Source organism: Lygodium microphyllum, chromosome 8 (assembly GCF_053477565.2).
Source record: "Lygodium microphyllum isolate KBCC chromosome 8, Lygodium_microphyllum_v1.1.10, whole genome shotgun sequence".
In the NCBI taxonomy this organism is placed as follows: Eukaryota; Viridiplantae; Streptophyta; class Polypodiopsida; order Schizaeales; family Lygodiaceae; genus Lygodium; species Lygodium microphyllum.
In genome coordinates, this window is record NC_141142.1 from 40,402,872 (window position 1) to 40,547,050 (window position 144,179).

The 144,179-nt window shown below is 41.9% G+C and overlaps 1 protein-coding gene across 1 annotated transcript; it reads left to right on the forward strand.

Annotated features, from left to right (window-relative positions):
* The first annotated feature begins 7,366 nt into the window (after positions 1-7,366).
* On the forward strand, positions 7,367-83,738 carry LOC148032191 (uncharacterized). The gene is made up of 10 exons (XM_087682823.1): positions 7,367-7,487; positions 20,650-20,758; positions 20,929-20,991; positions 21,199-21,279; positions 21,368-21,474; positions 69,808-70,019; positions 70,093-70,158; positions 81,475-81,579; positions 81,730-81,777; positions 83,271-83,738. Exons 4-10 carry the CDS (start codon positions 21,260-21,262, stop codon positions 83,427-83,429), a joined length of 717 nt encoding a protein of 238 aa, XP_087538949.1. The 5' UTR covers positions 7,367-7,487; positions 20,650-20,758; positions 20,929-20,991; positions 21,199-21,259; the 3' UTR covers positions 83,430-83,738.
* The last annotated feature ends 60,441 nt before the right edge of the window (positions 83,739-144,179 follow it).

The following is a 144,179-nucleotide window of genomic DNA, read 5'->3' on the forward strand; positions in this document are numbered from 1 at the left end:
GATACCAGTTTGAAGAGTGCGAGAGGAAGCACTCAAGAAATGTGTACATCAATCGAGGTGTGTGCAGCTGTTTAGTGTAGTGTGAGAGTGAAGAGTCGAGAGATGGGTGTGTACCAATGTGGTACACACAAAGAATAAATGAATGTATTTATACTTAGGGTACGGTACAGGTACACCCGCAAAGGTGTGTTCACAACATCATCTTCACCATAGCGTCCACTGCCAATGCATCATCCTCCATGGCTTACAATTGTGTGTAATCCAAAGAGGGACCAAGGGTTCTCTCTCTCTCTTTTTTTTTTTTTCGTAAAAGGTAATTGTATTAATTACGAAAAAATACAAGATTACTTGATTACAAGATAGTTGATGACACTAAGCCATCAGGTGAAGAAGTTCTCTCGCTCTCTCTCTCTCTCTTTCTGATTACAAGAGGCACGAGGGCCCTAGGCCAACGTGTGGGAAATCCCCGTAGTAATGCACTAAAAAGTTACACCAATCATGGCAACGACCCAGAGGCAATTGCCATATGCCAAGGAAGCAAATCCTCCCGAGGGAGCAAGTCTGAGTGTCGGATGAGATCTAGCTGCCAATGCAAGAGGCCTTTAAGCCTGGCAATATGACGCGGTACATTAGAGGCCGAATCAAAGAGAAAAGCATTGCGCGTGGTCCAAATGTGCCAGCATCCCCAGAATTTGAAAAAGTGAAATAAGATCTTCATATGCAACTGTGGCGGTGTGGGATACTTCGGGCGCACAAAAACCCAGTCGAAAGGAGTTAGTGAGGACCCCACCACAGTGCGCCAAATGTGGGACAAGAGTGACCAGATATTCTTGGCGAGCGGGCAAGAAAGAAAACGATGTCGGGCCGATTCCGCCGTTGTGGTACAGAAGAAACGAGTGCCATTCGAGATGGGACGCTTGGCAAGGGCCGAGGCAAGAGGAAGACCACCAATCATTACCCGCCAAAGAAAGACCTTGCATTTGAAAGGTGCCTTATTCCGCCAGCCCTCCATCAGCGTTGTCTGCTACCATGTCAGCGATTTCCGCAGTCCCCAAACAGTATTAGCTTTGTCACCCAGCCATTGGTGATCCTGAATGAGAAGATGATACACCTGATTAGTAGAGGCCTTTTTCAGACTCAACCGCCTGCAAGGTCCCAGTCCTGCCAAGGGCGATCCACAGCCAGGGCAGGAAAGGGTTGCCTACCCTGAAGTTCCGACGAAATCTTTCCCCATAAACCACGGTATCCGCGCGGGATCTTGAAAAGTCGTCTAGCAGTCCGAAACGATACAAGGACATTGCGAGTGGCAAGGGTAGCATCCGCAACCGACGTCACACCTAAACGGGCCATGCGGTTAAATCTCAGTCTGAGCTGATGTTTATCTTCCCATGAAAGTAGTCGCGATATTGCCAACAATTCCAGCTGAAAGGAGTTAGTCTGCAAGCGGTCCCCTACCGGGTGCCAACGGGCCTTTTGGAGCACCACTTTCCAAGAGCCGACCAAGTGCAGTAACAAAGCGGAAGAGGGGCTGGAAAAACGGGAGTCTGCATTAAGGACATGCCACCAGGAGGCCTGAAGACGGGTGTTACCATGGCGGAGCCCGCTGTCCTCAAGAAAATAACGTGCTATGATGGTCCACGGGTGATGATCCACACACATGGCACGAAAAAGGGACCAACGGAGAGCTAGCATATGATTTTCTGCATCCAAAAGAGCTCCACCACCCATGCGCTTAGGGGTACATGTATGTGACCAGGAAATCCATGAAATGCCTGCCTTCAGTGAATCCTTCTTCCATAGCATGAAACGGATGGGATGAGTGAGAGCCTTCAAAGTAGTAGGCGTCCATGGCAACAATGGCAGGAAATACGTTAGCATTGGGAGCATAATTGACTGAGCCACTTTGAGGCGGACATGGAAGGGCCACGCTTGCGACTTCCAATACATAAACTTCGCCGCCAGTTTTTGTGAAATCCACTCCAGCAGGTCCTTTGGCCGTACATCCACCCCCAATGGGTATCCAAGATGCCTGACAATAGAGCCACGGGAAACCACCTGGCCTTGCCAGCCTAATGACTGTATATCGGGCTCCGTGCAACTGAGAATGGCTGACTTAAAGGCATTGATGCGAAGCCCCGAGGCCTGACCAAAAAGCGTCCAAACATCTAATGCCTTGCGAATGTTGTCCCTGTCCGCCTGCAAAATCATAAAGGTGTCATCAGCCAAAGATTGACTAATGAAGTGCTGGCCCAAAGGAAGAGACAACCCTGCCAGCTGAGCAGAATCCGCCATGGAGGATAACATTGAAAGGACCGGGTGAGTTGCCAGGGCAAAGAAAAGAGGACTCAAAGGACAACCCTGTCTGACTGAGCGTGCAAGGACAAAGGGCTCTGTAACCCCACCATTGAGCATAACTCTGGATGAAGCCGCAGCACTAATGGTGTAGATCAATCGGGACATCCGGGTACCAAAGCCCATAGCAGACATGAGATCTGCAATGAAAGACCAGTCCACATAATCAAACGCCTTTTCCAAGTCCAATTGAATTAATACCACTTCCTGACCGGAGTGTCGCGCATAGTCAATAGCCATTTGCACATTTAAGATATTATGCAGAATGTTGCGGCCCTTAATGAAACCATATTGGAGAGGATGCACAATAGTGGGAATGTGCTTGTGAAGCCGATTCGCCAGCACTTTGGAGTAGATTTTATACATGGAGCCCATCAAAGAGATTGGTCTCCAGTGTTGCAGCTTTGACGGCGAAGGGACCTTGGGAATCAGTTTGATAAGGCCTTCTTTCCATGAGGAGGGCATGACCTCTGTTTCCCAAACCTACTGAAACATGACCACCAATGGCTTCACCAACTGCGTGGCCGAGCTCTGAAAGAATTCATTAGTGAGACCATCCCAGCCAGGACTTTTATCCGTCGGCAGGTGCAACAAAATTCCATAACCTCCTCCTCGCAAATATCCGCCTCCAAAGTGGCTTGCATATCCAATGGAACCTGCTGGCGGACCAGATGATAGAAGACCGAGCGGGCATGCGTAACCTGGCTAGAAGGCAAGGGAGAAGAACCAAGAAGTTCCATAAAATAATTTCTGCACATATGGACAATGGTCTGCGGATCAGTGACCATGCGACCCTCCGAATCCTGGAGTCTGGTCATATTGTCGCGAGCCAGAGACGCATGCAAGGCACGAAAGAACTTATGAGGCTGGCAGGCACTATCTTGCAATGTGTCAGTCAAGTTATGCAGCTTGGTCTGCTGATAAGATTTCAACTGAAATACTTGAAGAAGATGGGCCAAACGCCTCTCCAATGACAGCAGAAAATCATCATCCGGGGAATCCAGGAGCAAGGAACGGACCAAAGCCAGTAACTCCTCTGCTGCAGATCGACGACGGCGACAAAGCGAGGCATGATGGATCCCATACTGCCGAGCAACCCGCTGTACATTAGAGAGCAAGCGTGCAAATGAAGGCAAGCCCTCAGAGGCGAAGTCCAATAAGAACCTCTCAATCAATTGCTGCATATAGCCCTGAAAAATTGAATGCTTCAAATAAGAGGAGTTGAAACGTAAAGGGAGCCTGTCCAGCAACTGCATAAAAGGTGCAATAGATTGTGGCCGCATCTCCAGCTGGAGGGGGAAATGATCCGACAACGCATACTGCTGCAAGACCTTCATTTCCAGCATCTCGGGAAGAAAATCGTCCCCCTGCATGATATACATTCTGTCCAGCCGCGACCAAGTAGTTGCATATTGTGCGGAATGAAAAGTAAACCCTGAAAAAGAAGGGTGAAGCCACGACCAAAGATCCTGCTTAAGTACGTGCAAAGCAAAGGAATTCCACACCCGGCTTTCCGGCGCATCCATGACCGAATGCCCTGAAGTGGACTGAGAAGAGTGAACACACATATTGAAATCTCCCATCAAAAACCCCCTTCGGCCAAGGGACATGGAGGCCTGCAAAGTGGACCAAAGATCCCGTCGGGATGCGGGATCATTCGGAGCATAGAGGCCCAATAACCATAAAATCTCTCCTGCAAATAAGACTTCGATAACCAGAAAGCGGCCGTGCACATCATTTTTAATAAGGACAGGCTGATATTTCTCATGGACAATCATCGGCACGCCTGAATAGTGCGTAGCATGGGTGCGTGCATAAAACAGACGGAATCCATGACAATCCACAACTTTTCCTGCTTCACCGTGACTTTTGTGCTCAACTACACACAATACATCCCACTGGTTCTCATGCAAGACGGTCCACATGGCATGTTGCTTATGGCGAGAGCAAATGCCTCGCACATTCCACGTGGCTATCTTCATATATCTTCAAAAAAGGAAGTCAGGAACGAGGCGCCTGTTGCCTCGATTTCACCTTTTCCGCGAGAGCATCCAGGACGCCCTCATCTAGAAAATTAGCCAGTATTGTAAACGAATTCTGGCGACCTGCTTTAGAGGTAGAAGGGAAATCCACTGCCTTGGGAGTGGGGCGGGGATAACGCCGATCCCAGGGCGTAATCACATTACCTTTGGTATCAAACGCCAGCTTAGCAGGAGGGCCTTTGGGGCCGTCGGTATAGACTTTCCTTGGCGACTGATTACGGGGGGCAGATGGGGCCGTAGTACGCGCAGCCTGCTGTGAAGTGACCATTTCTTTTCTGCGCGTATACGTGCGGACGGAATCCTGGGCAGCAGTAGGCCCAGGATCCGCCAGGCCTGCATCCAACTTTTTACCTTTTTTTGGACGTGCCTCAATCCAGTCAGTGCGACGGGAATCCAAACCCAGGACCTGTTGTTTGCCTTTATCCATGACATGAGGTGACTGAAGGGATTCCTGGGGCGGGGCATCAAGCACCATGTCATCCTTGGGCAGCACCACTTGCGCATCCTCCGAAGACGGTTGCCTTTCAGGGCATTCAGCCATGAAATGCCCCAATTTACCACATGAAAAGCAGTGTCCCGCAAAGTTGCCCCATTTCAAGCGAAAATGCAGAGGATGCATGCCTGAAGAATTGAGGCGAAGCCACGCGGGCCTTTTCCTGGCCGTGTCCCATAACATGCATAAACGGTTGCGGTTCATTGCCCTGAGGCTTGGGGGAACCAGCACTGTTTCCACAACCGCCATCGCATCCTTCAACATTGGCCAATAGACCGCCGGACAATTTTCCACTTCCACCCATACCGGGCATTCTCGTTGAAGTAGACGCTGGAAGTCGGCCATGGGGCGCCATGGTACCACATGGACCAAGCGGCGATCAAAGAATAGTGGCAACTTGGACAGGAACTCAGCTCGATGCGTTTCCGATTTCAACAGCACCTCATAAAAGCCGCGAGGTCCAAGGAAGATCTCCTCAACACACTCCCCTTGCAATAAATGGTGCATCCACTGGCGAATATGCGACAGCACTGGGATCCTGCCAGTGAAGAAAAGTATAACTGCACGATCATAAAATACCGAGAAGGATCGCAAGACTGATTTGGGGTCCACCGTGGCTTCCAGCACATCATCCGTTCGCGCTTCAGAAAAAGATTCATTATTATGCTGGACATAATCGCCAAGCAGAGTATTGGCAAAGTCTAGCAAATGCTCCCAGTCAATTTCCTGCGAATCCACAGGATCAGAGGCCACTTGCGCATAGGAACGTTCCTGAGGACCCATTGGCTCATCAGAAGTATGCTTGGAGCGTTTGCCAGCAGGCGGCAGTTCAGCACCCGGCAGTTCAGAACCCGGAGGCAGCTCCTCCGTGCATGGCACCATATCCTCTGGCTCCTCTGCATCGGAATCAGGGCCAAGGGCTGCTACCGTCCGGTCGAGAAAATCCATATCCAGGCCATCCATAGTGCTGTCTTCTCGCTCGCTCTCTCTCTCTCTCTCTCTCTCTCTCTCTCTCTTTTCTGTACAGCAGCGCTGTCCAAGGGCGGAGTCCACAAGCACAGCCGATGAAACTTGAACTTTACTTGTCAGTCTCAGTCGTGGCCTGTCCCAAGAACGCGTGTGGCAGGGCGGAACCCTAACAGTGCAGGGGCCTGAGGGTGGAACACAGGGCTGGTAGTCGACGGCAGAGTGAGATAGTCGAGGGCGCAGGGCAGGGGCCTTGGCAGCAGAAACCCTAAGACACAGGGCGAACGGGCGAAACGCAGGTGCAGAGCCCGCAGCTCAGGCGGGCGAAAGCAGGGCGAGGGACGGAGTCGATGGGCGTACAGGCAGCAGGGTGGGGGGCTCAGCCGTAGGCGATGGGCCTGTGGGCGACGACGGCGTCAGAGGCAGGTGACGGGCTGCAGAGGCCGTCGACGGGCCTGCGGGCGACGGCGGCTTTAGGGACAGGCGACGGGCCTGCGGGCGACGGCCAGACGGCGGCTTCAAACGGCTACGAGCAGGCGTTGACGACGGGGCACCAGGCGATGGCGACGCTGCAGGCGACCTGCACGTCCTACTCTCTCTCTCTCTCTCCCCCACTCTCTCTCTCTCTCTCTCTCTCTCTCTCTCTCTCTCTTGGAACAAGCATTGAGTGAATCGTTCTCTCTCTCTCTCTCTCTCTCTCTCTAAGTGGGCCATGGAAGTTCTGTTCTTGCACCAAATAAGATGGAGGAAGAAGAGGGGTGCATGTCTCTGATTAGTGGACTATGGCTACTTCTCTTTGCATATTGGCCCTTGTCTTGTGGCAGCCATCATCATACAAGCAGTCTTTGAGGCATGGTCACCATGAGGTTTGGGTATGAAATAAACCATGAATGGGCAATATCTTAACTTTAGGTAGGACACATGTGGCTTCCACAAAAAGAGGGTAGTGATTGTTGCAGCCTAGATTGATAGGCCGACAACAAAGGGGCTGGGAGAGGAAAGGAAATGGCAAGATATGTTACCAGGCCTGGAAGAACCTGCTGACAGCTGGTTGTGCAGCATGTTTCTGTTGAGTAGAAAGACAGAAGTAAAATCACATTTGCATGCTGATAGAAATATGGACTACTGTGTTTGGGTTTTGCACAACAGTTAGGGCTCTAGTTGTTTACTGTTACCGGACAGAATTTTATAATAAAAAAGATTTCTATGCCAAAACACAGCTTCATCTAGATAGTATGTCTCGCTGGAGATTGGTAGTGCAACAAGAGAAAGTGTGGAGATTAAATAGTATTTGTGATGTTTCTAGATACCCAGAAACATGCTTGGAAATTTGGATGTGAGCAGGGTGCAGAATTTTGTGATAGTTGAAGGTGTTGTGAAGAGTTAAACAATAATTTCTATGTTGTTGAGTGATGCTGCATAATGGTCAATTATAGGTGAAATTTACAGCTCACATCTCTGGTCTGCTAATCTGTTCTTCTAGAAAATATATTGTCATTAGATTCTATATCAATACTGGTTTTTTGTTTGTGGACTTCCCCAGGTGCGCCGAAACTTTTGGGAGTGGGTCATAAATGGTGATGCAAGTCTGTTCTTCACATACATTTCATCTTTCAAAAATCTTTTTAAACTCTGTAAGTTTCAACAAAGTCTCATGGTCATGTGCATGAGTTACAGATGAAGTCTTTTTTGGCACAAAAAGGGGATGGGAGGGGGTTGGGGAGCAAGTTGCACAGCAAAGGAGTAGGGGAGGGTGACAGAGGGTCAGAAGCAGGGAGGAGAGTTTTGCAACAGGGTGGGCGAGCATAGGTAGGATGGGAGGGTTGGTTGGTTAATGCCTACAGAAGACAATGAATTCTATAAATCAGAATGTGACTATAATCAATGGAATATCATAATATCCTTTGTAATACAACTGACAACAAAGCTGAAAGCTCAAACTGAGACTATAGAGCCTCAGTGTATAACAAGGTGAAAGGTACATTAGAGAATACATAATTGCCATAAATTGTGACCTTGTAAATTGCCAGGATCATTACACCCTTGACCTTATCGTAGAAACCATGAGAGTGATGTCATGGCAAATGCATATAATTATAATAGCAAAGTAAAACATCTCTCAGGGTGGTTTTGATTGGATGGGGTAAAGAAGTTAAGGTGGAATGCAGATCCACCAAGGGGATGCCATTGTGCAACATGAAGGACATTCTAAAGAGCTTTCAGCATAGCTAAAGCTACATGAAAAATATACAAAGTCTCTCAAGGTGATTTGGAAGGCTGGGGGAAGAAGCCAAGTTTTGATAATGACACATGAGTCAATCTGAACCTACTCCCAACACCCTTTGAATGAATGGATGATGGGAGTCTAGATCTTTGCCAAGTTGGAGTCATGCTACTGAAGACCAACTAGCAGTAAAGCTCCCAACAAGCTCTCAAATCTCCTAGGGAGGATGCTATCGAATCTAGAACCTGTTTGCTGGGCAAAAGCCTCTAACCTGAACATTGCGTAAGAACCAATGTCATTGATAAGAAAAACTGCCATGCATCATAGTAGCAATGGAATAGGAACGGGAACGCAGGGTCCTAAGGGAACAGGAACAAAGCCTCAAGGGAAACGGGAACGTAAGGGGAACAACCTGTACTATATACATGATTTATATATCTCAAACTATTCATTTATATATTTCATAAAAGCTCTTTGAAAAACACATGTATAATTTGCAAAACATGGCAGTCTTTTTCATAGATGAAAGGATGGTTAAATTGAGATGGCACATAACTTATAAGATTCAAAATAGATGATAATCTAGGATTATGCTACATAGAAGAGTCAAGAAGCATCAACTAATAAGTGTAGCTAACAAAATATGGCAGCTTGGAATTTGAAAGTCTCTCAAAGTAACCATTGGATCATACATGGCTGCCACTAGCAGCAAGACTATCCAAAAGACTTATCATCTGCATTATCTGAGAGAGCCATATCATCATCAAAATCAGCATTTGCAAGTTCCAAAGCATCTTGATCATCAGCCATATGTGTAGACATAGGTGTCTCCCCATCCTCATCATCAAAGGACTCTTCTTCATCAAGAGCTGTAAACTTTTCTGCCTTGAGGGAAGCCAAAATCTGCAAGCAAGCGCAAGTTTGCACTGACAAATATCAAGTCATTCACTTGTTTTGTCTCAAATCTATTCCGCTTTTTAGATGCAACATGCCCAAGTACACTCCATAGTTGCTCAATGGAAGAGGAGCTGGCACCTTGAGACAAAATCTGCATTGCCAATGTTTGAATCTCAAGTGTATGTGCCCCATAATCTTCCCATCACAAGGCAACCCCAATCTTAAGCCGATCTATTTGTGCATTAATTGACCCAAACCTTCCTAACTTGTTTCTATAAAAACCAAGCTGATCTTTCACCAATAGTATCAATGGGAATCAATCTAGAAAGCACTATGTCCCAACCTTGCATTAGTTTATCATCCTTCTCTTGTTCACACCCTCGGAACTCTGGATCTAATACATATGTTGCTTCATGCATAGATAAGTGATAAGCATTTCATCTTGCCTCACATAAATCTGGGACTTCTTGATACTTTGCATCATCCAAACCAAGGTGTGCTAGCTTCCCAATCATGCGAGCTGCCTCCTCATAGACCTTTCCAATGCATGGCTCTCATCCATCTGCAATTCACATCAAGCGTATGATTGCCTTCATGACAATGAACTCCAAGAGTTGGATTGGGATCGCCTGCTTGTATTTGCAAACACACTGTTGGATGATTATGTTCACCAAAATCTTTCACGTGCTTTTGATAAGGTTGAGGAGGATGTCATGGATACTAATGTAGACACCAAGGCAGTGCTGTGTTCATTTTCTGGCTTTTATGAGAAGGGTGTCATCTCGCTTTTTCATGGGCAAAATTCCGACACTTGCTAAAATCCATCAATGGCTGCCCTCAGGCAGACTATGTTGACGACATCTTTGTTGGCCATACAGACTTTTATGAAGTGATGCTGCATTCTCCTCAGATGTGGGATGCTCTATTGACAAAGTTGCCTTTGTCCTTTGAACGTCACTTGGTTCATGTTGTGCCTTGGAAGCCTCTAGTGGATTTCCAATGTCTGTATCAGTGTGAATGTCCCATCTGGGTGCAAGTTGAAGGCTGCCCAATGGTATATTAGCCTTTGTCGAAGGATGCCATGGCTGCCATTTGCACTTGTTGGTGTCACCTACTTTGCATGCTGCATAACGGAATCAATTATGTATGTTGTGGGACACCACCTGCATGAGGCCTAATTGGCTCCCTGTACACTGCTCTGGCACGTGTCCACTTCTTTTTTGGCTCAAATGGGGAACCTAGCAGGCCATTGCTTTTCTTGTGGATAGTTCTATGTCCGAGTGTCCTAATAAAGTGGATAGAAATGATGGCCCTATGGTGCATGCATACATGTAAGATGAGGAGCCGAAGGATGGCAAAAACCCCTCAAGAGAGGGCCTTGGATAAGCATAAGCAACCCATGCACTCATGTGACCAATCAGCACCTGCATGGACAGAGGTTCAATTCAAAAAAAGTAAAATGAGTGACGGCTTGCGCATAAAAGTGTCTGTCTGCTTTATTACAGATCTGCACACCTTTGTGTGTGTGTGGGGGGGCATGTACGCGTGTGAAGGACTGCAGTCAATCTGGAGTCTCTGCCTGGCTGTGTGCAGGAGTGCAGCAGGTAAAAAAGAAACTCTGCCTGAGAGCTTTGCCATGGCTCTCTGCACTGTTGTCTGAACCCTGCACCTGTCCATGTAAAGGTTGAAGAGTGCCTGAAGCTTGCACTTGTTAGTGTGAAATCTGGAAGACAGATTGTGGCTGTTTGAAGACAGCTGTACTGCCAACAGGTTCTCTGTGTGACCTACGCATGGTCATCAGGGCTAAGACATGGCAAACGGTAATACCTAACGGTTCAAACTCTAACCAGCAGGGTAGAGACCCTCATTCTGCATAGTTTCTCCCCCCCCGCGCACCCCCCTCCCCCCAAAAAAAAATCAGGATGTGCCAGAGTAGAACCCTCTGTGCAGGCCAGAGCTTCCTCCAAAGCATGCTTGGGATGCTTGCCAGCTGGCTGATTATCAGAACAGGGTACCATCTCTTCCGTGCATGGAATCATTTCTTCTTCTTCATCAGCCTCGGAGTCCGGACCAAGGCTGCCACAGTTTGATCGATGAACACAATATCTTGACCAGCAATTTTGCTATTGTCTCTTTGTCTCTCTCTCTGTCCCTGTCTCTGACTAGAGGGATTGCAATGCCATCTAGATGCTTTGCACATCTTTTGTAGAGACAAAGACCTCATAGTGAACCTTGGGAAGACCAAAACCATGGTTTTCAATACTTCAGCAGCATGGGTGACTAGATCTATGTACCAGTTCACATTTGGGGGAGACATACTGGAGCATGTGAGGGAATATGTCTATTTGGGAGTCACCTTCTCTGGCCCACGTTTTTTGTTGAGAGGGGCATTAGAGGCACGTCTGGCACGTGGATACGCAGCACTAGGGGCACTTGAGAGTCAATGTGCCCACATATAGTTCCAGGAGCCCCGCACCAAACTCTGGTTGTTTGACACCCTAGTCACACCTACATTACTATATGGAGCAGAGGTATGGGGTTGCAGCTTGTACCACAAGTGTCTTAGCCCACTCACTGATCAGATTGGAGTAGAGAGGGATTATTATGATGGTTGGGATAGCATGGAAATGCCATTGATCATGATGATAGCACGCATGATTAGGAGTAAGCGCTCCACCCCACATCCCATTGTCAGAGCAGAGCTAGGGGCAACACCTATAGTTACGGAGGCACTCCTCAGGGCAGTGACCTTTTGGCACAGACTATGGGAACTTCCACGCCATAGATACTCTAGATTGGCACTAACCTCATCTAGACAACTAGCAGCAGGAGGTGAGAAGAACTGTTGGTTTTCATAGATGGCTATTTGGATGAGCCTATATGGTTTGGATATTGACCGTCTTCCACCTTTGGATTATAGCCTTGACTGCCCTACACTTTCTCTCAACCGATCAGAGCTGAACCAGGTGATCAGAGCTGATATCTTGAGGATTGAGACAACAAGGACATGGATCCATCCACCACTCCCTCTAGGATTGAGGATGGAGTTCTATAGGAGTCATTTATTGTGTCTCTCTGATGATGGTTTCACTATTCGGCTAGCATATATGGACACCCATCTCTCCCATAGCGTACGGGTTGCTATCGGACAGATTCACACCTCCTCACATAGGTTCAGATGGAGACAAGCAGATGTACAAATACCCTAGCAGAAGATAGGACTTGCCAGCTTTGTGGTCGAGAACCTCAAATGGAGGAGCACTACATATGCAGATGCACAATATACTATGACATACGAGGACGGTACCATTGCCTCTTCCGTGATGGATTTGGACCTCTTCATTGTGTCATGGAGTACGAGGACCAAAGATGCCTAGGTCTTTTCCTCCTGGAATCTTGAGAGGCACCGAGCTGCACTACTACAAGACAGGAGGGCAGCTCATCCAGAAGGACACACACAGAGAGCAGTGACAGACTTCTTCCACAGAGCCGACCCTACTAACACTACCAGCCTAGCAGAGATAGAGCCACCTCGCTAGACACCTTACAGGCCATGCCGTGGAGTCACATTGGATAGAGCCATTTCCCTTCATCGAGCATGACGACCCCGTCTACCAGGACTACGTTCGAGAAGGCCACACCATAGTCGGATCAGTGCCATTGTCACGAGACACCGAAGACTCACCACCAGGCATATCAGTGAAGCAGCTAGGGACTGCATCATAGCTGAGATCATGTGCAGATCTCGAGATCAACTACAGCCCATAGTCTTCACCACACTTTTGTACATGGCTCTATCAGATTTGGTTCTCCTTTCCTTTCCTTTTCTTTTCTATCAATGGAACAACACTACACATGGTTCAACCCTAGTATAGCCCAAGCGTATAGTTATTTTTAGTATTGTTTCATAGGCCACCCACTTATTTGTAATGTTATCTTTACCTTACGGATGAGATGACATTAGACATGGATGTACTCTGGGTTTTGTCTCATAGGCCACATTGGCCTTATGTAGACGTTAATATATCTTTCTTTCTTTCTTTCTATCTGCTGTGGCACAGGTCTGTCTGCTGTATTATAGATCTGCACACCTCTCTCTCCCTTTTTTTTGGTGAAGATAATTGAATTAAGTAGCAATATTTACATCAGACCATCAGTCAGCTAAGAAAAAATAGACACAAATGAAAAGCTACCAAGACTCTAACACACAAATATCACACAGAAAGGATAGCTGGTGTGGAGCAAACAATATCCAGCCAGGAAGCAACAATGTTAGGAAGAACCAAATCAGCTGAAACCATAGAGGAGATCTGCCGTAACACTAAACTGCGAACCACATGACCATGGATGCCTGAGACTGAATAAAAAATAAACGCTTCCGAGTACGCCAAATATGCCATAGAGCTGTCTATCCAAGGAAATGGAAGAGGTAGGAATAATCCGAATGCAAAGTAGACATAGAGGTCATTCTTCCCATAATCCACGAATGAGCTCATATCCGTTATTGAGTTGTCGAGGACCACACACGAGAAACAAAACTCCAAATCTGTCTAGCAACAGGGCAAGAGACAAACAGATGAAGCAATGTCTCATGACATGTAGTGCAAAATACATAGTGACTAGCGGAGTTCTTGCGAGCACCCAAGACATTCCCAATTGGAAGACCCCCAATAAGCAACCTCCATGGGAACACTTTACCCTGATAAAGAATCTTTGACTTCCAGAGTTGGATAAATCTTTCTTGCCACTTCCTTTTGTTGTCCCGAATATGCCATAATGTATTATCCTTTCCAGTGACCCATCTCTTGGCCTCAACCATTTGATGATATATCTGATTAGCTGACCTTTTCTCGAAATCATCAGGAAGCACAAACATCCAACCTCGCTAGGGAGAGGATGGCTATAAAGCAAGCACAGGAGAGAATCTCACAAGTACATCGTGTATAGACAACCAAATGTCATGATATCCTCGAGGCACCCGAAAGTGCTGCTGAATATGCAAGAAAGAATATAGACGGAGCTACCCAGGAATGACACCATCATGGACTGTTTGCAACCCCAAACGAGCCATCCAATTAAACTTGTCTCGTTGCAAATCTTTATTAGGCCAATCCAATAACCTGGAGGTAGCCAACACTTTTCCTTGCAGCGAATTTTCCTCCTTACGAGAATCAAGAGGGTGCTAAACTGCAAAACGTAACATCTCCTAGCAGGATGCAATCAAATGAAAGAGGAGAAAAGACTGGGAGACCTTAATAGGCCTCGTAGAATTAAGTAGATGCGACCAAGATGTTTGAATAGCCGTGCTACCATGGAAGATGCCAGTCTTTTCGATGAAAATTTTTGCAATATTTGACCAAGGATGACTCCCTATATATAATGCCTACAAAATTGCTAGTCTCAAAGCAGCCATATGCAAATTAACATCCAATAAAGCTGCTCCCCCCATCCTTTTAGGAGTAGTCACATGTTGCCACGAAATCCACACGTAGCCCAAACGATTGCCTTTCTTTTTCCACAACATGAATTGGATAGGCTAAGCCAGTTCCAAAAGAGACTTCTTAGTCCAAGGAAGCAATGGCAGAAAAAACGAGATCATACTGATCATGATGCATTGACCAACTTTAAGTCTCACATGAAGAGGCCAGCCTTGAGATTTCCAGTACATGAACCGATCATGAATATGGGATGACATCCGATTAAGCAAGGCATAGGAAGCTACATCCACATCAATAGGATAACCCAAGTGTCGGGTTATATCTCCTTTAGAAATCATAACTCCATGCCAACCGAAAGCCTGCAAATCATTCTCCGTACAAGAAAGCAGTGTAGATTTTTAAGCATGAATATGAAGTCTCGATGCTAAAACAAAAAGATTCCACACAACCAATGCCCAATTAACATTAGTGTGATCAGCCTTAAGAAACACGAAGGAATCATTAGCCAAAGTTTTATCCAAAAGTTGGGCATCACTAGGAAGAGACAAACCAACTATCTCTCCTTGATTAGTCGACTTATCCAACAATGAGAGCATCAGGTGAGTAACCAAAGCAAATAGCAAAGGGCTGAGAGGGCAGCCTTGCCTAAGAGACCGAGACAAGGCAATTTCAGTTGTGATCCCTCCATCAAGTGTAATTTGAGCCATAACACCCTGACTGATGGTATCAATAAGAGAAATCATGCGAGGACCAAAGCCCATGGTGGATATTAGCTACCACAAGAATGACCAATTGACATGATCAAATGCCTTTTCAGGATCAAGCTAAAGCATAACAACCTACTTTCCTGAGGCTTTGGCATAGTCAATCCTCAGTTGAACATTCAAAATGTTGCGCATTATATTCCGACCTTTAATGAAACCATACTGCCGTGGATGTTGGCAATGATTTTAGAGAAGATTTTATACAAAGAACCCATAATAGAAATGGGTCTCCATTGTTGCAAAGACGTCAGAGAGGGAACCTTAGGCAATAGCCGAATGATAACAATCTTTCAATTAGAAGGCATCCTACCAGAATTCCACACTTGCTGACACAGGCTAGTTAATGGGTTCTTAAGCTAATCAACATGTGCTGAAAACAGCTCATTAGGAAGCCCATCCGAGCTAGGGTTTTTCCTTCATGCTAAATGGGATAGCACATCCTCCACTTTATCCTCTGAGATATCAACCTCCATCAAATCAACCCATTTAGGCTTAACGTGATTACTAACCAAATCACAAATGTATCGACGAGCAAAGTGAACAACATTAGAAAGAATCTCTTGTAGACCCAACAAAGATTTGTAAAAGTCAATGCACATTTGAATGATGGAAGTAGGATCAGTCACCATAACACCTTGCTCATCCAACACACGCACAATATTTTCTTGAGCATATTTCTGGCATAAACGAGCAAAAAACTGATGAGATTGACAGTTATTATCATGCAAAGCTTCCACTTGGGCCAGCAATTTGTATTTTGCATATTCTTTCTCTTGAAGAGATTGAACTCTACATTTCAACCATTCAATGCATGTGAGCAAGTCATCAGTACTATCCCTTGACTAATACAGAGACAACTAGTAGGCCAACAAAGATTGCACATGCTGCAATTCAGCTCGTAAAGAGGAAGTATGCTGAATACATACTATCGGGACAACGCTCTTGCATTATCCCTAAAAACAGCTCATGCTTCCATCCCTCCAGATAGGACCCTCGAGCTAAAAAAGGCAATCAATTGCTGAATACATTCCAAAAATTGATTTTGCAGCAGAAAATATTAGTTGAAACATAGAGGCAAATGAACAAGGAGAGCCTTAAAGGCATGAACAGGCCTCTGGGTCAAATCCAAAACCAAAGGATAGTGATTTGGCAAGATATGTTGTCACTCCATCCACATATCAATAATTGCAAGAAGAAAAGACAAATGTAGATCCTACCACGTTTGGCCCAAGTGTTTGGATGGTGAAGTGAACGATAAGTATATCCAGACTGTGAAGGATGCATCCAAGACCACATGTCCTGTTTCAAAGATACAATTGCCAAAGCATCCCAAGCCTACCACTTAGGACCATCCATGACCGAGTGCAGTGAAGTCACCTGATCCGCAGATACACATGTATTAAAATCACCCATAACAAACCCTTGACGAGCCATGGCAAGGCAGTGCAAGTCATCCCAAAGATGACGGCATTCTCGAGCATTAGAAGGAGCATATACGTCCACTAGCCATAAAACCTCTCCCTCATATAGGATTTCCAGAACAAGAAATCTCTTGTGAGGGTCTTGAGAAACCAAGGATGGTTGTAAAGACAATCTAAGGACCAACATAACTCCAGATTTATCTGGTACCCGACCACTAAAAACAACTGTATAATCCTTATATACACAAGAAGATCCAGCCAAAGCATGTTGTTTATGCTCCACAGCGCAAAAAACATCCCAATTTTCAGCTAACACAACTTTCCACAACCGATACTGCTTACTGCTCGAAGAAATGTCTTTAGCATTCCATAAAGCAAGTCTCATGATAAACCACAGAAGAAAAAACTACTAAATCACCACTTTCCCTTTCCCTTTTACATCAATAGCTTTAGCTACCTAAAATCTCGTCATCTCACTGCGGACCTCATCTACAAGATCCACCCTTTGCAAACTAGCAATTGAAGCACAAGAAGGGAATTGTTGTTGCTAGAAACGGAAAACATCCCGAGAAGGCACAAGCATCCCACACGCATCAAAGTGCAAAGTAAAATCAAAAGCCCTTTTATCATCCACACTAGCCACATGAACACGAGAAGATAAAGGTTTTATTTAAAATCCCTTACCTCTACTTTGAAAAGTCTGAGTAATAGGTTGTGAAGATGGGTGAGCAGGAGTCGAACGAGATTCCTATCTAGCATTACGTCTAACCACAGTGACCCCTTACCTCTACTTTGAAAAATCTGAGTAATAGGTTGTGAAGATGGGTGAGCAGGAGTTAAACGAGATTCCTATCTAGCATTATGTCTAACCACAGTGACCCAAGAATCATCATGAGGAGGCGAATTCCGACCAACCAAAAGCAATGCATGCTCAATGCCAACTGGCGGGACATCCTTCTTTCCATCATCATGTCCATGCAGGACAAGAGGCATAGGATCAACTTCTTGCTACTGAGCCATTTGCTGGGGATGATGCTCTTGTATATCCATGCCAGGATCCAAGGAACGCTACAATACCTCAGGACTTGTATCACATTCTAAAATAAAATGGCCCAATTGGCCACATCTAAAATAGTGTCCAGCAAATGTGCCCCATTTAAGCTCAAAAACCAACATTTGCAACCCATGGATCTCAAAAGAAATTTTGATTGGGCGAGGTCTCCCTGTGTCCCAAAGCATACAAGCCTTGTTCCTATTGTGGGAGGCACAACCGGGGCTCCACCAACACCTCACCAAGGGTTTTCAAAACCAAAGGAAGAAGTCGCCAAAGATGTGCAGGAAAATCAACCACCTCCACCCAAATTGGGCATGCTTGCGTAAGTACCACCTGAAACTCAACCATAGGCCTCCAAGGGACCATATGTACGAGCTGATCGTCCATGAACAAAGGAATACGTGTCATGATGTAAGCATGCACTTCCAGGGAACGAAAAAGGACCTCAAAAAATCCTCTTGGTCCATCATAAATCTCTTCAACGAGAGGAATCTATACTTGCCCTGAAACATCATCTTGGCTCGCGTCAACACTGACAAGCATTGACTGCAACCAAGCACAAATCCTAGTAATCAAAGAAGTCCTTCCCGTAAAGTAAAAGATGGCTGCTCTCTCATGGAAAGCAGCAATCTGTTGTAAAATCAGGTCAGTTCCCATGACAATAACCACTTGATTCCCTTCCGGTAAAGAGCTTGCTTTACCCTCATTAGCATGAACATAATCCGACATAAGATTGTTGGCAGCGGCAAGCATAAACTGAAGAGAGCCATTAGTCTGCGAGCATGAAGCATGAACATCTTGCTGAGGCAAATTCAGAGCATATAATACCGGTTCATCAACCGACATCTTACGACGTTTACCCATCTCATCCCCATCCATCAACTGCTCAGAATCCTCAGCCAACGAGTCACCATCCGATTCCACCAAGCCTTTATCATCCCCCTGCCCTATATGCTGGTCGAGGAAAGCCACATCAATACCATTTGACATCTGCATCTTTGCCATAACAGAAATCTCTCTCTCTCTCTCTCTCTCTCTCTCTCTCTCTCTCTCTCTCTTGCTGGACTCAATCTGTGCACGCGCGTCTCTCTCACTGCTGAGGGCACACAAACTGAAGCACAGATTTCTGTCTGCTGTGTCAGAGCCCTTCAGTTCTGAGAGCCCAAACTGAGAACAGCAGTACTGTTAAGGGCTGCGCAGGTCTGCCCTTAAAGTTCTCTGCAGGCCGACACACACCTCTCTGTCTCTCTCTGCAGGTTCTGTGCAACTGCAGATCCAGGTTATAGCATGGCTGCAGCAACACGACTGCAATCTGTCTCAGAAGAGCTGAGCCTGCATGCTGCAGTAAGCAGAGCCTCAGGCAGGCTGGCAACCAGGGCAGCTGAACCCCCTGTCCTGGACAACCAGGGAAAGTGGCCGTACCAGAAACCTCAGGTCACGAGCAGATTCACCATCACCATTCTCTCTCTTGCTATCATCTCTAGCACCTCTCTCTCTCTCTCTCTCTCTCTCTCTCTCTCTGCGTGATGGAGTCTCTGCCCAGCTGTGTGCAGGACTGCAGCAGGTAAAAAACAAACTGTGCCTCAGAGCTTTGCCATGGCTGTCTGTACTGTGGTCTGAACCCTGTATCTTCCATATAAAGGCTGAACACTGCCTGAAGGTTGCACTTGTTAGTGTGAAATCCGGAAGACAAATTGTGCCTGTTTGAAGACAGCTGTACTGCTGACAGGTTGTCTGTGTGACCTGCACATGTGTATCAGGGTAAGACACAGCAAACTGTAATGCCTAATGTTTGAAGCCCTAATCATCAGGTTAGAGAACCCTAATGAACAGAGATGCCTTGTTTGTGCCGATGAGGAGGGGCTACTATCTGTGCTCTAATCCTACTGATCCAAATTCTCCTGTCCAAATTGGTTGTGTTGCCGAAGAAGGCCACATCGCATGGTTTATCCTTGCAATGGGTTCCTCAAAACCCACTTTCCGAGATCCCACTGTAACATTTGAAGGGGTCTTTTTTGCTGAGCCTAGTGTCTCTATCTGTCTATCAAGCGCACCTTGTGAGATCTATTTGGTCCAAGTCTTGTCTCTAACAATAATCCTCCATTGTGAAAGAGAAATCATTTGTCTCTGCTAGTTGCGAAGGAGGATTTCCTCTTTAGAGAAGAGACCAATTGGGGTCTTAGAAGTGCTTGTATATGTACTCATTCAGGAGGGATTCCCTCTATCGGAGTCTCTATTATAACTCTTGCACCTCTGAGGACTTGTAGTCTTTGCCTTTGGATCTCATGCTGCAGCTCTTGAACTGAAGGCTAATCTCCCAGCAAGAAAGCGACATGCATGGAGAACCTCCCTGATGATAGATAAGTGCTTTGCCCAAGAGTGTGACCCAACTCTAATTGAAAATAGTGATTGAAGTTATATGCTTGCTCCTCTTCTCTTTAACTGTTGTCATTGGTAGCTGTTGAAGGCAGCATGTAGATGTGATAGACTGAAGCTCCATAGTAAAAGATTCTTCCATGGCTCCTCACCTGGAAGGAGACCCTTGACAGTGAGCTTAACCAATAAGGCTCTAGTCTAACTGTATGTCTCCATGATCTCCAAGCCTTCTCCAGGTCTACAAATTGGCATCCCAAGCCACCTGCCCTTGCTAGGCTCCCATCTCCTCATGAAATGCATGACCTAGAGAATGCCAAATAGGAAGTGATAGAAGGAAGCCAGTGTTAAATATGTGATTCCACTGATCTTTGTTGTGTAATTATGGATGAAGTTACAATCGCATTTTGTTCTCTGCTTTTGTTTAATACTCACTAGATATCAATTATGTGAAAATATAACAGCTAAGAGCTAGAGAATACATCAAACTCTTTCAGTTCATAATGTCATGGGACCTTAGGGGTTGATAACTGTGCACGTGTGTCTTCTAGGCTAGTGTTTCGAGCAGTCTCTGTTCATTGTATGTCTGTTTTAGTAAATTTGATGGTATCTCATGGTTCTTCAGGTCTAGTGAAGCTACCACTAGGAAATCCTTCAAAGGATGGTGTCTTGCCCTGCTCAAAACTTGGGGACTTGCTGGAGTCTCTGCCACTACTGCAACATCTTGACATAAGGTGATTCCTCTTCAAACTTGAGTGAGCATGGTGAATAGTATATCATGTCTTGAAGTTTCTTATTACTATCAAATTGTGCATATGATAATTTTATACAGTTCACCAAAAGTGTTGATCCCTTTGTGAAAGGGAAATGTTTCCAAAGACTTTGTTGGTTTTATCATGTGTAGTGAAGCTGGCATACAAGCAGAAGGAGCAGCCTGTCTAAGCATTGGCCTTGCACGACATAAAGGGTAGGCCTATTCAATGTATTATGACTATCTACAGTGTTTTATCTCCCACATAAGAAAGGTTTTGAGTCATAAAAGTGAAGAAGTTTTCACTGCTGCAATTTTCTGTAATTGGATAGTAGTTTGGAAATTAAAAAGGTCTGTATTGATTTACATTCATGTTTTGGAATCATAATGGTCTATATCTCCTACGCTTTTGTTTTTCCAAAGAATTCAGGTTCTACATCTTGCTAACAACAACATAGGCACACAAGGCTTTGCTGCCATTGCTATGGCTCTTCCTTTCGCCAGGTTGTTAAAAGATTCTCTCTCAAGTACTTCTGGGAACTTTTGCTGCAAAGTGATCACTATCCCGTTTGTAACATATCGGAGGATACAGGACACTTAAGGTCCTGGATGTTCGTGAAAATTGCATAGGAGCATGGGTTCCTCTAACAATGGTTGAAGCTCTGCAAGAAGGAAATATTTCAGAGTTACTCCTTGAAGGTATTCTTTGTTTGTTCCTTGCACAAATGATTCATTTGTAATTCATTGCATGAGGAAGGAAAACAAAGAAGAAACTTAGCATCTAGATGGTGTGAGACACTATGCCACTATCTTGGTTGAAGGTTGCATGCAGTAAGTTATCATGATTTACTCGAGAAGAATGATATTTCATGAGGTGCTCTTAATACAATATTTCTCAGTCATACAAAATATGTGACCCTTTGAAAGAAACCCTCCTGGGATAGCGACTTCATTATCTTTCTCCATGTTCAATATGGCGTGCTGGATCATAGTGTTGACTGTCTAGGGATGTGAGTAATACAGGCAGTCACTGTAAACTGCATTAACACGTTCATTTAAAAAAAAAAAAAAAGCACAAACGGATATTAAGCCAATAATTAAAGGAATTTGTTTGGATGAATAATTAATATTATTTGTACAAATAAGATTTGAACAGTTGTTCCTATGAAAATAGTGGGTATAGAAAAAGTGCAACATAGACATGAAACATCTTTATATGTATCACTTTTTATTTGTTCTCAATTTGAGAGAGGAAAAGAATAAAAGAGATCAAGGTATGTAAATATATGCAAAAGGCCATAAAGGCCTATGATATGCTTAAAATATGAGATGCATATCAAATGAAAAGTACAAATATCAACAAAAAGTCAAATAAAATGAATTATTTGGTCTTTGCATGTGTATGTGTGTGTGTGCACACACACACACACAGAAATGAAATGAAATGATATATTAACATCTACGAAGGCCAAAATGACCTATGAGACCATGAGTTACAATCATGTGTATAATGGTATAACTGTCTGGGCAAAATATGTAGCACAAAGAAAAATAAGAAAGGAAACTAACTATGGCTATGTGTAAAACATAGAGCTCTATCTAGTTACAATGAGCTCGAGATGGTACAATCTCATGTGGGTATGGAGGGCCTAGCTCTAGCCCGAGCAATAATCCCCTGTATCTGCCTATGAAGGTGTCATCGGTGTCTATGTCGAGGCCTAGGACATATGGATTGGCTAAGCTGAACGGCCCGATCAATCAGTTTCCTTGTTTGTGTGTGTACTGTAGCAATGAGAGAGTCTCTCAAGTGGACCGGGTTGTAAGTGTACTGAAGTCTCTTGAGTCTCCTTTGCAAAGAAGTCTGTGAGCTGCCTCTGTAAAGGGCCTCGGTGTCCTGGAGCATATGTACTCCTGAGGTGTATGTCACGAAGCTGTCATATCTCAAGGAGAAAGAGGCCAAGACATTGCTGATCGGTAAAATCCATGACTCGGTGCCCTAGAGCATATGTAATCTTGAGGTGCATGTCACGAAGCCGTGATATCTCAAGGAGAAAGAGGCTAAGACATTGCTGATCGGTAAAATCCATGACTCTGGATAGTGGTCCAAATCCGTCTCTAAAGAGACAGTGGAAACGGCCACGGATCTCATAATACTCTGGGCAATGGCAAATATAATACTCCTTTGTCTCTGGCTCTAACTGACATATCTGGCATATGCGCTCCTCTGGTGGGATGGATCTATATCTGCCAGTCTCAATCTCTAGCTGATGTGAGGAGGTGCACAACTGAGAGAGAGAGAGAGAGAGAGAGAGAGAGAGAGAGAGAGAGTTGCAGAGATGCCAGTGTGCTGGTTCCTGACCTTGCTGACTTGATCCCTGCCCTGCTTATGCACACCTTTGCCTGCATGTTCCTGCCCGCCACTTCCTTGCACAACCACCTGCTGCCCTGTGCCTGCTTTGTGCAGCAGCAGGCATTGTCTAAGACAAACACAAAGAGAGAAAGCACACAAACTGAAAACAAGGCATTGCCGTCTCTGCAATCCGTACCTGCAGCTCTGCATCCTCACCTGCCGGCCCCTGCAGTGCATGCTTGCCTGCTGTGTATCCTGAAGCCCCTGCAGCACACAGGAACTGGTACACACACACACACACACAGAGTGCTGACTAAGCGCCTACTCCTGGCACCTGCTTTCTGAGCTGTACTTTCAGGGCCTGTGGGCCTGACCAAGAGCCTAGAGGGCGGCTGCAGCCCATCGCCCTGCCTGTTCTGTGCATTTGTCCACTCTACCCTGTCTGCAGCGTTTCTTGCCTGACAGGATTGTGTATCTTGCACCATGGAAGACCTGCATAATCTGCAGCTGACCCGTGAGACCACAAGGCAATGAACTGAAAGAGACAGCAAAGAGAAATAAGAAGGAGAATAAGCAAACATGGCTGGCCCTGATACTATGTTGATGGACCGAATAGAGGCTACCCTTGCTCCGGATCTTATGGCCGACGATGAAGAGGAAATGGTTCCTTGTATGGACGAAATAATACCCCTTTTGGATAATCAGCCAGTAGGCAAACATCCTAAACATGCCTTGGAAGAAGCTATGGATTCATGGCAGCTTCCATGCCGGTGCATACTCCCATCCACACTTATGTGTAAGCAGCCAATGTCTTTGAGGAATGCCAAGGGTTGGATTGAGAGCACTTGCTTGAATTTGTGAACACTTTGTCGGGTGATGATATCCACCAAAATCTTTTTAGTGCCTCGGAGAAGGTTGAGGAAGATGTCGTGGATTCTAATGTGGATACTAAGGCTGTACTCAGATAGTGTCTTGAATGCAGAGCTGAAAACATTAGCACCAGTCTTGGAGGAAGCCATGAAGGATTTATGGGACGAAGAGAATAAACGCTCAAATGGCATACAACGGCGATACAGCCTAGAACCTTAAAACGATCAAAACCTCATACTATCACTAACAACCTTACTTCGCTCCGTTTGAAATGTTTTAAACTCCTCTAATGCCAAACATAGAGTGCGGCAACGGAAACGGGCAAAGACGAGAACAAACATAGAATACTCAGAGATCTTGATCAAGTGTGAGCAATATCACCATATATTAGCAAACTTGCTTGAAAACAAAGCTTGATACAAGGCTATTGAGAGAGTATACACAGCTTGAGATGTTCTGGATGCATGTTCTCAATTGAGACATAAGGGGAGTTTATATAGGATTGTGGAGAGTGAAAATAATCATTGTTCTTGAGTGGAGTGTTAGTGCGTGCCATCTGGTGCATGTGGAAAAAGCAGTTAGTGTGCATGGATTACTTGTACAAAAAGTATTCAAAGTGGTTGGTGTGATAAAAGGTCTGCTACAGTATTTTGTACGCCAGGAATATGTTGAAAAGTGATGTCAAGAGCATCAATAAATAGGGACCACCGAAAAAGTCTTTTATTGCCGATTTCATTTGGAGCCTTTTTTGTCAGGTACCTTGGCACATGTTGTAAATTTGTCCAAATAGTAAAAGGGATAATTTCCAAAAAGATGCGAAAAACTTTGATTGCTTTAATCATGGCCAAGATCTCCCTTTGGTACGACATGTAATTTTGTTGTGTCTGGTTGAAGATACCCGAGGCATAGCGACAAATATACAATGCTGGTGGTGAAATGGAATTGTCTTCTTCACACAAATATGCACCCCATCCGGAATTTGAAGCATTCGTATAAAGGATGGGAGGAAGGCCAATAGGTAGTCGAAGGGGTGGAAGATGACAGATAAGATTCTTTATATTTTGTATAGCTAGGGTATGTATAGGTTTCCATTGGAACCGTTCTTTTTTGAGCAAGGGATATAAATCTTTCGAGTAGACCGCTAAATTAGGGGTTGCAAAGTTTAGCCAATTAAGGCACCCAAGAAGTTATTGTAAATGCTTAATGGTGGTCAACTCATCAAGTTGTTAAGAAGTAAACATAATAGATTTTTTGATGGTATGGAACCATCTTGCTATCCAATGTTGGATTGGCTCTTATCGACGCGCCACACCGCGCTGCTCCCCCCCCCCCTCCCCCCGCGCCATCGAACCAGCGCGTTCTTGCCACTATCCCGTGGCGCGTTGCTCTCCCGTTCAACTCCCCCCTCCCCTGTGGTGCTCCTACCCCTGTGGAGTGCTACTTCTGATCACCCCCCCTCCCCGGTGCTGCCACGCCTCTCCACCCCCACTTGTTGTCTCCCTTCTTCGCCTGGTCCCCCCTGCGTGATCACCCGCCTCCTTCGCTTGAATCCCCCTCCTCCTCCCCTATCTGATCCACCGCCTACTCCTCCACGCCAGCTCCTCCCCCTGCTTGATCCCCCGCCTCCTCCGCTTGACCCCCCTCTCTTCTCCGCCTGATCCCCCCGCCTCTTCTACCCTATGGCCCCAGCTCCATCCGGCAGACCCACCTCTTGCGCTATGCCCGTGGTGAGTCGGTGTTAAGTTGGGGGGGGGGGGTCCCAGCGCCTCCCCCACTATCAGAAAACAACATTTTCCCCCTCCTTGCCATCCCCCCCCTTTCTCCTCCCCTCCAATTGTTCCCTCCCTCTGTACCAACTCCCTCCCCTCCCCCCTGGTAGCACAACACCGTGATTGGTAGGTTCTCAGCAAGGACACGCAATGGAAACCTCTGGTTAGAAGCTGGTGCAATCTATGAGTGTCCCCTAATCAAACACCTTGTGCATCCTCCTCTCTAAGGAACAGCTCTTAGCCGTCCGTGCCATAGAGCTAGAGCTGAAAGAAACAATGATCTTTGGTCAGGTCGTAGGACACTCTCCATCTAGGGCTCGGCTTCGGAATTGACTTCACTCCACATTGCACATTGGCACAACGCAGATCGCAGAGGCAGTTCTCATGGGTCAAGGGATCTTCATGGTATGACTCACCTCGGCAGGCGCAGTCCGTGAGCTAGTGGATAGCTTACCCTATGCTTCCACGAAGGGAGTCATCTACATGGTTTCCTGGTACAATGGCTTCACTGTGGAGGCATTCGCGCTCCATAGCAGGTTTCTTAGACATCCAGTCACCCTACTCTTCCCTGGAGTGATAGTAGAGTATCGCTAGTTACTGGAGGACTTTGGACGGCTCTTCGGCACTGTCCTTCCCGCCTCCTTCGCAGATGCAGTGACGTCCGCAGGAGTACCAAAGATACGAGTGGCAGTGAAAGATACAAGGAATATACCATAGTTTCTGCAAATTGAGGCAGGTGGACACTCTTTTAGGTAGCAGGTTATTGTGATCAAGCAGTCGGGGTAGTGCCTACGTTGCCATGACTTTGGGCATCAGGTAGCAGATTGCACGTGCTTCGGAGACAAGATAGCTCCGCCACCAAGCCCACAGGTGGTCACTGACGGTTTTACACGGGTCCAGAGATGACAGAGAGGGAGACGGCAGGGGGAGCCACAATCAGCCCCTCAAACACAGCCATGGCAACAGGGAGCAGGAGGGTGAGCGTCGCCCCACCGGCAAAGCACCCCGCAGCCCCCCCTCTCCTTGTCCCACCCAAAAAGACCACAAGCCTCCACATCCACCCCCCCATGGAGGCATCGCAAGCTACCTCGCCCGAGGGCCCACAGCCCCAACATGCCCCCCCCCCCCCCCCCCTCCTCCCCACGGTTCCCCCCTTGACCCTAGCCCACAGTCCCCCCCCCCCCCCCGAGAGAGCCACCGGCCCCCCTCCCCCCCACATCTGCATCGTGCCTCCGACCACCCCACATTCGCTCGATCTTCCCCCTCCCCACCATCTCCCCCGCCAATCAATCCCCCTGATCTCCACCCAGTATAGGTGCCCCCCCCCCCCAAACACCAGTTGAGGAGTCCCATACACTGACATCCTCCACTCAACAGCAGCCTAGCCGCCCCCCTTCCCACATAGCCACCAGCTCATCTATCCCTATTGCCCATCACACTTTCCCAAGACAGGCGTAGGTGCTACCACAGGAGTTCTTTCGCAGTGGTTTGTGGTCCTACCTGAGAGTTGCAGAGTGCAGAGAGTTCCCACTACCTCTAGAGGTGGGGATCTTCGTGGTATGCAAGTCGAGGAGCGGCAAGGTCCATCTACTAGGACCACCGGATGGACCAAACTATGCTTTCTTACTTCAGAACTCTCATACAAGAGACTAGACGATGACACAGATAGAGAAGGAGGTGAAGAGTCAGGTGGCAGACCACATCTCCCAGTGGATAGGAGGATTATCCCAACAGAGGCCAGGTTGCATGATGGACATTAACTGGTGGGCTAGTGCAGAGGTCCCATATCTGAGCATTATCTTTCGAGCCCCTCCACAGTGGAGAGCACCAATGGATGTGATCGAGTGGCCCTTGGCACAGGCAGCCCGTTTCTACCAGTGTACAGAGTCATGCCTCTCAACCCAGTTGATACATGCCCTAGTGGTACCACCAGGAGCATCTATCATCCCCATGGTCCACCCAAGGGCCACCATGGGGGAATGGAGTTCACCGTCGAGACTTGCAGGAAAGCGTATCCGCATGTCCCATAGCTCTTCTTCTTTAGGAATGAAGGCGTATGCACCTCTATTGGCCCGAACCTCATCGCCTATGTACATGACGACGGGATGATTGTGGCAAGGAGGATTCTATGGATGAGATTGGATATTGGGGACTCGTGCCTTGGATTCCTCAATGTCTATGCCCCTATTGACGTTACGGCATGCAGTAGGTTCTGGGTGGAGGTCGTAGTAGGACTCCCAGAGGTGGACTCTTGGATTGTTGGAGGAGACTTCAACAAGCTAGAGGCCTTAGAGGACCAGCAGGGCAGAGGCAGAAACTACCAGGGTATGGCTGGGAGGAGCAAGAAGCATGGGAGGTCTTCCTCCTTGCAGTAGGAGCACATGATGCTTGGAGAGACCCAGCTTTTCACATGAGGGAGAGGTCGTTGGATTTCTCTTGGGGATACAGGCGGCTGGGCGAAGTTTTGCTGGAGTGGCTAGACAAGTTTTATGTGGGAGAGTGGGGATGCTCTCGCGGAGGCTAGGTAGGCCAGTTGGTTGGCACAACTTTGTTTGATCACTTCCTGGTTCTCCTGACACTTGATGCCCCAACCTCTGCCCTAGACACACGATCTTGTCGGAACCTTAACTCAATCTACAAGAGGGAAGAGGTAAAGAGACAGATTGAGTAGCTTTGGACTAGGGAGTGGGACAAAAGGGACTAGATCGCAGAGGAGGTTGCAAAGGTTGTAGTTGAGTTGAGCAATATCTGCCAGGAGGCATCCCTACAGGCCAAGAAGCAGAGCTAGGAGGAGGAGAGAGCACTGGGACGAGACCTAGCAACCACGCAGAGACACTCCAGGAGGCACCAGCGGATTCCACTCTCCACGCACAGGAGGCGCACGCACGAGCAACCCTCGCCGGCCTAGAGGATAGGCCCTGTGCTTCCAGATATCATTCATGACACACAAACAGGTTTTGTCCAAGATAGAAGCATCCTAGATAATGTCTTCACCTTCTTTGAGGTGACAGAGTGGACCCAACACAGTGGTCAAGGATTCGTTGTAGTACTCCTGGACTTTGAGAAAGCCTATGACACGGTTGACTGGGACTTCTTAGAGGGCACCATGGTGAGGTTGGGCTTCCCCCAGGCATGGATCCCCGAGTCTTTGCACTTTATAGATCGGCTACCAGTATGGTTCTCATAGGTGGCAAGAGGGGGAAGGAGTTTCGGCTGGAGAGATCGGTCCGCGACAGGGCTGTCCTCTAGCCCCATATCTGTTCCTACTCTTTGCAAAGACGATGTCTCACTTCCTCAGGTCACGTGTGAGCAGGTTATGTGGCCTTTGACATCTAGTGAGAGTGGAGATGGAGCTGCTAGACTCAAAATATGCAAATGATACAACATTCTACATAGAGGACGATAAGTTGATGCTCGAGAGAGCGAGACTAGCTCTCAAGGTATTTTGCACTACAGCGGGAGCGAAAATCAACTAGCGAAATTCGGTTGGTTTCCTTACGGACCTGAACTCTAGCACGGAGTGGGGCGCCCACTTGGGATTTAGATGGGCATGCAGAGGGCAGACCGTCTGTTACCTAGGGTTCCAGGTGGGACTCGACATCACTTCTACCCAGCAGTTTTTTCTAGTCCTCAACTCTTTTAGGCAAAGCTAACCTACTAGAGTATTGTCCGCCTTTCCCTAGCGGGCCAAGCCCTGGCGGTCAACCAGGTCCTCCTAGCGACGGCTTGGTACATCGCCTCATGTTGGTACTTTTCCTCGTCCTATGTAATTCAACTTCACCGCCTAGTGCGGAATTTTCTTTAGGCCGCATCAAACGGTTACAGGGACTCTCAGGCCAAGGTAGCATGGGCGACCATCATCCAACATTCGTCAAAGGGAGGGCTTGGGATCATAGACCGAGAGTATCAGAGCTTAGCCCTTTTGGGCAAGCTAGTAGTCCGCAGTCTCACACTAGGAGTGCAGATTTGGAAGGTCCTACTTCAAGAGGGTCTCCAGGATTGTAGACCGAGGCTTGGCTATGATTGGAAGCCGTCCTTGAGATGGATCTTCACAATGGCCCTAATCACGCCCCTCAAGTCCTCCTTCCTCTGTAGCCTACTTCATATGTGGCAGGGCCTCCATAAGGCTCTAATTCGGAGCCCCCTAGGTTGCCAAGAGGAGATAGACTGCCAGCCGGTGATCTAGAACCCCTAGGTCAAAGATCAGGATGGGATACAGATTGGCGAGTGCCCCCACATCATGTGGGCTGGTTGGGAGACTGGCCTTTGCTCGTACCATCAGGACATGGTAGGAGCTGTACAGGATGGTGGACTAGGAGGTGTTGCAGTAGACATCATGTTGTCAGAGAAGAGTTGAGTCGAGGAGAAGGGAGATAGATGTAGCAATACCTCAGGAGTGGCTTGACCCCCTGATACGAGGGTCAGTAGGGCCTAGGGAGGTATGGGCCGCTAGATTTTCACCAACAGGTATCCCCGTAGAGGTGGCAGGTAGAGTAGGCGGAGCCCCATACAGGACTCTTTTCACAATGCAGAAGGGGGGGTGTCTGTTGCTTGATAGAGGACAACAGGATGAGGAGATTATTGTTCTTCCGTGGAGGAGGATTCGTGTGGTTGGCCTTCAGGGGAAGACCTGGCGTCGGGACCCTTATGTGTTCAGGGAGGAGTTTCGGGAATGGCACCTCTAGATATGGGAGAGCAAGCCACTTGATGAGTTGGAGTGGAACCCTCCAAAGGCTGTTGCAGGGAAAACAAAGCATCCTGCTAAGTGTGGGTACACCCAAACATGGCAGTCATCCAAGGGCTATTAAAAGGCCTAACTAAGTGTGTAGAGGCTATGGTGCATAGGCTACATGAGGAGTTTTACAAGCTTATGAAAGGAACATTAGGACAAGGTTATACAAGGCTTCAAAAAAGTCTATCAGAGTAGTGAGTAGAACGACTGGTGAGGCTTGTCCTTCTACTCCTGATGGTCTTCATTTTCTTCTGCTTCACCTTCATGATCTTCTTCTTCCTTCTTCATAGCAACAAGATAGGCCTTTTGATACCTCTTTTTGGCATGACAAAAAGGCTGGCCACTATAGTCGCCAAGAAGCCACCAAGTTTCTTGGAGTACATAGCCAGGATTGGTAGACATGTACTGATCCAGGAGGACATGGACTAGGGACCTTCGCGTAGCAGATATTGGGAAAAGCACAGAATCATGGATGCCTTTCGTCGGACTTTTTTGCGCCGCCTATGGGACAGCTGCAGGCCGAGGAGGGTATTGTATTTCTTATGGCTTTTGGCACATGGAGGCTTGGCAGTGGGGAGTTGGCTAGCCTAGATGCAGAAGGATGGAGGGTATAAATGCTACACACAACAATTTTTGAATACTCCAACGCTCTACCTTTGGTCGTGTGAGGCAGCATAGCTCATGTGGAGAGGAGCATGCCGCATTCTTTGCAGTCTGGCACTCAGCCTTGGATGTATCTCGTGGAGATATTTCTGCTGGCAGGCAGTGAGCGCCAGGGCCGTCACCTTTTGTATGAGGCCGGGATGCAGGACACGATCTTCATCATTGAGGCTGGGTCGTGTGCAGTGGTCGGCTTGGAGGCTCTACCCATCCGCCAAGTACTGGAGCCCACAACAAACCGCTTTGAGGTATGGGAGATCGTAGGGAGTCTTACTGGATGGCACATTTGGAAGGCACGTTGCCAAGAGGTTTTTGGCGGGGAGAGCCTTTCAGTACAAGTGAGTTTGGCAGAGCTCTAGACCTCCATCATCCACTCCCTCCGCGGCCGATGGGACCAGGTTCAGGGCGAGTATCAAGCTCGTCAGGAGCTCCGTTTTCAATTCATGTGCACCTGGGATGGCCAGGACCTGTTCTTCATGATGCAGGCAGGCAGCCCCAAATGGCGATACAACACCACCCCCCCGCCCCCCCCCCCCCCCCCCCCCCCCCCCCCACCCCACCCCAAAAAAAAACCTCTTGAGAGGCTTGTACACATGATGTATTTATGACTTTGCACCAGCTCCAACTAGTCTGCCGAGCATGATCATTCTGTTGTAATCAGTTTTTTTGAGTAATATAATCAGCCACGTTTTACTTGCAAAAGAAAAACATAATAGATTTTGTTGGTGAGAGCACCATTCTTGCATCTTCAACAGCCTTAGCAAATTGATGAAGATGCTCAATATTGTCTTTAATGGTTTCTGAGAAAACTAGAATGTCATCTATGTAGACCAAGCAAAAAGAGAGCTTGGAGAATATTGAATCTGTCCATGCTTGAAAATAAGTTAGAGTTGTCTTGATTCCAAACGGTAGGATTGTCCAGTGGTAGTGCCCTTGAGGGACACAAAACCCAGTTTTATATCTATCTTCTTTTTTGAGAGGCAATTGCCAAAATCTTGATTTAAGATCAAATTTACTAAAAATATTAGCTTTTTTCAATTTCTTAATCAACATGTCTTTCAATGGAATGGGATGACTATGACCAATTAAACAAGCATTCAAAGGCTTATAATTGATCACCATTCGTTTGCGTCCTCTTTTTTGCTCAGAGTGTTTGTTTACCTAAAAAGCTTGACACGCCCAAGGAGATGTTGTGGGTTCAATCAGGCCTTTATCCAATAGAGTCTGAATTTCCTGTTTGCATAGGATTAAGTCTTCTTCTTTCATGCCAGAATGAACAACTTTAGTTGGCACGGCATTAGGTATGAGAGGCAGTGGAATGGCAAAGGAAACTCTTTTTTCTTTGTACATCTACGGATCTTCATGCATGAATGTCTTCAGATGATTTGTGACTTTCAAAATCTCTTTAGCATATTTCTGTTTCTCATTTTGAATCCCTTGTTCTCAGGAGGCTGTCTTTTGTGTAGCAGGAAGTTTGGCAATAGAATATATACTGCGACCAATTTTTGGGAGGAGAGGAATGTCTGCCTTTTTCCCCAAATATGATGTTGGGAAATGTTCTGACCAAAAAGTATATGGTACTAGATGTTGGAGAATATCAGTACCAATCAGCAAATCATAGCGCATGTGCTTCATTAGTTGAATCTCTATAGGTACTTTGATCAAATCGAGATGAGGATATACTTTGATCACCTTTTTGTTATTAGAGAGTTCTACAATAATAGGACAAGTGACTTTTATACAATTAGGAGGGAATAATTCATATGGAGCAATGGTTAGACTTGAACCTATATCTAGTAGAGCATCTACATAGAGGAAAAATCAGGGCATATTTTTCAATTGTACTTAGAGGTTGAAAGCATTATCTAGTTGACAAGTTTAGCCGAAAGATCTATAACTTGGGTTTGTAAATCTGTCAGAACTTGTGTAGTGTGTTGAGCAATTTGTTAAAGCATTAACTTTATGTGTCTATTTAGAGGTTGAAAGCATTAACTCTTGTAGTTAAAGCATTAACTTTATGTGTCTATTTAGAGGTTGAAAGCCTTATCTAGTTGACAAGTTTAGCCGAAAGATCTATAACTTGGGTTTGTAACTCTGTCAGAACTTGTGTAGTGTGTTGAGCAATTTGTTTTTGTCCTTTGAGCATTCTTTTGAGGACTTTACAGAGAGAATGATATTCTTGCTGCATTTGTGTTATGAAAAGGTTGTCATATTTTTCTGTACGGGTAGAATTCCATTGCTTGCTTGTATTTGTCAATGGTGGGCCTCTTTGATGCAAGCTGACTGTGTGGATGAAATCTTTGTAGGCCGTAGGGGCATTTATGAGGTGTTGTTGCATTCTTCTTGGATGTGGGATGCTCTACTAGCAAAGTTGACTTTGTTTTCCGATTATCATTTGGTCCATGTTGTGCTATGAAGCCCATGGCACATTTGCAATGTCAGCTTCAGCATGAATGCCCCATTTGGGTTGAGGTTGAAAGCTGCCCAGTACTATATTGACCTTTGTTGAAGAATACCATGGCTCCCATTGGCACAATTTTGGTGCCACCATCCTTGTGTGCTCCTAATTGGAACAAATTATGTATGTTGTGGGACACTGGCCGCAAGAGGCCTAATTGGCTGTGCATAACTGCTCTAGTATGCATCCATTGCTTTTTTGGCTCAAATGGGACACCTTTGCACGCACAACTTTTCTTGTGGACAGCTGGTTCACTTTATGTCCAAGTGTCCAAACAAAGTGGATAGAAATGTTGCCCATGTGGGGGATGTAGATATGTTAGAGGAGCCCAAGGATAGTGAAACCCCTCTACAAAGGCCCGTGGATAAGGGTAACCAACCTATGTACTCATGTGGTCAGTCAACACCTACAAGCTGCTTGGACAAAGGTCGGACAAAGGTTCGTTCCAAAATGAACAAAATTGTGGACCTTTGGCCATCACAAGTTCAATACTCCAATTCCCCAAACTCCTTATCCACATATGCGTGAACGAAGGATGTATCCACATATGATAAAGCTCTTTGGATGCTTCTCCCCCCTGCTCCAAGTAGAGTGAGAGCTGCTACTGCATCTACTAAACATCCCAACAGCTTGCCGGCACACTTGCCTTTGATTGTCATGTAAGGTCATCACCTTGTGGGATTGTAGATACACTCGTTCAGCCTGAATGAATGGATATAGCTCGTCCAAGACAAAATGCTTTTGTGGTTTGGCACATTGCTTGGATGACGGAATTCTGGAGGCCTTGGTGGATAAAGTTCAAGCAAGGCATGAGCAACCTCGTCCTTGATTCCGTTTTTAGTCATGCGGATTGCCACTTGGAATCTTCGTTGGATTTATTCCTACTGTAAGCAACAAACATGGAGCGCATTTTGCATGAGAATTGTTGGGATGTGTTGTATGTTGTTGAGCACAAAAGTCATGATGATACTGGTCACATTTGGGATTGTTATGGTTTTTGTCTTTTTTGTGTTGGTAGCAAAGCAATGCACTATTGGGGTGTCCTTATGGTGATGCATGAGAAGCTTCAGCCATTACTTATTAAGAAAGATGTATATGGCTACTTTATAGTGGTGGAAATTGTTTTTGAGGGAGAGGTTTTGTGGTTGGTTGGACTTTATGTGCACAATGCCTCGTCACATTGTCAAGCCTTGTGGAATCAAGTTCATGATTCTTTGTCTTTGGGTAGACTGGGCTTTCTTATGGGTGGCTTGAACATGTGCATTAACCCTTCCCAATCTACTTCAAAGGATTCTCCTATGGATATGCTAGAAACTTGGGCTTGGAATGCCTTTGCAGTTAATGAGCCTAGCTCTCAACCAAGATTGGATGCCCAAGAACACAGCTTGGTCTTGTGACCAAGCTTTTCCTCGTTGCTAATGAGTTCTACCTTAGGGTTTGCCCTCTATGTTACTAAGTTGTCTGCTATTTGTATGGTAGCTTGCTCTCTATGCTACTAAGATTGACCCCAATTCTCATGGCGAGAAACTTAAAAAAGAAGCATGCGTTCTCTTATTATAGCCTACTAGATTAGTCATTTACTCAACCCTTGTATTTATGATGTACTAAGTAGTCCTTTACAAGATCTTTTGTACTTTGTTTTTTGCCTTAGGTCTTTCGAGATAATATGAGCTTTGCCTTGGGAAGGCCAATTGGAACTTCAAAAACACAAATTAACTCTAGAACCAAACTTGTCTTTGAGCTAGGCATGCATATCCTATTACATGATATTCTTGGTCCTATAGCCATGCATATCCTCATTCACAATGAGGGTACATACCCTCCTTATTAATGAGCTAAGCACTAGACTGTGCATATCCTCTAATAAGTCCCGATTACCCTAGGTTCGTGCGCTTCTTCTTACTAATGGATCCTTACTGGGAAACTTTAAAGTTACAGTTTGCCAAGCATGCCTTCTCCGATGATGAGCTTGGCTCTAGGGGCATGGATGATGTCCTTCTTAATGAGCATGGCCCTAGGCCCATGCCCATTGAAATGCCTACCTACAACCTGCACAAGAGACATGACATAAGCTATATCCATGAATAGAAAGAGACTAGACATCACACTCACCTCGTAGTCGTAGAGCCAAATGGGCTTACCTCCGAGCTTGGGAGCTAGCATCACTTTGGGTCAAGACCACATCCCATGGATTGGCATCCCATAGCACCAATCCACACTATCCTACTATACGGACATGTCAACCTACAAGCCAAGAGTCCAAGAGTGGTGATCTCACAATAGGGCCTTGAGTAGTCTAAATAGGACTCAATTGCCCAAGAGTGGTGATCACATAATGGTCTCACAATAGGGCCTTGATTCCTATAAATAGGACTCAGCTACCTTAACTCCGAAACGCCCTTACTGCTTTCACACTACGTCACTTCATGACCACTATGACCAATCATACTAGCGCCCATCATGTAACACTTTTGCCCTTTTGAACAATTGTTGTCCTCAGCAATATCCTCAAGAATGAAGTGAGAAAAATGGTTCTTCAATGAATGTACCAACTCCCAAGTAGCCTCCCCCTCCATGTGGTTCTTCCACTTAACCAAATATTTAGGATAAACGGTCCAACGAGATCATTTAGTCCTATGGTCAAGAGCAAATTTGGGCTCGATGGAATATATCAAGCAATATCCTTGAGCCACGGGAGTTTCTCAATCATAACTATTAGTTCATCTTATCCGCGAGATTGGCATCCCATAGCACCAATGCACAATATCCTATTGTACGGACACATCAACCTACTGGCCAAGAGTCCAAGAGTGGTAATCACACAATGATCTCACAATAGGGCCTTGCGTTCTATAAATAGGGCTCAGCTACCCTAATGCGAAGTGCCCTTATTGCATTCATACTAAGTCACTTCACGACCATTGTGACCAATGCTACTATTGCCCATTTGGATGTCCAAGGACGTAACAACCTAGGACCACCAATTCACACCTTCTCCATAGGAATGCAACAGCCTAAGGCCCAAGAGTCCAAAAGTGGTGATCACACAATGATCTCATGATAGGGCCTTGAGTCTTGTAAATAGGAATTGGCTCATCTAACCCCATATTGCTCTTAGTGCATTCGCACTAAGTCACTTCATGACCAACATGGCCAATGCTACTAGTGTCCTCTTGATATCCAAGGATGTAATACCTACCCTCTTACATAAACTACTTTGCCCTTCCATCATCCACACCCTCCTTGTTAATTAGCTTGACACAAGGATCAAGAAAATCCTCTTTGATCTTTGGCATTAGGGTCATACATACCCTTCTTGTTAGTGATCTTGCCCTATGGCCAAGCATGTCCTCTCTACCAGTGAGCTTGGCCCTGGGGCCATGCATATTCTCCTCACTAATGAGCTTGGTGCTAAGACCAAGCTGAAATTTTTGAAAACACGGCCTTACTTAATGGCTAAGTTTGTCCTCTTTACTATTGAGCTTGCCCTTGGGTCCTTGGTCTATGCATATTCTCTAAGTTTATGAGACTTGTCTTGGGGGCAAACATATCTCTTTGATATTGAAGTTGGGCATGAAATAAAGCAGTCCCACGTTCTTGATAAGTCTAGCCCTACGACCAAGCATGTTCTACCAATGAGCTTAGTTTATAAGTGGAAAATTTCAAACATGGAGGTTTTCCCTATTGCCTAGGTTCTCCTCCTCACTAATAAGCTTGACACTAATGCTTATTGTGCCTTCTTTGCTAATGAGTTTGATGCTAGGGCAAACTATCCCTTCTTACATTGTGCTTGACCCTACTTTGAAGCATATGCTCAATGCTAGTGGCTAGGCTACAATTTCCAAAAGCATAGCTGAGCTTTTTGGCCAAGCATATCCTTTATTATTCTTGCTTGGTTCTTTGGCTGTGTATGCCCTTATTGTTGGGCCACGCTTGCCCTCCTACATAAAGGGCTTTGCCTTGGGTCCTTCACGTTCTCTTTGTTAATGAGCTTGGCCCTTAGGTCAAGCATGTGTTCTTTGCTACTACTAGTGATGTTGGCCATATGGCCATGCATACTCATCTTATTATCGGGCAAGGCCTTCGTTTATGAATGGATTGAGGACCATCCATACCCTCCTTGTTTTTAGGTCCAAGCAAACGTGCCTTATTAATGAGCTTGGCCCTAGGTCCAAGGATGTCCTTTACAATAGTGAGCTTGCTCATAGGACCAACCATAATACATAACCTTCTTGCTAATGCATTGAACCTACGTCCATCAAGCTCAAAATTTAAAAACATCACATTATGGCCCAACTTGTTCTCTTTGCTAATGAGTTTAGCCCTAGGGTTATGCATACTTTGTTATACAATGGGTTGTTGAGCAAGCAAAATTAAGGCATGATTAAATCTTACTTTATAATAAAATTTTGACCTAAATGAACTTCAAAGATTACCCTAAAAGAATTATTCTAAAATGAAAATATATTTTAAATGTCGTAGGACAATGACTAAAAAGGTTTGATAATAGGTAGTCGTATGCTAATTACTCTATTTCCATTGCCATTATTGCCTACACCCTACTCTATTGCTCATTGTCATCATGCTTATAGCTTGCATTTTCTACATAGGCTCCCTATTTATCATCTCATGCAAGAAGATCTTTAGGATTTATTCGAGGAGCAAGAGGTCCCTAATGACTTAGAATAAAGGAAGAAGGATCATAAGGCTCTAGGAATTATTACATGGGGATTGTCAAACAATGTGTTATATGAAAGGTAGAGCCTAAGTGAAAGCACACAATGAAAGCAAGAGCTATGGCGGATGGAGCAAGAGAGCAAGAGAGAAAGACATTGTATGTGGGAACTTTAACAATCACGATATGTGACCGGCCTTCCCTTATTCAATAGTTACTAAAAGAATAAATAATAGAATAACCATGAAGGGGGCTCGCCACCTACAATGTACAAGTGTGCAGTCACAGTGTGTGAAGTAAATAAAAGGTGACAAGGCAGCATAGGCACAGGCACCTTTACCCCTAACAACCTTCCACTTAAATATGAATATATCTCTAGTGAGGAGAGAATAAGAAAAAAGTAACAAAGTATAAATGTACATAAAGTACAACATGGTGAGGAATAGACATCATCTCATTCTATACCCATTATCTTCCTAATAAAGGCAAAACATTCCACTAAGAGACTTTTAGTGAGCAGATCTGCAAGATCCTTGTTAGTTAAGATCTTAACAAGCTCAATATGCCTGTCTTCTACCTCCTCCTTGATAAAGTGATATTGTACCTCAATGTGCTTTGTCTTCGCATGACAGACCGGATTCTTGGCCAACTGAATAGCACTCATGAAATATGAATGCAATGTAGGAGTAACTCATAGAAGTAGCCTGCTTGTAAGCCTTAGTGGTTGCAACATACTCTATCTCAATAGTAGATAAGGTTGTGCATTTCTACACTGGGGACATCCAAGAAATAATACCTCCAATAAAAGTGAAAACATACCTAAAGGTGGACTTTCTACTATTTATATGTTCTACATAGTTGGAGTCGGTGTAACCACAACTATAGTATCATGACCACTATAGCAAATACTTACATTTGCAATGTCTTTCAGGTACGTCATTATACCCTTCACGACATCTCAATGTCGCCGGTTAGGTGTAGCCATATCGCATGCCACCACTCCCACTACATATGCTATATCAGAGCAAGTAGCTATCGTGGTATACATCAAACTACCCACTGCAGATGCATAAGGGATCTTGGCTATCTCGGCCTTATGCTCATATGGTTGGGAACAATTTGCTTGACTAACCTTCACATGGGAAGATAAACGACAGCCAATAGGTTTAACATCTTGCATATGGAAGTGCTCAAGGACCTTTTGTACTTCAGTGCCAAGTAAGGAAGCCCCTGAGATGGATCGCACGTGATGCGTATCCAAAGAATATGTGAGGCTTGCCCTATGTTCTTTATCTCAAAGCTCTTCTTAAGCTGAGTTTTTAAAGCATGTAGCTCATCATGAGCTCTCCGAGCAATCAACATATTATCCACAGAAAGCACCAAGATAATAAGGTTGCCATCACGAACCTTCTTCGTGTAGAGACACAATTCAATATCACTGCAGGAGTAAGATTGTGATCGCATAAATGCATCAAACTCATGATACCATTTCTAAGGTGCCTACTTAAGACCATAAAGACTCTTTCTCAACTTGCATACTAGGTATTTCCTACCCCTTTTTTAAAAGCCCTTAGGTTGCTACATATAAATCTCATCATGCAAGTCTCCATGTAAGAAAGGCATTTTAACATCCATCTGATAGAGATCTAGATCTGGTTGAGCAACCAAAGCCAACACGCCAACTGTAGGATAGTCATCTTGAGTATAGGAGAAAAGACCTCATCTTAATCAACACCATACTCTTGCTTAAAACCCTTAGCAACGAATTTGGTCTTAGATATTGGCTTGGGGCGTCCAAGGGTACTCTTTAACTTGTACACCCACCTACATAGCAATGCATATTTCCCATTGGATAAAGGAACTAAATCCTATGTATGGGTTTTTCTGCAAAACAACTCATGCTCTAACTGCATAGCCCTCTCCCAAGAGTGACTATTACCTTTGTGCATGGCCTTCTCATAAGTAAGGAGCTCACCAGAATCTGTTATCGTAACATAGTACATGGAGGGCTCAAATCGATCAAGTTAATGTCTATCTCTAGTAGATCATCTCAAAACAGGCTGTGGAGTCTATACATCCTATCTCATATCATGATTTCAAGCCATTAGAAGTCAGAACATCAAATATAGGTTGTCTAGCTAGTTGTATGGTAACAAAAGCCTCCTTTTGAAATATTGCCCTACGTACTTAAACTGCCTGCTCAAGCTACTTATGCGTCTTCTCCTAATGGAAAACAACATCATGGCCACGGATAACCTTTCTAGCTTACAGATTCTATAGCGATAGCCCATCTCACCTATGAAGAAAACTGTTAGGGTTTGCACTGAGGACACCGAGAGTGTACGACCACGACAGAAACACAAGGAGACAGACACAGACACAAAGGCAAAACTCAAACCCTAAACGCAAAACTCAAAACTCAAACACAGAAACTCGAACACAAACAAAAGAAGGGAGAGAGAGAACACAACTCTGAATTGAATGAATGTTATAAATGAATGTAAGAGTGTATAGTGTGCTCAAGGGCAGGGCAATGTCAGAGTGTGACATCCACTGGAGACGCATCCCAAGTCTATGACTACCAGTCGAAGTGTAGGAGTGCTTAATAGTGAATGGCAGCAGGCTGGTACCCAAAACTCAACAGTCTGGAGGTTGGAAATTGGTAAACATAGCAGTGTACCACAGATCAAGGGCTGGAAACTATGCACAGTCTGCTGTAAACAGCAGGCTGAAACAGTGTTTGATGTGGCTGGTGATGACTGGATGATCAGATCGCAACAAATGATGATGTCCCGAGCAGTTGACGTTAGCATGGATGAAGGTGCTAGAAGCAGGAGCAAACACGGATGGAGTGGCAGCAATCTCGAGGGCTAGACAGCCACAAGGGAGGAGACTAATGGTTGAAATCTGCACGTGGAGTGAGAAACCTGCACAGACGGAATGAGGCTGAATGGGGGTAGCTTGTCTATTTATAGATGTGGAACGGTGCTCCAAAAATTAGGGTTTCCATTGAACTCTCTTGAACCACTCTAAGTTTTAGGGTTTTTACTCTAAGAGAGCATTTTTTAGTGTGTTTTGGGGCTGTTTAAGAGGCTAATCAGCAAGTAATGCATATTTTAGCTCAACATCATCTGCATTCCCATAACCAAGAAAGATGCATTTCACTGATCTAGAATCTCGCTGATTATGTTTGTCTTTAGAAACATGGCAAAAAACCTTACGTCCAAAGACATACAAATGAGCATATGACAAAGGTTTCCAAATCATATCTTCTTTGTAACCTAACAACTAATAGCAATGTAGGGGATTTGCTTATTAAGTATATGGCAGTAGTAACAACCTCAGCCTAAAAATGCTACAGTAAGCCTGCGTGGCTAAGTATACTACGGACTCTCTCTTGAATCGTCCTATTCATATGCTCTGCAACACCATGATGGGGTGGGGTGCAAGGGGCAGAATTGACGCTTAATATCCCACTCATTGTGAAATTGCTCAAATGCTTTAGAGGCGTACTTACCCCCATTATCTAACATCAGGCATTTCAATCTATATCCAGACCGGTTCTCAACAAGAGCAAGCCAACGCTGAAAGACAGACAATACATCTTACTTTTGCTTTATGGGATATACCTATACCTTATGTGAATAATCATCAATTAAAGTCGCAAAATACTTTATGTCACCTAGCGATTAACAGGGCATGGGACCACATGCATTAGAATGAACGAGAGCCAAAGGCTCATGCATACACATAATGCCAAACTTCTTATGAGAATTGTATGTTTGCTTGCCATGAAGACAATGATCACATGAATCAAAACATTTCTACTCAAGGGGTAGAAGATAGTGCAAATGAGAAAGCATTTTTATTTCTTTTAAACACATGTGCCCAAGGTGACGATGCAATAAAGATACATGTGGTATATCAACCACAACCAAAACATGGTCAATAAATCCAAATACAAGCAAGGGATAGAGGTTGCGAGCCTTGGTACCTAGAAAAAAGACAAGATTCCCATGGATAATCTTTCACACAGAATCACCAAAAGATACATGATATCTTGCATCATCCAAATGTCTAGCAGAGAGTAGACTTTTGGTCAAAGACAGGTTATGGTGTACATCATGCAAAGTAAAAGTGCTACTTGAAGCAAACTTCAACCGTATATCCTCAATGCCAATTCATTTCCTACTCTAACAGAACCTGTCATGCTGCGAAAGGAATGAAACTAATCCCTATACAGGGCAACATGGAAAGGATCCCTTGAATCAAGCAACCAACATTGAGAAAAAATGGTTGAGGCATTAGCCAACTGACTAATATCGAGAGAAGAAGCTGCCAAGATGTAATCATTATCAGACTTGGGCTTCAAGGCATTTATCTCAATTTTCACATTGGACTTACTAGAAACAATGTTGCTATCATCAAACTTTTCTTGCACTTTGCCCTTGCCTTTTTCTTTGCACTTCTCATCATGCATCTTATGGCATTGTAGTTGAATATATTTTTGCTTCATATAATAATGGCATGTAAGAGAGGCCTTATGACCACGGACTTATTGTGAGACTGCCTGCGAGACTAAGACCTTTGTGAATCTCTACCACAGCAGTCATAACCGTTATTACCATCATGTCTGTCCAAACAATCAATGCATGAGAAGTACAGGCTACATCCACATTCTTTTTATTTATTTCGTCTGTGAGTAAGACATAGTTACCAAGAACAAGGAACAACTTTGGAAATGAAAACCCTTGAAACGGAGGGAATAACACACATACACTCTCTCTCTCTTCCCTGTTGACATAGTATCAAATCATCTTCCTACATTCCTTTATATACAGCCTTGATAGAAGTAGTATTTTCCTTGAGTGGAAGACCAATAGTGAATTGATGGTGTTTCTCTTTAAACATGAGAGGATCATCATGCATATATTTTTACAGGGTTACTTTAATCTGAGCTATTTCTTGGGAGAATTTGGTCATTTCCTATTGTAGCCATTGTTTTGTACTTTGCATTTTTTCTTGGGGAGGTAATTTTGAAAGAGAGTAGATGTTGTGACCTACTTTTTCTAATATGAAAATATCATCCTTTTTTCCCAAATAAGAAACTATAAAATGATCATAAGAAAAAGTATAGGGAATGAGGTATTGTAGGACATCTGTTCCAAGTAGTAGATAATATCTCATCTGTTTTATGAGTTGAATTTCAATGGGCACCTTGACCTATCTAAGATAAAGATAAGCATGTGTAATATGAGAAAGAGTGATTCGTTTGTTATTTGAAAATTCCACTACAAAAGGACTAGTGGTTTGGATACAAGCTGGAGCAAATAATTCATATGGAGCAATTGTCACACTGGAACTTTTGTCAATGAGAGTGTCAAGGCACAAACTACATTTCCCAAAAATTTTCAATTTCACACAAATAGTGGGCATGGGACCACCATTGTTAAGTGCATTGATTTTATGTTATGGAGGAAAGAGTCTAATCTGATTGATAGGTGATAGGCTTGAACAAAGCCTCTTTAGGAGAACTCACAGAAGCATTGAGCTCTAGCAGAACTTCAGTTGTATTCTGAGCAATTTGTTTCTAGGCTTTGAGTAATCTCTTTAAAGTTTTATAGAGTGTATGAAGTTCAACTTGCATTTGTTGAAATGCTAGAACCATGCCTTCACTTTCATGAGCAACTGCATTAGAAGTCTTTGAGAGTTCATTCATGAACTAAGAAACTGTTCTAGGGGTACGAATAGAAATCATACTTTGAATCGTAATCATAGAGCTCACTGTATGTTTCGGAAGATGGAGAAGAATATGAAGCACTATCATTATCAGAAAGTATATAATGAACATTTGTTTTTGGCTTTTCATTTCCTCTAGACTGTTGGTGTTGATCTTTGGATTTCATGGGACATTTATTAGCTAAATGGCCAGGGCTACCACAGATGTAGCATTTTAGATTCTTAGCTAGCCTTTTTCCATTTCTGTTTGCAGCTTCAAACTTGTTTGATCTATGATACGTGCTTCTAAATCTTCTATGATGCCTCCTTCATTCTTTGGGATAATGTCGAGAAGAAAATCTAGAGTGATGTGTTTTCCATCTAGAAGCATTAGACCAACTAGAGCAGGGACGATTTTCACAGCCAAAGGATTTTTCATGTCTATTAGCAGACTTACAAACTTCACTAGGAAAAAAGTTATAAGCTTTGCTGACATACCTCTTTTACTATTTTCTCAATTTTCTGGATGATTTGGCCAACACTATCAGTAAAGTCTCTGTTTTCTTGTTTCATCTTTTGTTTGCAAAAGAATGGAATGGGCTCTGGGAAAAAAAAAACCAAATGCTCTTTTATACTATTGTCATGAGCACCCATACCTTCATACAGAAGATCTCGCATGTAGATCAAGTATTCTTTTTGGTTCTTTGCCAAATACAATATCCTCTTAGGAAAATAATCTCTTACCTTTTAACCCAGTCAATGCTCATTCTATTCCAAGTCATTTTTCTTCTAAAGGAAAAGAAAAATATATGCTTGCATCATTTACTCCTTCAAGATATGCCTCTAGGAAAGACAAACATAAAACAAAAAAGGAAAGTTCAGATTAAGATCTTGTAGTTCAATCTACAAGTAAAACAAGCTTCAATTCAGAGACAGAATCTTCAGATAAATCCAAGAAAAAGAAGAACAAAGAAACACTGTGTGAAGAATTCTTACATAATTCTCATGATCTTTTAAAGCAAGGAGTACTCGGTCAAGATACTCTAAGAAAGGCAAATTTATTTGTACTCTATAAGCTAGAACAAATTCATACCCCTAGAATTGTTTCTCAATTTGTGAATGAATTCTCAAAGACTTCTAGTGCAGTTGCTCATGAAAGTAAAGGCATGGTTCTAGCATTTCAGTAAATGTAGGTTGAACTTCATACACTTTGTAAAACTTTAAAGAGATCACTAAAATCCCGAGAAACAAATTACTCGGAATACAACTGAAGCTTTGATAGAACTCAATGCTTCCGTGAGTTCTCCTAAAGAGACTTTGCTCAAGCCTATCAATCAGATTAGACTCTTTTCTCCACAACAAGATAAAATCAATGCACTTAATAGTGGTGATCCCATTTTCACTATTTGTGTGAAATTGAAAAATTTTGGCAAATTTAGTTTGTTCCTTGACACTCTAATTGCCACAGGTTCCAGTCTAACAATTGCTCCATATGAATTATTTACTCCAAATTGTATCCAAACCAGTAGTCCCACTGTGGTGGAATTGTCAAATAACAAACGAATCACTCTTTCTCACATTACACAAGCTTATCTTCATCTTGGATAGATCAAGGTGCCCATTAAAATTCAACTCATGAAACAGATGTCCTACAACACCTTGTTCCCTATACTTTCTAATATGATCATTTTACAGTTTCTTATTTGGGCAAAAAGGCTGATATTCCCTTATTGAAAAAAGTAGGTTGTAGCATCTACTCTCTTTCAGAATCACCTCCCTAGGAGAGAATGCAAAGTACAGAACAATGGCTACAACACGAAATGACCAAATTCTCCCAAGAAATAGCTTAGATCAAAGCAACCGTGCAAAAATATATGCATGATGATCCTGTCATGTTTAAAGAGAAATGCTAGCAATTTGCTATTGGTCTCCTACTCAAGGAAAATGAGACTGGTTTAAAACTACTTTTTGTGTACCCGACGGCAAATAGTGGAAATGGAACCACTATTGTTAAGTGCATTGATTTTATGTTATTATGGAGGAAAGATTCTGATCTGATAGGTTTGAGCAAAGCCTCTTTAGGAGAACTCAAGGAAGCATTGAGTTCTGTCAGAACTTCACTTGTATTCTGAGCAATTTCTAGGCTTTGAGTGATCTCTTTAAAGTTTTACAGAGTATATGAAGTTGAACCTGCATTTGTTGCTAAAATGCTAGAACCATGCCTTCACTTTCATGAGCAACTGCATCATGAGGATTATGCAAGAGTTCTTCGCGGAGTTTTTCTTTGGTTTGTCTGAAGATTCTATCTCTGAATTGGAGCTTGTTTTACTTGTATATTGAACTACAAGATCTTCATCTGAACTTTCCTTTTTTGTTTTATGTTAGACTTTCCTAGAGGCATATCTTGAAGGAGTAAACGGTACAGGCATATATTTTGTTTTCCTTTAGAAGAAAAATGACTCGGAATAGAATGAGCATTGAATGGGTTAAAAGGTAAGAGATCATCTTCCTAACAGGATATTTTATTTGGCTAAGAACCAAAAGGTTCACCATGATCATCATGTTCAAAAAAGCTTTCCTCATCAGAATTACAAGATTCTTCCCACTGAGACAAAGAACATGTAGAAATATTGTCAGCTTCTGTAGTAGAATCTGTGTCATCTGAATCATAAGAACTATAGGAATCATACTCTGAATCATAATCATAGAGCTCACTGTCTGTTTCAGAAGATTGAGAAGAATATGAAGCACTATCATCATCAGAAAGTATATAATGAACATTTGATTTTGGCTTTTCATTTCCTTTAGTGTGTTGTTGCTGATCTTTAGATTTCTTGGGACATTTATTAGCTAAATGGCCAGGACTAGCACAGGTGTAGCATTTTAGATTCTTAGCAGGTCTTTTTCCATTTCTGTTTGCAGCTTCAAACCTGTTTGATCTGTGATATCTGCTTCTGAATCTTCTATGATGCCTCCTTCGTTCTTTGGGATAAGGTGGAGAGGAAAATCTAGAAGAGTTATGCATTTTCCATCTAGAACCATTAGACCAACTAGAGCAGGAACAATTTTCACAGCCAAAGGATTTTTCATGTCTATTAGCAGACTTACAAACTTCACTGGGAAAAAAGTTATGAGATCCTGTTACTGACATACCTCTTTTACTATTTGCTCAATTTTCTGGATGATTTGGCCTACACTATCAGTAAAGTCTTTGTTTTCTTGTTTTATCTTTTGTTCGCAAAAGAATGAAATGGGCTTTGAGAAAAAACAAACCAAATGCTCTTTCGTACTATTGTCATGAGCACCCATACCTTCATACAAAAGATCTCGCATGTACATCAAGTATTCCTTATACTGCCGGGAATCACAAAGCTTTGATTCGAAGAACTTCTCACGAGCTTCAACCACATCATCAAGCTTATTGCCAACTAACTCACCAAGCAATAATTCAAAAACAATTGTACAGGGTCAGGTTGTTGAGCAATAGCCAATTTGACTTGAGGATGAATAGAAGTCTACCATTGGCGAAGACCACCTACAAACCCATGCTAAACCTGCAAGAGCTAAATGAGTCCAATTGACAGTCTGTAACTCAGCAGACCAATTTGCAAAATCTTGGGGACGAAGATAAGGAGCAGCCTTATATGTATGACCCTCATATTCAAACTCTTGAACCACATTCACAACTTTGGAAGAAGTGCATTCAATCAACTTCTTACAATGAGCAAAATACCCTCTGTGATGTTTGAATGTGTGCAGGCCTGGGAAAGGAACTTTAGGGTTTTTGCTTGTTGAGATGGAGAAACCTTCAATTGTGGTGTAGCAGTAGGGATTGTTATAGCTGAAGTAGACTCCATTGATTTTTGGAAACCAAGAGTATGATCTTGTTTCAAGACTAATGTTTTTTCCTTAATGTTTCTCACCGTTAGCACTTGAGGGGGTAGCAATTCCTTCTTCTGTAGTGATTGAATGTCAAGTTGCCATTCTTGTGGAAGTTGAATGTCTAACTAGTTAATGCATTCAAGTAAAAATCTTTGAGTACTTTCGCTTGCCTTCATGATAATAATTTGAATTTTGTCCTTTTCTAAATTGGTACCTTCTAGGACCCTAGGTATAGCTAAGGACATATATCTGAAAACCATACGATATTGAATAACTAAATGTGCAGAGAAAACCAGAAGTTCTAATATGCAAAAGTAATAACTTTGAGAGGTAGGGATCATCTATTGAAACTATATAGTTTGGACGTAATTCAAAGAAGATTGAACCATTTGAAAGTGGAGACACTGCATCCAAATGTCGAGTATCTAAAATAGCAGCCATATATGACACATTCAGACCTCTTCTAAACATGGGGATAATGCCTATTGCAAGATAACCCAAATGGAGATATGGATCATTTTCTAAGTTCTTTGTTTTTGGATCTTGTGCATCACTAAAGATAAGATATTAACATTCTGATCCTAGGCGAAATTGTCACCAACGGTCAAAATACATTGGTCTTTAATATACGCAGTTGAAGTACGAAAATTCAAAATATTATTCTCACCATAGATATGAGCAGCTTTGATTGAAGGTAAGATCCACTTAGCATTGGGATTGACTCATCCACAACGATCGTCGAGTTCCCAAGAGATTTATAACATTCAGACAAGGCTTTCAATGCAGAACTAAAGCTTCTTTGCGATGCCATAGGTTTTACTAGACTTGGCGAGGAATTATGCACTCTTTCAAATGGCTGACAATGCCTTCAACCCTTGTACACAGGACACGGCACAACACAGCCTACTAGAGCAAACCTGTTTGTCACTTGCTACCTTACGCTAATCTCGCAGGATAAACAGAGTGCTCTGATACCACTACGAAAAAAAAAGAGGAACACAAATGAACAGAGAAGATTGAATGCTTAAGAGTAAGCGCACGTACACACTTGCACGTACACACACATAGACACATACTCACAAAATTAACACTTAGAACCGAGAGATATGAAAAATTGAAGCACATAGAAATGAATTTAGTAATTTGATCACAAAATCATTGACCAGTCATATGGCATATACAGGTAATTTATAAATTGATCTATTCATATCCTTTTTCGATATCAATCATAATTCATGAAATTAGAGATATGATAATCAACAATAATAAAGATTCAAAACATTGTAATCAGTAATGGATTGTAGTATTGTAATCAACAATATTGCATAATTCCAATAAATGCGCATTGCAAAGCCACAAAATATGCACTAAACTTTAAAGTCTAAAGATCCAAGTTACAAGAGCTTCTAGTTCCAAGGCAATACTCTAAAGTTCCAAGACTAGCTGCTAAGTGCTCTCATTCATGGAAGATGACTCCCTTGTGCCTGAATGCTCATCCTGTTGAACAATATCGTGGCCATCACCATCACCATCATCATCATCATTGTCGTCATCTTTTTCCCATCGTATAAAAGAATCAGCCTTTGCAATTGATGTACAAGCTAGCAAGCGAAGATTGGAGCTCACATAAACGAGGTCATTCATCTTTATTGTACTAAGACGGTTCCTCTTCTTTAAGTGAATATGGTTGAATGAGCTCCATAGTTGCTCTAAACAAGAAGAGCTAATTGTTTGGCTAAGAATACAAATAGCCAAACTCTACAACTCTGGAGCTTCTGCCCTGTAGTCCTCCCACCATAAAGCAACCCCAACATTGCTTGTGTCCTTTAATGTATCCTCTATACCAAGCATGCCTAATGTCTACCAATACATAGAGAGCTGATTTTTTATTTTGCATTACATTTCATGGCTAGGATAAAGCATTGCAAGCAATGTTTCCCAAGCCTTGACCATCTCGAGGTCTCTTTCTTATATCTTCTCTTAAAACTCAAGATCAAGCACATATACTACAATATGCATAGGAGAGTCATACTCATTCTATCTACTGACGCATAACTCCTTGATCTGCTCATACTTGTCTACAGTTGGTTTTAAACTCTCCAACTTCTCAATCATGCAATCCATACCTTCATAGATCTTCTCAATGCTTGGATCCATATGATCTGCAACCCTCAACATATGCATGATAGGATCAATCATTTGGTTGGTGCGATTCACCTCATCCCTAAGATTTCTATCAGAGGCATATGCATTACATAACACAGTATTAGCAGTGGTAGCCCCGATCCAATTTTCATACTCGTCACTGGCAAATAGCTCCCTAATTGCACCTTTGCAATAGTACAATCGATCAAGCATAAGAAAGTTATATACTCTCCATAAGCATCAAACTGAATTGACGGTTCTTGCCCGTCATGTCGCTAAGCTACCATCGCACCCCCGCTACCCCCCCATTCCTCCCAACTGTCCCCCCTGTGGCACGCTGCGCCTCTCCCTCCCGCTGCCCCCCACCTGGTTACCCCCCCCTCCCCCACCCTGTTGTCCCCGCCCCCCCCTCCCCCCGCCAACAATCTCCTTCACGCTAACCCCCCCGCCTTGGTACCTCCCCCGCACTGTTCCCCGCCTCCTTCACCCTACGGCCCCCGATTTCCAGATCCCCCTACCCGCACAACTCTAAAACCATCATCCATGGCATCGAGCGCCGCCTTTACCGCCAGAAAACAGCATTTTCCTCTCCTCGCCAGCGCCCCCCCACCTGCCACACGACCTCTCCTCGTTCCCTTAACCACCTCCCCCTAGTTGCTCCCTCCATCTGCAACATCCCCTTCCCCCTCCCCCCCCCCCCCCCCCCCGAGTTGCTCCCACCATCTGCAACATCCCCCCCCATTAGTACAGCAACATGATCGATAGGTTCTTAGTAGGGACGTTCAATGGAAACCTTTGATCAGATGGCGGTGCATTCTACGAGTGCCTCCCAGTCAAACACCTTGTGCATCATTCTCTTTGAGAAACGGCTCTTAGCCGTCCGTGCCACAGAGCTGAAACTGAAAGAAACAGCAATATTTGGTCAAGTCATAGGACACGCCTCATCTAGGACCTAGCTTCGGGATTGGCTTCACTCCATGCTACACATTGGCACAGCGCAGATCGCAGAGGCAATTCTCATGGGTCAAGGGATCTTCATGGTTCGACTCATCTCTGTAGATGTGGCCCATGAGCTAGTGGATAGCTCACCTTATGCCTCCACGAAGGGAGTCATTTATATAGTTCCCTGGTTCAACGGTTTTACAATGGAGAAATTCACACTCCATAATAGATTTCTCAGATACTCTGTCACCCTACTATTATTTGTGGTAGAGTATCACCAGTTAGTGGACGACTTTGGACAGCTCTTCCGCACAATGATGCTTGCCTCCTTTCCAAATGTAGTGACAACCGTAGGAGTCTCGAAGATACGGATGGCTGTGAAAGATACAAAGAACATACCAAAGTTTCTAGAGATTGAGGCAGGCAAGCAGACACTCCTTCAGGCAGCACGTTATTGTGACTGGACAGCCAGGGCAGTGCCTACGATGCCATGACTTTGGGCATCAGGCAGCAGATTATACACGCTTCGAAGCCAAGGCAGCTCTGTCGACAGGCCCGTAGGTGGATGCTAATGGTTTTACACGGGGACAGCGACGACAGAGAGGAGACGGAAGGGGGGACCTCAGTTAGTCCCTGAGACTCGGTCACAGCAGCAGCAAAGAGTAGAAGGGTGTGCAACGGCCCCCCAACAGAGACCCCGCAGCACCCCCCAGCTCGTCCCACCAACAGGATCACAAACCTCCACCTCCACCACCCATGGAGGCGTCACGGGCCCCCCTACTAGAGATCCCACAGCCCCCATACCTACCCCCTCCTCAAGGATCCCCCCCTCGACCCCTCCCACAGCCCCTCCCCTATACCTGCCTCCTATCTCCGATCATCCCGCGATCTATCTCCTCCCCAACTTCCCCCCCTTCGATCAATCCCCGTGATCCTCACCCAATACGTGTGATCCCACCCCCACCCATCCCCCCACTTCCCACAGGGGATGACGAGCCTCATACGCCTATATCTTCTCCCAACCAGTAGCCTAGTTCCCCCCCCCCCCCCCCCCAACACACACAACCACTAGCTCATCAGACCCGGCTACCCGCTACACTTTCTCTAGGCAAGCACATCCACTCCCACAGGAGTTTTTCCATAGTGGTCCATGGTTCTACTTGAGAGTTGTGGAGTGCAGAGAGTTTCCACTACCTCTAGAGGTAGGGATCTTTGTGGTCTGCAGTCAAGGAGTGGCCAGGTCCATTTACTAGCACCATCAGATGGACCAAACTATGCTTTCTTCCTTCAGACCTCTCATTCAGGAGACTAGACAATGACACAAATAGAGGAAGAAGTGAAGGGGCAGGTTGCAGACCACATCTCCTAGTGGATGAGAGCAGAAGGATTAGCACTCTTTTCCTAGTAATGGCCAAGGTGCATGATGGACATTAACTAGTGGCCTAGAGCTGAGGTCCCACATCTAAGCATTATTTTTCGAGCCCCTCCACAGTGGAGAGCACCGATGGACATGATCGAGTGGCCCCTTGCATAGGCTGCCCGCTTCCACCAATGTACAAAGTCACGCTGTCACAAGGACATGTTACATTGCTGGGATACCACTCAATCCCTTGATTTGGTGGGCCCAAGGCACCTGATTGCAAGCCCAAGCTTTGTGCTAGTGCCGATTTTTACTCTCAACTGAGAAATTACAGCAATATGTCTTCATACAATGAGATGGACTCAAGCAATGATGATGCCTCTCAATATGAACGTTCACATGGGAATGAAGGAAATGCAATGCCTTACCTTGGACAAGGCTCAGACCATGGACAGCAAGCTGAAAATGTTATTGGGCAAGATGCACGGACTTCCGGGCATAACAAGGCTGATGACCAGCAAAATGAAGAGGAATTTGATGACCAATTCAAGAATCAGATGAGGATGGCAGCAAATCTCTTTGCTGAATCAGCAAATAATCCTCAATTTACCCGATTTTTGAATACTCCAAAGAAGGACAGTTAAGGCAAGAAGAATAAGACATCTTCTACACCTTCGGGACAGCAAGATGCACTGAAGATAATGCCAAACCCTTCATTTGAAGCTCCCAAAGATGCTAATAAAATAAAACAGTTGGTACCTACGGGGCAAGGAATACAAATGCAAGGCCATCGCGGAAGTGCCAATCCAATGGATTTTGGACAGCCAGGCGTGCATGCTATGATGGGGCAGCCAAGATATTTTGGTGGAAGCACGACTTTTCATGCTATGGTTGGACAAGCACCGCATAGGGGAATGTATGGCACAAATGCCTATGGTATACAACAACCAATGCATGGAGTGCGAGGCCCAATGTATTCGAGTATGGCTGGAAATATGCAAAACCCTATGTATGGCAGCATTGGCTTGATGCCTGGGCCACAAAGTAGCATGTTTGGTACTGCATCTGCACCCCTGAATGCTTATGGGGCTCAAGGAATGAGTGTTGGTCATGCAAATGCTCTATTTGGCATTGGTTTTGATGTAAATTCAGCAAATGCACCCTTTTTGCAGCAGCCAGCGTATGACAACTTGACACCCAAAGGGACAGCAAAAGACTATAATGAGGGTGGAAAAGGAGTAAAGTTTGAGTCCTTTAGCGGTGTACAAGATAGGCTGAAAGCTTTGACTTTCATTCAGTAGTTTGATGCAGCCTTTTCAGGGGGGAATTTCATAGAGTCCTCAAAGATTCGAAGCCACTTTCTTGAAAGAAAATGCATTATAGTGGTGGTCCACTCTTTTGATGCAAGGTAGAGCACCGTCAACGTGGGTACAATTCAAGCAAATGTTGCATCGAATTGGTTGACAAGTACCTTTGAGGTGGACATCATGACAGCTTGGAATAAGCTAGATGCTAAGGAATGTAAGAGTTTGGAGGAATATAATAAGAAGTTTTGGGATGCATTGTTGCCTATTACTTCTTATCGCCCCGTACCCCTTCATGAGCAAGTGGAAAAATATGTCTGTGGGCTACCCAAAGGAATCATGGATTTTTGCATTAAATCCACCGTGTCTAGCATGTCTCGGCTTATAGAGATTACTGCTACAGCCGATGCTTTGCTGCGTGGGAAGGATTTGGGCTTCCTAGAGAGTGGGGAAAAGCCGAATAAAAAGTTGTTTAAGGTTGAGAAAAGGGGCAGATCTGAAAATCAGCCTAAAAAGAGGCCAAAACAACAAAGAAAGGTCTTGAAAACATCGGCACAACGTAGGCAATTGATGGCTGCAAATAAATGTTTTATTTGTGAACAGGAGGGTCACATTGCAAGGGACTGTCCCAATAGACAGCAAGCTGGAAAATCAGAAAATTAGGAAGATTCTAAAGGAAATAAGCCCAAAACATCAGTGGGATTGGTGCCCGATGTTGTTAGTGATCAGCCCAATGATGATGCTACTGAGTTGTGCAGAGCATGGGGCAAAATTAGGGATCAGCATATGTTGTTAGTGATCAGCGCAATGATGATGCTACTAAGTTATACAGAGCATGGGGCAAAATTAGGGATCAGCATACATTGATTTTCTTTGATAATGGTGCACGAGCCAACTTCATCTCTGTTGACATGGCCCCCCATCTAGGCATCAGAGAGGATTAGATGGGACCCATGGGGAAAGTTGGAATGGCATGTAAAGGCAATGAGAGCTTGTCACACGGCTCATTGGAAAGCTTCGATTACACATACAAGGATATGTGGACAGCGAAGAGTTCTTCATTGCTCCACTTGAGGGTTGTGATGTATTGCTTGGTATGCCATGGTATCACCGTATGCATGCAGTGATTGATTCTCGTGTAAAAAATATCACTATTCCGCATAAGGGAAAGATACTCACACTTGATGTAAAGTTGAAAGGTGAATCTGTCCCTGTTGTATCTGCAGCTGCCATTTCTAAAATAATGAAAAATCATCTTTCAACGTACTTGGTTTTTACTAAGGATAAAGATGATAGTGAGAATGTTGGGAACATGTTTAAGTTAGAGAAGAATCGCATGTCATTTCTGAAAATATATGTCGATTGCTTCTCTCAGTCACTTGCAAGGTAGCTACCGCTTGAAAGGCTAGAAGATCATGGCGTAGATCTTATCCCTGGAAGTAGCCCACCTAATAAGCCACCCTATAGAGTCAGTGCAGCCCAACAGGAGAAGATTATAACTCAGGTAAATGAGCTGTTAGAAAAAGGGTTGATTCAGCCTAGCTCATCTCCTTTTTGTTCTCCAGTGCTTTTGGTGCAGAAAAAGGATGGTTCATGGCGTATGTGCATTAACTATCGTGCTCTGAACAAGATCACAATAAAGAATCGATTTCCGATTTCTCGGATCAATGATGTTATGGATAGATTGTAAGGGGCAGTCATATTTAGCCGTATAGATTTGAAAAGTGGGTATCATCAGATACGTTTTAGTCCAGAAGATGTGCCTAAGACAACTTTTAGGACATCTTTTGGATTGTATGAGTTTCTTGTTATGCGTTTTGGACTTACAAATGCTCCTGCCACTTTTAATCGGATGATGGATCATATCTTGAGACCACATAGAGAATTTGTGGGCACTTTCTTTGATGACATGATTGTCTATTCAAAGAACGAGGCGGAGCATAGAAAACACTTGGATATTGTGTTCATTAAACTGTGTGACCATAGGTTGGTTATCAATGACAAGAAAAGTAAATTCTTCTTACATGAAATCCACTTTTTGGGGCATATTATATCGGTTGATGGTATTCGCATGGACCTTGCGAAGGTTGAAGCAATTGCGAAGGTTGAAGCAATACGATCATGGCCACCTTTGAGGAATGTGTATGAGATCCGCAGCTTCTTGGGCTTATATTCTTACTACAGAAAGTATGTACGCGAGTTTGCTGAAATTGCATCTCCATTGCATACCTTGCAAAACAAGGATGTGCCATTTAGATGGACAGTAGTGGAAATTTCAGCATTTGAAAAGTTGAAGGAAAAGATGACTTTAGAACTTGTGCTTGTGTTGCCCGATCTAAGGAAGTCTTTCATAGTTCAATGTGATGCAGATGGTAATAGCATTGGGGCTGTTCTTATGTAGGATGGTCGAGTTGTGGCTTATGAGAGCCGAATTCTCCACTGTGCAAAAAAGAATTTGCAGGTCTATGAGAAAGAGCTCTTATCTGTAATTCATGCACTGTCTACGTGGAAACATTATTTGTTAGGGGTTGATTTTACAGTGCAAACAGACCATCAAACTTTGAGATACTTTTTGATGCAAACAAAGTTGTCAGAGAAACATATGAGATGGGTAAATTTTCTCTCTATGTTTCATTTTCAGATTGTACATATTGATGGTAAAAAGAATGTTGTGCTTGATGTACTATCACGTAAGCCACAAATTTTAGTGTCAGCATGGTTTATCACATTGAGTTGGATGCCATGAAAGAGCAATATGTTGTTGATTTGGACTTTGCTAATGTTTATGATCAGCTTTGAAATGGCCAAAGGCATGAACACTTTGTGCTAAGAGATGGATGTCTGATGATGCATGGACGACTATGTGTCACAAAGCAGTTAAGGCCTAGAGTTATCACTGAAAGTCATGTTCCTCCGTATGCAGGACACAGAGGTATTGATGCCACAGTCAAGGCAGTGGAGCACTTCTTTTATTGGCCAGCTTTGAGGCATGATGTAGAACAATTTGTTAGATCTCCCATGTCAAGCGAGACATTAAATCCACTCTCTTGAATCTTTTAAGAGCTGAATAGGGACTGTTATTGGTCTTCCAATCCTGTAAATTGAAGGACTGAAATTCATCCACTTGCTCTATTGATTATCTTGACCCAAAGGGCTCATTCTTGCTCTTGGAAAGCTTACTGCAAGCTCCTATTGTAGAAGCTTGATGAGGGATATGTCAAGAAGCCTTCTTGACTTAATTTTAGGAAGAAAAGTGGGCTGAATATTTTAGCCCAAACAAAGATTTGTGGCAGCAGCACTTATCTTTCTCCCCTTGAAGATTCATGGCATTGCTATGCTTGATGCAAGTATTGCATAAGCATTGTGGAAGGGGTAACAAGGGAGCATCTTGATTGCTCTATGTACATGCTCGGGCTGAAATAGGTGGCCAATTTTAAAGCAAACAAGGGCAGCAAGAATTCCTTCTTCTCCCCTACTTCTACATGCCTATTACAAGCTACCTATTGCTTACTACATGTTCTTGAATATAGGGCTGTTTTTGTACCTCATCAAAGTTTCTTCTTGGGAGATAAATGTCATGAATGTGGGCTGAATTAAGCAGCCCTCACAGTGATTTGTGGCAGTACTCCCTTTTACTTCTCTATTGCTTCATATGGTATGATTTATACTTGTATTCGGTTGATCTATACACTCTTTGTTAGGGAAAGTTTATGTTATCAACAAAGATGAATTCCGGAAGTTTTATGGGCTGATTTTGGCTGAAATCTTCAGTCATATTCAAAGAATTGGCTACAGCAGTGAACTTTTACTTCATTTCTTGCTCTACAATTGATATCTTGTCAAATTATGCAAGTATTATGTGCCCCTATGGCAGGGTAATGCTTGAAGACCATTCATAGATGCTATGAATTGAATGAAGAGGAGCTTTCCTCTTTATTTCTTGGCTGTGGTAACTTAACCTCATCTGAATCTTTATTTGAAGCTCTCTTGATGAAGAAAAGTTCTTTATCCATCAAGCCTTGTAATCGACTCATAAGCTTCAGTTTACATTGAATGTAATCATACAAAGCTAAAGGATGGGATGCAGGGTTGTTTTTTATACTTGTACTTAACTTCATAATCCGTGATTACTCTTAAAGTCAAGAAAACAAGCTTGGCTTGAATTAAAGCTTATGAGATAACATGCTTGTGATCTGTGCTAAGAACTTGCAATTGGAAGCCCTGGATTTGGCTTGGAACCTTCAACTCTTCTATTATCTCTACCATCTATGGAGTCTAAACTCTTGAACTCCAAATATTATTCTTTCTCAAAACCCTGTAAAAGATCGTGAAGTACCTCTTGAACCTTAAAGCATTCACTGTAAACTACTTATCTCTTGAAGCCACATCTCCAATTATCTTGTCTAGTTTTCTTGCCAAACCCCTGTGGTGACCTTCAGCCCTACGCGCTACGACATTGGTGAACCCGACGTGAAGGTCGGTGTAAGAAAACTCCAAGATGGGGGATTATTCAAGAGATGCTCTACAACAATTGGTGCGCATATTGCAACAGACCCAGCAGCAACAAATCCAAATGTTACAACAACAACAACAACAAAGGCAAGACGAAGAGAAGATTGATTCCATAGCTATGAAGGCCCTAGAAGAAGTTGGGCATGAATTGAAACAATTTAATGGTCAAAATGTCTCTGTATTCATCGTTTGTATGTTGAGAAAATGCTCTTCTTTGGTGTATTACAACATGCATGGAACCATTATTTTACCAGGCTAGCCAAGCATGGTCTGCAAGAAAGAATCCATGGTCTTTTCCGGCGAGATGCGGATTGGGCTGCATTTAAAAAAGCCCAACACAAAGAATTCTTCTTAGAAGACTCTGGCCTAATGACGAAAAAAAGTTTCACAGATTGGGTTGAGAAACCCAATAAAGGTTCGGCTGCAACAGCTCTATACCATGAGTTTAAAAGTAAATTTAGGCAACTTGATGTTGAAGACCAACAGAGTATGGAAGGTCAAAAGATTGAATTATTTCTTAAGACTGTAGATCCCATTCTGTAAGAGAAGCTTGCTGATCGCTTAGAGGATGCTATCTCCGAATCAGGAGTCAAGACTGCATGGACAGATGTTACTGATGTAGTTAACATGATTGCTCGAAGAGAGCGGATGTGACTAAGATTGGGCTCTACTTCAACTCTAACAAATCGATTGATGGAGCCTGTTCCACCTTCAAAATCCCCTATTCCTTTGACTAACCAACCAACTCTTTCTTCTTCTGTTCCTTCTAAAAATTATGTTCCTTCTTTATTTGAAGCTCTCTTGAAGAAAAGTTATTTATCCATCAAGCCTTGTAATTGACTCATAAGCTTCAGTTTACATTGAATGTAATCATACAAAGCTGAATGATGAGATGCAGGGTTGTTTTTGATACTTGTACTTAACTTCATAATCCGTGATTACTCTTAAAGTCAAGAAAACAAGTTTGGCTTAAATTAAAGCTTATGAGGTAACATTCTTGTGATTTGTGCTAAGAACTTGCAATTGAAAGCCTTGGATTTGGCTTGAAACCTTCAACTCTTCTCTTATCTCTACCATCTCTGGAGTCTAAACTCTTGAACTCCAAACATTCTTCTTTCTCAAAACAATGTAAAAGATCGTGAAGTACCTCTTGAACCTTAAAGCATTCACTGTAAACTACTTATCTCTTGAAGCCACATCTCCAATTATCTTGTCTAGTTTTCTTGCCAAACCCCTGTGGTGACCTTCAGCCCTACGCACTGCGACACCGGTTCTCCTCACACTCAATGCTCCAGCTTCAACCCTCGATACGCGATCTTGTCGGATACTTGACTTGATCTACAGAAGAGAGGAGGTAAGGAGGCAGATTGAGCAGCTCTGGACTAGGGAGTGAAACAGGAGGGACCGGATTACAGAGGAGATTATAGAGGTCTTAGCTGAGCCGCGACCAGGATCTGCCAGGAGACAGCCTTTTAGGCCAAGCAGTAGAGTTGGGAGGAGAAGAGAGCACTCCGGCGAGACCTAGCTGCTACGCAAAGACTTCTTCAGGAGGCACCGAGGGATCCCACTCTCCACATATAGGAGGTGCGCGTACGGGCACCCCTCGCCAGTCTTAAGGACAGGTGTTTAGAGTTCTCCTTCCGTACCTCAGCAGCCTTTTGGACGTGGAAGGGGGACACGATGTGTAAGGAGTTTTTTAAGGTGCACCAGCCTCACACCTCAAGAGATTAGATTCATAGCCTCTATGATCGGTATGGGAGGATTCGCTCTAGCCCAGATGAGGTGATGGAGATTGCCATTGACTACTAGATACACATTTTTCAAAAGGAGGCAAGCTCGGCTGGGGGACAGCATTGTAGACAACAGGTCTAGGACTGCATTCCGTTCCTTGTCACAAAGGAGATAGGTCGCTTCCTCCTAGACCCCTTCACAGAGAAAGAATTAGCGGAGGCTTTCCATGTGTAGGATGGGCAAAAATACTCGGGAGAGGATGGTCTTTCGAAGGCTTTCTTCACTACCTACTGGGAGGTGGTGAAGGACCCCCTCTTGTTGGCCTTTCAAGAGATTTTCAGATCAGTACGGATGCTTGGGAGTCTATCGGTAGGTCTTGTCAGCTTCTCCCTAAAGGAGGAGACCGGTTGGAGCTATCCCAGTGGAGACCAATCACCTTGTTGTCAATGGCCTATAAGGCACTGGCCAAGATAATCGGTATGTGACTCCGCCCCGTGCTTCTAGACATTATTCATAACATAAAGATAGGTTTTGTCCAAGATCGAAGCATCCTAGACAATGTTTTCACCTTCTTCGAGGCGATCGAGTGGGCCTAGCATGTTGGCTAGAGGTTGGCTATACTACTCCTAGACTTCGAGAAGGCCTATGACAAGGTTGACTAGGACTTCTTAGAGGGCACCATGGCGAGATTGGATTTCCCCTAGGCATGGATTTGCGGGGTCTCTACACTCTAGAGATCTGTCACTAATAGGGTTCTCATAGGTGGGAGGAGGGGGGAGGGAGGAGTTTCGGCCAGAGAGATTTGTCCGGCAGGGTTGTCCTCTTGCCCCGTATCTATTCTTACTCTTTGCAAAGGCGATGTCCTACTTCCTCAATTCACGTATAAGCGGGCTACGTGGCCTTCAACTTCCAGTGAGGGAGGAGATGGAGTTGCTTGATTCAGAGTATGTAGATGATACTGCCCTTCATATGGAGGATGATGTGTTGATGCTGGAGAGAGTAAGCCTAGCTCTGGAGGTGTTTTACACTGTAGCGGAAGCAAAACTCAACTGGCCAAAGTCAATTGGTTTTCTTACAAACCCGGATGCTAGTATGGAGTGGGGCGTCCACTTGGGATTCAGATGGGTGTGCAAGGGACAGACCATCCGATAGCTAGGGTTCCAGGTGGGACTCCACATCACTCCTGTCCAGCAGTTTCTTCCAGTTCTCGACTCTATCATGCGGAAGCTAACCTACCGGAGTATTGTCTACCTCTCCTTAGCGGGCTGAGCCCTAGTGGTCAACCAGGTCCTCCTAGCGACGGCCCGGTGCATTGCCTCATGTTGGCTTCTTGTCTTGTGTGGTTCAGCTTCACCGCCTAGTGTGGAACTTCCTCTAGGCCGGCTCAAATGGTTCTAGGGACTCTCGGGCCAAGGTGGCGTGGGTGACCATTATCCTGCATCGGTCTGAGAGAGGGCTTGGGATCATAGACCCAGAGTTCCAAAGCCTGGCCCTTTTGGGCAAGCTAGTAGTCCGTGGGATCACACCAGGAGGGTAGACCTAGAAGGTCCTTCTACAGGAGGGTCTCCAAGAGTGCAAACTAAGGATTAGTGGTGATTGGAGGCTATCCTTGAGATGGATCTTCACGACTGCCCAACTCATGCCGCCTAGATCCTCCTTCCTTCGCATCCTACGTCATGTGTGGTAGGGCCTTCGCAAGGCCCTAATTCAAAGCCCTCTAGGATGCCAAGAGAAGATAGACCACCAGTCGGTGGTTTGGAACCCCTAGGTCAAAGATCAGGACGACAAGATATAGATTGGCGAGCGTCCCCACATCCAATGAGTTGGATGGGAGGTTGGCCCTACTTGTACTATCAAGAAGTAGCAGGAGGTGTACAGGATGGTGGATTAGAAGTTGTTGCAGGCATCAAGTTGTCAGCGAGAAGATGAGTTGAGGAAAAGAGAGATTGACTCAGTGATCCCTTAGAAGTGGCTTGACCCCCCAATTCGAGAGCCAGTGGAGCCTGGCGAGGTGTGGGCCGCTAGATTTTCTCCAGCAGGTATCCCCCTACAGGTGACAAGTAGAGTGGGCGGTGCCCCTTACGGGATTTTCTTCACCATGCAAGATGGGGGGCGTTTGATCCTTGACAGAGGGCAACAAGATGAGGAGATCGTTGTCCTTCCTTGGAGGAGGATTCATGTGGTTGGTCTCCAGGGGGAGACCTGTCATCTGGACCTTTATGTGTTCTGGGAGGAGTTCCAGGAGTGGCGCCTCTGGATATGGGAAAGCAGACCACTTGATGAGCTGGAGTGGAACCCTAGAGAGTGGCTATGGTCGGCCACTACGATTGCCAAGAAGCCACTAAGATTCTTGGAGTACACAGCCAGGATTGGTAGACATGTATTGATGCAGGAGGACATGGACCGGGCACCTTCGCATACCAGATACTGGGCAGAGCACAATATTATAGATGCCTTCCATCGGACTTTCTGGTGCTGCCTATGGGACAGCTGGAGGTGGAAGAGGGTGTCGTATTTCCTATGGCTTTTGGTACATGGAGGTCTAGCAGTTGGGAGTTAGCTGGCCCAAATGCAAGAGGAAGGCATTGTGTAAACGCTGCCCACAATACCTTTTGGAAACTCCAAAGCACTGCCTTTGGTCTTGCGAGGCGGCACAGCTCATGTGGAGAGGAGCCTGCCACATTCTCCGCCGTGTGGCACCTAGCATTGGATATATCTCATGGGGAGCTTTCTATTGGTAGGTAGTCAGCCATGGCTGTCATCTTTTGTATGAGGCCGGGATGCAGGACACGATTTTCATCATTGAGGCTAGGTCTTGCACAGTGGTCGGCTTGGAAGCTTTACCCAGCCACCAAGTACTAGAGCCCACGGCAAACTGCTCGGAGGTATGGGAGATCGTAGGGAGTCTTATAGGATGGCACATCTGGAAGGCACGCTGTCATGAGGTTTTTGGCAAAGAGTGCCTTTTCCGTACAAGCGACTTTGGCAAAGCTTTGGACTTCCATCATCCACTCCCTCCGCGGTCAATGGGACCAGGTGTAGGGCGAGTCTCAAGCTCGTTAGAAGCTCCATTTTCACTTTCTGCGCACCTAGGGCGACCAAGACTGTTCTTCATGATGCAGGTAGGCAGCCCCAAATGGTGATACACCCCCCCTCCATGACTTCTTGCTCCCATTCCCCCCAGACCGCCTTGAGAGGCTTGTATACATGATGTACTTGTGATTTCGTATCAGCTCCAGCTGGTCTGTTGAGCATGAGCACTCTGTTGTAATCAGCCTTTTGAGTAATATAATTAGCCACATTTTACTTGCAAAAAAAAATAAGAAAGTTATATGCAAATCATGTTTCCGAGTATTTGAGAAGTCCTTTGTCACTTCTTTTATGAAACTCAGCATGCAAATACTTATGATTACATATATCCCCTCCTCATGTAGAAGATGGGCTCTCACTTTAACAGCCCCACTAGTGTGAGCATAAGACAAAGTTTGCATTTCCAAGGGCGAGCCCCTCGACCTCTCAATGGCACCCCTCATCTATCTCATCCCACCATGTCCAAGTAGTGCTTTGACTTTGTCTAATTGTTGACAAAGTACATGCTAAGAATCACGAAGATCTCATAGATATCAATGCTGCCATCTATATAAAAGTGACAAATAATTAGTAAAGTTCAATGAAATTGCAGCCAAAATTTCAACATCCATGCATTTGCTAAAAATGCCCAAATTTTGGTGCTATTTCAGCCTGCATCCCTTTTGCTGAAAATGCCCCAAATTTGGGGCATTCAAAGCATGCATTCCTTGGCTGAAAATGCCCCAAATTTGGGTCATTTCAACCTGCGTTCCCTTGCTGATTTCAGCTCCCAAATTTGGGGCAATGACTGATTCAAAATGCCCCAAATTTTGGGGAGATTGCAGTCTGAATCATAGATGCTTTGCATTGGGGCAATTAAGGAATTCGGTCATATCGAGAATCAATATTAGAATCATAAACCCCACTATGTAACTAATAGAATTATTTAAGTAGTGGACACAACACACCTCACTGGAAATTTATCAAATAATCTTTCTAAGATCTGCACAGGCTATACCTATAATACTGGCACAAAGCTATGGGTGTATGTGGATATTGAGGGGGGTTGAATCCTACACCCTAGAGATATAACTTGAATATATAGTTCTCCCATGGCACTCTAGATGACAAAGATATAGTTCTCAATCTACATGTTTGGCTCTCCAATAGCAGTCCCTCATTGTCTATCCTCACCTAATAGACTTGAGCCTTGTCTATTCCATGATCATTTGCATTGGATCCATAGTGGATGCGTGTTTTGTGGAATGTACTTGCGTCTCTTATGTGATCTTCTAGTGTGCGATTCAAAAAGTTGTCCCAATCAAGCTTGGTTTTGGTGGACATATAGTAAGTATTACATGAAGTGTCTTTGCTATTAAGTTGCAAAAGGTTGATAAAGTGGGGAAAATGATCCCTTGGTATTCAAGAGATCATATATAAGCTGTGATTAAACCAGGAATTTTGTTGCAAACCATGTTGTTTGAGCATACTATAATAATGAGTGTCTCAACCACTAAAGGGGCTGCACCCATTACTAATGCATTGGAGTACTACTATTGAAGCCAACCTTTCTTCTTGGAAAAGGCAATAATTCCCCGATTAATTAAGCACTTAACTACAGCAATCAGCAAATGAATGTAACTTGAAATGCACAAATTACCTTGATAATCTCGGGCAATGAACACCCTGTTGGCCCCAAAACATGTGCCCCTTCTGGTATTTTTTTTAACTTGATTGCTAATGGAATGAGTACAAGCTGAGATTCATAGTCACCTTTGCTGTTCCAAAAAGCCTCTTTCCTGTAGCTACAATCTGCAATCAATTTGGGCCAATTACCCCTTGATTTTTCACCCAAGACTTGCACAAATGGAACCAACCACCAACTGGCCCAATACTATCCTAGATTACAAGGAATGGGCTAGCATCTAAATTTCCTAACAATTACACAAATTTTAAGTGTTGAATTCAATGTACGATGCCTTTACCAATTGGCATGGGTCCCGAGGTGGCTATCAAACCCTAATTTTTGCATAAATTTAGGGTTTACAGGAGAGATCTCATATCTCTGTTGTTTACCAAATTTGGTTGAGAAATGTTCAGATCTCTTGAAAATGGGCTAGAGAAGGTGAGAGAAAGCCACGATGAGAGAAATTTGATTTTTTTCGGGAGAAACCCCTAAATTTTGCTTACTGCTTACTCTAACTTGCATTTAATGCAATCACCTACTACTAGGCATCTCCAAAATGCTATGACCTAATCAACATGCTATTGCCAACCCCTAGAAGGTAACTCCTTGCTGTCTCCTGTCTGTTGAGGCTCTCCGATAGCTGTCTCCTATAGCAAATTGTTGTTTCCTAATTAGAAAATGGACCAGCAACTCTCTCTCCCCCTCTCCCAAGTTGTAAACTAATTGAATGGCTGAGACCCATCAGCCTCGAAAAACGTTTTCTCAATTTACATGGGCATCTTTGCCAACTGGCAGCCTTCTAAACCCATTTTTCAACATTATCCAACCATTTAATTAATTTTTAAAATTAAATAATCATAAAAATTAATTTCGACCCTTCTAACCTTACCCAAAATTAAATGTGCCTATCCATAATTAAATTGGCTAGGCCATTTGCAACCTGGAGTGGTCTCCAACCTTTGTTGACCCTTAGATCAGCATTAATTCATTAATTAATTAATGCTAGTCCCTAGTATCACCACAGACACTTATTGGGCAAATAACTATCCTAGAGTCAAAATTGACACCAATTGACCCTCAAAGCCGAGTTAGTATTACTTATCACAACTTTTGCCTTTGACACCTACTACATTCTCGGGGTCCTTGGCCTAGTACTATGAAATAACTACCATGTGCATCACATGTGCTAAACAACCTTGCACATTTGATTAATAACTTAATCAAATGTTATCAGCAAAATTAAAGCATCTCAAAATTTCACTTCCTCGTGACAAACTTTCCCCTTGAAATCCCTGCAATCATTCTCAATTGCATTACATTGTGCCAAAGGAAAAGCATATTGCATTGGAATTTCCATAAGGCATCACAGTCACAACATTGGCCATCGTTGTCCAACCGTGCCACATGCCCCAAACCTTACTAATAATTTCCATCCAAGATAAATACGATATAAATCTAAAATACAGTCAATAACTATTGTTAGAAACTCATTAGATGCATCCATAACTCATGTTTTTGAATTATTCTGACTTCACAACCATAGTAAAGCATATTCTCAATATAAACCATGGCTGAAAGTGTCAATGGCATTTACTAACATGTTGTTGTCCATGGAACCGGCTGTAAACCATTGAAAATTAAGCATAAAGTAGTCATAAACTGATCACTTGTTGATTTGAGAACTAATCACAAACTGTTGCAAATGTGACTCCAAACCGATCACAAACTCATTGCAAAAATTGACTAGCAATCAATGCAAAAATTGATACAAAACTAATCTCAAAAGTAACCATAAATGGTTCTCAAACAAAAAACTGAGTTAAAACTTATCAAAATTTTGATCTTAAAATTGAGGCAAAATTCATGCCAAATTGATCATAAGTTAATACAAAAGTATAGTTTTACGGGTGCTCGGATGAAACTCATACTCATCTGCATACATCTCACAATGACTAGTGCACTGAGTAGTGACCCCATGATAGACATACTATCAGCAATGTACCTTGGATGTACACTGAATACATTCGAGATCCACTACATACAAGAGTTATTTGCAACTGGAGTACCTCCCCCTTGAGCATCAGGCAATGCTTTGAACCCCTGCTCTACTAAACTTGACTAAGCCCAAACCAAAGTCGGCTCTAATTGAAAGGCATCTTAGTAAAGCTACAACAATTGAGGGTGGTCTATCAAGTCATCCTCTTCCATTCACTTTGCATCTATTGGTGGAACAATACTAAAGCTTTACCAAGTAGCATATGGAAGCTTTACCTCTAACTTTACTTGTCTCAAAACCTCCACTAGATTATAGGCATTTCTTCCCCTTGAGCTTTGCAATGCTTTATACTTTCACATTGTTGCTTTCAACTTAACTAATATGCAACATTACATCCAGTTGACCAACCCCTCATGTGTACCTAACATGCTAGGAGCACCAGATGCATTAGGAAACATTCTTTTTTGCATACTTTGAACCATTGCAATGTGACTATGAATGGGAATTTGTATACTACCGGTGATACAAATATACATTTTTCCATACATTGCATGCATTACTAGCAACATTTTTTCTCATGACCAACACTATACGAAGCATTTGCATGACCAGCATTAATAGCATGAGTCCCAAACACAATGGGCTGCATATATGGATTGCCAAACTTGCCGCCTTGTGCCCCAACATCATGCCAACATTGTTATACATGGGGTTATGCATATTACTGGCCATACTCGGATACCATGTATTGGTTGTTGCATACCATAAGGAATTGTGTTATACATCTCCATATGCAGTCGCTAACCCACCATAGCATGGAAACTAGTGCCACCACCAAAGTAACCTGCTGCTCCAAAATTGCATGTATGCCTTGCTATTCAAAAAGCATTTGGCACTTCCAAGTTGGCCTTCCATATGCATCAATTGCCCAACTGCCATCATTTGCTTATACTCACTATCCACATTTGGAACATCATGCTATTATATTGGCTCTTCCTTCGGTGCATCTTGCTTTCTCGAAGCTCTCGAAGATGATTTTCTCTTCTTGCCTTTGCTACCCTCCTTTAAGGGTTCAAAAGCACATAAACTAAGGGTTATTTGCCAATCGCATAAACATTTAAGCTACTGTCCTCTGTTGATCTTTACATTAGTCATCAAATTCCTCGTCCTCTTGCTAGTCATCAGCATTAAGAGAACTAGAAGGATCCACCTCTTGTCCAATTCCCTTATTCTTAACTTGCTATCCATGATGCGTGCCTTGTCCAACATCAGGCATTGCATTTTCTCCAACATTTTGTGAATTTTCAGATTGAGAGACATCATCCCTGCTTGATCCCATCTCACTATCTGAAGACATTCTCGCTATAATAGTCAGCTGAATACAATTTCAGCACTAAAGCAAAACTTTTGACCTTCAAACAGGTCCCTCAGCCCACCGAATCAAGGGATTGAGTGATATCTCGCGAATGGAACCATGAAACCAACCTTCCTTCTTGGAAAGGGCGGTAATTCCCCAATTAAGCACTTAACTACAGCAATTAGCAAATGAATATAACTTGAAATGCACAAATTACCTTAATAATCTTGGACATTTGATATCTTATTGGCCCCAAAATTGGCGCTCCTTCTAGTATTTCTTTAACTTGATTACTAATGGAATTAGTACAAGCTGAGATTCACTGTCTCCTTTGCTATTCCAAAAAGCCTCTTTGTTGTAGCAACAATTAGCAATCAATTCGGGCCACCTACCCCTTGATTTTTCACCTAGAACTTGCACAAATGGAACCACCAACTAGCCCAATGCTGCCCCAAATTATAATGAATGGACTAGCATCTAAATTCCTTGACAATTATACAAATTTTAGGTGTTGAATTTAGTATACCAATGCCTTTACTAATTGGCACGGTTCCTTAGATGGCTGTCAAACCCTAATTTCTACTTTTTTTTGTGTTTACAAAAAAGATCTCTTTGCTATCCACCAAATTTAGTTGAGATTTGGTTGAAATAGCTAAGAAATTTTGAGATCTCCTGGGAATGAGTTGGAGAAGGTGAGAGAAAGCCAAGATGAGAAAGAAAGATGATTTTCTTCGCGAGAAAACCCTAAATTTTGCCTATTGCTTACTCCAGCTTGCATTTAATGCAATCGAGTACCTACTGCCAAGCACCTCCAAAATGTTGCCACTTGATCAGCAATGTTATTATCAGCCCTTGGAAGGTGACTCCCTGTTGTCCCTTGCCTATTGAGGCTCCTAGATGATTGTCTTCTACGGCAAATTGTTGTTCTCTAATTAGAAAATGGACCAACAACTCTCTCTCTCTCTCTCTCTCTCTCTCCCCCTCCGCAAGCTATAAATTGATTGAATGGATGAGACCCAATCCCCAAAAACGTTTTCTCAATTTGCATGGGCATCTTTGCCAAGTGACAACCTTCTAAACCCATTTTTCAATATTATTCAACCATTTAATTAATTTTCAAAGTTAAATAATCTTAAAAATTAATTTTAATCTTTTTGACCTTGCCCAAAATTAAATGTGCCTATCCATAATTAAATCGGCTAGGCCATTTGTAACCTAGAGTGGTCTCCAACCTCTGTTGACCTTGTAACTGGCATTAATTAATTAATTAAAGCTAGTCCCTAGTGTCACCACCAAGAGCCTGTTACCATGAAATAACTGCCATGTGCATTACATGTGCTAAACAACCTTGCACATTTGATTAATAACTTAATCAAATGGCATCAGCAAGATTAAAGTATCTCAAATTTTCACGTCCTCATGACAGCTACCTTGCTCTATCAATTACAGGTAGTGATAAAACTATTGCTTCTCTAGAATAGCCAGCTCTGCAATACTTGGGTTGTGGTTAGCTAGTAGGGTAATGATTATGTTATTGGTGAGGGAGGTCGCATTGATGTTGATAGTGGGGCCCGTAAATTTGTGTATCAGTTAGCCTGATTAATGGCCCCAAAACTGTTTGATCTTTGAGAATGTGCTGATGTGGATGTGCCTGTACGGGCAGTAGTAGCAATTCAGGGGATAGGTGTTGGGCAGGTGTGAGGCAACCAGGGAGAGTACATGTTGGATAGACTACTAGCAAAAACGGGGAGAGAAAAGGGGAGGTAGAAAAGGGAGTGAACTAGTGGGAGGGAGATTGTAACACGGTTTTTCCAGATAATTTCAGGGTCACCAAAAAGCAGGCGCTGCTACATGAAAACAGAAATGTGCAGGTGGTGCAGCTTTCCACTACTGACATGTCTTTGGATATTCTTCTCATAAGTGGACTGCCGAAGAGCCTAAGGTATCTACAGTTGACACAATGTAATTTGAATGATCTTCGAACCAAAGTGCTTGCCCAAACATTGAGCTCCTTACAAGACATTGAGGTAAGGCCCATCAATTTGGCTTTTTTCCCCCTATTAATTTATCATAATGCATGCTTTTCAAACTCTCTTGCAGATACTAGACTTGAGTGATAATAAGATCACATCTGAAGGTGCCATACATATTTTTCTATGGATGGAGGTAGTATCTTTTTGCTTCACTATTTTTAGCAGTTCACTAGACTACTAAACAGTTCGATAGCTGCTGATAAATGTTTTGGCTCTTACACTCTTCTTCTGTTTATTACATCATGTTCTTGAGCACCTCTCATTTGACTTCAAATTTTACTTCAACCAAGAGCTTGTCTGCTGAAATGCTTCAAACCTGCTACAGCACTTCATTGTCTTACTAAATTTGCAGAAGGTGTAGGAGGGGGAAGCAGCTTTCATGACACTTTGATATTCCAACCAAGGGTTCATCATGTGTGGGTGTGCACACATGTGCACATACGCTAGTTCCTTTTAGTGCAACCAGTGTTTTGAATGATATCAATGTATAGATAGGGCTATGATCAGTTTGGATACACCCGAAGTCAAAAATAAAAATAAATTTTTTAAAAACAGAGTACTTATCCTGATCAATGTCATGGATTTTGAATGATATCAATTTATAGATAGGATTATGATCAGTTTGAATACGCCCAAAATCAAAAGGAAATTTTGGAAAAGCAGAGTACTTTATCCTGATCAATGTCGTGGAATGTATAGCAGTCATAAAAAGGACTGCTGCAGAAAGTCTGAGCATCCATAGCAGTGTGATCAAAGACCATAATATTGTGATTTGTGAGATTTCCAAATGGTCCAAAGTGTCCAAAACCTCCTCAAGCAAAGAACTCAGTCTACCATACTCTCAGCAGGAGATGGGAGAGGCTGCAGGAAGGCTCTGTGAGGATGAGGAGGAGAGATGCCTTTTTGCGGACCTGAGACTCAAGCGCCTTTTCTCCCAAAGCCCATCAAATGGTCTAGCATTGTAGCCCACTAGATTGGTTGTTCATACTCTTGTATTTATGATGTACTTAGCTACTCTCTTCAAGGTTCTTTGTACTTGTGTATCTGAGAGGGGAAGAGAAGCAGCGCATCTCTGAGAGATGGCAAACCTGGCGGCCCTTCCAGCCCTTTTAAAAGGAGCAGGTTCAACTGTGGACATTGTAGCGTCAAAACTGACCCTGTTTGACCAGACAAAATCAAACTCATGAGTCATGTGTTCCCGATTTCAAGGACGATACTAGAAAAGAAAAAAGATTCAATGTAAGAGTTTACATTTCCTTATGCCCTTCAAATCTCTCGCCACCATGTTTGAGGCTTGTCCAAAGTTGCAAATGCCATAGTGCATTTGCATGATTCTTTATCCTTTATTTTCCACAATTTCCAAGGAGCTAGAGTCTGAAAGGTGGGAAATTTAAGGAGTCAGATGAGCTGACCTGAACCCCTGCCAAGCTTGCTGAGCTGCTGTCACCATCTTTTAATGCCCAATTTTCTTTTTCCCCTATCTAGCCTGTGCGTCACTTACTCCAGCTAGCTGCTCTGCCCTGGCATGCTTGCTCCCTTTTTGCACATGCAGCCTCCTGCCTATTCACCTAGCCTTTGACCAAGAAGAGTGGGTGAGACTCGCAAGACAACAAAAGGTCCTCCAGTTTTACCAAGATATTCTAGTGCACCCCTTGCATTCTGTTGGGTGATGCTTTCCTGCTTATCCACCTTACTCAGCATCAAGCTTACCACTAGGGACAAAGTGGTGGCCCTAAAGGTCTCAATCTTTGGCTTGTCAGCTAGGGTTACTTAAGTCATATCCATTGAAAAGGGGTACTTCAGGATTTGGTTCAGCTAGTCCAGGTAGTCGAAGGCGGCAGTTGCTACTAGCCCGCTTGACATTTTGATTTTTTTTCATCAATGAAAGTTGGATGGCTGTTATGGAATATCAATATGATATTATTGTTGGATGCATCATTGGTTAGACGTACTTGTTCCGGCTCTCATAGTGTCTATTTCTAGTTTGTGTGATGAGGATAAGCATGTGTCTTTTGAAAAGACTCAAAATTCAGAAAATTGGATTGTTGCTATGTAATCTAAGTATAATGCTATTGAAAGGGATGCAGGAGACGCGGGACAGAAGAGCACACACAATGTAGGTGCTGTCAACAATGTTATGACAGCCTTATTGCACTTTCATATATATATGAATAAAGAATATGGGCGGTCATTGTACACGGGCAAGCCCAAGGGCCTTTTACCCCAGGGATGCAAGAGACGCGGGAGAGAAGAGCACACACAATGTAGGTGCTGTCAACAATGTTATGACAGCCTTATTGCACTTTTATATATATATGAATAAAGAATATGGGTGGTCACTGTACACGGGCAGGGCCAAGGGCCTTTTACCCCAACAACCTCCCACTAAAAGGCCAATGGGCCAGGGAGTGAAAAAACAAAACAAAATAAAAGAGACAAGGTGAGGAATCATGACATCTCACCCAACGCCCAATCAGAAAGCGAGTTGTGCAATAAGTGTCGGGAATCTCCAAGTCCAAGACATCCAGGAGGCAAGTGATCCCGCAGCTCCATACAATGGAGCAATCTAGCACAACTCATGAGTGCAAGGCTGTACATCATCATCGTCAGAGTAGTGCATAGCATCAGCGTAGCGTATACAAGACAGCATAGAGTATTTAAACTCTCCAGAGTCAATCACTGAAAGAGGGCCAGCATCCGACGGGGTCTCAAGACAGTATGCAGCCTCAACAAAGCGGAAGACTGACATATGGCTGTAGAATCAGCCATAAAGCGCACTGAACGCGCATCAAGAGGCCTGAGAGGTGTCTATATCTCATAAAAGAGAGCATGACGGCTGCATAGAACCTGCTAGGCATCCAAATCCCAAAACCTGTAAGCCGTAAAGTCACCATCTCCATAACCAAGGAGAAGACATCTGCGTGACATAGGCTCATGTGGCATACTGACAGTGGCCTGGCAACCAAATATCCTCAAGTGATCATAGGAGGATCTCATACCACTCTATATCTCATGCAGTGAATACCGTCCAAAGTCAAGCACGGCGTCCTGTTAACCAAGTAGACTGCGGTCATAAGGGCCTCAGCCCAAAAGCCATAAGATAATCCAACTATGGTAAGCATAGCAGCAACCTTCGCCTGTATGGTCAAGCACATGCCATGAGCAATCCCATAATACCGGGGGCATAAGAAATCAATCCCATACTATTGACAAGAGATCCGTAAGCTAGGAGAGATAGCATGACTCTCATAATCCATCTGCAAGCATCTAGGTCTGCTACCAGTAGAATCCATAAACCTGTCAAGCATAGTAATAGCATCCTCAATCCATACCAAAGAGTAAGCCCAAACACGGTGGGTAGCATGATCCATAAAGGTCACAAAATGCGACGCTCCACCAAGTGACTGGGAAGGCATAGATCCATATACTGCAACATGGACTAGATCTAGAGGAGCATGCCTCACACGATCGCCATAAGTCAAAGAGGCTTTGCACAAACCATGAGTACAATGAGGGCAAGTAGCATGAGCAAGAGCAGGCAATAAGCCCATATCACATAAAGCATCCATGTCAGTGTGTCGTACATGGCCTAGGCGACAATGCCATAACAATGCATGTGGTATCTGCGTAACTGCAACCATAGAATCTCCCACATGAGAGACATGCACTACATAATCACTGCCATATCTAGCACCTCTGGCCAATACCAAGCAACCACGACGGATTTTCCATGAAGTATCCCCAAGAGAGACATAATATCTTACACCATGCAATTAACTGACAGAGATCAGGCTCTTACTGAGCGTAGGTATATGCAAGACATCGCGGAGCATAAGAGAAGACCCATTTGGCAAAGCCAAGTGTATATCCCGTGTATCAATAACATGACAATCTTGCTCAAGGCCCAAAGAAATACATCCGTCAACCTCCTTGTAAGAAGAGAACCAAGCTCTATGCAGAGTAACATGACAAGATGCCATACTGTCTAAAATCCATTCAAAGGTATATAGGCCATATCACTGAGCAAGTAATCTGCAGGGTAACACGATGCCAGGAGTCTAGGCTTAGCTGCATCATCATGGGTAACTACATGTACCATACCACTATCAACAGTGGTATCACCTACTGTATCACTGACTCTGCTCTCATGTCTAGTGTGGCGCAATCTTTTCTACTCTCTAATCCACCTGAAGCATTTACGCTTCACATGCCCTGTCTTTCCACAATGAAAGCAAACAAAACCTGTAAAACCTGTAGAAGAGAACAACTGCTTTGTAATAGCATGAATAGGGCTATCCAATACATCCAAGGAGCTCAAAGAATCAAAGGAACTCTCATCAAAGAGAACAGACTCATCAAGAGGACTGTTTGCATGACTAGAAGAGCTGGAAGTCATCATAGCATACTGCAAAGGGAACTCATCCAAACCAAAAGGAGAGAACACAAAGGCATCAACCACAGATGCAAAAGCTCCCACATGGACAAGCCTAGCAGACAAAAGCATGACATATCCAACCACTGTAGCTCACAGCCATAAAAGCATAAGCATGCCTCAGAGCCATAAATGCATAAGCATCCCCTTAGCATAGGAGTATACATAACTTTGCAGTGTCTCATACCATGTACTGACATACATGTCCAGCCAAGAACGGCAGGTGGCAAATAAACCTACAAGAATCAAGCTTCAATAAAATCCCAAATATCTGTGTAAAAGTATCCAGGTAAGAGACTCTGTAAAATACATAGCAGCAAACCATGTACATACATGGGTGGCCTTAAAGATCAACTGCTCCTTGACATACACGGGTAATAGCAGCCCAAATAGCATAGATGTCATACAACAGAGAAGCAGGACGGCCATAACTATAAATCCCAAGCACTATCCAAGTCCACTGATCAGTAAGTATCCCGCATATCAAATGCAAACGAGCAATCACAGCTTAATAGGCAACTGTCAAAACAAGGGAGCGGTTCACTGCTCAATACCTGTAAGTGGATCCAAGTAATAGCCAAGATCCATAATCAGAGCATCAAATCCCATATAATATCCAAGGTCGTAATGGAAAAAGCCAAGTCATAACGGAAAAAGCCAAGTCAATGTTCAACTGCTCAAGGGAATACTCAAATAAATGTCGAGACAAGCTCAAACAACTGCCATCCATAGCCAAAGCATAAAGCATTCACCAAGACATCATAACTCGTATTGGGTAGCCTAGGCATAAACCATGTCATAGATGAAATTCCAGCTGCAAAGAAGTGACAATCAAACCCAAATCGAGCTCTAATCTCAGCTCAAAAGCATTTTGGAGCATAAACAAGACATGTGGCATAGTCCAAATACATCATGGCATCATACCGAGTAGCCGGGAGCACCCCGTGACCAATAGGCATAACCCAACTGTAGCATAAATAGCTTCAACCCTAAAGTTTCCAGCAGCATATAACCTCTGTAAACTGAGTAAATCAGTGCTCAATCCAAGCTCAAATCCATAGGCAAACCATAGGCATACATTCCCGTATGTATAGGCACCAACTGGGCATAATCGGGCATCAAATGCCAAGACCTGTAAGCATAAAATTGAAGTAACAAGTGGCTGCCCTGTTTTGGACAGATTTGGGACTGTTTAAAACAGTCAATGGTTGAGCTAAATCAGCTCCAAATGCGTCTCACATAAGAGGCATAACATCCACAAGTGATCCGGTATCAATAGACATCAGTAGAAGCATCACATAAGCCATAGGCATACAAATACATGATGTCTCAGACCTGAAATTTGTTGCAGAATATTCTATCATCAGAATTTGGCAAATCCGACATCACCATCGCGTCTGGAGCGTGCCAAAACCCCAACTCAGACTCTTACCTTGCCTGAATTAGGTTCCAATGCTCGAGATATGACAGAAAGAGTGATTTTTGAGCCATTTTTGTAAACAGACGCAAATAAAACGTAAGCATGCTGCTGTACTTGAGAGGCCAAATCAAGGTTAGTAGGGGATAAGCAAGAGCCCAATGAAGGCCTACAATAGGCCTACACAAGCCTAGGACAAGTCCAAGCAAGAGGTGAAGAGAACAAGCTTCAATGATGGAAGCTATGGCTGCCTCTTTATGAAACCCTGTTGTTCATGTCAAAGAATGGCTGAGAACTGAGTGAGAAGCAAGCTCTCATACCTCGTGTAGATGCCGGGGAAGGCCGGGAAGCGCTCGCGAAGGACCTGCTCTGATACCAGTTGAAAGGGATGTAGGAGACGCGGAAGAGAAGAGCACACACAATGTAGGTGCTGTCAACAATGTTATGACAGCCTTATTGCACTTTCATATATATATGAATAAAGAATATGGATGGTCATTGTACATGGGCAGGCCCAAGGGCCTTTTATCCCAACAGCTATTGTTAAAATGGCACTTGGTTTTTATGTGATTTTCCTCGTGGTAAAAAGGCCATTGGTGTACCAAGTGGGTTTACAAGTTAAAGCACAAGTCAGATGATAGTGTTGATGGCTACAAAGCCAGACTTGTGGAAAAGGGTTACGCATTAAAAAATGGAATTGATTTTAATGAGAGCTTTGCTTCCACTTGTCATATGACGATTATTTGAATTATTTGTACATTATTAACTAACAATGATTAGAATGCACATCAGTTGGACATAAAAACTGTAATTTTGAATGGTGATTTGCATAATTGTATGCTTTTTAGTCTCGTGGTTTTGTGTAAAAGGGGCAAGAAAAAAAAAATATGGAAGAAGGCTTTGTATGGTCTAAAACAAGTACCTCACGCTTGGTATGAGAAGATACATGCATACTTGACTAAATGTGGTTTTCAGAATAGTCCAACTGAAAGCAACGTATGTATCAAACATGAGGGTGAAAAGCCTTTGATCATTGTGGTTTATGTTGATGACATGCTACTCACTAATCCTAATGAGATACATATTACTGAGTTTAAGGTTGAGTCAAATTCAGCTTTTGACATGTTGGATTTGGGCCTCTTGCGTCATTATTTGTGTTCAACTTAAGCAATGTGATGGAGGTATTGCTTTGTGTCAAACAAAGTATGTTGAGATATTATTACAAAGAATTAGTCTTGAAGATTGCAAGCCTATTGCTATTCCTATGGAGATAGATTTGAAGTTGAGTCTTCATAATGCTACAAGCTTCTTCGATGTCTTTCTCTATCAACAAGCTATTGAATGCTTGATTTATATATGCATTACAAGGCCTAATATTTAGTTCTCAAAGATGAGCCGCGGTTGCACAGAGCTTAGCATTCCATGCATGTACTAAGCACATGGAGGTGCATTATCATTATGCTAGGGAGAGACTCTCTGCAAGAGAGATCAACTTGGTGTATGTGCCAACACATGACAACCTTGCAGATCTATTCGCAAAGGTCTTGTGAGAAGTTTGAAGCTCTTTGCAAAGCTTTGGGTTCACTCCCCTTTGTGAGGATTGATCTAGTCCATTGGGCATGGCACTTCCCTATACATGAGTTCCAGCTCTTGTTCATGGAGGGTCAGCTACTAGAAGTCTGCAAATGTAGCCAGCATTGATGACATGATAGCTGTACAAAACCTGCAGGCTGCAAAATGCAATCGTGCTGCTGATGTGGAACAAAAGGGCAATGCAGAAAATAGGTAAATGCAACAATGATGACTGCATGGACAGTAGGGCAGCAGGCCAACAGGCTGTACGGCAACTGCAGCAGGTATAGATGCAGTAAACGCAAGCTGTTTCAGCCTCAAACAACAGTTGCTAGCCGGTAGGGATGATGGACAGGCTGAGAAATGTCCGGTACAGCAGCAGAAGGCTAATCAGTAGGTGCCAAAAGGTAGATAGCAGTGGGCAGCAGCTCTAGCTGAGATATCCTTTGTGAAGCGAGGGGTGGACAGCAAAGATATGGCACCTGCAAATTGTGAAAACAAGATTGAGGCTAAGTGGTGGGCAGCGTGTCTATTTATAGATGGTTGGGGACCTCCCAAATTAGGGTTTGGCTTATGGGACACAAACACTTTGTAGGATCACATTTCTTTTCATAAATGTTTTGGTAATTTGATTAATTAAGGTTGTTTTTGGGATGTTTTAAGTGGCTAATTAGCATGTAATACATTTTTAGCTCAACAACATGAAAGAGAGATATTTACTTCTTTTGAAGAAAAAAGCCTAACTAAATTATTTGATTCATGATGGTGGGACCACAGCTGCCATGTTGGGGATAGATTCATAACTTTTTGTTATGTTCAGTAGAGCAAACACTGAATATGGGAGTGAGGCAATTGATAAAGACCTTTTAGGCAAAATTGGCAATTCAAAAGGATTGTAATTTGATGCCTGAGACAAGTGCAACCTTATTGTTAAGTTTAGTCACAAGATTCCTCATGACATATTTGCAAGCTTCAAGGATTATAGTGAGTTTTTGGTATAATTGGTGTAAATGCAATTCAATGCATTGGTGAGTCATCGAAAAATTGGACTTGTGGGCTTTGAAAGTGCCCATTAAGGGAGAATATTGGCATTAAAAGAAGGTATGTTTAAAGGAAGTAGGTACTAGGAAACCAAGGATCTGAGAGTAGAGTGTATCCACATTGAGGTGAGTCTCTTCGAAATCACATTCTTTAAATCTGTCCAAGGCAAGGGATGGGAGTTTTTACAAAAATTTGATGGATTGTTAGGAGCTTTATCTATACCTGCAATGAGAAAATCATTCAGCAACTTTATGATTCATGCCTTTTGCAAGCATTGTTTGGATCATAGAATCTTGTATGATATTAAGATTAGTAGTACCCACATGAGAGTAGTCTCTGCAGTAGAAAGTCCTATTATATAATTGGCAGAAATCTCCGAGCAAGAGTAGCTTCCTCAAATATGTGTGGTGAAAGAGATAAGCCAATAAGATCGAAATTTTCTTGAAAACGTGTTTTTGGAGAGACCCCTTCAAGAAGAGCATTGTACGAAGTGATGCGGATGATAGTACGCTTGGGTTTGGCCTTACAAAGGATGAAATGGCCATACCATTGTAGTGTAGGAACATGCACAACTAATCAAAAAGCAATTTTTTAACATCTGAGTTGCAATCCTCAATTAGCACCTTTCCTTTTCAAATTTCAAGTAGTGCAAGAAAGGGAAAACGACCTAGATCCAAAAAATTTAGGTCTGTAGTGTCCTTGGGACGTCTACTCCCTCTAACCAAGGTTTGAGATGATCTTTGAGCTTGAACAAGATTGGAATTTTTTTTAGTCTTAGGGGGATTGAAACAGCATTCAATCAGCTTGTCTCTATTGCCTTTTAAAAGACCAAATAGATTGGCTTTGTCCTTGAAAAGCAGCAAGTTCTTGGTAAATGAAAGGACCATTTCCCTGTAATAGGAGAAGACTAGTACTACTTCATGCACCTTCTTGGAGATCCATTTGAAGGTAAGTATCATTGATCTGCGTAGAGTTTTTCCCGAAAAGATGGTGTCAACATTGTGCATGACATACCAAAGAGCATAGTCAAACCACAAAATGGTGTTGTTTTTGCAGTCTAGCCCTGTGGCCAGCAAGGTCACAACAGCATTTAATAAAGGGCTTGAGGTAATTAAATACCCCGTAAGTAAACTTTTCTTCAAGTTTATTGTGGGTGAGTTTGGTGGATTTTTGTAGAAACACAAACACCAAAGGGAGAAGCACATCGTAATAGGCCCATTAAGGATGGTAGTTATGGTAAGAGAAGAAAAGCCATCATGGGCAAGCGTTGAGAAATCTTTTTCTACAATAGGGATGTCATCTAGCCACATTTCCATAGGGATGGAGGCATCAAGGGTGAAAACGCCATAGGCCCGTGGGTGGTGGTTGTAGACCTGTAAATAGATTTCCAGCAATCTTGGTGGAATGCAGTCATCAAGATAAGAGACATGTTCATGTTTTTAAATCCATATTGGAGTTTCCCAAGTTGCATTCAGAAATTCAGTTTCCTCCTCCATGAAATCATTAGGGGCAAGGGCTTTGCAATATCCATGAGTAGTAGGAGGTGTAGCAATGTCCAAGGATTTCTTGGGTTTTGAATTCTCATCCTAGAAAGGGATATTCAAGCAAGAGAATATGTTTCTAATAGTAGATTTTGGAGATTCAAACTACTAAATCAAGTCTCTTTCATCTTAAGTAATTCACAATTGCCATAGTCTTTCCAGCTTTGTCATAGCTAACTTCATATCAGTAATAGCAATATAATACACCTTCATCCAACGTGAAGTGTCAAGTTGGAGTCAAAATTCTCAAAGTCAGGGTTTCAGTAAATAGCTGCCATGTCCAAAAAGAGTTTGATGAAATTCAAGAGAGCTGATACAGCTCAATATGCCTTGCATGAAAATGGAATGTGTTGGAAGCAAGGGGTGTGTTTTTTAGGGGGGGCTTTGTGTGTGCATCTTTTTCTCATGGATGGATTTGGGAACATGCCAATACTTTGTGGCATATTGTCAAATCATTGATCTAGTGGAAGAAAAATATTTAGCAGATATGGAAAAACCAGCTCTCTCTCATATGGATATGTTTGGCACATTTCTAGCCACACGAGGCATGGCCATTGACAAGTTCAATTTGTTGGTGTTATAGGGCCCCTCAGGAAACTGCTCCTTGTGTTTTCATGTACTAGCTGATCATCTATCACAAATCCCTCAAGGTGAAGAAGAGGAGTAAGATGATCTGAACCTCCCTGATGCTTCTCTTTTTTGTTCGAGATTGTAACCCCATGGTATGCAAATATTACCAACCTCTTGGCTACACAAAAATATCCCCTTGGCATCTCCAGCAATGAAAAGTTAGAATTTCAAAAGCAGCTGCAAGGGAAGGAGAATGCCTTGCAGGAGAAAGCAGAGGAGCTCACTAAACAAAGAGGAACTACTAAGGGAAGAATTCCAAAAACAGCTGCAAGAGAAGGTAAGCTCCTTAGAAGGACGGGTCGAGAAATTCAACAAAAAGGACATGGCCTTAAAGGAGGAGCTTCAGAAGCAATTGCAAGAGAAATAGGTTATCCTAAAAAATCTGGCCACAAAGATTCAAGAAAGTAAGATGGCATTGAAGGAAAAGTTGGTAGAAATAGACACTATATGGAAAATTTCGCAATCAATACTGTCTTTAGAGATCATTTCATTGACACTTATACCTTTTCCCAGAGATCAGTACAGCAGTCCTTGTTTGACTTTTTCAATGTGTTATGTTCAAACTGAATACAACACCTCTTATACATAGACATGATATAGTCTATTCACATGGTTTCACCAAAGAAAATGTGTGTATCCATATCCATATAGATACTTCAACCTTGTTACATGTGGTTGTCTATTTATTCTCTTCCAACATTTCTGGCCTTAAACTATGAATTTACTGTTTACGATCCCGAACTTCACCTTATAGCTTGCCTGATGACCAAAGGTGGTTGATGGACTGATAAATGTTTATTTGCCTTCTGTTTTCAGGAAAATGCTAGTCTGCTGGAGTTGGCTCTTTCAAATAATAAAATAACCGATTCATGCGCACATACATTGAGCAGAGCTATCAACAGACATACAAGTATACAGAAGGTGCAGCCTTTTCTCTGGAATAAGATGGAAATGAACATGGGGATTAATAAAACATGCATTGAATTGGTGGTAAACTAAGTCCAGTAGAAGCAGTAGAATTTTGATTGCATGTCTGCTTATTTCTCAGACTATTCTTTATGCTCTGTGCAGTTATCTTTGAAGGGAAACTACTCCTATGGTGAATCGCATATACAGGAGGTATGTTCAATAGTCAGTAAACTACCCTTCTCATGGAATTATTATAACAGTGATGCATAGCATGGAGCAGGAAATGAAACACTAGGCCACCTGGTAGGACATTGGAAGTGCTACGGGTGTGGCAACAACACCGTCCACCAACCAGCTCATGCCCGCACCATACTTGTAGGTGTTGTCCAGCCAGCTGCCATTGAGGCTCAGCTGAATGGGGTGCACAGAGAGGGGCAGTATTTCCTTTTCCTGTTGGGAGTGAGGCTCAGCAGAGAATGGGATGTCAGGAGGTGGCAGTCTTCCTTATTCCAGTAGATGGCTGAGGGCTTGAGTCTTTAGGTTCCTGTACTCTGATGGTAGTGCCTAAGTTAATCATAGTGGATGGGTTTCTGCTCTTGAGCTTAAACTGCAGCAGCAAATTCACAAGTTTGCTCATTTGCAGTTGCTTTTCAATCTCCGGTTACAGCAAGTGTATGACCAATGGGCCCAAGTGGAAGCGTAGTAGCTAGTTAAGTGCAGTCCTAATTGGTATTTTGCCCCTCAGTTGAGTTTGTTTGTTGTCGTATCTAGCAAGTTCCATATCAGATCCGTCTATACCATGGGAGGGTCAACCTTTGGCTCAGAGGCATCTATTATGCTGTCAGGCGCCCATTGTACTGAAGATCAATGTTGGGCACAACTATAGGAAACTATGGTTCAGGGTGTTCCAAGTCTGTAGAGCAGTTGTTTGTGTTGATTACTTTTTTTTCAGAGAAAAGAAACTTATATTAAAGGCCCCACAGTTATAATCATCACTATGGTAGAAAAGATACAAAGTGCATAAATATGTTGATATCAAAACATAGGGAATGGACATCTACTAGGCTGGCTGTTCTTAAGAGGGAATAGCTAGTGCAAGGACTATAGAAATTAACAGTCTGAGGGTCTAGAGTGCCAGCCCTAGATGGAAGAAGGTGCTTGTATTCCAAGGCTGCCATCTCCTCCTTGGTATCATGCTTTTAGATCTTCATGTAATCTCTTCCATTTGTCTTTGAGAGCAGATGATCTGTGTCTACTCATGGTGACTTGGAGGTCAAGTATGTTGCTTTTCACTATAACTTCACTGCATCTTGCAGTCATATATACCATTGCAATGGTGTTTAAAATGAGCTCCCATTTGTGACAGTGACCTGCAGTCTTACTCGGTTTTCTGTGCTTTCTATATGGGGGGTTTTTTCACTCCGTATACAGCTCTCATGATTCCAGGAAAAGCTGTAGTGTCTAGCCAAATTATTCTTTTTTTTTGCTTTAAGATTTCACAGCTTTTATTAAACAGCTCTGATGCTGCAAAGGGTAGTCCTGTTGTCCAGCCACATCACATCATTTGAGCATCAAGAAACAAAGTGTGTGCAGCTTTCCTGCTCATTGTTTGAAGGCTTTTCTGCATGCAAGAGCTTGAGGATGTGCTAGTATTATTAAGTTGAAGCCTTTTTTACTTTTTCCCCCCTCCCATGGCACTTCAGGTTGTATCCTCAGCAATAGAAAGAGGTCTCAGCTTACAAGCAACAGAAAAAGCAATGAAGTTCACTTTGGACCTGCGTTCAACGGACATTTCACATGCTATGCAAGCAAGACTACAAAGGCAGAATAGCTTGCATTCTTGTGTGAACTTACTAATGTGATCAATGCAGTGTTTCTGGAGTCTGGACTTTAGACTAAAAATTTGCCACCTCCAGATTTGTCAGTGTTGCTTGTAAGGGCATGTTATAGTAATGGTCTTGATGGGAAAATTACCCCCGCTTAACTGGCTATATATGTGTTCTTTTCCTTATCTCATAAACCATCAACATTAGTGCAAGAGATGAAAACCAGTATAGGGCAATGCTGCAGTGCACAATCTGCACCCTTGTTTTCACTTTTATGCACTCAAATGTATTGCAAACTTGGGAATGTAATTTGCATCTATTCTAAATTCCATGTTAGAAATTTTAGAAATGTATGGATTAAATTTAGCACTGTCAATGTTGATAAATCAAGTCATTAATGATTGCAATAGACTGCAGAATTGAACGGCAAGATTGATTTCTTCTGATCACTCATTTATGGCAATTACAATTTCCAATAATGTCCAATAACTTATCCTAAGACTGTTGACCCTTTAACTCTAGCAAAAGCAAAGCATCCTAAAAAGCTAGCATGAAGTACAAGTACTGCCACAAATAAAACATCCAAAATAATCAAATGTGCATCCATGAAGTGATTAATTGTGAATGAAGAAAATGTGATCTCCCCTTAATAATAATCAACTTGTTTTCTTCAACCCTTATCATGTATCTAAAGAACTTGAACTCCGATTTGTCAAGTGGTTTAGTAAGAATGTCAAACACCTATGCATTGGTTGACTACAATACACATGCTTAGTATCCTTTGAATGGCCAAGCATGAATTGTTAAAATTTTAGCAAGTTGGATTTAACTTTAATTATTGCACATAAATTGAGTTTTTTCCTTATAGATCGAAATGCCATTGGAGATGTTGGACCAAATGCAAGAGAAATACACCCATTGCAATTGGTTTTCAAATTTTGATTATGAATATATGTCTCCCAATTTGCATCACATTCAATGTCCTAGTTGAATGTGCCTTTAGATGTTTAAGAACATGCTTTACTACCTTCATTGTGAATGCTAGATCTTGATGCCTCTCAAAGGATCTTGGTTGAGACAATTCACTACATATGTTGTATTTGACCTTTTCCTTCACATTACAAAAGTGTATGGCCTTAATGTTTTGATTTTCATGATGTGTATCATTTCTCCACCACCTCCCTCACCCTAATTGAGTTTCCTTGACTTTAGAAATTAAATAGTTTCCCAACTTGCATAAACAACAACAATTGCTTCTTATAGGTTTTTTTTTTGGGAATTGCCATGTTTTGAGACATGACTAGAGTATACTTCCTATTTGACACATGGGCATGCATGTGGCATTACTTTTTAGTTGGTGTGCTTAGGATGCAAATTAGCTCGATATGCAACAAAGCATATATAGAAAACAAGGGATGATGTTTTGGAGGGACCTATGGCATGTAATGTATGGGCCCTAAAAAATTCTACCTAAGAATGGGCATGAGCTTAGTGGAAAATGAGCTTTTGAAATCTCATCCTTATGATAATTTTGACACCTAAGGCTAAGAAAAAAGATTACAAAAAGTGTTTTCAAGTAGTGAAGTTTGATACTTTTAGTGGGGTCAAGGATATGCCAAAAGCAATTTAATTTAGTAGTTTGATACAACATGCATTGGTCAAATTTTTTCTAAAGCTTTCAAGATTCATAAGACAACATGTTTTCTAAAGGGAATGCTTTATAATAGTGGCCTCTTTTGTTTCATTGGAGAATATTTCCTTTTATTGGTGCACTTGAGTTTTTCAATTTATATGGTTCACACCTAGTTTTTAGGTTGGTGTCATGACAACTTGGCATGGTTAAAGTACAAAGGATTGTGCAAACATGAAAGAGTAAGATATGAAGTTTTGGGATACTTTGCTTTCAATGACAACCTACCTTAGTATCATTCTCAAAGTAGGTGGAGAAATACTATTGTGGGTTGCTTGTGGATTTGAGAGACTATCCTACTAAGACCAAAGTGAGTATGTCTCAAGTAATATAGATTGCTAAGAAAGGTTATGCCCTTCTCCTAGGTCAAACATCAAGTCAAATATAATAGTATTTTTGGCATTTTGGCACTAGATCTTAAGAGTGGCCAATGGGTAGATTTGAAGATGTGAAAATCTTGGGGAAAGGGTAGAGATTAGACAACTATATTATTCTCTTTAACTCATCTTAAGGAAAACTTCATGTCCCTTAATTGAGCATGCAAAAGCTAGGAACCCCATCCAAAAGAGATGGACCCTAAGCATGTGGCTAGCTAAGTAGAGTTGGTTGCTCTTAAGTATTGAAAAGCTTGGACTATATTTGTAGAGTTAGATGGATTCTAAGGAGTCTTTTATCATGATTTTGAAGTCTATATGTTTGTTGGGTATACCATGCAATCATTATATTGACTATGGTATATACAATCGAAAGATAATCTTAACTTGGGAAAAAAAGCATACTCTTGATCTAAATCGTCAAGAGAAGCCCATCCCTTTTTTATTAATATTTCTATTTCATCTTTAAGGAAGCTTTCTCTTGAAGTGTCTTCTATATATATTATTCACCGCCCAATAGATCTCAAACTACTATACCATGTTGGTGCATCCTCAATAGGAGGAAATCATAAGCCAAGTATTTGGGATTTTAGAGGAAAGGTTGATTTATCTTAGTTTGTCACTTATTGTTCACTTATGTGCGTATTTTCACACATTGTAAGCAATGACTATCTTCAATGTAGAGTCCATGCAAACTATGTTCATCTTACTCATTGTTAACTCATAGTCTATGATTGCTTGATCAATAGTCTTTTGTTAGAGCTCTCCATATGCTACATGTGATCTATGAACAAGTGATACTTTAGATGAATTGTCCACTTACACTGAGTGTATTGACGTGGGACATGTAGATTAAGATATGATAATCAATCTCCAATATATTAGTCCTTGTTACTACTCATGTTTGCTACAATGTGAGCAAGGATGAAATTTTCATTGCTCTCTCTCTCTCTCTCTCTCTCTCTCTCTCTCTCTCTCTCTCTCTCTCTCTCTCTGTGCATGTAACAATGTAAACAACATAAGGATGGGCGTAGTTGATCACTCACAATATTCTCACCTAATAGGTGTGTCAAAATTATTTAAATCTTATTAGGTTGTAACTAGCTTTAGTTATAAATACACCAAAACTCATAAAAGCATAGCAAATCTTCTCCAATACCAATATCTTTAAGTGCACAATCCAATGTATCCAAAATCTTTACAGTCTCATGCTTCATCTAAATGTCTTCCAAGGTGGAATTTCTAGATAGAGAAAATAATCCATATTCTTCCTCTCTCTACAAGTACTTGAGAAGTTAATGTATCCTGCAATGTTTCCCACATTTACATTTGTATAGAAATAAAAGAGGGCATCAATATTTTCGACTTGCGGATCCTTTACAATCGTATTTTCCTTTTACCTTTGATTCTTGGAATACATTTCTCTCCATGAATCATAATCTAGCTTTAAGCCATAGCAGTAGAATAAGAATTGGGAGTGGTTGATGTTACCTGTGCAAACAAACCAATTCTAGAACTTGGAATAGTTGAAGTCTTGATCTCATACTTCATACCATCTAAAGAGAATATTATCCTAAAAGGGGCTAATAGATTCATTATCCAAAAATCACTTTGTTATAGTATAACATTACAAGGTATTGCCTTTGATCAATCCTTTTCAAGCATGATTTTTCATGTAAAATACTAGATTTTATTAGTTTTATAATAAAACCTCACAAAAGGTTACACAAGAGAAAACCATTTCCTACCTATATCTCATTATATAAGCATCTAATATGGCCTAACTAAAAGGTACTTGTTGAAGGTTTGAACAACACTCCAGAATTCTATCCTTAACAATATAAAAGATATTCCAAGGAAGCTCTTGTTATTTTGAAGCTTCACCAATATTTTTCACATATAAGTAATGGAAGAAAGAGAGTGGATTGAGGTAAAGGTGGTGTAACATTTGATATATTCAACCTCTCCTTTACCTAGACTTGTGACAATGAGCTTGCTATACTCTATATCCCTAATGCCTTATTCATTGCACATTGTTTTCTAATTATATCTCTAAGAGGTTAGGTCAAAACAAAAATCAATTATAGTATCCTTTAGTACATGGTTGATCTTCATGTACTCAGCCTTCTCCTCTATGTCAACTAGTCCAACTTTCTTTTCCTTTCTCAAAAGACCACTACTTGCAAGGATTTTCTCTTGCAAATCCCTCACCTCATTAGGTTTCAAGCTTGTTATTGTGCTCTACAAGCTCAACAATGAGACTTTGGACACCCTCTTATTTATTCAAGAGGTTTGTAGATGGAGCTCATGCTCAACCGTCAAGACCCATGGACCGCTTATTCCTTCAAGCGTTTCAAGCGAGCACCTATGGCTATCTCTCACTTAGCTGACACACCTTTGATTCTACCGGGGTGTAGTGAGCTTACCTCGATGCCCGAATGAGTTGCCTCCTCCCTCAAGTACTCCAGTAGCTCCGCGATTTGTAATGCAAGTTCAAGCATCCTCGAGCCTCCACCTCCAAGCTCCATCCTCCATAGCCACGCACACGAGATGAGAGAAGAGAAGAGAAGAGAAGAAAAAGAGAGGAGTTGATGGAGAGCTTCACCTCTAAGATCCCTCACCCTTACACACTCACTCCCTTGCTCCCTCACACTCCCTCCCTCAAGTGCACACAAGCAAACAAAGAAAAGAGAAGAAGAGAAGAAAATGAGTCCATTTTTGCCACATACCAAAGAATGAGCTTCTCTATTCACTTTTTGGCTTTTATACATAACCCTAAATCCCTTTTGGCTTTTATACATAACCCTAAATCCCTTTTGGGCGGTCATCCCTTTTTTACATGACTGGCTATTGTGACAAGGTCCTCTTTTCCATTTCCTTCTATTTGCCTTCTTTCCTTACCTATGCCCATCTACCTTTTGCAATTTGCATAAGAGGAAGCCTGGTGCTCTTTAACAACTATTTTAGGGGTGCCTTGAATTTAAAAATACGCTTTTGCTTTTGACTTGATTTTTTTGAGGCTACCCTTGCGCTTTTAGTCATTCTCCATCCTACCTCTTTCGTTGCATCCGTATTTTTGACTTCTTTTTCTTCCATCTCGAACTGGGGTTAACATTACCCCCCTCCTAGATGAGTGCCAATCCCATGGCACTTGTAGGGCTTTGTTAATGAGGGCGTGGTGCCTGGAAGGATGGGTGCCGAGGTGATGATGGACCTTGTGTGGGTGGGTACCGGTGAGAAACTTAGCAATTGATTGTGTCGTTGGAGATCGAGGAGATGTTGCATGGATGGCAAGGCCTCTAATGGTGGTGGTTTGCAAGATCCATCATTACTTGAAAAAGAAGAAGTACGCTACCTAAGGGGTATGTCTACCTTACCGTATGGTGCATTGTGCTCATGCGAGTGGAACTGGGAGCTGAAAGCCTGGGTGGTGTTGTCCACTTAAGGACCCAATTTTTGCATAGGGGAGGTGCGGTGGGTGTGGCTTAGGGGAACAGGTCTAACCATAGGCAAGTGTGACCTCCTTATGTGTGTTTTGCCCTTGATGTGCCCTAAGAATGTGAGTGGAAAATCAAGAGACTGCCAGCCTTGGCACCTCTCGCAATCACAAGTCTACACCACGAGTGATCTTCCATGCAGAGTTTCCAAAAGATACATGATAACCTGCGTCATCAAGCTGTCCAACTGACATGAGACTGCGTGTCAAAGCAGGTACATGACGTACATCTTGCATAACAAAAGTGCTAGCAAAAGGAAACTGCAGCCTAATATCACCAATGCCCACAATATCAAGAGAGCTGTCATCACCCAAGCGCACAGAACCCAAAACAGTATGGTATGAATGAAACCACTCTCAGCAAGGTGTCACATGAAAGGACGCACCTGAGTCCAAGAGCCAACACTATGCATACATAGAGTGTATCTCTGTCATCTGCAAAGCACTAGAAGAAGCTGCAAGGATATAATCATCATCAACATCCTCAGGCTGCATAACATTAATCTCTTCAATTTTAACACTGGACTTTGCAAGCACTATGTTGCGATCAGAAGACTTATCCTGCACTTTGTCTTTTCCCTTATCTTTGCGCCTTTCATTGCGCAGTTCATGGCATTGTGGCCTAATATGGCCCTTTTTCCCACAATGGTGACAAGTAACATCTGCATTCCTGCCACGGGATTTGCTACGTGACTTCCCACGAGACTTGGACCGAGATTTCTGAGAATCCCGTCCACGGCCACTGTCACTATCATGCTTTCCATATCCATCATTCCTGCCTCTAACTGCCATAGCATGCAACACACGAGAGGCATCCAAATTCTTACGGTTAACCTCTTCTTGCGGAAGAGCACTCTCAACATCAGATAATTTCAAGGTAGCAACAGAGGCACATAATGCAATGCGGAATACATCCCATGACTCATTAAGAGTACCGAGCAAGAAAAGAGGAGTGACATCCTCTGCAAAAGTGATGTCCTGCGAAGTCAAGTTCTTGAGTATAGCATGGAACTGGCTCAAGTGAGCAGTCATAGTCACATTCTCCTTCATGCGCAGATCCATAAGCTGCTTCAGCCAATATATCTGACTTGCTGGACTTTTCTTGTCATAGAGATTCTTGATTTTATCCCACAACTGCCATGCACTCTGTTCTTCCTCAAATACATTGTAATGAACCTGTTCTGTGAGAGATAATACAATAGTGGACTTGCATAACTCATCAAGCTCAAACCATTCCTCATCTGGCATAGTTGCAGATGGCTGCCCACTAAACCTCAATGGTTTGATCTACGATTTCTGCACCAACACCTGCCAAATCTGGCTCTTCCAATAAGAGTAATTCATACCATCAAGCTTAGTGATGTTGAAAATAGCATGATCATTGGACGAACTCGCCATAATGCAGGCTAGAAGACTGCAGACATTTCAAACAAACTGCTTGTTGTTTATTACTGTAGAAAATGACCAAAAAATCACCAAAATCGAGAGAAAATGGCGAGAAAAGTGTAACCAAAGCTGTTGCCCGCCAAGTACTAGTGAAAGTACATCATTTCAGAATATTTCCGCATGAAAAATCCATGTCAATCCGGAGTTATATGCTTGCTGTAATAAATGACAGCAGGGTACTGTGAGAGTCAATTGCTGACCAAATCACTGTACCAAGTCAATAAATGACAACCAAGACATGACCAGCCATAAACGCGCATAAATCAGCACCAAACAGTCATCAAGACCCTGAGCAAACACCCAAACATGTCACCAAAGCATCCGTCAGTGATGAGTAGGCATACCCCCTTGGACAGTAGGGCAAAGTATACATAACACTAGCAAGACTTGACACCAATTGGTGTATGCTCACAAGAGTGCAAAGCCCAAGCTCAGGTCAAAAGCAACTCCAAGATATCAGTGCATGAACCATGCAACATTTAAGTGTAAGAGATCCCAAAGTCTCAAGTCTCTGCAAAATGCTCAAATAGCATAAACCTCCTGCTCAATGTCGGTCAAGCATACAAGATGCTCCCACTGGCACAAAAGGCGGATAAATGAGCTCAACAACTCAATCAAACCAAGTCAAAGTACCAAAGACAAGTAACCAAGACAATGCCTCAATAGCATCCCAAGAGCATGACAGCTACAAGGCAGCTGTAGGTAGCATCCATGAGCAAGACATACATCCCAATAAAGATCTCTGGCAACCAAAGTGATATCCAATACAAAATTCTGGAATAGCAAATGAGAATCCAACCCAAGTCTTCAGAGAGCACTAAAGATCAACAAGTACATGGTACACTGTGCCAAGACAAATACATCAAGCCGTAGGCATTGGGTAAGCATGTACCCAAAGAGCATATAACTGTCAAAGCACTGACCATTGTCAAGCATAGACGGATGACAACAAGTGCGGGCTGAAATAAGCTCAAGCTTCCAAAAGCATCTTGATCCAATGACAAGCTCGAATTCGTCCCTCGATGATCAATACATCATAGCATAACCCAAGACATACACCCGGAACCAATAGGCATATGTCAAAGCATGAAAGATAGCTTCAACCCAAGAGTATTCAGCATGCATTTACTGCTATAAACTGTGTATTTCTAGCCCCAAATCAGGCCAAAATCATAGCATTACATGTAGCTTCAATCCCCCAATCAATCGGGATGCAATAGGCATCAAACCGGTTATGTAGTCATGCCCAAACAAGCATAGGCATAAACTGTGAATGTAGCACTAGCATCAAATGTCTGTGGACTGTTTGTAATAGTCCTGAAATACTGTTTTCAGCCACCAAACCAATGCCTAATCTCAAAGGATCAATGCCAAGTATCCATACATGTGCAAGAAGCCCGAACAAGTGCTTAATGCTAAGCTAGAGCTGGAGCTGAAGTGGCTGAATGGTGGCTGTCCAGGATCAGGCGCAAATTTGTGTGATGGTGTTGCTACTCTTGCTGGTCCACATGGTAGGTCTGGAGAGGTTGGAGGGCTCAAACATGAGCCAAAGAGGCCTTGGAACAAGCCTCTAGCAGCCCACAACCAGTGGCAAAGAGATATGAAGGTTGGAAGTTTCAATGGTGGCTGTGGACTGAAATAAATCTCTGAAATAATGAAGCAATACCTCAATGTCAATGCCTTGATGGTGCCTCAATAGGCCAGAAAGAAGCTCGGGAAGCCAGGGAGTGACGGGAGCTCAAGAGAATGAGCTATGGCTGCCGGAAGGAGACCCAATGCGAGTGGGGGGTCGATGGAAAACTGAGAATGCCACGAGCCAAGCTCAAGAGTCGGGAAGCCGAGATCTGGTACCAGTTGAAAGGTGAGAAGGATCAAATCTTGTACTCGAGAGCTATGGCGGGAGAGCAAGAGCAAGAAAGAGAGAGACAAGAAATGCGAACTCCAACAGTCACAATGTGTGATCGGGCCTTCCTTTATTCAAACTGTCACTAAAAGAATAAAGAATAAAGTGATGGTGACGGGCGCCCACCACCTACAATGTGCAGTGGCAGTGACTGTCAGTGTAGTAATACACGGGCGGCTAGGCGGAGGCGCCTTTACCCCCAACAGGCACATGGCCACCTATCTGGTCTTTTCTAGCTGGAAGATAGCTATCGACTCCTTCTTAGCTTTCAACTCAATCACTACTATTCTCTTCTCCTCCTTAGCTTTTTCTAACTATGAGAGCATCTCTTTGACATATTCATCATAGTTAGTAGTTGGCATCATTGTTATAGAGATGGGAGTCGTGGAGGTTTCCATTCTTTGTCGTTTCGGGTCCTGTCTTGATTCGGCGTCTACTGCCGCCAGTCTCTTCTGCCCAATGGTTGTGGTTTCCACACTCCCCCCCTATGTGAGTCCCTTATTGACGAAGTACTGCACCCAAGCCATGAGATTGCTGGCATCTACTTTGGCCGGGGTTCCTTGAGTAGGCATTGCTGTTGCGGTGGTGGGTATCAAGAGGGGTGGGATGGGTTCAATAGGGGCTTTGCCCTTGCCTTCAGCCTCACTACCAGTGGCATCATTTCTGGCACATGCGCACTCAAGATTGGGCCTTCATCTCTTCATGGACTCAAGGCACCCAGCTCGTCTTACCTGCCTTGTTGTTCAATGGACAAAGCGTGTGGCTAGCGTGATGTCCTCCTATTCCTTTCTCTTCAATTCCTCCTCCTTTTTAGCAACCTTTCTTTTTCTCTCCTCTTCGGCTTTCCTCGATTCTTCTTCCAATCTCTTAGACTCTTCTTTCTCTTTCCTCTTCCTTTGCTCTTTCTCTTTCTTCGACTCCTTCTTCACCTTTTGTAGGTTTGCCTTCTCTTGCATCATCTTTTTCTTGGGCTATTTTGGTTTCCTTCTACGAAACCGAGCTTCTGGCTCTCCCTCCTCCTCGTTAACAGTTCTCTCACTTAATCTTGTTCATGATGGGGAGATGACCTTCTAGGTGTTTCATCTGCTCCTTCCTCTCCATCCTGCACCTCCTTTACAGCTTCTTGGATGAGAGCAGTCAAGATTCCCCCATACCCGATGAATGAGGCTTTGGATGATGGTTTCTTTCTCTCAGCTCCCTTGGATGCTGGGGATTCCCCACCAACTAGCTTTGCTTCCCAAGGCTAGTGACTTAGCGGATTGATCAATGGTTTTCCGCACTTAGCCATTCCAGTCTATTTCATCCAATGCATGAGCTGCCAAGCTCTCCAGCATGGGCACATTGATTATGTGCATGAGGGAGTTGTATCGTTAGCTGGAGAAGAGGGAATGGATGACTTTCGCATGCATTCTGATTTCTGGGTCGGGGATGTCTTGAATGCTTATGCCGTCATTTTCCAGGACTTGCTCTCTCTTCATGTTCAACATGGCATAGACATCCCACTTATGTCTCCTTTCCACCTTGGATTCCAGACCCAGCACCTTCTCCACCAAGGCCTTACTGACCTGAATTTGAACTTGCTTAGCTCCTTCTCCCCTCCCCACAATCACCATCCCACATTCCCTGTCTAGGTTGTAGGTCCTTGAGAATTCCACACATTTGGTGCAATCAGCGGGCTCTTGTTCAAACTTCTCAAGGTACTTGGCTAGGTTGCATTGCTCCACGACCCTTTTTTCAATCTCCTCCTTAGCCACCACCTTTGCAACATTGTGGATGCTTTGGAACTTCAGCTAGTTGTAGGTGTGATTTTCAAGGAAAAGGCCATACTTTGCTCTTTCCTCCTCTATGAATGGAAGGCAGTGGGCACGGGCACAATCCTATTGTACTGCCATCTTCAGCTCTTGTCATAAACCCATGGTTCACCATTAGCATTCTTAAGACGCTTTCTTGCTGAAAGATAAATAGGAGTTGATCATGCTTTTATGGAAAGAAGAATATGCTTAAGCATAAAAAGACAATTTTCCTTCAAGCAGTTCTATTCATTTCCAAAATTTTATGACACTTTTCCTTAATCATGAGTTGATTTTCATCTATTTTGGGTGTTGATTGAGACTTTTAATTTTTCCTTGTGTATTTCCTTCCCCTTACATGTTTGATTTCACCTTACTTCACCTTATCCCACCCCCCCTTGGGAATGAGAAGAATCCTTCCTAGGATTAGAGGTTGAGAGATCAAGGGCATTCGGAGCATTTCTTGGGCTTTACGTCCTCATGAGCCAAGTATAGAAATTCGGATTGTATTCTAAATTAGCATAGTGATCCATGTCGAAAGGGCTGATGCCTACTTGAGTGATGTAGGTGAGAACATCCGTGAGGAAGTCACCAGAGTTTACTCGACTGGCAATGTTTAACTCCTCCTCAGTCAGAATTCAATCTAGATACAAGTGGGTCAGAAGATGCTCTTCTAGGGGTCAGTTACAAATGGTGGTCAACACCCTATAGGAGGTTGAAGCTACATAAGTGGGATCATTCTTTGAGGTTTTGATAGCAAGTTATTGCTTAGCATTAGTCATGATTTGATAGCCCTCTAGCTCCCATTGAAGTCGAAGAGTATACCATTTTCTCAAGAAAGAGGAGTCAGTGCTAGTGTGTCGTTTTAACTCCTTGATTTCTTTGTCTATGGCAGGGATAGTGCTCTTGTGATAGAACGTAATGAGATGCCGGTTTCATGCGCGTTCTCTCGAGATCTTAGTGGCAATTAGCTCCTCAGCTGCATCGGAAACCTTAATGAAGACAAGTTTTGATTCTTTCCAAGAATAAGGGAGTGTACACACTTCGGTTGCTATAGGCTTTTCCAAAAGTCCTAAATCCTACCTATCGTAGCTTTTAGCAAGTGTCATAAAGGTAGTATCCAACCGTCTAAGGCAAGCATCCAAGTCATCCCCCATATTCACCACTAAGTCTACGGCCAAGGTTACAATTGATCTTCGCTCATAAGAGCGTCTAAGGCTGATTGGTGGTTGGGGTTTGACGAAAGGATAGTTTAGCAGGTGATTGTGGCAACTTGGGTTGCTCCGGAGGTTGTGGCTTGGCCTCTTATTCTACTAGCTTGGTTGGAGTTGTGGGCGTTGCGTTACTAGATCCTTCTTGGGCCTTAAGGGCACAAGTGGAAGTGGGTTGAGGCAGCTTGTGAGTAGCGGGCTATAGTTTTTGTCAATAGCTTGCCTTAGGCTCTGATGGTCTAGGCTTTAGAGGTTTTATGCTTTTCGCAGCCTGAGTCTTCTGTGGCATGTGTGCCTCATTTGCCCTGATGTTTTGGATAGTCAAGTTTGAGGGCGATGTTCGAGTAGTGCCCTTGGCCATCTTGGCTTTAGATACCCATATCCACGCATTATCCTCATAATAGCCTTGAGCTTGCAATAAGGTTTTGGAGACCCATCGCGGCTTGACCGTTTGTCGAGGTCGGTAGTCTTGTCTTGGCTTTCTAGGTTTCGAGTCTGAGTTCTTAGCCTTGCGGGGTCATGGGAACCTGCTCCTAGGTGGCGTGCCTTGATGTTTAGGTATCCATTGAAGATTTGGTCCGTAGGCCTCAACTTTGACTCCAATGATTTGCTTGTCTTGAGGTTTGGCGAGTTGTGATGAGTTATGACCCCCCTCTTGAGACTTGACGATAAGTTTCTCTACCGGTGGGCTGTGCAAACTTTAAAGGAGTCACAGAGCCCTTACTGAAAGCGGTGACTATATGCGCGTTGCCTATGGCAAGGTAAATGTGCTGGGACTCATAGTCGACATTGCAATGAGCTTGCTTTTTAAACATGAATCCTAATAGCAATATTGTACCTACATCTTTAGTGTTTGACAGCACATAAAAGATCATTGATATGCTCTCAGCCTCAATAGAGATTGCTACTTTGCACTTTCCCAAGAGTGCATATGATCGACCCCCAAATGGGCTAAGTTTGGCATTAGTGGGCTGTAACTGCAGTTTGCCAATTTGGGTCCAATGCTCGTGAGTTAGGACATTAAAGTCAGCTCCCTCATCGATCAATGCATTGAGGGTGGTCATATGCTTGGCAATGACCGTTATGCTTAGGTAAGCTAGTTCTACTATTTCCTCATCCTTATCTTCAATCTCCATGACTGTGGCCACTCGTACATTGTGACAGGAGACTCTAGCATTGGAGGTTCATGTTATGGGTGCATGGGAGGGTAGTATTTCTTAATGCGACTGCCATTGAAGAAACCTATGCCCTCTCCCTCTAGGGTTTCGAGTTCCACATTACATGCTCTATTGATGGTGCGGACTCTGAAAGGCCCTAGTCCTCTAAACTTCATCTTTTGTTTATGACCCTTAATTGAGTACAAGAGTACTAAGTTTCCCTCTTCGAATTCTTGTTGTTTGACATGCTTGTCAAACCAGTTCTTTTGCGTCTTGCCTTCTCACATATTAGTGTGTGGGTGGCTAGGAGTCCAGTTTCTATCTTCATCCGACTGCTCATCATCTCCTAAGTCTTAATACGGCTCCTCCGTTTCGTCAATGATTAGGGCCCAATTGTACCTCAAGTTTAAGTCATGCACTTTGGCCCATCGCCACTTAAGTTCATCCAAGAGATCTTGGAGAGGTTAGGTTAGCGGCTAGATTGCCTGCTAGCTTGTTTATCAGACGCTCCAGGATCTCAAGGAATTCTCGTTTGTTATTGGGGATATGAAATTTGATAGGGTTTGGTCGTTCAGTTGAGCTCTTAGCCATCATGCAGATTGGTACTAAAGGTTCGTCTCTGGGCCTGCCGATTGCCTTGGCAACCTGCTCATACTCTTTCTTGTCCGAGAATGGCATATTGATAGTGGCTAGCACATGCATTAAATCTCACTCATCTTTTGGACAAGGGATATACTTAGTCAACTGCCCGTAAGATTTTCTAATCTGAGCGTTACCCTTTAGCATGGGTAAGATGGTATCTAGGTCGACTGGTGTTGTCTTCCAAGTGTCCATCTCTACCCTTACTACCTCTGTCCTATTTTCTAAGAAGATTAGACCATTACCCTAGTCCTCTATGATCCATGCATTACACATACAAGGCCAACCTAGGAGGATGTTGTAGTCCATCCCCTTCATGACTATAAAGTCAATGGAGAATTGGACTCCTGCGATCTTCAGTGGCCAGTTCTTTAGCACTCTGAATGGCCTTGCCTTCATTCCATTAGCTAGCATGACATTTAAACCTAGCATTCTCAAAAGGCGGGTTACCCTAAGCCTAGAGCACTACGTGGCTAAGCACACTAACTCCTGCCCCCGTGTCTACAATTCCCTTCAATGTGGTATCTCCGAGGGCTAAAACCGGTAAGACAGCATGCATTTGCGTGCTTTCTTAAAAAGTATTGACGTGCAAGGATTTGGGCATTGAGTGCAACGTCGGACTCAATATTTTCATCTATGCATCATGTCCATGCAAGTCAACGGTAACTTGCTCCATTGAACCTTCAACCTACTGTTTTAGCTCTTCCCACAGCATCGGGTGCTACCTAAGCAAGTCTCCTAGGCTTAGTGTCACAAGGGTGGTCACTAGTGTGATGAGGAGATTGCTATTTGCTTGCTTTTCTCCAATTCTTGTATTTCCAAGCCAATGACCTTGAATGATTCACTGGCCCGTAGCATTCAAGCTTTGTCTAAGCGGCACTGCTTGTGGTGTAGTCACATCTCTTGATTTCAGTCATGGTGGTGAGATTGGTATGCTTATGCTTGAGAGATCATCGATCTCATCTTCCAATAAGGACTCAATGTCTTTTAGGTGTTCTTGGGCCTCTTTCACCCACTCCTTCGCTTTCTCGATGGCTTCAAGCTGGCGCTTTGGGTTAGGGTATTCCCCTACCTTCGCACTTCCCTTCTCAACTGTCTTAGGAGCCGACGTTTCTGCCTCTATGTCTGTCACCTTTTTTCCAATATGTAACATTGTGGCACTCTCCGTTTTTAGTGTGACCTTTGCGTTGGGTTTCTTTTTCCTTTGCCTACGACTCCTTTTCCCAATTGAGGCTACGTCTAAGTTGTTAGGCCTTGGTAATGATATGCCAGCTTGCTTCGTCTGTGCATGGGTCATGACATGCAATGGGATGGGTATAGCCTCCCCATCTATCTCGATGCCAAACAATCTCAATGGGACTGATCGTACGATTGTTGAACTAGAGGATGGTTTCCGTCTAGGACAATTGGCAAAGAGATGAGTGATTCCACATTCTGCGCATCTAGGATCTGCCTTGTAGCAGTTGGCATGTTGCCTCTCAGGGCAATGCAAGCAGATATGTCCTGGTAACTGCAAGTTGATCAACTCTTGGATCTGCCCTCCTACGCCTCTTCCTCTACCTCTACCTAATGCCATCACCGGTATTGGTATGTAATCCATAAGGATCGAATTACCCTCTTCATCATACAAGACGTAAGGGTTCACATAAGGTTCCTTGTCATTCAGTTCCTCCACATAGTGGACTAGAGCATCACTCAATGGATGGGTTACGTAGGGTCCAGGTGGTCTAGGTATTCCTGTCAGGTTTATCTCCATCCTAGGAATGGTTGGTTTAGCATCATTGGATGCCAGGAGACCCAACGAGACTCCTCTTCCAAAGAAGTTCGGCGGCCTATTTGCTAGATCAAGCTGATTTTAAGGTTGTGAATACGGAAGTCTCCTTGGCAGTCGGCAATGCATGGCATCGTGGCCGGAACCTACCGCCATTTCCACAAGGTCGGGACCTAGGGTCCTAACACTCGGCTGGCAGGTGATTCCTGCCACAGTACACACATTGAACCTGAAGGCATATTGGTCTTCTCATCATCTCTTGCAGTTTGGCTAGCTCCATCTTTATCTTCGCTAGTTCCTGACTTGGATCAGCACTCTTTCCCTTGACCTAAGTACCTGGGCCTGCTTTTTCACTTGACATTGAATTTCTCTCGAAGTTTTGAGGGTTGATCTCTTCTCGACTTGAGCTCCTGGAGCTTCTCTCCTTGAGCTGGTTGTCCACTCTAATGGCCTCTTCAAATACCCTGGTTAGCGTGTCTCGCTGCAAGCTTGAGTTGCCTACCAAGGCCTTGTATTCCGTATCCCATTGATGAAGATTGTAGACACCGCTCTCTCCATGGATCATTTGATCATTGGGGTTCTCTTGAAGAGACTCCTCACATGGGTCACATAATCCCTGATGTCTTCCTTATCTCTTTGTTTCACATTCTTAAGTCACGCGATCAGGTGGTCTAAGTACCCAACCTCCGAGAATCTATTAATGAAGAGATTATTGAGGTTATTGAAGTCATTGTGCTCTATGGCATCTAGGCCGATGTACCAAGTCCTTCCCTTATCACCTAAGCATAGGCCGAAAGCTTCTGATCGTCGCTGAGCGAGATCAGTAAGGCCGTTAGCTTCACAGACCCGCTCAAACTGCTCCACGAAGTTGTGAGGGTCATCGTCTGGCTGGTATGTATCGAACTGCTTCACAACTACAGGGATTTTAGATTGGCTCTTAGAGCCCTAGGTAACTCCTAATCCTACAAGCAGCAAGTTTGCCACTGTAGCTGCACTTCGCTCAACGGAAGTGTTGTCTAGCAGTCACTTAATGAGGAGCTCACTCAGTGTAAGATCTCCTTCCAGCGCTCTTTCCCTCTCAGCATTAGAGCATGTCCTATTCCTATTTGCTAGTGCTAGCACTTGCTAAATCTTGCACACTTCCATGCTCTGCCGCAAGCTCCTGGCCTGCTGCTCCTGACTATATAGGTCACTAGGCTCCGCAAAGCTTCCCATGCTAGTCTCCTCTCCTCTCCTAGGTCCGATATGACATCCTCGAATGTCCTACTGTAGTGGTTTGTCTGGGCCTATAGGTCGTAATTGGCAACTAGCTGCTGGATCTCTGTTGGGAGACTAGCTAGGCCGAGCTCTTTGTCCCGTCCGTGGTTAGTGCTTGTCTTTGCCATGTCAGTGATCTCTCTCTCCACCAAGTTGTCGATGAGATTGATTAGATCGGGTAGATCCACTCCTCCAATGGTGTCTATCCTTGCTGTTGGATCTCTATTGAGAGATTGCTTAGGTCGAGCTCTTCATCTCGTCCTAGCTAGTGCTTATCTCTACCATGTCAGCGGTCTCCCTCTCCACCAAGTTGTCGATGAGATTGATTAGATCGGGTAGATCCACTCCTCCAATGGTGTCTATCCTTGCTGCTGGATCTCTGTTGGGAGACTACCTAGATCAAGCTCTTCGTCCCGTCCATGGTTATTCCTTGTCTCTACCATGTCAGCGGTATCTCTCTCCACCAAGTTGTCAATGAGATTGATTAGATCGAGTAGATCCACTCCTCCAATGGTGTCTATCCTTGCTGCCTCTGGCTTCTCTATTGTGTCTTTTGCTTGGTCCTACACTTGGGGTTTTGATCACTTAACTATGTCTCCAGGTCTTCTCCTATTGGTGGGCTCATTCTAGGGTTACGTCTGAGTGTGTTCCTTGTTAATTACAAACAATCCTCAATTTACAATCACTCAGTGTATGTATACTTTCTTCCATGCACTATCTGCAATCAGGCTTTTGGCTTTTCTTAAGTGTACTTTAAGTGCTAGGAAACAGTACAAGTGCAAAGGTAAAGTGACTACATGGCTCTCGCACTCTCGCTGACAAATTTGACCTGATAAGCTGCAACAACTTTGTGCATATTGCAAATAATGATCTGAATTATTATGCCACAATCCAAAAAATATGTCCCATTTATACCAAGATATTATACTTCTTCTTTGTGCATTTCTTATCGTAGTTAACATTATCCCTCTCCTAGACTGAGTACTAGCCCATGGCACTTACTATCGTAGGTGACATGCTCCAGCTTGCACTAAAGACGTGGATGCTAGGGACAACTATGTTGTCCATGAAAAAGTCTATGTCATTGATAGCGAAAGCTTCTTGGTACATGGTAAGTTGTGATTAGAGTGGTGGTAGAGTAACATGGCTACTAACATTTAGGGTATTCTTGGAATTGCTTGGTGAGTTTTGATTATGGATCAAAGGTTGAAGAAACATTAAAGAAGAGTTGAGGGTCCATGGATCCTTGGAAATCTTCCATACTTCAATTGAACAAATTCTCATGCAATCTCCTCCTACGAGGAAGTGCTAATGTTCTTTCTATGCACAAAACATATGTTAGTGATTTGGAAAACAAATTCAACTCCAAGTAAGCCTAAAGGATTGTCATGTACTTAACGATCCAAACTATGCATAGGAAAAATACACTTAAAGGGAAACTTGAAGACACCATCAATATATTGGACAAGATGAATCGTAGCCAAATGGCCTGAGGATAAAGGTATTCAATAGTTATATCTACTTGTAGTGATTGAAGAGAGTTTTTCCTTCCTCCAGTGCCTTTCCACCTTGCTTTTGTCATTAAGAGTAGCGGTACTGAAGTGAAATTGAGAAAGGAAAGTGTAAGTGACTTAGGGTGACAGGTCTAACGATAGGCGAGAAAAGCTCTCTAAGTATGTCCTACCCTTGATATGCCCTAAGTAACTATAGGGGAATATATAGAAGGGCTAGGGGATTAGGAATGGAGCCAGTCAATTGAGACCACCGAACATATCTAATTTCAGGACCCCTAGGCATAGTGCAATGATCATGCATGCATTTTTATTTTGTTTTCTCTTTTTTCTAAAATACAAAAATGCTATATAGTGAGACTTTTAGTCTTATTAGAGGGAGTCAAAAAAAATTGGGTTTGAAAGGCTAAGAATGATAATACTCTGTAAAAGCGTCAATCCTTATGCTTAGGAATAGATGTAGTGTGATATGCTAGTACATGGCATTAAGGCCAAAATGCATCAAAAACAACACTTTTGTTAATCACTAAATTAAGGAGAGGGCCAACAAGAGTTTGCCACATGTGCAAGAATATACTATTCTTGTCTCCTCTACTTTTGACATAATAGAGACCATTTCGTGGATTTCTCCTCCTTTTTAGCCAAAATCTTTGAAATCTGACATCTTTTGGTAGTTCTAAAGCTTATAAATCTAATAAAAGCTGACAAGATAAGATAAAAATGAGATGTAGTTAATACTATCGATTTTGTAACTTTCAAAAAGCATTTGAATATTCTTCTTGCTACCCAATGGATTTCAATTAGCCTTGTTGACATTCATTTTGACTTCATCGACCTTTCCTCTTTGAGTTTTCTTCTTTGCACATTAGTTTTACTCTCTTTTTTTCATAGCTTTCACAAGGCACCCTTCAATAAATTCTTACATCATCTCTAACAAAAGTACAAATGGAAAGTAGGAGCCCAAAATGTTCAGTATAAACGATAGGGTTACCACAAGGTTAAGAAAAAGAAATGAGAGGATATCAAGTATCATTGGAAGGGGCATATCACTAGTTTTAAATTTACAGCCCAAGGGTGGTTTACTCGCGTGCAACATGTTTATATGATGAAGGAGATGTACTTACCTTCAAATGGATGTTTTTCTCAACAAAGCCACTGTAAGTTTGGTTTCGAGTCAAATATTTTATGTGAATATTTTTTTTATTAAAGTACTAAGTAAACATTGAACTATTTGTGTTAGATATCTTTCCATCAACAAGTTCTAAATGGCAACTCGAGAAAAGTCTTAGCAGCATGCTCTATGCAATTCATAAAGAATTTGCAAACATTATCTATGTTGATCAAACCTTAGGTTTTTTTAGTGAAGATAGGATTTTTCTATATTATGCACAATATGTGGTTCTGTCAAGAGAAGGTATATATGGATATATTGAGGGTTTACCATTGCCAAGCCATGCATATCCTTGAATTGGGAGACTCCTAATGAAGTAACACATTCAAACAACTCTTTGGCTTCTCACTTACGATGTGACTAGGGCACCGACCTAATCTCACACTACCTCTCCTCGCATCGTTATGGCATATATCTATCTCCTCTTGGTTTTCCAATCCAACAACCCTTCAAGCATGTCTAAAGAGTTAGGATCCCTCCTCATTTCTTCTACCAAGGCTGTGAGTCTTAAAAGGAAAAGGGTTGTCACCTCCAGAGGTATCCAAGGAGTCAACAAAGAGAAAGACAAGCCCTATCCCAAATGTTCTTTTTGCTACCCCTCTAGGGTCCACAAAAAGTGCACAAATTTTGAGGAGGACACCAAGCAAAGAAAATTTCCCATTGAGGACCCCAAGCCTCACTCAAATCACAGAAATAACTCCCTCTAAGAGGCTTTTGGATTTCCTTATTCATAGTAACACAAATTTTTGTTCATATACCTATTTGTAAGTTACCCATAGATAAGACATCATTCATAAAGAAGTGTGAAAGGTATTTTTTGGAAAAATCTTGTGATTCAAATATTGTGTACTCTCTTCGTCCAAGAAAATGTAGGCTTATATTAAAGTTTGTTACATTCATTGTGTATTCTCTTGTAAAGTGTCCAATGAGACTTGATGTGAGCAACAACTAGAGACAATGAAATCCTCCAGCTATTATCTACTCATCAAGGAGACAGAGGATGACAAGGATGTGGAGGACCAAGTTGACCCTCAAATGGAGATACCTATTACAAAGAATCTAAATGTTGCTCATTTTAAGGCCGAGAATATTACTGAAGAAAGTGATGTTGAGGTCCCTAATATATCTAAGTTATCCTCAAGCCTTATTGTACCCTCTCCTGGCCTTTCCAATCAAAGACGAGTGCTTTCTTATGACATCCAAAGGCTCTTTAATTTGAGAGAGGACTATTATTTGGCAGTTATTTTGAGAGGACTCTCAAAATAACTGCCAAGGAATAGTCCCTTGGTCAAAACTATTCCTGAAGCTTATGATATTTTCAATCAAAGAGAAGGAGTACTTTGACTCTTTAGGATAGAAGAGTCAAAGTATGTAAAGGAACTCAAAGATATCAAGAAAACATCATCAATTAACTTATCAAACCCAACATCACTTTTTTTCTCATACCTCCTTTTCATCTTATATTCTTTTTTTCCAGTTGGAGATTACATATGAGGATAATTTATTGTGAAGAGGCAAAGGATCAATAAGTAGTGGTGGCTCTATCAACGATGCTACACGTGGATACTATCTTGCTAGAATTTATCCTCGTATTCTTTTGATTTTACATAGCACTTTCTCATAAGAGGTCTCATGGCCCATTCTTGGTATAAAAGCTCTTACAAGGCTTATTGGCTACTCATGATTATAGTATAATACCCACAAAGTAATGTTTCCTGAAAAAAAAATGGCCATTCAAATTTTTGACTATGCCCCTGGATACTCTACCTCTAGAGCTAGAAAATCCATAGCCATCTATAAGAGGAGAAAAAATTTGTGTTATAGAGGAAAGATGCATGAGGATTAAGAGGATGTAAAGGTTATTTCAAGCTAGCTAGTCCTTTGAATCTTTGGATGTGCAAATTTCATAAACATTTATTGTATTCTTTAATCTTTGAAGTTTTCAACAAAACCAGTTGAATAACTCTTTAAGAGCATTGCTTTTTGTTCCTCCTCCACCATGTCTTATGCTACAAAAATAACATATACAAACTTGATAGTGGGATTTTTGCATTCATTGGCTACTATATGTTGGTAAAGGTTCGTGCTCTTCCACAAAATAAGACCCATGAATTAGAAGAATGTTTTGCATCATATAAGAAGCAAGAGTTAGTTTATATCATTTGACCTTTTATTTCAAAAACAAAAGATTGAATTCTTTCTCTATCTTACCAAATAGAAAGTAATATCATTTTTTTCCCATGCTTCCTTTATTGCTTGAATAAGATTTGTAATTGAAGGTTTGTACTCTTCTAGATATCTAAACGTGTTGATTGAGCACTTTCAAAAAGATGTCAAGATATCTCCAAACCTTCATTCATAGAAATACAACTCAAAACAGTTCGATCTCTCAAATCTTTTTTTTTTTAATTGAAGAATTCTTAAAATATATTTTTTATTCATATTTTCTTTTAAAATCTTGATTCTCTACTCATTCTCTCCGATGTCAATGCTTGAAATATTAGAGAGACAAATCTCTTTGCAAGATTTGATCTCCCTTTTTTAACCCATTTACATAAGTCGGTTATATTTTTTAGTGGCCTTTTTCTTTCTTTAAATTCTACTGGAGTTTCCTTTAAGAAAAATATTTTTTCTTGCAAGAACTTAGTGTTTTCTAGAACATCAACATTGTTCATTAGCCTAAAAATATATGTTTCTACAGTTGTTAATGCTTCTCTCATTTCAAGCATCTATCTTATGTATATAAAAATACAAAATGTAACTGCATGCAATACCTAAGCATTCCATCACAACTATCTCCAAAATATCTTATGAAGTCATGAATATTAAGAAAAGAAGGAGGCTTACTTGTTGAAGGGTCTTTTGGATAAATATTTCCACCCACCCACAAATCTAGATGCTTCTTTTCTTCCAATCGTAACTTGTTAGCCTCATCCTTGCCCAATGCTCAATGATATATACTTCTCCAATATAAATAAATTCGATCTATTTGAATAGCATGTTTATTTTTGCATGCACTTGTGCTTGTGTTACTTAAAGAGGTGTTATTAGACATTTTAGCATAATAGAATCAACCATGTGACACTATCACAGAGAAGAAAAGTAAGTGCAAAATAGAAAATAGCATAAGAAAGGAACTTAGAAGGATGAACAGACATGTTTTAGTGTAAAAATCTCAGCTATGCAAAATTTTTTGAGTTCCAAGAGAAAAACAACTCAAAAGGTGATCCCTGGCATGGATTAAAGAATGGAGGCACTGAATGGCCAACCTCTTCAATGAACCATATATTCTCTTATTAATCGCATTTAAACAACTAAATTTAAAGGGTTCATCACTCTAAAATCTTTTCTAATTAGCAACTTAAGTACTTTCTTATGAGTGCAACTATGTTCAAGTGTGGTACATTTTGTGTGTCATGTGATGTGTAATTCTAGATATAGTGCACTATAGTGGGCTATGTACAAGTACAAGTGCATGTGTGAATGCAAATGCAAGTGCAAGTGCAAGTATGCTCAAGTGTACACAAGTGCAAGCAAGTGTACAATGATATTCTTAGTGCAAACCCACGTGTAATATGTTTAGGATGACTAACAGTGTAGGCACAAGTGTACATAAGTGCACACAAGTGCATGTACATGTGAGAGTGCAAGTGTGTCTAGGTCTACTTAAGTGCACACAAGTGCACTATGTGGGAAATGTGCAAGGGGTCTAGAGTGGTTAAAAAGTGTGGACACAACTGCACATAAGAGTATAAGTGTACGTGCAAGTGCCTGTACACTAAGTGGATACAAGTGCACATGTCATTGTGTATGCCAATATATGTGTGAATGCACGTGTGTAAATTAGTGTACCCTAGTGCATGTATGTGTATAAGTGCACATGAATACATACTAGTGCAATGCAAGGTATCACCTTCGTCCCTCCTCCTTCCCTTTGATGCTCCCTTGCGAACAAGATGGGTGTAAGGGTTGAAATTGAGAGGAAAGAGACACTTGCAATTGTATCTAGGTGCAGCACAATGATGTGTGCTTGCACGTGCAATTAAAGATAGTAGCGCATAATGGATGAACAATAAGATCTTGTGAATTTAATCTAACAGTGAGTGCATAATTGTGTATATGTGTAGTGGACATAATTAAGCAATGTTGTGTGCACGATGTAGTGTACTAGGTTGGGTAGTGCATAAGTATGTGTGCACTAGGGCAGCGCACTAGTGCACAAGGTTGTGTACAATGCTCATATGTGTAGTACACTAGGAATAGTGCACTAGATGCTACAAGGTGAGGGAGTACTATACTAGGATCAAGAGCGGAATGCAAGTGATGGTATGTTCGTACACTCTAGCTTGAAAAGAGAGGAAGAGATGATGATTGATGATAAATGGGTCATGATGGGTGCAAGACACCAATATTAATGGATTTTGATGAACTCCATTGTCCATATTGCATCACTTGTGCTCTTCCTATAAGGTGTGTCTATCTCACTTGTGTAGTGGTTGTGTGCTCATGCATGTGCAACTAGGAGCTAGGTCAAATTCTAAAAAAACTTTGAATTTTGTTCCATCCTTGAGAACCCAATTGGTGAGAGAATGTGGTGTGGTGCTATCCTTAGGGTGACATGTCATAAGAGTAAGCCCGAGATGTCCTACCCTTAATGTGCCCTAAGATTGTGGCATGGGAGAAGGGCCTAGGGCATTGCCCTAGGTGTAGTGAATGTATGTATGCTTTTTTTCTCTCTCTCTTTTCTTTGTTTTTGCCTCTCTTTTTTAGATAAATAAATATACAATATATGTTAAGGTAAAAGAGAGAAAGCACGTCACTTTGGGAAGTAGCATGAGTGTGTGCTAAAGATAACCTTTATTAAGAAGATATTCCTTGACCTGCTCCCATAGTTGTAGTGATGCCTCTGGTGTGTATACATGGCAAACATACTGTCCATCATATCCTCCAGTAACTGGGTACAAACAATTGGTAGTACTAGGGTAAAGGTGAAGGTGAACCATCACCACTTGATCGATTCTAGCATTAACATCAAAAACGCATGGGGTTAACCCATCTTCATTAGGCATTACTAGATGTTGGAGGAGCTTGGTGAGAAGTTGGAGATAGGTGCAAGTGGTTATGAAGGAAAAATTTGCACAATTAGCAAATTCTCTTTTAAAATAAGCAAAGGATGGGACAAGACCAATAGGATAGAACAAGGAGGTTTTATCAACATGGGTTGTTTTGATCTTAGGGATCTTGGGAAAGTTATACTTATCATGTCATTTTTCCTAACACTTGGCCATGCCTTCTTGGGCAGAGATATAAGAGTGGATCTTCACACTTTTCCTTTTGGGAGTAAATGAAGGCTTTTCAACCATCTCATTGCCTTCTATAATGGGGTAGTGCCATTCTAGTAGTCTTGGCTACACTTCCATGGGATTTAATTTCAAGTATCTTATCGTGCTTCCTTGGACTCTACATGACTTTTGATAAGCTTTGATGTCTAGAGGCTCTAACTACTTCATAGCAATATTTTCAGCTATTCATATGAGCAACCATATAGTACATAATGGAAGTGGCTTTCTAAACTTGCTCTCCTTATTGACCTTGAAATCAAACTTTTCAATAGGGATAGTCTCCTACTGCTCCTGGTATTTTTGCACAATCTCCTTTGGGTTCTCTTCCTCATCCTATAATAAGATCTCATGGGGAATTGGATGCTCTATTACTCTCTATGGTTGAGTTTGGATCATGGCCATAAAAGTCTCCTTTTTCTCTGGGTCCTTCTCTTCATTTGTTGGGTGCTCTTCTAACTCCTTTGTGTCAAAATCTGGTAGGTTTGGTATATCCATGGAGGGTGTCATGACTGTGGATGAATCTAAGACAATGGGAGAGGTTGGTTGGGGTATTTTAGGTTAAATCAAACCAATTTTTTTGAGTTATACTCATCATAGCCTTCCTACCTCAACTATCAAATCAAGTATTCCTTGGTTGGCCCTTTTATCATCATATTGATCCCTTGGAATCTTATTTATACTTTTCAAAATATTAGAGAGTGATCTTAGTTGGCCTTTATGTTCTTCTAGATTTTTAGGTTGAGGCATGCAAACCAATATTACAACTTTCCTAAATAGCTCTTACTACTTCACCATGGCCGATTTGCAGGCCTCCAACTACACTTTGTGCTAGCTTTCATTATACAAGGCTACTCCTAGGTCATTAGAGAACTTCATCAAAGTGGTCTCATAGAGACTTTGTGTATCATTTCCTACCATACTAATAGCCCCTAATAATCTTGTGGAGATGGTCTCCTGCTACTATAGACCTATATATGAGGCACTCCATTGGCCCTATATCTATTGATGCTCTAGACACCAACTTTCTATTATGTATATGCTTAGCTTGATAGTTTCTACTCTGTAGCCTTTGAGTGATTGGTCTTGCTTCTTAAGTTTATCTTAAAGCTTGTTCATGGTAGCTTCCTACTCCTTAAGCTAATCTTGGAGCTTCTTAAATGTTGAGTTATACTTCTTCAATTAATTCTGAAACTCTTGCATCTATTTTTGTTGAAGATCTTTCAACACCATGTCATGCTCCTTTAGTTGGTTTTGGAGATCCTTGAGTGCCGAGTCATGCTCCTTTAGTTGATTTTGGAAATCCTGTTCTTGCTTCTATTGAAGTTCCTTTAGCATCTTATCATGTTCTTATAGCTCAACTTAGAGCTCCTCAACCTACTTTTCAAATTCTATTGAGTTTTGTATTCATCTTGTGTCCTTTCAAACCTACCTTAGAGCTCTTGGTTGGCCTTGAGTGCATTTGCTTTGTCTTCTTTAAGCTCTTTGCATGTCCTCTCAAGGGCTCCTATTCTTCCTACTACACTTTGCTCCTTGGAAGATTCGTGTATATTCTTTGAGGTATTTATTAGATGAAGGCTCTCTTCTAGATTAGTTATGGTAACTTCAAGTGTGGGTCTTGCCTTTTCCAACTCACTAATCAGTCACTTCTCTTCCATGTCTCCTTCATCGAAGTCTTGCAAGGATGAGTTTACTTCGTCCTCTTTTTTTTACTTCTTCTATTTCTTGCTTGTGTCATTATTATGGTTGGGGTTTCCTACCTCTTCTCTTCACCTCTTTTCTATTTCTATGGTGTCTTCAGATGGATCCTTAAATAGTGTAGGTGGTTTTGTGTATGGTGGTAGGATCTCATGGAGGGGTACTCCTACAATGATAGCAATGATGCAAGTAAGTGTGCTACCATAGTTGATGATATTGTGCTTGGTCTTCATTTGATTAAACTTTAGTTAAGGATTATTTGGAGTGACCCTTTTTGCCTTGGCCAGGGATTCAATTGCATGTTCCAACCATAGAGCATTTAAGTCCAACTTGATAAAAAAGCAAGAGAGAGGAAGCAGTGATAGAGATGGAGCAAAGATTAAGAATAGTATGCTCTCTCCTTCTTTCATTATTCTTTCATTATTTTTTAGTCATTATCACTCACTTCACTATCTACAATAGAAGTGAATCAAGCTATATCTTACTTCCTACTATAGTTTACTAACTCTAGTTAACCTAGTTTTCACAACTTATTAATGACACATACATGGCTATTCACAACTAGGGTCTGCAACAACTATCATGTCAAGCTAAGCATCACATCAAATGAGCTTGACTCTCAACACTCCCCCTCAAGCTCAGGGTACTATACTTCAAGCATCTCTCTAAAGTGATTGAACTTCTCTTTACCTAGTGACTTGGTAAAGATATCAACTATTTGGTCTTCTATCTTGACACGCAGGAGGTCAACCTTTCCTACATGTACTATCTCTCATTTAAAGTGATAGTGTAACTCTATATGTTTTGTTCTAGCATGATAAATAGGGTTCGCAGCCAGAAGTACATTGCTCATATTATCACAATACAATGTCATTGGAGCATCTACCTGCATATTCAAATATGCCATCAACTTCAGCAAAACCAAGCAATCTAACAAGCTGCTAATGCAGCACCTCTGTACTCTGCCTCAGTGTGCTAAATATTGTTACTATTGGTTGCTTCTTGCTACTCTAGCTAATCATGCCACTACCATTGTTGAATGCATAACCACTAGTAGACTGTCTATCATAAGGACATCTTGCCCAGTCTGCATCAATATATTCCATTAGCTTTGAGTCCTTTTTTATCATTAAAGAGTCCATAATCTACCATTGCCTTGAATAATGCATAATTCTTCTCACTACATCCAAATGGGGTTTCATAGCTTCTGCATAAACTAATTGATAAGCCTAACTAAGTAGATAAGATTAGGCCTAATGATGGTTAAGTAGATAAAACTTCCCACCATCTACCTGTACATGATAACGTTTGCAATTTCAACTCCAGTATCCACATCCAACTTGGTACTCTAATCCAATAGAGTATCCAATGGTTTACAATCTATCATGCCATATTTATTTACCATTTCCAATGCATACTACCTCTGCATCATCCAAACTCCATTGGCTAAATTTACCCCTTCAATACCTAAGAAGAATTTTAGCTCACATAAACCTTTCATGTCAAACTCAGTTTTCAACATTGGCATTGCATCATGTATATCAATCTCATTATCACTTGTAATAATGAGGTCATCTACATAGATGACTAGCACCACAAGACCTGCTCCTATCTTTTTGGTAAGGAGACTATGATCAACCTTGCCAACTGTAAATCCAAGGCTCTGCAAGTAACTGCTAATGCATATATGCCAAGCTCTTGGAGCTTATTTCAATCTATAAAGAGCCTTTTTCAGCTTGTAGACGAAATTCGAATACTAAGAGTGTACATACCCTTTAGGCTAATCCATAAACACTTCTTCTTCCAAGTCACCATTCAGGAAAGCATTCATCACATCCATTTGTTGTAATTCTAGCTCTTTTCTACAACCAAAGCAATCATAGTTTGGATAGTTGACATCTTAGGAATAAGGCTAAAATTCTCTTCATAGTCCAAACCATACTATTATGCATACCCTTTTGCGACTAGCCTGGCCTTATACCTTTCAATACTGCCATCAGACTTGCACCTTATACACCCATTTACATCCAATAGACTTTTTTCCATCAAGCAATGCAACTGGTTCCCAAGCCTGATTTTCAACCAACACATTCATCTCCTCATCCATTGCTTTGCACCAGTTCTTATCCATGACTACCTCACTAAATATAGCATGCTCTTTGTATTCCATGACCTTTGTCATATACACATAAACCTTCACAAAGTATCCATTGTATGTAATTCTATCAACTGGGCATCTCACTCTTTGTGAGCATCTCAACTGTGGTGCACTACTAGACTCCCCTCTTTCATGAGGTGGTACATATCTGCTTTGTCTAACACTAGCAATATGCACAAACAGAATTCCAAGCTCACTCTCCAGACTATCAATCAAATCATACCTAGATGTCAAAAAACCAAGAGCATCACTGAGAGCAGCCTTGTCTTTGCCCTTACTTTCTACTTCATTTCTCCCCCTCACTAACATAGTGTTGATGATGATGCATAACTTCGTAACATGTCAGTCCAAGGAGATACACTATGGGAGACATCATTGGTAGGCCCTAACATAGTAGTACTCTGCACTAGGGAGTAACAGTGGATACATGATGTGAAGGCATATCAATAGGAATAGCAATCAGTGTATGATGCATACCACAAAGCCAATTCATCAAAGATAACATCTTTGCTTAAGATAGTTTCATGAGTTGACCAATCAAGACATTTGTAGGCCTTGCACTCTTGATTCATAACAACTTTAGCCCAATAGTGTAATAGAACGTTCTTGTCATTCAGCATTGGTTGAGCGGTCTCCATAAGAACACGGTTCTTTATTTCAACCACTCCATTCTATTGTGAAGTATGACTACATGTGAGTTGCATGCGAATGCCATTCTATGCTAAGTATCTATCAAACTCATTAGATACATATTCACCGCCATTGTCAAATCTCAGACGTGAGATAAGGCAATAAAATTCCTTTTCAACCTACTATCTAAAGTCCTTAAAAATAGCAACACGTCATCTTTATGCTTCAAGATATACACCCATGTATATTTGCTAAAATCATCTACAAATATTGCATAATACTTGGATCCTCCAAGAGATGCATTATGGGATGGTCCCCATACATCAGGATGTATCAACTGCAGTGGCCTAGAGCTATATTGTACATGTTTCATAAAGGGAAATCATGCTTGCTTGCCAAATTGACACGCCTCACAGACATGACCTAACTTAGTATATGCAAACCTCTAGCTGCTTTCTTTGCATAGTTGATAGTCTTTGAATATTCATGTGACCAGTCCTCTTGTGCCAAATTTCAAGGTCTCTAATAGTACCCTGACCATGTGCAAACATGGCTAACTTCAGCTGAGGCAATGTAGCATCTAGTGTAAACATCTGACTGTGTCTTTTTCCTTGAGCAATTAATTTGCAGCCATTGCCAAATTCATCTATAAAACAACCATGCTAATTAAAACAAACCTATAAGTTCTACTATGTTATCTAACCAACTGACAACAAATTCTTTGTGATAGAGGGCACACGTAATACATCATGTAGACATTTTTTCTAGCCATTATGAATTACCAAGGGTACCACACCCTTATGCTCAATACTATGTTGAGTATCATCCCCAGCACAAACATACCTGTGCTTATCTGGAACCATGTCAATAAACCATTCCCCATGTGGTGTCATATGATTGGATGCCCCATAGTCAATGTACCAAACATCATCTGACTTATTCCCTTTAGCAACACGATTTTAAACATGCGTCATGGCAAACAACCTATTAGTAGGAGCATCCTTAGCATAATGACCCTGCTACTTGCCATTTTGATTGGCTTGCTTCTTCCAACATTCATTGGAAATGTGGCCATACTTTCCAAAATAATGACAATCCTTATCTTTGTTTACATTTTCATGTGACTGCCATGATCCTCTGCCTCTAGAGTTGGATCTCCCCCTCACTTGGGAGTATCCAACACCTCTAGTATTATGTCCCTGTGCTGATTATTTACATTTTGGAATGCATTTTGCTGAGATTGTCATCCATGAGAGAACTCTCTATCATGACTACCACGGCCTCTTTCATTCAAATAAAAACCCCATCTCTCCCTTTGGAGCTACTTAAGCCTACTTTAGCCTCTTCATGAACAAGTAAGGCAACTAGCTCATTGAACTCAACCATTTCTAATCATACTGATATGGATGTATCAAATGACTTATACTCTGGTCCAAGGCCATTCAATATATCTGCAACTAGATCCTTGTCATTAACCTTTGCTCCAACAGATGCTAGCTAATCAGCAATGGTCTTTATCTCTGTTATATAATCTTGTATGGATCATCCTTTCATGTCCATGATATTATATTTCTGCTTCAATTGAATTTTGCGTGCACTAGTGGTAGTACCATAGTACTGCATCAAAATATCCCATTCATATTTTGGTGTCTTACAATTCATAATCTACATGGACATTGCATCAGAGATACATAATGAAAGCCAATGCAAGACTCTATGAGCATGTTCAATCCATGCTCGATGTGCTCTCTGCTATTCAGCCATGGAATTACATTCTAGAAGCTTAGGTTCAGCTTCTTCACATGTCACCAAATCCCAATAACCTATTTCGATCAAGAAATTCTCCATACAAAATTTCCATATAGTGTAGTATTATTGTCCAATTTTCATCCACTATGTAAGTGATGTTGTCAATACTATCAACATTTGCCATGGTTACAACTCTATGTACTCACTGCAATATTCTAACTATCAATGCCTAACCCCCTACACACAACTGATAGTCTTTTTAATGAGTCAATGCTTGCATAACACTCAAGCAATACTCATACATTCTATACTCAGTCCAATTCGGCTCATTTTAGTCATCATGTAGACATCAGTACATCAAAGGTATCCAAGAATCTCAATTGTATAATATAAATATGCTTTTTCTCAACAATGACAATTCCAATTTAGAGTGAGTGCACTAGTATCTCTGATGTACCAATAGTATACCAACTTAGTAACCTACTCTGAATCTCTAGACAGCTAACATAACATCCACAAATGATATCATACCATCATAGACATTATTTACTACATAACCATTCTGTAGACAAGCAGGCTGTGACATAACACTAATCAATTCTTCATCATAACTGAGGCATTCTCAATTTATAAACAACTCAATAATATATTAGACATGTGCCGAACTCAATGAAACTCAATACACAGGCATGTGAGTATCAATGCTCATACATTTTCCAACCTTCAATTAGGCTATAGCTAGTCAACAACCTATCAAAGCAACCTCATATAAGCCAAGATTGAGCACTCAATGCTCATGAACATCCATGGGCCTACCACTAATCATTTAGCACCATACCAACATCAATAACTAACACCTTGAGCTCCACAAAGACATTCAATTCAAGAATTGTAAAGATTCCAACTTATATGACTGCACATTGTCTATTTACATGATGACAAACTTATCACAAAGATGACTCAAAAGCTTCATGGCTGGTTGTTGATCTACAAAAGATCCTATAGCATAACTCTTCATATGTTCTTTCATGTCACATTTAGCAAATGTCTAAGGGGTTTAATTGAAATGCCTTAATCATAGGGATTCAATAAGAAGAGTCACTGAGAATAGACATAAGAAATCTCTAAAAGAAAAAGTATTATTCAATAGAGACAGAAGAAATATCAAAAACCCAGCTCTAAGAAAATCTTTCATTCAAATCTTATATAGCATACATGAATCCAATTCAAAAAAGTTTGAGATGGTAGCTCAAGATAACTCAAGTCCTAATCCAGACAACCCAAATAAGTCTTAGTAGACCTATAAGTGAACTCCCCATAAAGGCAAACTCTTTCACTCTTTTGTCCATTACACATGAAACCACAACACTACAGTAGTGTTGTATGCTATCCAATGTGCCTAAAGTGTTGCCATTAGCATATGATTCTAGTTTGAACATGATGCTAAGATAGTTTTGGTCAAGACACTAATGAGAACTTTATTTGTGGCTTCTTCCTACCCATTTGCTTGGGGATAGTAAGGACTAGACTTCATATGGATAACCAAGAATGTAGATAGCAAATGCTCAATCAGTTTGTTATTAATAAGCAATTGTGTCCCTTAGTCATTGACAATTTTGATGGGGAAATTGAAACATGAGATGACTTGCTCCCAAAGAAACCATGTAGTGATTCATTCATCATTTTTACAAGTTTCCCTAGTCTCAACCCATTTAGTCATGTAATCTATGGCTATTATTATGTATCAAGCTATAAGTCTCTTTTTAACGAGTCTAACTTTACCACTTGATCAAATTTGATGTGGCATGTCTTGGATTCCCAAGGCTTGTGGAACTTTTTTAGGGGCAACCATGACTCCTGCTTGTTCTCATATATGAGGTACTTCACTCTTGAAGCAGAAATGCCATAACTATAGTTGAGTTGATCTAGGGTCTTATGCCTAAATTTCACTCTCAACTCCAACACTTTGACCTTGTCTGTGAGCCTTAGGCACATCTAGTAGACCACTACATAGCTTGCGATCATACCCAATATATCAACCTTGACCATGAACTCCAAAAGTTAAAAATCACAAAGAGGGTGGTTTGACTATCAAGTCGTGTGATGTTCAAGTAACTTTGTTCGTGTGATCAAATTTGATGTGGCATGTCTTGAATTCTCAAGGCTTGTGGAACTTTTTTAGGGGCAACCATGACTCTTGCTTGTTCTCATATATGAGGTACTTCACTCTTGAAGCAGAAATGCCATAGCTATAGTTGAGTTGATCTAGAGTCTTATGCCTAAATTTCACTCTCAACTCCAACACATTGACCTTGTCTGTGAGCCTTGGGCACATCTAGTAGACCACTACATAGTTTGCGATCATACCAAATATATCAACCTTGACCATGAACTCCAAAAGTTCAAAATCACAAAGAGGGGTGGTTTGACTATCAAGTTATGTGATGTTCAAGTAACTTTGTTCGTGAAAAATTTGCAATAAAGATATTTCAATTTTATCTGATGAGCCATGCCACAACCCTAGTTACCCACCTTCTATGAGTTTGAGTGTCAATTGTTGTGTTACACTTGGCTATTCAATCAATTTCATAGGAAACCCCAATATTTATAGGGGGCCTTGACTTCTTAGAAGGTAAAGCAAGGCGCTAGAAAGAACAACACCGTGTCAAAGTCAAGTAAGAGAAACAAAGTAACTCCCCTCCATGATTGAAACTAGATTGGCAAAGTGTCCCCAAAAAGTAGAGGCCCTATTAGCATTGATAACTGATGTTGCTCAAAGGACAACGACATCCCGCTTAAGACTAGAACCTCTTTCTTAAGAACTCATGCACATGAGGTGAGTACCCTCTAGCTCCACCTCCACAACCATTAGGGGTCATCCTCCACCTTGACATGGTAGATCCACTCGTCACAAGTTAGTTGGACCATCCATCCCTGATTGGTTTACTAATGCTCCTATTATGGACTTTGATCCTTAGGCACTCCTTGTCTCCCTTGAGGATAGACTTGATGAGTTCCCTTTTCTTATGGAGTTTCAATCTACATCAAGTGCGTAGCTAGAAGCAGTTAAGCCAGCTTTTCTTAGAGAACCTCTGATCCCACAAATCGTGTAGCCTTCTATCGTTTTAGATATCACTGACCACATGTCTAGCATAACTCCCACCCACATATTTATTGATTCTTGCAAGGTATGTTGTAGCCTAGATTCTCTCTTCCATTGCACATTATTCCTCTTACTTTACTATATCTTTAGCGTACCTACCTTTGGTAGCGAGAGACCATCTTAAAACCCAACACATTGCACTCTCAAATCACTTTTTAATTAAAGTTCATGTATGTGTGTTTTATGTTCTTATGCATCATTTTTTGCTCCTAACTTGTCTTTTCAAGTTGACACTAACTTTTGCATGACTTGTTGGTTGATCAAAGCAAAGACTTGGATTGTTTGGTACTCACTATCTTAATTGCCCTTCCTTGATGGGGCTTCCCACTCTGGACTAGCAAGGAATCTTTTTCTCTCCTGAGGCTGTTGAGTTCTTGTTTTCCTTGTGGCAACCTTGGAGGCCATACATTTCATAGGTTTTCAGTTAGACACATAGCTCACTCTTCTTCTTTGGGTACTTCTTCTTTCCCCCATCGACATCGACATCTTGGGTAGAGAGGGGATGCCTATTTCTCCTTCCACCATCTGATGGTGAGAGGGGGCAATCTTCTGCTCTTGGAATTTACATGATTTTGGTTCCTTTAGAGACATTATTACTATGCTTTATATCATTATCCATATCAAGAATATGCCAATGATTATAAAAGGGTGCTTGGGTAAGTGAATAATTCCCCTATGAGGGCACTATCCAAGTGGCACCATTGCATAGAATTTCGCTTGAGCATGATCTATTGCATTGCCCTTTGCATTACCCCATGCATTGGCATTATGTTATTATGACATGCATCCACACATATTTATTCCATTACGAGAAGAGGGTGGTTGAACAACCATATTTATGGTAGTTCACATGGCAATCTACTTGGGTGGTCTCTATGGTAGCTCTACACATACACCTCATATTTATGGTGTGTTGGATTTGACCATCCATTTTCATTTCTTACTAGACACAAATGGTTGATAGAACATAAATATTCAATAAAAAGCACTAAAAAAAAAGTTCAAAGCAGTTTCATCCGCCTTTGTAGGCCTTGGTAGGCCTTTGGGAAATCTTGATGAGCACCCTTTGTCCAATGCTTTGGCTATTCTCAACACCCCCCTCAAATGATGAGTTTCTACCCTTGTTGGCTTTTGCTCCCCCTGCATGTAAACATGGCCCAGGAGACTAGCTCTTTGCTAGTCAAGTTAAGGCTTGAAACTTTACATTTTTGGTAAGGGTTCTTTACATCCACTATGGGAAGACATTTTGTTTGTTTGTGGCAACAGAAAAAAATCTTCTTCATTTTCTTTATGCTTTTTTGGAATCCTTTGGATCTTCTTGGTCTTCTTTGTCTTCATGCTCTTTTCCTTTGTTGTGCTCTTTATCCCTTTTGTTGATGTGTGGTACGTGCCTTGACTTGACAGATTCTCTTTGGATAACTCTTGACTAGCATGACTTGATAGCTCATTACATTTTCCTTGAATACATAGGATTTGCAGCTTGGGTTGAATTTCATGGTTTCCTTTAACATTTTTTAAGAGTTTCAACATGGATTTCATGGAGAGGTCTTACCGTGAGCTTGCAATTGCTCGAGCAGTGTCTAACTCCTTAAAATGAGATTGAGACTTTTCAAGGATTTAATCAATTGGGTATACAAACACTGGCTTGTTACAAGGATATGAATCACTATTAAGCTCAAAATCAATTACCTCAACTAATGAGGAAGAGAATAATGTGAATGAGTAAGCTAAGGTTTAGTGAAGACAAGGTGTGGAAGTTGTTTAATCATGAAGTGGTTCAAGAAGCCGAGGTGAATGAGGTGAAATCTGAGCTGGTAGGTGTGAACAGGGCTTTATTACAAAGGAGTTAAAGCCTTGATAATTAAGCTCATGATAAGAATTTATAAATAAAAGAAGATTCCAGGTTGGAGTTGATTACATCGATGATTTCGCTATTGACTTCAATGATGGTCGTCATGAACCAGCTTTTGGCCTCTGTGTCTGATCTTGGCTGTCTATTTGCGTCTGATCTTGGCACCTTTTGGCCGTTTGAGCGGGCATTTAAGCGAGCTTTTCTGGGCAGCCTCCATTTCTTATTCCACATATTCCACTTATTCCTCCTATTCTCTTATGCACATATCAAGCACCACTACCGCCCCTACTACCACCACCATCTCCACCACCACTACCACCGCTACTACCGTTGCCACTACCACCACCTCTACCACCGCCTCCACTACCGCTGCCATTACCACCTCCACCGCTTCCACCACTACCATCCCCTCCCATGTTTCTCCCCCCATGTTAATTAAGGTTTCTCTCTCTCTCTCTCTCTCTCTCTCTCTCTCTCTCTCTCTCTCTCTCTCTCTCTCTCTCTCTCTCTCTCTCTCTCTCTCTCTCTCTCTCTCTCTCTCTCTCTCTCTCCCCCCCATCTTTCACCAATTATTCTCTCTCTATTTTCTCTCCTCCCCTCCCTCTCTTACACTCACCTTCTCTCTCGCTTACTCTCTCTCCTTGTGTCGCTCACAAATACATATACACCCACTCTCTCTCTATCCCTCTTTCCTTTCCTTCTCTCTCTCTCTCTCTCTCTCTCTCTCTCTCTCTCTCTCTCAAATATAGCAACTAAATAAAGCAACTAATGAATATTAGATCAGAGAGACTAGACCAAATAAGCAACTCCTCTCTTTCACCCCCTCACACACACACACACACACTCTCTCTCTCTCTCTCTCTCTCTCTCTCTCTCTCTCTCTCTCTCTCTCTCTCTCTCTCTCTCTCTCTCTGTGACCTCCCGAAAAGATTTTACTACAAGCTAATGGGAGCTCCTCACGTGTAGCCAACGGCGCCAACGAAGCCTTCGTAGCCCGTTGCCAAGTATGCCAAGGTCTATGCCTTGGAGTGTGCACCAGCCTGACGACGTCGAAAGGGATTTTTTTTTTTGGGGGGGGGGGGGGGGGGGGGGGGCGCTTACCTGCATCGCATCCATCCACCCTACCGACATCCGTTTATCCACATGCTCTCTCTCTCTCTCTCTCTCTCTCTCTCTCTCACATATAAAGATTTTGAAAAAAATTATTTTATTTCTCCTAAATTGAGAAATTAATTAACTAATTAATCAATAGTTATTAGTAATTAATTAACTATTAACAAATTAATTAATTTCTAATTTTAGTAAGTTAATTAATTAACGAGTTAATCACTATTTGATAGTAATTAGGTAACTAATTAATTATTTAACTAATTACTAATTAAATTAATTAATAAATTAAAATATTGATTAAATAACTAAATATACTAAATAATTAATTACGCAAACAATTATTGAGTCAAAAAATAAGCGAATAAAAATAACTATTAACTAGATCAACAAATTAATTATTAAGAATTTAATTAATTATTAATCAAATTCACTTACTAATCAATCTATTGATTAATTAACTAATAAAAATAAAGTAATAGCTTCTTTGAAAAACTAATTAATTAATAACCTTTTAGATTTAATTATTTCATAAGTAAATAATTAATTAAGCAACTAATTAACCAATAAATTAATAACGATTTAATAATTAATTATCTAATTAAAAACCAAGTAACTAATTAAATAACCATTTAACCAATTAAAAATTAATTATTAATTAACAAATGATATTATATGTTATATTAGTTACTTAGTAAAATAATTAATTACTTAAAATTAAGAATTGATAAATAACTAATTTATATATTAACTATTAATTAATTACTTAGTCAATAAAATTATATATTGATCGATTAGTTGAAATTAATAATTAATTGCTTAAAATTAATAACTATGAACTAAAAAAATAGTAATAACCAATAACTAGTTACTTAAAATTAATAAATAATTAAATTTGATTAATAACTAATAAATGATAATTTATTATTTATTAATTAGTTATAAATTACTTAAATTATTTAAATTAGTTATAAATTAGTTTTTAACGACCAATAAATATCTTTTTTTCAAGTAATAATTATTAATGTCAATATTATGTATTTATTTTATTTGAAAATATTAAATAATGTTATCACATAATTATTTAGTAATAAAAATATTTATTACTCAATTAATTAATATTAATCTATTAATTAATTTTTTATTAATTGAATAGAAATCAAATAATATTTAACAAGATGATATCCGTTAGTTCATTGGTTAGATATTTAGTGTATCGGTGAAATTATATCAATTAAATTATTAATTGATTTCTTAATTGATAATAGTTAGCTTAATGTATAATTCATGTATATCAACTAGCTTCTTGATTAATTAGTTATTATAGTAATCAATTAGTATGAAGTGAACCATTCGTATATTAATATTACTTAACTCGTTTATTAATTTATGTATTGTTATTAATCATTTCATATAAATCAATGTATTGTAATAATAATACTAATTAATCAGTTAATATAATTATACATTAATAGGTTAGTTGTATGGGATCTTTTTTGGAGGGAATGAAAAGAGAGTGCAAGTGCATGTGGATTAGTATCGTTTTGCCCACCGAGAAAGGCGTCACCGGTGCACCTGCATCATCTATCTTGGTTATTTGGGTTTAGGATCCAAGGTATGAGAGAAAGTGTGCGTGTGGGCTAAGATGAATGATGAGAGAGAGTGCATGTGGATTGGGATCATTTTGTCGCCAAAGAAGGGGTCGTCGATGGCCGAATATTTGGTGTAAAAAAATATGACTAGCACCCCCCTTCTCACATCTCTCTCTTCGTATGACACATGTCTCCCAATCTCCCTTTCTCTCTCTCTCTCTCTCTCTCTCTCTCTCTCTCTCTCTCTCTCTCTCTCTCTCTCTCTCTCTCTCTCTCTCTCTCTCTCTCTCTCTCTCTCTCTCTGTGACATGCATTTAATGCCCCATTATGTTAAAGTGGTTATATAAGGCCACACACCCCCTATGACACAATGCCTCCCCCTCCCTCAAGTTGTGGATTATTTTATTAATCTCGCAAGTACGTACACATCTCCCTCTCTCTCTCTCTTCGTGGCACCCACATCCACTCACACACACACACACACACACTCTCTCTCTCTCTCTCTCTCTCTCTCTCTCTCTCTCTCTCTCTCTCTCTCTCTCTCTCTCTCTCTCTCTCTCTCTCTCTCTCTCTCTCTCTCTCTCTCTCTCTCTCTCTCTCTTTTGCTCTCTCCCTTCCACACAAATAGACCTCACCCAAGAGCCCTTGTAACATTGAGAAAACAACAATCACCGTGCCTCACCACCCCCCTTGGACATTGAGAAAAACAAAACCATCCCTATCACGCTTGATGTGAAAGAGGAGTGGATGTGACAATCCTCTTATGCTGTAAGTATGGTTGAGTACATAATGTCTTTGGAGGACCGACACTAAGTCTTACGTCATTTGCTTCAGAATACGAGCACTATCGAGAGAGTGGAGGAGATCCCAGTTTTCTATGATGGCGATGTGGCGTATGAGCTTCCACCAGTAGCAGACAATATGCGTCCAATGGAGGGTATGGAGCAAAAGTACGATGGCCATTGCTGGACAAAGCCCATGTCAACATCGATGGCATTCCTCGGTATTGTTTGCCGAAGAAAATGTATCAGAGAGCTAGAGTGTCCCAATAGAGATTGTACTGGCAGGTTGATTTTTTGCTCCCCAAACAAGGTGGCATAGACATGTGTAAGATTTTTCATTTGCTCCATTATCATTAAAGTGATTGCAGAGTCGCATGACATGGTTCTAGTACCCTATCACAAGTAAATCACACTAATCAAGTCCAAATACATGCCATGTAGGTAAACTAAGTACCACCATATCGACTGTTGGAATGTCAGTTGTTGGTCTCGGAAGCCTTGGATGCTTCTATTGTAAGAATCCCCCCATCCTGCTCTCCAAGTGCGAGTGTGTAGTGTATTATATGATGTCAACAAGGCCAATGTCAAGATTGTTTATTCATCAAGGCACACATAACCATGAGGTGCAAAGAGGAACATGTAGAGCTAATTTCAAAGAGGTGCGAAAGACCATAGAGGAAATGGTGAGAGACTTTAGTGCAACTGGACCTCGACACTTGCAAACGACTGTGGCTAGAAGGCTAGTGATGGGTGCCTTGGTTCATGAGCAAGGTGTCCCCATGTCCGATACTAAACTCTCGACGATGCTCGAGGAACTCCAACCACTCATTCAGAGAAACAAGTAACATATTATTCCATTCACAACACCTTTCAAAATATCTTTAAAAGGCCATGCGTATGAATATCAATATTTTGTGCATGTAGGTCCAAACACATGGTCCTACACTCCATACCTTCTCGTGCTATGTTTTTGTCCAGGTGGTGGAGGACATTGCTCATATGCCAACCACGAACTTGGCAGAGCCAATGCATGCAAGTTGGTTGGCAGGGGAGGGATTCAAGGGATCTATCAGCTTGTACGATGCATGTGTTAGTGATTTGGCCAACACTCTACTACAGAGCACAAAACGACATGTATTCATTGGTGGAAAGTTCCATGGTGCAGGACCTAGTGTGCAGAGAAGCTTTTGAGTCGACTATAACAAGGAATTAGCCCCACATCTCGAGCAACGGTAAGGATGGTTGAGGAGGTGGCAAGAGAAACTAAATTGCATAAACGTCTTGATTTTCAAGGGGACAATGTGATTGTAGTAAGAAAATGCAAGGTTGATGGGAAAGTGGGGTCCGAGGAAGCCTACACCTCTCACAGGCCTGAGTACGTGACCAAAAACATACCTAGAAGAAAGAGTACAAGAAAACTAAAATTTGAGGACCCTTTTCCTTCTGATCACAATCAAGGGTAGTATCACCAAATTGTTCAGAGGAAATGGTGGTGGAGACAGTCCTTCATGACACCGTTTGGGTTATAAGAAGGATTCTAGCACACAGTCATGTACAATGTCAAGGATGGTTGGGAAGTAGAGAGGAAAAATGTAAAAAAATACGTCACATGGAGTGCATGCACCTTCATTTTGGGGCATCATGGAGCGGTTTAGCTCAAGAGGACAACATGGAATGTGGTGCTAGTTCATGTGGTTTTGTGATGATAGTGTGGACCATACATGGAACATTTGTTCTTCCATTCAACACGCACCGCCCAAGATTCCACAAGTATGGCCAATGGCACGAGGCACTAATTTGACCGTAGAAGAAATCCACATGTTGGAGAGTGGTGGGTTTCTTTTACAAAAGGCGACACAAGAGGTAGATGTTAACGAAGGCTTGTATAGATATCAAAGAGGTGTTTCACAGGCTGCAGGGAAAGGGTATACTCAACGTTGGCTCTAGATGCAACTGTGAAGGGCCACACAGTGGTGAAGGCCTTGGAGCATGAGGTTTTCAAACTAGAGACATCTAACTCAATATCATGCATGAGTGTTATGATGTGCACATTGCAAAGAACGCCAGGATTTCATGGACTATGCCATAGAAGGAAAATCGTATTTGGCATGCAAGCACCTATACTATGTGTACCTCCGAGTATTTGGAATGGATGCAAATGCCAACATGTTTATACACCAATCCATACTCCCTGAAGAAAACTTGCACATTGTATTTGGAAGCAAAAGAACTTTTACAACACCGCCTATATAGTGACCAACAATGAAATGCCAACACTACCTCTTAGCACAACGGCATTTTATTTTGTTGAGAAGTCACCGTTATACAATCCATTTGGATGGCAAGTCTTTGGTGAACTGTCTCTCTTAATTTGACAAGCAAAAATACATTTCCCAAAGTTAACACAATATAAATGTACAGTTGGATTGCTTGTATGAATTGTCTTGTATCATATTTGTTGGGGACAAGAGAGGAAGGGAGAGAGGGGGGGAGGGGAGGGAGCTATCAATGCATTGAAATTCAAGTTCTAAAAATACTAAGTGGCTATCCAAGCATTTACATTGAGAGAGAGAGAGAGAGAGAGAGAGAGGTATTTAGGATTTAAGAGAAGCGTTTGTTACAACACATGCCATAATAATCTGATGTGAGGCATTATGATACAATGTGGACTGATCGCATGCATGAGAGAGAGAAAGTGAGAGAGAGAGGGAGATTAACATGGAGAGTGAGTGAGTGACTAAGATATATATATATATATATATATATATATATATATATATATATATATATATATATATATATATATATATATATATATATGGAGTAATTCGTGAGGGAGAGAGAGAGAGAGAGAGAGAGGTGTGGGCCGTGGTGTTCCATTCTTTCGGGGTGATCACATGAATGAATCCACATTACGTGCTAGAGAGAGAGAAATCATTTACATGAGATGGAGTGCTATTTGATCGAGTGTATTAGAAAGAGAAAAATAGAATACGTAGAGGGTGAAACTGAGAGAGAGAGAGAGAGAGAGAGAGAGAGAGTGTGTGTGTGTGTGTGTGTGTGTGTGTGTGAGTGAAGGTAGTGGTGGTAATCTGGAGGTGATGGGGATAATGGTAGTGGTGGTGGAGGTGGCAACAGTATTGGCAGCAGCGGCGGCAGCGATGGTGGTAGTGGTGGTCGATGTAGCCATGGTGGTGGTGGCGGCAGTGGCAGCAATGGTGGTGGTAGTGGTGGTGGAGGTCAAAAAAATCAAGGGGTGGAATAAGTGGACTATGTGGAACAAGGAATGGAGGTTGCTCAGAAAAGCTCGGGGTCAAAAAGCTCGCTTCTCGCACACACTCCTGGCCATTGGCAGTAAGCTCTTTCAAGATGACTACCAATGAAGTTGCAGGTTTATCATGCGCATTACCTGCCATAGCTACAAACAACACCATTATACACCTTCATCATGGTCAAGCCTGTTGGCAGCATCCAGTGCAACTTGATTGGAATGATTGTTTCATTATTACTTGGTTGACTTCTCAGTTGATGATAACTTCTTCTCAGTTAGCGAGACGGTCACTTCAGATTGACAAAAAAACCAACCAATCTTTTCTTTAATCTTTCTCTTTGTTTGTGAATGGGCAGAGCTTTAGAAATTCCTCTGCACATGTCCTTAGAGTGTACTTTGCACACCTCTTTCTACCTTATTTCATAAACTCAAAAGCAGCACAATGGTACCTTTCACAATTGGTCAATGACACTCCCTGGATAAGCTATCTAAGTAGATTCAAAGAAGCACTAGCAATTCAGACTTATTCCTCCTACCCAGGATATACTCAACTACTTGAAGATTAAATTGGACAATTTGAGCCAGAGCGAAATAATAACACAAATCTTCCACAAGCCTACTAATAAGCCAGCCCCACAGGACACTCTACACCTTCTAGTAAAGGAAATGATTCATGAAATAAGTGAAGAGTCTGGTGTGACTGAAAAACAACTTAAGCAAGGCCTATTAGATAAAGAAGAGTGTTGAATAGAAGGAACTATCTATTCCTAACTAGTCCTAGCTAGCTAACTAGCTCAACTAGCTCTAATACCATGTTGAAACACATGGGTCTAGAGCTAGTCAGCTACTATGGTGGATGCAAGTCAAACACACGATACATTATCAAAGTGAGAGATTATAACTCAAGTGAGTTAGGTTCCAAGATAGATTAGCTTGGACTCATAAAGGTAGTCTTGAGTGACTCAAATTGATAGTACCATTGTATTGAAATGAGTGTCAAGTACATGCTTATATAGCTTTTGGGTAGTACCACTCTTCCTCACTGTGCTTATGGGATTTTGGATATTTCTTCCTAGAGCATACATCATTGTCTATCTCTCATACAAAGCCTCTTGTGGGCAAGTCTCTTTTGGGCACACAACCAACCTCTATGAGCATTCATGTTAAGCATCATTTGCTATTCTCAACAAATAAGCACTCAACAAGGGTTAGCTAAGTCGTGAGAAGCTCCTTGACAAGTGAGGAGCAAGTTGAAAAAAGCGGGAGAAGGGAAGACTAAATATATACCTTGGGAGGAAGAAACAATGGTTGCTATGAAACCTTGAGTTGAAGCTTTGAATCTGGGCTAAAGCAAAGGATAGAGAAGCTCCTTGACGAATGCTCGCTCTAATACCAGTTGATAGATAGAGCTTGAGTGGAAGCACACAAATAAAAGCAAGAGCTATGACAGATCTAGCAAGAGAGCAAGAGAGAGAGACAATGTATATGGGAACACCAATAGTCACAATGGGTGACTGCCTTTCACATCTTCAATAGTCACTGAAAGAATAAAGAGTAAAGTGTTAGTGATGAGCACCCACCACTTGTAGTGTACAGGCATGCGGGTATAGTGTAAGTGAGTAAATGTGAGAGCTAGGCACATGCACCTTCACCTCCAACACATATTCTCACTGACACTTGTATATGCAATCACCGATCACAAATCACAAGGAGCCATAGTCACTTGGAAAGCACTTTTAAATATAAGGAGCTCATTCATGCTTAGACCAGTGTACTTGATATTCTCTTATGTAATTGAAAGTAGAAACTTGTGTATAGTTGGGATTCTAAATCCATCCATGTTTGCTTTGATGACTTATACAACATCAATACTCACACATAAATAGCACATTACAGCATAATGGGACATAGACTAGCTACATCATGGTGCTTCATAAATTGCACTTCTTCTAACAAGGGGACGAAAAAGCAATTTCTTCTTCCTCTACCAAATATTATCACTTGTATTAAAATCATTACTAACATACTAGCATGACTCTCTCCTTCTTCTTACAAATAAATGGCACCTAAAAAGGTAAAGATGACTCCATATGCGGTACGCACAATATATAAATATAGAACAATGTAAATTCATGTAACCACATCAAACTATATATATAGGTATTCAAGCTGCACATTCAAAACCATGGGACCATATAGTACCAAATCAAGCACAATCTTGTTAACCACAATGTCGCATGTAGCTAATAACAAACCAAATGAAAATGGCAAGTATCACTAGGTAAAAACAATAAATATACGTCGATGATTTCACAAACTACAATGACTTCCAAATTTTGACGGATACATGCAAACCAAGAAAAGCCTAGCTTAAATCTACAAGACCACGAAAAGCTTTAGTTACCAACCATTTCTCCTTTTTTGTACTTGAAATGCATTGGCCTTTTTCCATATGTTTGTCTTTCATGGTTTCAACCATGTTAAAGTCCCTAGCTAGTATGATGGGACATTGTATTACCTACAAAGAATCCAAGCTTTCCCTCTTTCCAATTCGTTAGGGTCATAAAATGATACAAGTGCAAATTCATCAATGGTCTTAATATGAGCAGCTATCCAATTATTATCCTTATCAACTATAATGTGAGTAGTGATGTCCTTTAGTTTATTAGATACTCCAATACATGCACTCCCTCTTCCATAATTACGTTTAGTTATGTGCCATGTATGGTCCTTTGAGATCAATGAGAGATTCTTGAGGAGAGAGTCATCAATGGTTTTGACTTCTTGTAAGCACATTATCTCAGGGAATTTGGTAACTTTTCTAAGTCATTCCCTAATAGTGATTGCCCTTTTGGGGTGAGTTAGACCTTTACGATTATATGAGATTACTGTAAACTTATTCATTTGATGTGATTTTATTTTTTTTGTTTGCCCTTATTTTGAGCCTCTTTGCCCTGCCTAAATGGGTTAGTTTCACTTTGTCCTACCTTGGAAAACCTTCTTTTGTTTTGTTGTGAAATGCTCTCCCTTTTGTCTAGGCTATCTGAGAGAGGAGGAACGTCTAGGTTGTCTCCACCTATAGGAAGTCCCTCTTCTTTAGCTTGAGTGAACTCTACATCCCCATTCATTTCATTTAGATTGATGTTAAGATTGTCACCTAAATTATTTTCATTTTCCTAGTTTCCTAGTTGGGTTTCTTCCACAATCACCTCATCATTGTCAAAGTCTAAGGTGTTGTGATTTTTGGTTCCACTTATTTCCCCCTTTCTAGAGTTTCCTCTATTATCAATGTCTAAGTTCATTAATAGTACAGAATACCTATTGTTCCCTTTACCCTTAGTACTATTATTTTTTTTTGGAGGAGCATGACCCTTGTTTTTGTTATTCCCTTTCCTATTAACCTACTAAAAACTATCTTCTTGAGGTTTCTCCGATTTGGGTGGGGTAGTGTCTTGTTTGGCCTTAGTAGGTTCCTAGGTTTTCCATTCATGATAGTTCTTGATAAAGTGTCCACTTTTGAGGAATTTAAAGCATGCATTAGGTAGGTTTTTATAGACTATTATTTGATCCTTAATGAAATTGCCATCGGAATCCGATATGATCAAAGAATCAATTAACTTTTGCTAGTTGTTCTTAAACACCTCCTAGGTCAAATTGTCCTGCTCCCATTGTCCATTGGTCATTTCCCAAATTGTTTCCTTCTCCTATCCCCCATAGGTTGTGGCCTCCATTGTTCACATGCTATGCAAAGAGCCCATGAAAAAGAGGGTTGCCAAAAATATTTGCATATGAGCTCTCCAACAGGGATCCTACCATTCTTGATTCTTGAAAGAAGGGGCCAGGGGATGTATGTTGCATATGATTGGGGGTGGAGATTGGTCCAAGCTGTGGAAGGATAGGATGATGATTTCTATGCAAAGTCTTTACTAAATTTTAGATGTAATATTTATTGTGTTTGCTAATTTCTTTTTTGTGGATTTTTTTGTAGATGGCATCATATATTATGATATATCTTCTAATAGGTGCAACATTCCTTTGTGACATACTTATTTGCATGTTTAGTAGTGTATTGCAAGAAAAGGTGAAGGCCATGGACATTGAGCAAAGCATCACATTTATTCCATGTATGATGGGTAGATCATTAGAAGGAGATCTATTTCTCCTTCATAATATGTGCTTCTCGAGGAGTGAGTCCCATACACACTGGCAAGGCATGCATGTTGAGGAAACCTCTAACATAGTTTTAGGATTTGCTATATCTAATTTTCGTAAGGTAAGCTAAATCTATCTTGCAATGTATCTTATACCTCTATTTTGACATATTTGTTGGTACAAAACATATATAATTTAACAAACTTTTCTAAACTATTTGGTAGGTATTCAATTTTATTGTTATATTTGGTTTGATGTGGTCAATGTTATTAACTAAAGAGAAAAAATCAACGAGTTATTGGTTACATAATTCCAACTCCAAAGCCCTTTATTTTTTGGTGCAAGAAAGAAGCATCATTAAGTTCATGTTGATATGTGCAATTAAAGTTTAGTAGAGTTATGTGTAAAAGCATGTTTATATCTCCACATATTGTTTGTAACATACATGTGATTTTAGATATGGGTCATTTGGCATGTGCATAATCAAGGGTATAAATAGGTATTAGGTGGAAAATGCTTCAAAAAATTGGCCTTTGTTAATCCCTACATTCAAAAAAGAGTCAAAGGGAGTTTGCCACAAGTACAAGAATATGGTATTCTTGTCTTGTCTATTTTGAAGATAGTAGAAACCATTTCATGGTTCTCTCCTTTTTAAAAGCTGAAATCTCAAAAGTTTGACATCTTTTGCAGTTCTAACGGTCCTATTCATTGAGAAAACTCATCAAAATATACGACAAAGATAGAGACTAGAAGTGAGTTCTCGGTATTTTGAAAATCTAGAGCTCTAACTACATATCCTCTTTTAGGTCTTTCTTAAATGCCCACTCAATCTATCCACATCTTGGAACCCTCCATATCACATTATTTTGTCTTTTCTCCTTCCCATTTCCCCCCTTTTTAGTATCATGGCTAGAATAAAGCACACATACAAGAAGGTGCATATAGGCAAGTGTGTGAAATGACTTAAGATACTCCAATCGAGGAAGTTTATATTGAGGTTTCTCCCAAAAGTTCTTCTTTCAATGAAACCTCTTCCACATGTGTTTCCAAGAGTTCTTCAAAGTATGAATCCAAGAAGGTTCCTTCCAAAGATGGTTCTCCAAGGGAAGACTCAAAAGAGGCTTCTATGAAATATGTTTTCATGAGGGAAGAGTCCAAGGAGGAATCGTCTAAGTATGAGTCCAAGAAGGTTCCTTCTAAGGATGGTTCTCCAAGGGAAGACTCCAAAGAGGCTTCTCTGAAATATGTTTCTCCGAGGGAAGAGTCCAAGGAAGAAGTATCTAAGGACTCATCTTCCAAATATAGTTCTCCAATGAAAGAGCCCAAGGATGCTTCTTCCAAGGATTTAGGAGTCAATACTCCTAAGGAAGCACCTAATGTTGGACTTGAGTCTTCAAAGCCATCATCATCCAAGGAGCCTATTGTTGCAACTGCATCTTCTCAGGAGACCAAACCTCAAGGTGCAAGTGTTGTTAAGGTTGCACATGTGAAGTGGAAGAGAAAGTCTAGGTAATACTACATGCAAAGCTACTTTAGGGGAACAAGGAAATCCTAAGAGGAAATCGATATTTTATTTCCAAAGGAACCACTCATTAAAATATACTTAGCTTGTAGATACTTTGGGCAACAGGAGGTAGCAGAAGTCTTTGTCATTCACTTCATGAATGATTATGGGCAGACTTACCCTTCTCACTTCCCTAAATTGGAAAGAGATGTCTTTATTGTGAAAGGGTTTTGCCGTGTACTCATCCATGATTTCTTTGTAGGACATATGTTTTTCTCTCCTCTCATTAAATCTCCTTTCAAAGACATGGTGAGATTTCAAAGACATAGTGAGGCAATTTGTTTTTTTTTCCCTTATGCCCAAAGGTGACTAGAGCCTCAAAACTTATAGGTTATAATAACTTTTGTTTTTGTAAATTTTTAATGTATATATGAAGTATTTTCTTTCTTTTTAGGGGCCATTTGAGTTTAAATCATATTGACATATTTGCAAGAGAAGTAATCTTAATGAATTCTCTTTTTGGAAGGCATGACCAAGCAAATATGTATAGTGTGCATCCCTGTCTTGATGTTCTTATCCCACCTAATGAACACATCTTTTTTGTTACATTAGCTTATTAGTTTTGATTTTAGCTTACAGTGCTAGTAAACTTGTTATAAGCTTCCTTGAGAAGGCTTGTGAAGATATTTCTAATCCCAAAAATCCATTCAAGTGTTTGATGCAAGAGGTGGCACGTCAAAGTGATAATACTAGCGGTGGTTAGAGAGTACAAATATTTACATGACTATTGCTGCAAAGTTGTTGTACGAGGATGTGAACGTAAAGTTTCCCTCCCCTTCCCTTTCCTTTCTTAAATGCTTTAACTTTGTAACCAACATTTTTATGGCTTGTTCCAATGTAAAGAATACCATGAAGTACACATGTGGGAGATCATGGAGGGGTGTATAGAGTTGATCCTAGACATTGCTATTTCCCTAATAGATCCATACTTCCCTCTTCCATCTAACATCATGACCAAGGCACATCACGAGCTATAGGCCATGGCCATCACTAATTCATGATGTTGTGAGTAAGCAGTTATACTAGGGTTTTCTCAAAAAATAGTCACATCCAAGGGCCACACAGAGCAAAGATCACCTCCAAAAGCAAGCATAGACAAAGACTATTACCAAAAAGAAGAGCACAATCAAACTAAAAGGGATTGGAATACCCAAGTTCTCTCCTCTAAAGTTTAAGCCATGCCCTCTAAAGTCCAATGAGAAAAGAGTATAAATGAAGATCTAATTCTTTGCAAAACCAAGGAAACAACCCATTGCAAAGAAACCTATTATCTTTGAGGAAATTGTGGAAGAGCAAAAGAAAATAGAAGACTAGGGTTAATTTCTTTACCTTACTACTACATTAGAAAATGTGTCTACATTACACTTGATAGCTAGAGTGCCATTCAACTCTAGCATGAAACCCTATCTTTCATGCAAAGACAAAACATGTTGAGGTGAAGTATCATTTCATCAAGGAGGTACTTAAGGATAAGTGCATTGAGCTTTTGAAGATTCATACAAATGATAACCTTGCAAATCTTCTAATCAAGGAGGTACTTAAGGATAAGTGCATTGAGCTTTTGAAGATTCATACAAATGATAACCTTGCAAATCTTCTAATCAAGAGTTTACCTTATAAGCTATTTGCACATTGGAGTATACTGATGGGTATTGGATAGTATCTTCACTTTTTTCTTTACTCCCATAAAGGTACATTTATCTTTAAGTGGGAGGTTGTTGGGGTAAAGGCCAATGGTCTATATAGCCAAGTGGGTACCCTTGTATATGTATAGACTATAAAATCATATATAAGTGAAAATTACAAAGAATAAGGGTCCTATTCATTTTGCACCCACATTACTCTCTTATGTTCTTGTCTCTCTCAATCCTCTCTTATACTCCATAGCTTCTACCTTACATCCCACTATTGCTTTCCTCTCAACTATATCTCAAATATTATAACAATATTTGAGAATACTACAAAGGATGCCAAGGTTAAGGACCAATTGGTCTTTGAGTTTTGAAGCAAGAGCATTCTAGCACCTATATGTATGGTTGGCATTCTTTCTTTCATATTTTGTGTGTAGTGATGGTTTTGCTATAGTGCACTTTGATTTTACTGAAGAAATGTCTCATTAGTTCCATCACAAAGACCATTGCCAGCTTTCCCAAAGAGGGAAAGCTTGTCATTTCCTTGTGATGTTGTAGTAAAAGCTTCAACATGCCTGTGTGTCTTAGTCCAAGGAGGAACAAGAGCAATATAGTTACTATAAATAGATTTGTGAAGAGCAAGTGAAAACTACTCCATGGAGAAACACTTTAGAAGCACCACATGATGAGGATGATTATGCTATCATTAAGCATGCATGCAAATTGTGATGGAAATGCTTCTGGACTGAAAGGGATGGAGGAGACGCGGGAGAGAAGAGCACACACAATGTAGGTGCTGTCAACAATGTTATGACAGCCTTATTGCACTTTCATATATATATGAATAAAGAATATGGGCGGTCACTGTACACGGGCAGGCCCAAGGGCCTTTTACCTCAACAACCTCCCACTAAAAGGCTAATGGGCTAGGGAGTGAAAAAACAAAACAAAAGAAAAGAGAAAAGGTGAGGAATCATGACATCTCACCCAACACCCAATCGGAAAGCGAGCTGTGCAATAAGTGTCGAGAATCTCCGAGTCCAAGACATCCAGGAGGCAAGTGATCCCGCAGCTCCATACAACGGAGCAATCCAGCACAACTCATGAGTGCAAGGTTGTACATCATCATCATCAGAGTAGCGCATAGCATTAGCGTGGCATATACAAGACAGCGGAGAGCATCCAAACTCTCCAAAGTCAATCACTGAAAGAGGGACAACATCCCAAGTAGCCGGGAGCACCCTATAAGCCATAGGCATAACGAATCACTGTGTAAAAGCGCTTCAGACTAGTTTATTCGAGCAAGGAAAACCTGTACAAAACCGAGCAAATAATAGCTAAAAGCAGGTCCAAAATGATCCTCAACCAAGAGCATAACATGCCCATATGTCCAACATCCAAACCAAAGTGCCAAAGGGTATTAATGAGCATTAGGCATGTACTTTCACTGAGAAAATAGCATTCATCCCTGAAATTTCAGCATGAAAATGACAGTGAAAATATGATCCATAAGAGCTCAATGTGGCCCATAAAGCATCTCCAAGCAATAGCGGAACATCTACTAGTATACCAACATCAAATGAGCATAAGAATCATGACCATGCGAGCATAGATGAAGCTCCAGCAATGACAAAATGAATGTCTCTGCTTATATTCCAGCAAGCTATCCATAGTGAATAGTGAAAGGCTGAAGGTCAAGACCACAAAGAAGTGCTCAAAAAACTTCAATGCCAATGTTAGGTAAGTTGCCCTAGGAGTGGCCAATGCTTTAGCAAAAATTGCCAAGTGCCAAAGCTGAAAAGAAAGTTGTTGTAACACCACGTGCTGACCTGTAAACGCTCCTGGAGCATCACGTTAAAAAACAGGTTGAGTTTTAGGAGGGGCCATCCTAGTCAAGTTTGTGCTGAGGGGAGGGCTAAGGTGGTTATCTACCATGGAAGCCACAAGAGGACTCAAGAGGGCCTATACAAGACCTTAATGAAGTGCCCAAGGTACAAAATAATAAAAACCAACTATGGGTTGTCTAGGGATATGGCACAGCCTGCGTGCTGATACCAGGCCTGGGGGGACTCCACAAGAACTAAGGGAGTAGTGGGGTGGGGTCACAAGAGACCCAAAGAAGCCAATAAAGGCCTCTACTAAGCTCACATAAGGGAGGAAGCAACCAATGCTTCAGGAAGAAGCTTCAACCATGGTTGGCCTATTTCAAAACCCTGTTGTACCTGAAAATGGCTGAAGGAGAAGACCTCATACCTCATGTAGATGCTGGGAAGAGCTCGCAAAGGAGTGGCTCTGATACCTGTTGAAAGGGATACAGGAGACGCGAGAGAGAAGAGCACACACAGTGTAGGTGCTCTCAACAATGTTATGACAGCCTTATTGCAAATTCATATATATATATGAATAAAGAATATGGGCGGTCACTATGCATGGGCAAGCCCAAGGGCCTTTTACCCCAACTACCAGTGGTGGCCAATACTTTCTGAGTGAAAGTACATGCCTAATGCTCATTAATACCCTTTGGCACTTTGTTTTGGATGGCCTAAAGTGCTTTTACACAGTGATTCGTTATGCCTATGGTTTACGGGGTGCTCCCAACTACTTGGGATGCATTTGAGTCTTTTTTTGGAGTAGTTTGACAATTGATTTGGCTTATCAATTACAAACCTTGGATGCTACTTGGGTTTGATGCTCCGTTGTTAAGGATCTTGGATATTACTCAGATGCACTTACAGGTATTGAGTAGTGAACTGCTCCCTTGTTTTGGCAGTTGCCTATTGAGCTGTGATTACTCGTTTGCATTTGATATGCGAGATACTTACTGATCAGTGGACTTGGATAGTGCTTGGGATTTACAGTTATGGCCGTCCTTCTTCTCTATTGTATGGCATCTATGCTATTTGGGCTACTATTTCCCTTGTATGTCAGGGATCAATTAATCTTTATGGCCACCCATGTATGCACATGGTCTGCTGCTATGTATTTTACAGAGCCTCTTACCTGGATGCTTTACACAGATATTTGGGCTTTTATTGGAGCTTGATTCTTGCAGGTTTATTTGCCACCTACCATTCTTGGCTGGACATGTATGTCATTACATGGTATGAGACACTACAAAGTTATGTATACTCCTATGTTTTGGGGATGCTTATGCATTTATGGCTCCGAGGCATGCTTATGCTTTTATGGCTGCGAGCTACAATGGTTGGATATGTCATGCTTTTTTCTGCTAGGCTTGTCCGTGTGGGAGCTTTTGCATTCGTGGTTGATGCCTTTGTGTTCTCCCCTTCTAGTTTGGATGAGTGTCCTTTGCAGTATGCTATGACGACTTCCAGCTCTTCTAGTCATGCAGACGGTCCTCTTGATGAGCCTATTCTCTCTGATGAGAGTTCCCCTGATTCTTTGAGCTCCTTGGATTTATTGGACAGCCCTACTCATGCTATTACAGAGCAGTTGTCCTCTTCTACAGGTTTTACAGGTTCTGTTTGCTTTCATTGTGAAAGATAGGGCATGTGAAGCGTAAATGCTTCAAGTGGATTAGACAACAAAAAAGATTGCGCTGCACTAGACATGAGAGTAGAGTCAGTGATACAGTAGGTGAGACCACTGTTGATAGTGGTATGGTGCATGTAGTTATACATGATGATGCAGCTGAGCCTAGACTCCTGGCATCGTGTTACCCTAAAGATTACTCGCTCAGTGATACGCCCTATACCTTTGATTGGCTTTTAGATAGTATGGCATCTTGTCATGTTACTCCGCATAGAGCTTGGTTCTCTTCTTACAGGGAGATTGACGGATGTATTTCTTTGGGCCTTGAGCAGGATTGTCATGTTATTGGTACAGGGGATATACACTTGGCTTTGCCAAATGGGTCTTCTCTTATGCTTCGTGATGTCTTGCATATACCTACGCTCAGTAAGAGCCTATTCTCTGTCAGTCAGTTGCATGGTGCAAGATATTATGTCTCTCTTGGAGATACTTCATAGAAAATCCGTCGTGGTTGCTTGGTATTGGCTAGAGGTGCTAGATATGGCAGTGATTATGTAGTGCATGTCTCTCATGCGGGAGGTTCTGTGGTTGCAGTTACGCAGATATCACATGCATTGTTATGGCATTGTCGCCTAGGCCATGTACGACACACTAGGATGGATGCTTTATGTGATATGGGCTTATTGCATGCTCTTCCCCATGCTACTTGCCCTCATTGTACTCATGGTCCATGCAGAGCCTCTTTGGCTTATGGCGATCGTGTGAGGCATGCTCCTCTAGATCTAGTCCATGTTGAAATTTATGGATGTATGCCTTCCCAGTCACTTGGTGGAGCGTCGTATTTTGTGACCTTCATGGATCATGCTACCCACCAAGTTTGGGCTTACTCTTTGGTTCGGATTGAGGATGCTGTTACTATGCTTGATATGTTTATGGTATGGCAGCAGGCCTAGAGGCTTGCAGATGGATTATGAGAGTCATGCTATCTCTCCCAGCTTACGAATCTCTTATCAGCAACATGGCATTGATTTCTTATGCCCACGATATTATGGGATTGCTCATGGCATGTGCCTGACTTTATAGGGAAAGGTTGCTTCTATGCTTACCACAGCTAGGTTGTCTTATGGCTTTTGGGCTGAGGCCCTTATGACATCAGTCTACTTGGTTAATCGGACGTCGTGTTTCTCTTTGGATGTTATTACTCCGCATGAGGCATGGAGTGGCATGAGACCCTCCTATGATCACTTGAGGATGTTTGGCTGCCAGGCATCTATCAGTATGCCACATGAGCCTATGTCACGCAGATGCATACTCCTTGGTTATGGAGATGGTGACTTTAAGGCTTACAAGTTTTGGGATTTAGATGCCTAGCAGGTTCTACGCAGCCGTCATGCTGTCTTTTATGAGACATTGACACCTCTCAAGCCTCTTGATGTGCGTTCAGTTCACTTTATGGGGCTGATTCTATAGCCGTATGTCAGTCTTCCACTTCGCCAAGGCCACATACTATCTTGAGATCCCATCTAACTTGTGTCCGGGATGTTGGCCCTCTTTCAGTGATTGAATCTGGAGAGTTTGGATGCTCTCTGTTGTCTTGTATGCACCACGCTGATGCTATGCGCTACTTTGATGATGATGATGATGTATAGCCTTGCACTCATGAGTTGTGCTGGATTGCTCCGTTGTATGGAGCTGCGAGATCACTTGCCTCCTTGATGTCTTGGACTTGGAGATTCCCAACACTTATTGCACAGCCGTGCACTTATGAGTTGTGTTGCTTGCTTCATGGGAAGTAGTCATGGATTGCTCTATTGTCTAGACATATGGGATCGCTAATCTCCTAGATGTCATGGACTCGAGGATGCTTGACTCTTCTTATGAGGAGGTTCCCACCACTTATTGCACAGCTTGCTTTTCGATTGGGCGTTGGGTGAGATGCCATGATTCCTCACCCTATCTCTTTTCTTTTGTTTTGTTTTTTCACTGCCTAGCCCATTGGCCTTTTAATGGGAGGTTGTTGGGGTAAAAGGCCCTTGGTCCTGCCCATGTACAATGACCGCCCATATTCTTTATTCATATATATATATATATATATATATATATATATATATATATATATATATATATATATATACATATATATAATATACATATATATGAAAGTGCAATAAGGTTGTCATAACATTGTTGACAACACCTACATTGTGTGTGCTCTTCTCTCCCGTGTCTCCTGCATCCCTTTCATGGACTTAAGCCACATATGATTTATCTTACAACCAAGAAGAAACACAAAAGGCTGGTTAAAAGAAAAAACTCTCAAAATGCCAATCCTAGGACAATTTCATTAAATCCCTCTCTTCACTAGTTTCCCAATTTGCCTAATAAAAAACACTCACTTATATCAATTGTTTCTATGAGTATGCATTGCTTTCTAGTTGGCATGATTAGGATATATATTAGCTTGATATGTAAGGAGGCATATATAGAAACAAGGTATGTATGGGCCATTGCTTTCTAGGTGGAGCGCTTAGGATGTATATTAGTTTGATATACATGGAGGCATATATAGAAACAAGGGATGATGATTTGGAGGGACCTATGGCATGTGATGTATGGGACCTAAAAACTTTTTCCTAGAAATGAGCATCAAATATTATAAAGAGCAAGAATATGATCAAAAATAAATTTACATTTTATTAACATTAATCCTATATTGGACCAATTGTAGCAATAGCATTTTCTTAAGGAAATGGCTTAAGAAGACCAATTTAGTAATTTTGGCACTCATTCAAGTGCTATTTTCAAAGACATCTTCATCAATTTGGGACAACTCTTACACACACAATACACTAGTATAACATGTACTTGTTGAACAATTTGACTCTAGATTGATTACCAAGCCCAACAAACATATTCTCATGATGAGTCTTTTGGATAGTTAAAATATTCACAATACATAATAAGATAAACTTTGCATAGCCATATTGTTTGTTTACATTGAATAAAATTTATACACATTACTATATTAATCTCAAAACATGTGTGAGTGTAAAACAGCATAGGGAGATGTGTAGTTGACTAGTCATAATAGTCCAATCTACTAGGTGCAAAATAATCAAAATACTTCAAATTTCATTAGGGCTCTAACTAGTTCCATTTACTTGAAAGTGAAAAAATATTAATTATTAATAATTCTAACACTCGAATATATAAATACTTTCTTCCAAATTGTGAATAAATTGCAAAGGACATGAGAAGTTTAGCATAAAGTATTTAAGGTGTCAATTCTACATGCCATTGGATACATTAAGATTATTATGAAAACTATTATCACTTAGTGCAAGTGTGTATTCCACCTCCTATCTCATTATAAAGGTATTGTCTTCTAATAAACATGGGGTATTTCAAATGGCACAATGAAAAATTCAAAATCAATCTTATCTTTTGAACATTTTTTGCATCATCCAAAATTATATAACCAATAACCAATTATTATGACAAAAAGTTTTTGCTCAATAAATAAGGATATTAAATCAAAGTTATATCGTATAAAAAATAAATAAATGAATATTAGTTTAATAATCTATAAAATGACATTTTTAATATTTGTACCAGTAAGATAACGTAGATGTGTTAGGTAGGAGTTCACATATGAGAGAGAGAGAGAGAGAGAGAGAGAGAGAGAGAGAGAGAGAGAGAGAGAGAGAGAGAGAGAGAGAGAGAGAGAGAGAGAGAGAGAGAGAGAGTGTGTGTGTGTGTGTGTGTGTGTGTGTGTGTGTGTGTGTGTGTGTGTGTGTGTGGTGCACACATAAGAGAGTGACTAAGAAGTAGACTAAAGATTTTAAGTGTGGTTATGACTTGACAAAAACATACTCATGTATTACAAAGGAGATTCACATTGTTCCCAGAATACAAAGAAGATTCAAAGCATTATTAGTTATTGTGCTTAAAAAGATATGGGTTAGCGATGCTCGAAAAATAGTTTGAAAACAATCCTAATATGTCACATCTTTGGTTATTCACAAATTTTTGAAATGTGAATTCAAAATAAAATAAATATAGATTGCACCAGTGTAGATCATGAGAAACTCATAGGTATATCACAAGCTTGCCTAAATATTTTATCTTCAATTCGAATATATGTAGGATTAATCAACCAATTGTTGATCGTTATGACTTGATCCATGTTAAAGGAAAGTTGTATTTTTCCATTGCGCCAAGTTCCTTTACAATAATAGGAAGGGAACTTATTACATGAGATGTAGTTTCGTTTCTTTTTTTAAAGGCTCATTTAATAACTATAGCAAAAACATTTTTAAGATCCATGCTACCAATGCATTCATAGCATTTCTTTATATCAATAGAGCAAGAACTAAATGTTCTTTATGGAAGCTTAAGGATGAATCCAATCGATGATCCAATAATCCAATTTTTTTGGATTTTCAATCCAAATACTATTAGATGTCTCTATTATAGATTCCACATTTTTCATAAATTGCAAGTTTGCATGTATGTAGTAGTAAGGCACAAAGAATAGTTGTTACCGTCTTCCCGCAGCATAGAGGAGCGGAAAATGGAAAAAATGGAAATAGCAAAAAAGGCGCAGGATAAAAGCAGAAAAAGGCGCCTTGACCGGGAGCCAGTCCCTGAAAAATTCAAATGTTCGGGCACGACCCTCAGAAAGCTTCAGTGTCAGCCCGAGGCAACAAAAGAATTAAAATGCGGAAGTGCCCCCGAATCTTTGTAAAAGAGTGCCAGGCTCACTCCTATGCAAAGTGTATGCATTAGTGGGGAATAGGATAAATTAGAATGGTGGGAAATGGGAAAAAGGGCCTAGGCTACAGCCGGCCATGTAAAAGAGGGAAGAGGGATGACCGCCCAAAAAGGATTTAGGGCTTTGTATATAAAGTTGAAAAGTGAATGAGAAGCTCATTCTTTGGTGTGTGGCAAAAAGAGTCTTCTTCTTCCTCTCTTCTTCTCTCCTTCTTGCTTGTGTGTGCTCTTGAGAGAGGGAGTGTGAGAGTGTGAGGGAGTGAGTACGTGTGAGAGTGAGGGATCAAGAGGGTGAAGCTCTTCATCATCTCCTCTTCTCTTCTTCTCTTCTCTTCACTTCTCTTCTCTTGCGTGCGCGGCTATGGAGGATGGAGCTTGGAGATGGAGGAGGTTTGAGGATGCTTAAGCTAGCATCAAGAATCGTGGAGCTACCGGAGTGCAAGAGAGAGGAGGGTACTCGATCGAGCATCAAGGTAAGCTCACTACACTCGTAGGATCGACGGCGCGTCGGCTAGGTGAGAGATAGCCATTAGAGCTCGCTTGGAACACTTGAAACAATAAGCGGTCCGTGGGTCTTGGCGGTTGAGCGAAAGCTCCCACATTTTGGTTCCATTGCCAGGACCAACGGATTCAAGCTTGAGCACTTGCGCGCCCCATATCAAGCATTGAAGTAGGGTACTCATCCCCGAAACGGAGCTTGAGATAGGTAGGAAGCTAGGTGTTTTTAATCTTCAAAACAAGTAAGTATTTTGGGATATTTTGGTTGTTTGATGATTGGAAAGCATGGAGGATCTATTTCAGTTTTTTGCCTTCGATCTTCGTTGCATTTAGCGTAGGTTAGAGTTAGGAAATCGAACCGGAAAAGGGTAGGGTTTACTGTTTCAAAACAGGGCAAAACAGGGAAAAATCGTGCAAAATGTGCAAAATGCTCGCTAATGAGGCCTAAGATTGACAAGAGAGTGATTGGGGGTGTCAACGCCACATTTGGGAAGGCATATAAGAGCCAAGAGGCCAAAAGAGAGCTCATTTGTGCCATTTTAGTGTGAGAGAGAGAGAGGGAGAGAGCTAGAGAGCCCCAGCCCGTGTGATTCGATCGCATCACCAACGCACTTACCAACCCGTTCAGGTATACAAACCTCTCCCTCTACTTCCCTAGATAGGATCTGGAAGTGCATGACCATGGCGCCGGTCTACATTGGGTGAAACGATCGAAATCGCATTCGCGCGGGTTACATGCACCTCGTTCGGCCCGTCCGAGTGGCCTCTCCTGGGCCGAGTCCCAGAGTCGGCCCTCGGCCCTTGTCACTCGGCCCACTTGGCTAAACCCTAGTCAACCCGTCTGAGGCAACTGTCCGAGTCAACCCACTCGGTCGTCCGAGTCAAAGCTCTTTGCCACGTGGCACATCCGGCCTCAGCCTGTCCGAGCAACCCGTTCGAGTCTCAAATTCGGCACTCGGACACACCCGAGATTTGGCCCTCGACCAAGCGCCGTTTGGCCCATCTAAATTATCATGTCCGAACCTGCTATCCGAGTCAAATCCAAAAATTCGGCCCTCGACCCCGTGCCTCGGTCCATCCGAGTGACCTACTCGGACCCTGCAATTCAGACCAATTGGTCCGAGTGCAACCTTTTGTCAAATCTATCAGAAATTTGACCTGACCCGGCAAATACACATTAGCACAACTTGTCGAAACCCTTCGGGCACTCAGAACTTGATTCTGGCACACGTGATACGAGAAATTGTAGTACACAGCCGCTTAGCAGTTGGCAGTAGGCAGTTGAGGGACCCAAGGACTTGGACGCGAGCCGTTGAACCGTAAAACCTGATCGACCGGAAGCGAACAAGGCAATATACAAGGAAGCCCTAAACCCTGACTAAATGGCCGAAAAATGGACCTACAAGCCTATCAGGCCCAAAACGAGCGAGAGTGAGTAAGACACCGAGGAATTGCTTGCGGCACTCACATTGAATTTCCGCACTTGAAGTACACTTAAGAAAGCTGAAAGCCTGATTGGGCAGAAGTGCACGAGAAACAACACACTCACCGAGTGACCATAAATTGAGGTTTGTATTCAATAATCAAAGGAACTCACTCGGATAAATTGCTTAAGGAACCCACTAGTAGGAGAAGACCCCAAGACTTAGACAGGTGCCTGAGTGCCCTACTAGTAGGACCTGGAGAAGGCACAAAGACACGGGAAGCAACAAGATAGAGGATTGGTCGCTACCTTGGACGCTGCCGGAGCTGCTTGGATTTATTGACAACCTCGTGGAGCTGGAAGCAGAAACAATGTCGGGATCAAGAGGTGAACGAGGAGAGGACCAATTAGACTTAGGAGAATTTCCAACCTCAGTCCAAGAACTGGTCCACAACTACGATCTACTCACTAGGACCATGATCCAGGGCAGACCTGT

Bases quoted from the DNA above. Each gene is read 5' to 3' on its own strand.
- LOC148032191 (XM_087682823.1), top strand. From the start codon at position 21,260: ATGGCTCTTCCTTTCGCCAG. The intron at 70,159-81,474 runs GTAGTATCTTTT...TTCTGTTTTCAG, and splicing joins ATATTTTTCTATGGATGGAG to GAAAATGCTAGTCTGCTGGA. The intron at 81,778-83,270 runs GTATGTTCAATA...ATGGCACTTCAG, and splicing joins GTGAATCGCATATACAGGAG to GTTGTATCCTCAGCAATAGA.